The 105,421-nt window shown below is 44.2% G+C and overlaps 12 protein-coding genes across 22 annotated transcripts; 2 read left to right on the top strand and 10 right to left on the bottom strand.

Annotated features, from left to right (window-relative positions):
- Nucleotides 1-2,189: 2,189 nt before the first annotated feature.
- Nucleotides 2,190-6,756, bottom strand: fgf3 (fibroblast growth factor 3). The gene is made up of 3 exons (XM_047042120.1): nucleotides 5,403-6,756; nucleotides 4,119-4,222; nucleotides 2,190-3,745 (listed from the first exon to the last, which is right to left on the bottom strand). The coding sequence occupies exons 1-3, from the start codon at nucleotides 5,677-5,679 to the stop codon at nucleotides 3,257-3,259; spliced, it is 870 nt and encodes a 289-aa protein (XP_046898076.1). The 5' UTR covers nucleotides 5,680-6,756; the 3' UTR covers nucleotides 2,190-3,256.
- Nucleotides 6,757-27,034: 20,278 nt separating this feature from the next.
- On the bottom strand, nucleotides 27,035-30,134 carry zgc:153993 (uncharacterized protein LOC767645 homolog). Its single transcript, XM_047041806.1, has 6 exons — nucleotides 29,860-30,134; nucleotides 29,256-29,304; nucleotides 28,927-29,088; nucleotides 28,503-28,635; nucleotides 27,973-28,077; nucleotides 27,035-27,871 (listed from the first exon to the last, which is right to left on the bottom strand). Exons 1-6 carry the CDS (start codon nucleotides 29,924-29,926, stop codon nucleotides 27,773-27,775), a joined length of 615 nt encoding a protein of 204 aa, XP_046897762.1. The 5' UTR covers nucleotides 29,927-30,134; the 3' UTR covers nucleotides 27,035-27,772.
- Nucleotides 30,135-34,049: 3,915 nt separating this feature from the next.
- ano1a (anoctamin 1, calcium activated chloride channel a) lies at nucleotides 34,050-55,283 on the top strand. 5 transcript variants are annotated; one of them, XM_047041616.1, is made up of 27 exons: nucleotides 34,050-34,394; nucleotides 37,651-37,844; nucleotides 40,188-40,532; nucleotides 42,137-42,235; nucleotides 42,345-42,380; nucleotides 42,482-42,633; nucleotides 43,573-43,627; nucleotides 44,032-44,083; nucleotides 44,234-44,289; nucleotides 44,381-44,422; nucleotides 45,267-45,331; nucleotides 45,625-45,759; nucleotides 46,595-46,755; nucleotides 47,784-47,866; nucleotides 47,989-48,000; nucleotides 48,415-48,486; nucleotides 49,157-49,231; nucleotides 49,330-49,531; nucleotides 49,630-49,741; nucleotides 49,856-49,913; nucleotides 50,050-50,150; nucleotides 50,390-50,532; nucleotides 51,830-51,982; nucleotides 52,102-52,154; nucleotides 52,621-52,805; nucleotides 53,065-53,170; nucleotides 53,893-55,283. In XM_047041616.1, the coding sequence occupies exons 2-27, from the start codon at nucleotides 37,728-37,730 to the stop codon at nucleotides 54,127-54,129; spliced, it is 2,907 nt and encodes a 968-aa protein (XP_046897572.1). In that variant the 5' UTR covers nucleotides 34,050-34,394; nucleotides 37,651-37,727; the 3' UTR covers nucleotides 54,130-55,283. The 5 variants fall into 5 exon arrangements, with proteins under 5 accessions (XP_046897572.1, XP_046897567.1, XP_046897569.1 ...); XM_047041611.1 differs by lacking the exon at nucleotides 34,050-34,394 and adding an exon at nucleotides 34,423-35,817; XM_047041613.1 differs by lacking the exons at nucleotides 34,050-34,394; nucleotides 47,989-48,000 and adding an exon at nucleotides 34,423-35,817.
- A 2,140-nt stretch (nucleotides 55,284-57,423) lies between these two features.
- On the bottom strand, nucleotides 57,424-58,771 carry fadd (Fas (tnfrsf6)-associated via death domain). Its single transcript, XM_047041628.1, has 2 exons — nucleotides 58,369-58,771; nucleotides 57,424-57,906 (listed from the first exon to the last, which is right to left on the bottom strand). Exons 1-2 carry the CDS (start codon nucleotides 58,661-58,663, stop codon nucleotides 57,626-57,628), a joined length of 576 nt encoding a protein of 191 aa, XP_046897584.1. The 5' UTR covers nucleotides 58,664-58,771; the 3' UTR covers nucleotides 57,424-57,625.
- A 254-nt stretch (nucleotides 58,772-59,025) lies between these two features.
- Nucleotides 59,026-64,813, bottom strand: LOC124481560 (hatching enzyme 1.2-like). 3 transcript variants are annotated; one of them, XM_047041617.1, is made up of 12 exons: nucleotides 64,799-64,813; nucleotides 64,621-64,710; nucleotides 64,500-64,503; nucleotides 64,371-64,422; nucleotides 60,956-61,034; nucleotides 60,770-60,842; nucleotides 60,407-60,562; nucleotides 60,065-60,185; nucleotides 59,788-59,966; nucleotides 59,527-59,608; nucleotides 59,254-59,378; nucleotides 59,026-59,145 (listed from the first exon to the last, which is right to left on the bottom strand). In XM_047041617.1, coding segments are annotated over exons 2-12 (948 nt in total). In that variant the 5' UTR covers nucleotides 64,696-64,710; nucleotides 64,799-64,813; the 3' UTR covers nucleotides 59,026-59,143. The 3 variants fall into 3 exon arrangements, with proteins under 3 accessions (XP_046897573.1, XP_046897575.1, XP_046897574.1); XM_047041619.1 differs by lacking the exons at nucleotides 64,371-64,422; nucleotides 64,500-64,503; nucleotides 64,621-64,710; nucleotides 64,799-64,813 and adding an exon at nucleotides 61,134-61,154 and having other exon boundaries at nucleotides 60,956-61,045; XM_047041618.1 differs by lacking the exons at nucleotides 59,026-59,145; nucleotides 59,254-59,378; nucleotides 59,527-59,608; ... (4 more) ...; nucleotides 60,956-61,034; nucleotides 64,799-64,813 and adding exons at nucleotides 62,413-62,542; nucleotides 62,726-62,850; nucleotides 62,940-63,021; ... (1 more) ...; nucleotides 63,718-63,838; nucleotides 64,069-64,224 and having other exon boundaries at nucleotides 64,348-64,422.
- A 1,171-nt stretch (nucleotides 64,814-65,984) lies between these two features.
- Nucleotides 65,985-68,950, bottom strand: LOC124481565 (high choriolytic enzyme 1-like). Its single transcript, XM_047041627.1, has 10 exons — nucleotides 68,920-68,950; nucleotides 68,746-68,811; nucleotides 68,614-68,617; nucleotides 68,441-68,509; nucleotides 68,019-68,174; nucleotides 67,642-67,762; nucleotides 67,265-67,443; nucleotides 66,895-66,976; nucleotides 66,625-66,749; nucleotides 65,985-66,227 (listed from the first exon to the last, which is right to left on the bottom strand). Coding segments are annotated over exons 2-10 (804 nt in total). The 5' UTR covers nucleotides 68,920-68,950; the 3' UTR covers nucleotides 65,985-66,225.
- A 2,338-nt stretch (nucleotides 68,951-71,288) lies between these two features.
- Nucleotides 71,289-73,594, bottom strand: LOC124481563 (low choriolytic enzyme-like). The gene is made up of 9 exons (XM_047041625.1): nucleotides 73,460-73,594; nucleotides 73,329-73,359; nucleotides 73,171-73,236; nucleotides 72,923-73,075; nucleotides 72,634-72,751; nucleotides 72,293-72,471; nucleotides 71,997-72,078; nucleotides 71,670-71,794; nucleotides 71,289-71,476 (listed from the first exon to the last, which is right to left on the bottom strand). The coding sequence occupies exons 1-9, from the start codon at nucleotides 73,526-73,528 to the stop codon at nucleotides 71,445-71,447; spliced, it is 855 nt and encodes a 284-aa protein (XP_046897581.1). The 5' UTR covers nucleotides 73,529-73,594; the 3' UTR covers nucleotides 71,289-71,444.
- Nucleotides 73,595-77,740: 4,146 nt separating this feature from the next.
- Nucleotides 77,741-80,768, bottom strand: LOC124481564 (high choriolytic enzyme 1-like). The gene is made up of 10 exons (XM_047041626.1): nucleotides 80,737-80,768; nucleotides 80,563-80,628; nucleotides 80,431-80,434; nucleotides 80,242-80,310; nucleotides 79,823-79,978; nucleotides 79,446-79,566; nucleotides 79,069-79,247; nucleotides 78,699-78,780; nucleotides 78,431-78,555; nucleotides 77,741-77,991 (listed from the first exon to the last, which is right to left on the bottom strand). Coding segments are annotated over exons 2-10 (804 nt in total). The 5' UTR covers nucleotides 80,737-80,768; the 3' UTR covers nucleotides 77,741-77,989.
- Nucleotides 80,769-82,049: 1,281 nt separating this feature from the next.
- LOC124481562 (low choriolytic enzyme-like) lies at nucleotides 82,050-85,564 on the bottom strand. Its single transcript, XM_047041624.1, has 9 exons — nucleotides 85,445-85,564; nucleotides 85,317-85,347; nucleotides 85,160-85,225; nucleotides 84,913-85,065; nucleotides 83,331-83,448; nucleotides 82,999-83,177; nucleotides 82,703-82,784; nucleotides 82,433-82,557; nucleotides 82,050-82,240 (listed from the first exon to the last, which is right to left on the bottom strand). Exons 1-9 carry the CDS (start codon nucleotides 85,511-85,513, stop codon nucleotides 82,209-82,211), a joined length of 855 nt encoding a protein of 284 aa, XP_046897580.1. The 5' UTR covers nucleotides 85,514-85,564; the 3' UTR covers nucleotides 82,050-82,208.
- Nucleotides 85,565-87,759: 2,195 nt separating this feature from the next.
- mtch2 (mitochondrial carrier homolog 2) lies at nucleotides 87,760-92,616 on the top strand. Of its 3 annotated transcripts, none has more exons than XM_047041623.1 (13): nucleotides 87,760-87,902; nucleotides 88,794-88,878; nucleotides 89,004-89,110; nucleotides 89,895-89,975; nucleotides 90,155-90,212; nucleotides 90,371-90,422; nucleotides 90,675-90,734; nucleotides 90,970-91,063; nucleotides 91,175-91,222; nucleotides 91,359-91,426; nucleotides 91,529-91,604; nucleotides 91,720-91,840; nucleotides 91,992-92,616. In XM_047041623.1, exons 1-12 carry the CDS (start codon nucleotides 87,816-87,818, stop codon nucleotides 91,804-91,806), a joined length of 903 nt encoding a protein of 300 aa, XP_046897579.1. In that variant the 5' UTR covers nucleotides 87,760-87,815; the 3' UTR covers nucleotides 91,807-91,840; nucleotides 91,992-92,616. The 3 variants fall into 3 exon arrangements, with proteins under 3 accessions (XP_046897579.1, XP_046897577.1, XP_046897576.1); XM_047041621.1 differs by having other exon boundaries at nucleotides 91,987-92,616; XM_047041620.1 differs by having other exon boundaries at nucleotides 91,720-92,616.
- A 3,062-nt stretch (nucleotides 92,617-95,678) lies between these two features.
- Nucleotides 95,679-100,266, bottom strand: psmc3 (proteasome 26S subunit, ATPase 3). 2 transcript variants are annotated; one of them, XM_047041602.1, is made up of 12 exons: nucleotides 100,180-100,266; nucleotides 99,775-99,855; nucleotides 99,246-99,371; nucleotides 98,991-99,095; nucleotides 98,703-98,765; nucleotides 98,451-98,588; nucleotides 98,171-98,314; nucleotides 97,908-98,056; nucleotides 97,373-97,469; nucleotides 96,378-96,523; nucleotides 96,170-96,251; nucleotides 95,679-96,062 (listed from the first exon to the last, which is right to left on the bottom strand). In XM_047041602.1, exons 1-12 carry the CDS (start codon nucleotides 100,219-100,221, stop codon nucleotides 95,952-95,954), a joined length of 1,284 nt encoding a protein of 427 aa, XP_046897558.1. In that variant the 5' UTR covers nucleotides 100,222-100,266; the 3' UTR covers nucleotides 95,679-95,951. The 2 variants fall into 2 exon arrangements, with proteins under 2 accessions (XP_046897558.1, XP_046897559.1); XM_047041603.1 differs by having other exon boundaries at nucleotides 100,186-100,252.
- A 693-nt stretch (nucleotides 100,267-100,959) lies between these two features.
- On the bottom strand, nucleotides 100,960-103,746 carry aplnr2 (apelin receptor 2). Of its 2 annotated transcripts, none has more exons than XM_047041596.1 (2): nucleotides 103,535-103,746; nucleotides 100,960-103,299 (listed from the first exon to the last, which is right to left on the bottom strand). In XM_047041596.1, the coding sequence occupies exon 2, from the start codon at nucleotides 103,004-103,006 to the stop codon at nucleotides 101,621-101,623; it is 1,386 nt and encodes a 461-aa protein (XP_046897552.1). In that variant the 5' UTR covers nucleotides 103,007-103,299; nucleotides 103,535-103,746; the 3' UTR covers nucleotides 100,960-101,620. The 2 variants fall into 2 exon arrangements, with proteins under 2 accessions (XP_046897552.1, XP_046897553.1); XM_047041597.1 differs by having other exon boundaries at nucleotides 103,560-103,746.
- Between the last annotated feature and the right edge of the window lie 1,675 nt (nucleotides 103,747-105,421).

Below are 105,421 nucleotides of genomic sequence, written 5' to 3'. Positions count from 1 at the left end.
AAAATTAGGCCATATTGTCAAGATAACTTCTTATAACATATTTTAAGGCTTTGCCTTTGTCTTCCTCGAGATCACATTCAATACTATTGTCGTTGAAATTCACCTCTATCATCTTAAACCAGTATTAATCATCGACATAATCACCATCATCATTACCACAATCATCATCACAACCAACATAATTGTCATTCATCACTACTACCACCGTCATTATGATCATCCCCACTACCACCAGCAGGAACAGCCGCCAGTTACCGTCATTGTAACTTGATTGATTTAAACATGTGACATCTGATGCCTCTGTAAATTCGACAACCTACTGGTCAATAATTCAATTGTCTTGTTCATTGAGCAGTTTTCATAATTAGAAACCAACGTCGTGAAAAATTATGAGCGATAAATAGGTTATACCTATTATTATTTACAGTAGCCTAGGCCTATATGTTTTGCGTCATAACGGGACCGCTATCTGCCCCTAGGGTGCACTGTCTACGAGTTTACGTCGGTGGCTGCCTCGTGGGGCCTGGGACACCTCCCGTTACCTATGTCAGGGCTAAGCTAGTTCTGTAGCCTATTCGGTGGAACAAAATGCCCTCAATTGCTGGATGTCATTACAGGGTTTTATCGTGAAGTTGGCGCATTCACTGCTGACAGGCTGGGGGAGAGAGCTGGGCGTGCGCTAATGAGCAGCTCTCCCCTTGACGTGGCGACAGACGCACACATAATTGTGTGCGTGGGTCAACAGAAGACGCCCGCTTGAGACCGCAACACGCAAACACTAACTAGAGAGCCTTTGTTTACTCGTCTAAACCGATAAAAGTCGGTGGTCTGAACGCCATTGAACTAATGGCAGCGTCCTGAAGCTGAATGAAAGGTCTGCGCGAGCGACAGAGCGACACGATTATGTTTGTGAGAACAGAGGAGGATCTTAGCCTAAATTTAGTGTTTAAATTAAATGAGTGGCTCTTGTCTTCTGACAACACTGTAGATATCATTGAATTGTGGACCAACGATGAATTAAGTTCAAATATATTTTGCCCTCGTTATAAAAAAACTGTAGGCCTTATCTACAAATCAGTCGGCAACGGAATCAATATAGGCTCATCAATTATGTGTAGGCTTGAAGTTCCTGTCTCATGCAACAACAACAAAAATCGCAGCAGACATAACATTGACATGAGATAAAAAATGATCCACCCATCTGTGAAATGAAGAGGTCATGGTGATGGGTTAATCACGTAATAATTCTCAACAAACTCTCCAGGGGAATGTTATCGGTAACTTCAATCAACAGCGGATGTTGCATCTGAATGTCGGTTTTATTGTCAGTCAGATAACCTTCCATCTAGGTCGCCGGTTAACGGCTTGCTATGGGCAGTGCTGGACCGATCTGATCGTATTAGGAAGAGATGCAGCTGATAGTTGAAAATATGGGAGCCGGAATACAAAAGCTAGAATTCAAGTAGGCCTACTTCTACTTATCTGAACTCCCGCATTTCTGTTGAGTAATATAAGCGACACAGTTTCTTTTTCAGCAGGTTAGGTTTTGTTTATTGGATCCGAGGCTTTGGTCGTGTTTTAGAAAAAGAAAAAAAGTTTCAGGCGACACCGCTTCCCAGGTATCCCCCGGGACGACCCATTGTGGCTCCCAGGAAGCATTCAGGCCCTGGAGGTATAGAATATCAGAGCTTTATATCTTCCTATAGACAACCGCAATACAGCTATGCCATGGTGGCCTGCCTTTGCTCTCCCTTAAGTCTCAAAAACGACATGGATTTAATTGGTTGGAAGTATAAAGAAATATGAGGAAACAAATAGAATATGAATCACATAAAACATAATATGTTGCTGTGATACCATCCTCGCCATCTTCTGTATTTTATGAGGCACATGGAAATGAATGAGTACACCAGGAACAGGGACAAAAGCACATCAACCGAGGGAGATGTCTGTTCTGGTCAGAGACATCACTGTGTGTTCCCTGCCTTCAGCAGCGTGGGCCTGTTGGTCAGCGGTGTCACCACGGCTCATTCTGCTTCAGTATTCACTGCTACTGAACAGTAACAGGTGATTGTGTTCCAGGGGGATGAGGTCAACTAAAATCTCCTGTTTCCTCAGTACAGGACGGATGAGACGGACCGGACAGAAGAAGAGGACACGGTGGGAGAACAGTTGGAGGATTTGGTAGTAACTGATAACTAGTGCTCAAATACACACTCACACAGAGAAAAGTCAGGTAAGTAAGCTTTATATATGTTCTCCACTTTGTTCTATGTGAATCAGTCAGCAACATAAAGTGATTTGTAACTCCTCAGCCCAGCCCAGTGGCCTCAGTAGTAACAAGTAACAATAACCAGAGTTTAACTGGTGAGTGAATACTACGCAACATTAACATTCTCATCGCTCATGTAGAATTTCATCAATAACTTAAAAAACAACAACAAATAAATATTCATATCATTAGTAAATATACAGGTACTCCTCAGACAGTAGACTATCACACCACAAGTTCACAAACATGTCTGTTTCCCATGTTGTATCTCTCTTGTTCCTATCATGAGTCACGATCATCGGACAAAGTGCTTTTCTATGTTGTACAACTCTTCAATAACCTTTTCCATCTTTCAGCTCATAATGTTTGTTATTGGTAAGCACTTATTGGATGTCCAGATCTTACTCAAAATCACTGAACATGTTTAAACTGTTGATATATGAAACATGATTTCAAAGTAACTGTAAAAACATATATGTACATGACTGGTATGTCTGTAGAAATATCAACTGAAATTGGATAGCTTCTCATCCTTTTCCAGGTGACAGAGAGAAGAGGGAGACAAATTCCAGCAGTGTTGACTTTGGTCCCCATCATAGTAGTTTCTATGTACAAAACAAACACCAGGCGTCACATCAAAGTGTCTTTGTGTCACTGTCAGAGGAACCTTAACCACAGGCCTGAGCTCTGACTGTTAGGACTTTGTCCGTCTGGTTGTAGACCAGTCTGCTACATGCCTCTAGACCAGCTCTGTACAGTGGTTGGAGCCAAGTCTGCTGCAGCACTCTTTGTGTTCCTGTCTCAATTCAAGACCTGTGTTCAATCCTTGTCCATCAGATGCACTTAGCTGACACCTCAGGTCCAAGATATGTGCCCTTGCTGGAGAGGCACACATGTTGTCAGGTCTGTGATTTGTTCTTCTGTTCTGTATGTGTCGAGAGACGCTGCCTTCTAGGGTTGATTGGGAATTTCAGGGGTCAAGGGTCAGTCATCTGGCTTCCTGGTCTGGCCCTTCCTGCCACGGTCTCGCCTCCTTCTCCGCTCCCCACGGCGCCTAGAGGGCCCTTGCTGTCCAGCCTGGGTCTGGGACCGATGGCCCTGCTGGCCAGCCTGGGTCTGAGACCGATGGCCCTGCTGTCCAGCCTGGGTTTGGGGCCTATGTCCCTCCGGCCCTGCCTGATTGGCTGGGTCCCTCTGGCTTTCTCTCAGCCTCCTCACCACGTCATGGTCCTTGTTGCCCAGTACACGGGGAAGGAATAGCGAGGCCTTGTCTGTGCTGCGAGTCTTGAAACCCCTTCGTGGCCGGCCCTTGCCATTGATTGACACGTACCAATGCCTTTGGGCGCTGGCCCGACGTTTGGCCCCTCCCCCGCCTACGGCTGGTTGGACGGTGGAGTGGTGGCGAGAGGCATACGTGTTATAGCCAAGTTCATGGATCCTCTCCACAAACTCACACTCCTGGTTGAACACATCCTGGGATGAAACAAGGAGGAGATGGTCAGTCACAGAGAGTCCCTGGTTGTGTTATTTCATTTTTTACGTTCTCTTCAGTATCCTTCTCTCTCTGACACATCCAGATTCTATTGGTTTATTAAGATTGAAACTCAAGGGGTAAACCCCAGAGGGTTGGCTTTTCACTGTGCAGCCGCAATGGCTTCTGTTACACAAGCCTCATATCAGATAAGGAGAGCGGAGAAATCTCTACAACACTCTATGATTGTAATGCAAGGTGAAACAATAGCCCAATGGAATCAAGTAGGCCTAGCTGTGTGTCACCCGAACTTCTACAGAGGCTACATCATATCTCGCCCTGCTGACATTGGCAGATGTGTGACGCAACACTTACCGATGCAAAAAGGCGTCCTTTACTGTTCATGGCCAGATATCGACCCGAGAATATCCCTTTGATGGCGACCACTCCCACATCTACCGCCGTGATTTCCATAATGCCTGGCAAAAAAAAACGGCCACACCATCGTCGTTATTATATTATACTAGCCTACTTTGATCCTTATTAATGGCATCAATTGCGTCACGACTAAACACAGCCTGTTTGGCACATGGCAATATGTTCTTTCCCGTAAATACAAAAAAGTCAGGGAATCAACTGACAACAAACTTTGGGTACAGACCACACTTTTTATGCTGTTTAATTGTCTTTTTGTTCGAGTAAACAGCCGCTAGTTCAAAGGTTTAGGCCTAAGGGAAAATTAACGATGGGTTTGTTCTTTTTGCAATGCCATCAGAAATGAAAGCAAAGCTCTGCACAATTAGTTTAAATAAATTAAAAGCAGGCTTTTTAAATAGGTCTACTATAGTATTGATATAGCCTATGCAATGTGTATTTGCTGTGAGTATTTGCTGTGAGTGATTTGTCTGCAGACTGTCCCGAGGTCCGGATTTCCTAATCGGCCTTGATTACAGGAAACATCCGTTATGAGCTGCTATTGTGTCCTCCCGCCTGTTAATTCTGATGCTCATATGGAAATTAGGCTTTTCGCCATGTTTACGTTGGGCCAACAGACGCTCTTCAGTCGGGGAATTGACTGTGAAGAGAGTTAATGATCACTGATCAACAGTGTCAGATTCCGGGCCACAATACACGGAAAACTATTTGAACATTACACAAAAAAAGAAAACCCGGTTCAAAATTGGCTAAAAACTTTTACAGCTAGACAATAAATGTTTGAAAGTAGTGTTGAGAGACAAACAAGATTTTGAAAAATTTTGCTTTGCGTAGCAGAGCACCTGGGCCTATGATACAGTCTCAACTCCATAACAGTGTTTAATATAGAACGTGCTTGACCTATTTTAAACCAGCGTTTACCACTTCGCCACAAACACATCTGAAGGTCAGCGAAGAAACTCCCGGTTGGGGGAAGCTATACAAACACTAATAACACATGCCAATAAACCACTGATGTTGTCTTCATTTTATGTTCAGTCCTAGTTAGGCTGTCTGGGCTGAAGCAAAATAATTGAATAAAGATATTGTTAAAACCATGCCGGAACTTTGTTCAAATTGAACGTATTGCCTTTTTTCAGTTTTTCTGCTGTAGACTAGGCTAAATGTATTATTTCAGTGGGAACAAAAACATCAGTGACATAGGAAAATACATAGACAACTTACTATAGGGGTTGTTTTCCTCAAGCGAGCCGTCTATTTTCCCATTTGGGTGTATTTGTAAATGGTACTTAGTGGCACAGTAAAGCTTTCTGCGTCTCGGCGCTCCCCCGAGGTGCTCGTACACTCCGCCGCGTCCCCCTGCATCGCGCCGTTGTCTCGGGTCACACGGCTGGCCCCGGGCGCAGGGGGCTCTAGGGATCCGTCCAAGCCGAGCAGACAGAAAATCCTGTTCACTTTGGTCCAGGAAACTGAGCAACAGAAGAAGCTGTATTATAACCATTGTGGCATGGCCAGGTGTGAGAAGATTCGTGCGAGAAAAGGGAGATGAGGCACTTGGGGTCCCATTAAAGACTTGTTGTTCTCCACCGCCTTGGAAAAACGCTATGATCCTGTACACAAAACATTTGCCAGTTGTCCCGCTGCCATCCGTTTGTCCGGTATAAATTTGTGGTCATCTGTGGGGGGCAGCGCTGTGACAGCAGCGTGGGTCTGTCCCTGTAGGTGTCATAGGTCCTCTGGTTTGCCCACGGTGGTCTAAGAACTTGTGGATCCGGCTGGGAGGCTGGAGACTATCGTGAGATTTCGCTGATCGACAGTGTGCACAGATATAAAAGAAGCTCGCAGCGACAATAGGCTGAACCCCAACCAATTGATACAAAGGAGAGGGGGAGGCAACAAGGTATCTGGCTTGTGTGAACCAAGAGAGTGCGGCGTGGATGAAATTACACAGTGCTACACACACTGGGAACTGCGGAACACCGCATCACAAAGAGCGAGCCATCTGAGGGCAGGGTTCTCCTCTGAACTCCTCTTTTGAAACGTCCCAAAGACCAATTATACAACCCAAATTATACACGCTGCCTTTGACGGGCATTAGGCTATCAGAGCAGTTGGACAGGTGAAGGTAATATATTATAGCTAAACGCAAATATGAAAATGACCCGATATAAAATACACGATTTTTTATTTACACAAAATTATGTAAGAATTATGTGCATGTTATGTGTTAAATTGCACTGTTAATAATAATAAGTAACACATTCGTTATCCAATTGAAGGAATCATAGATCAAACACTTTGGCGCATTCCAGCCCCTTTGTGGCAGGTCTGGTCTCAATATGTCCATTGTAACCAGATTCTATCTTACTCTGGCCTACCGAAATAATGTTAGCCTATATGAATGGAAATAAAAACATTTTGGCTACCTTTTGTGGTTCCAGGGGCCTATAGCCTGTTGGAAGTGAATAGCATGTGTCTTATTTATCTTAGCAGATGCCCACCGCCCACCATTTCGAATCAAAGTCGTTATTATTCTTTAAGGTTGATTATCAAGTTTGGATGATTTGTAATTTGCCAAAATTCTCCTGCTGAGCACCTTGCGCAACAAGACCAGCCAGAGTAGTGGCGCGCGGAAGTGATAAAGAGCATCTCCAGACCTACTCACGAGCGCGCGGGGAGGGCATAGAGGACGGTGGGAATAAAACTGATCTGATTGCTCTGTGGTCCAGTCAGGTCCCTCTACCCTCGTTTCCAATCCAACGTGTTGAATTCCGACCTGTTCAAAGTAGACTATTAGCCTAGTTTTACTATTTGAAAGAGTGTATTTCTTATTTATAAAAAAATATGAAGTGCAGTTATTGATCTTTAAAAAATGTCTAGGTGCCGCCTTGCACTGCCGCCTTCTCCCTAAAGCGCGCCCTTCTTACTCGGTGGAAACTGTAAGGCATGTTGACTCCCAGACGGTGAAATTCCCCATATCAAGGCTTCGACTATGTTGCAGGCGGGCGGAAGAGCAACACTCAAATGACTACTGCCTAAATTGCTTCCATCTTGATCGCATTATGGTTACCCTTCTCGTAATTAGCACCATCATCTACAAATATCTCTGCCCTTTGGCGCCGCTCCAGTGCATGCTATCGAGACCGGGCCTGAGAATCCCCGGGAGGAAAGTACCGTTAATTTGTCTTCCCCTCCCATACATCACGGAGGTAGCGTGTCACTCTCCTAGCTGGTCACGAGAAACAGGAGAGAGGCCCCGGGAACACACTAGCCAGACCATTTACATCATACGTTGTTCTGGTGACCAGTTCAAAAGAGAAGATATTCATGTGGTTTGATTTTGGCATAGGGTGGGAGCTCAGATGTGGGCTGCTGTTGCGCTCTCAAACTATTTTAATTAGATCTCCAGACGCCCACAGAGCGTCGCAGTAATGATCACTGCAGCAACCCGATGTATGCACCCTGTACACACACATATGCTACCCCCCCCCCCCTCTCTCTCTCTCTCTCTCTCTCTCTCTCTCTCTCTCTCTCTCTCTCTCTCTCTCTCTCACTCACTCACTCACTCACTCACTCTCTCTCTCTCTCTCTCTCTCTCTCTCCCTCTTTTACATATACACACACACACACACACATGCACATGCACATACACACAGCACGTGTGTGGGGTTGGTGGGGGGGTGAGATTCTGAATGCTTGTTGCTGAAATCATTCTTGAGAAGCCTTGCTAATGAGAGGCCAAGTGGTTTGACTATTCTATGTGATAAAACTTTGATAAAACCCAAGACAGACTAGGAATGTTATAGAGGTTGGCACGGAGCCTGCTACAAATCTCTCACAATTACAGTTACCTCACCCCCAACCTACCTGCTTGCTCCCTATTTACGACCCACATACCTGTACCCACCCACCTGCACACTCTACTTTATTAAGACACTTCCACTTAGTTTTGAATGGGAATTCCAAGTAGCTTTCATGACGGAAATATGACAAAATAGTATATATATATATATATATATATATATATATATATATATATATATATATATATATCTAAAGAGGTGAAAAATAAGACATCTCAATTGTAAAACTGGTTATTAAAGTCCTTAATTAAGTGTATTGTTCAGGGTGCACAGCTGACCTTCTCATAAAGTGATAACATGTTACACTGACCCTTATACACAGTACTCGCATTAGTCATTTTTTACAACTGGTTCTTCACCTAAACCTCAGAAGTAGGATCTCCTACTCCTACTACCCACCTTCTTCTTCTATCTCCTTTTTTCCCCTTTCTGATTTTAAACCCAGGAAATTTCAAGGCTTCTTTTTTAATTGACCCCAAATTCCGACAAACGGTCTCACAATAGGCTTCTTTTCTGCCACGACAAAGGTTAGGAGCCACCAGTCCTTTTCAACCACCCCCACCCCCCACCCCCCCGACTAGGCAAGGGGAGGGGCTAATAATCCAGACCAATCATACTGACCTTTGAGCCCTTTCTGCTGTACTTTTTCTCATGGCAGGTTTCTATAGAGAGGACCTGATCAGAGGGCCTGTCGGGGCCACAGCCCTCCCCTAACAAATCTCTGCTGAGCTTCCTTTGTCCCCGTGGCTTTGATCTCACCTGCCCATCAGAGCCAGCAGAACTCCCGTACTGTTCCAACACACGGAAAACAAATTGGCTACTCTTGGACTCTCAGACCGAGGCCCTTTCTAACCAGCGGGCCCACCCGGGCCAGAGATGTTAACCCTTCACCCTGGGTCTAGCTGGGTGACTGACTGAGTGAGTGACTGGATGGCTGGCTGGCTGGCTGGCTGGCTGGCTGGATGGCTAACTGTGTGGAACACAAAACAGAATCACAATTGTTTCTAGGGATTTGTTTACACTACTGATTCCAAATCTTCTCTTACAGTCATAATATTTTAAAATTGTTAGTTAGTTCTCCAGTTTACTGGAGACTACAGTACATGTATCTACGAGTCACATGTTACCTGCAAACACTGATACAGTAAGATACACAATAATAAATGCAGGATGGGAAACAGAGTCAGCCTTCAGTTTCTCTCTCCATACAGAACAGCAGGACATATGAGCAGGAGGATGTAGAAACCACAGCTAGCTGCAGGGCTGAGGATTCACCTTCCAACACCTTCCTGTCACACATAGACACACACAAAAACACACACACACACACATATACACACACATAGTTACACACAGTTACATTTACAACCACATACTAACACTAACATTTACACAAACATACATGCACATACATAAGGAAACACACAAATACACATGCTTAGACAAACACACCTACACACACGTATTCACACGTACACAAACTCATTCACATGCGTAGATACACAGTGGGTACTGTGAGTACAGCCTGATTAAACTCTGACAGGAAGCTCTCTCACTGTCACAATCTCTCTCTCTCTTTTTCTCTCACATACACACACACACACACTCTCTCTCACCCTGTCCCTCTCTCTTTCCTTTCTCTCTGTAACAAGATAGGCTTGTCCTATGCTTCTCCAGTCCTTTGATTGTTAGCTGCAGGTCTCAGGTACCTCAGCAGAGCCCTGCACCTCCTAACAGGGTGATGATTGTGGTGGGATGTAACTCTAGAGGCCATCAATGGCTGAAACACACACGCACACGTACACACACACACACACACAAGCACACACACAAACACAAGCACACATAGACATGCACAGTCACACACACATACATGCACACAGCACCCCGCAGTCACAAGGCCAGTACAAATCTTGGGGTGGGGGGAAGAGGGAGGAAGGACAGAGGACGAGGATGGTGGGAGAGAAATGATGGTCATTAAAGTATTGCACATTTAAAATTTTAGGATGCTGTCATGGGAGATTGTCATGGCACATAACATTGCCATGACACCCAACCACCCAGGAATGGATAACCTCACACATCTTCCGATGCAGTGTAAACTAAAACATTTAGGATTTGGGTGATTGGGTCTTTTTGGCCCAGTCTGACTTGGAGGAGAGAGGTAGAGACAGGTAGGTGGAGTGGGGATAGGGGTTAGGAACAGTGTGTGGGGGGGGATAGGTAGGGAGTAGGGGGAGTGAGAGAGGGACAGGTTGTGGTGAGTAAAAGGTGGTGGGGTAGATGGCAGAGTGTGACAAAACATTTAATTAGAAACTCAATGTCCCCTATTTACCTCCAGTACACTAGGGCCAGGCCCCACCACAGGGGCGCTGCATGAGAAAGCAGGAAGTAGATGGATGGGAGACAGAACTTCAAACTGCCATCTGTATGGACCTGCACAGGACAGCTCCATCAGAAACACAGGGGAGGACTGACACACTTAACCAGCTATATAGAAGGGTCCTGTCACGAAGGAAAGATGGATGGATGGACGAACGGAAGAATAGTTGGAAAGATTGATGAATGAATGGATGAATGGATTGTTTAAAAGAAGGAAGTGAAATAGTTGGCTCCATTATTGAATGAGAAAGAGAGAGAAACCTTTCCTCCATTGGCTGGGACAGAGATTGTCCTGGCACCCTGTAAGTTAATTGGTCCGCTGACAGACATCTGTCCTTATGGTGCTTTTCCTCTGAGCTCTGTTTACACATGTCAGTCAGCACACACACTTAGAAACACGCTTTGAGGCACGCTTAGACACACACTTAGAAACAAGGTTTGAGACACGCTTATAGACATGCTTAGAGACATGCCAAAGCTATGTTAATAGCGTTAATCCTTCTGAGACAAACACAGGAGGGGGAGTGTGTGAAGAGGCCACATCTCTCTCTCTCTCTCTCTCTCTCTCTCTCTCTCTCTCTCCCTCACACACACACACACACACACACACACATAGTACATTAATTAGCTGGTGGTCGGTAACACCACCAGAATCTGTGAAATTAGTTAGAGGAAAAAACAACTGAGAATACAAGGACAGATCTCAGTCTCAGCCTCTGTGATGCAACAAGATGTTTGCTGTGTTTACAGAACCTGCAGTGGTTGTGGTGGATTTGTCGCATATATTCGAGGGTGAGGAAAGAGGCGGGTTTGGGGGCGGAACTGCCAAGCTGCCTGTTGGTCTGATGAATAATGACATGATTGTTAGTGAGCACTGAGAACAGGTGTCATTGAAACTGGAGGCTGGGGGTGCTAGGGGGTCGGAGTTTGAAGCCTGGGGGTTTGAAGCTGAGAGCTGGGGGGCTAGTGGGCTGGAACCTGGGGGCTGGAGGTTAGAGGCTGGGGGGGGGGGTTACAAGTATGTGTGTGAGCCCTAGATTCTTGAGTTTTACTCTGGAGTCCAGAACATATGTGTGGGGTCTGAAGTTGTGGAAACGGATGTAAACATGTTCCCAGGTACATTCCATGTACATTAGCCCACCTCCATTCCTTTTCTGCTCTTCCCCTATACCCCCTACCCATACACACACACACAGAACCAAACACACACACTACCCTTATCCTCTGTACCTCTGAATCCGGAGCTGCCACCAGAGTGGGCTGGTATGCAGAGAGGCTGAGAGTATTGTGTCTGGTAAGACCACTTGACATGGGGCACACAGAGAGCCGGTCTGAGGCAGAGAGCCCTTCACCCTGACTCCGACCCTGCCTCTGTGTTCTGGAGGCAGAATGAGGCAGAGAGCAGTTCACCCAATGTCTGACTCCGCCTCTGTGAGCAGAAGGAGGAGGAGGAGAAATGGCAGAGGGCTAAAATAGATGTTTGAGCTGCTGAAGAGTTGAGGTATTGTTGGACCTTCTTTAAATAGCAGGGAGGCCAAGGCCTCTTTGCATCATGGTGCACATGCTCAACCTTTGGGTTTTCAGAGAACCCCGAAGGGGAACCAATTAAGTGGCTTGTGGGACCGTCTTACAACTGTATACTCCCAAAAGAAATAGTAGAGATTACGGTTTCAGGAGGGATTGAACCGGATCTTGATATTGGCTGTCCCGTTTATCTTGCCCTCGGTTTGTTTGGTTGGAAGAACAGTCTAGGAGACATAAGACCCTGAACATCTGACACAGACACACATTGACACATACAAACACCCCCCACACACACACACACACACATACACATCCACATACACACACACACACACACACACACACACACACTGACACAGGCACACATTGACACAGGCACAGGCACAGACACAGATGTATACCCAACAAATATTCGAAAACAGACATACACATGGAAATAGAGACACACAGAATCAGACACAAACACACAGCTACAGACACAAAGAGATACAAACACAGGGATACAGGCACAGCTACTGTGTGCAAAGAAGTAGAATATGTGTGCTTTGTTCATGTGAGTGTCTGTGCCCATGTGTGTTTACATGTGTGTAGGGGCCTGTAAGTGTAGTGGAGTGTGTGTGTGTCTGTGTATTTAGTGTGTGTGTGTGTGTGTGTAGGGGGGGGGGGCTAGATAATGAAAAGCAGAAGGTTTTTCATAGCTCCACATGCCAAGCCAGGAGGAAGTGTGATTCTTTAATAAACGTGATCCCTGTTGGAGCTTTTCCTTCCAGTCAATCTGTGATGTCACATCCCAAGTTCATGGACATATCAGTTCATATAAGTTGGTCATTTATATCTTGCAGCATGTATTAACAGATAACACTCACAGTTAAGAAGTTACGAACCGTGCCAATGGTAGCACTTCTGTTATTTCATTTATACAGGTGATCTCACAGAGTGCTCTGGTATGAGTGTTTGTCCTCCTGTGTGAAAGAGAGGGTAGAGAGAGAGAGAGCGACAGAGAGAGAGAGAGAGAGAGAGGAGAGAGAGAGAGCGACAGAGAGAGCGACAGAGAGAGAGAGAGAAAGAGAGAGAGAGAGAGAAAGAGAGAGAGAAAGAGAGTGAGTCATGCAGGTAGCCAGTGTGGAGGTAGCTGAGTGAAGGGTGTCCCCCCTCCGTAGTAACCTAACCCCCCCCTGGGATCGGACCATGCAGGTCCAGGCCCATTAGCAGACCTAATATTCTGAATTACCTTTCCAGCCATTTGTTGGGCCTTTGTTGTGATACCTACTTAAAATATCAAAGCAGCCAAGCCTCAATGAAACATCTGAAAACTGAGAAACACTGGTTTTATGTGTCAACGCAGTCCTCTCTCTCTCTTTCCTGCTCTCCCTTTCTGTCTTTCTCTCTTCTCGCTCATTCTGTCCCTTCTCTTTCTCCTTTTCAGAGCCCTGTGCAGGTATGCCTGGTTGAAAAGAACAGTCCTGTGGGACAGGTCCAAGGAGAGGCAGGACACCTTCCCAGCATGCATCCTGCCTCCCAGGCTCCTCTCGACCACCCACTTCCGCTCCCAGCGATTAGGCTGTCCAGACGGGAGTTCATCTGCTGTGTGTGAGAGAGAGTGTGTGTGATTGTAGGGCACTGGTCTTTAAAGCCTCAGGCCATTCGCAGTGCAAAGGAGACTCTAATTTCAAATTGTCCAGGGGTCTGTGTGTGTGTGTGTGTTCAGCAGATTGTGTGTGGATGCTTGTGTGACTTGTGTTCAGGGAGGTATGTGCAGTCTACAAATTAATTTCCCTCCCCCAAGGCAAGCGGAACCTCGTCAGACAGAACAACTCCAGAGAGGGCAAGACATCTCATCCTCCTCTAACCTCCTCCCAATCTCCTCCCTACTCCCGTAACCCCCCCCCCCCCCCAACCTCCCCCATGCCCCCCAGGCTCCACCAACCTCCCCCATTCTCCCTTAACCTCCTCCAGCTTACTCCAGCCTCTTCCCCTCTCTGCGGCAGGTCTGTTTAAGGGGCGCCGTCTGCCCATCTCTTGATGTGGTGGCTGTCTGACTGCTGCAGAGACTGCTCTCATGTTTGCTACATGGCCATACTGTGTGTGTGTGTGTGTGTGTGTGTGTGTGTGGGATCGGGAAGGTCTATAAAGGAGTTTGACTCTATGATTTCCTGCTCACATTTAGACGAGAGAGTTTTCCTGCAGGGGAGGTGTGTTTGTGCCTGTTGGGTGGGGGGCAAGCATAGATAGCTTGAAACAGCTTTGTGACATTTGTTACATTACAGCATAATTGTGGATCTTTGTGAAGTCTGTGTGTGTGTGTGTATTTGCTTGTGTGTACGTGTGTGTGTGGAGACATATATGTGCGTGTGTGAGTGTGTGCAGGTATGTCTAGGTGGGTGGGGTAGAGGAGGACAGTGTTTGAAGTGAACTTTGTTCCTCAGTTGTTTCGTCTCCGTGTGGCGGGCTGAGGAAAGACAGACAGCCAACAGCAAACAGCAGGTGTGTCTTCAGAGCCTCAGCGTCTCTTTACCTTCCCTGTCTGATTCTTGTTTTTATCAAAAGAAGAAAAGCCATCCCTCGCTCTCTGTCTTTCATCTGGGCCTGGGCCACTCCCATGTCCTTTGTTTGTGTGTTGTGCTGCGGGCTGCAGCTTTGTGGGCACTAGCAGGAGTTTGTGTGTGTGTGTGTGTGTATACACCCGTGTGTGCAGCTTTGTGGGCGCTAGGAGGTGATACTGGTCCTGCTGCATACCTTGACTGGGTTTGATAGTCGTACCATGTAGTGTGTGTGTGGGTGACCTGGAGTATGTGAGGTAGAGGATGTGTGTGTCTGTGTGTATGTGGGGGATCTTTGATGTGGTCAGACCTCTATGCAGGACGAGTCCTGCTGTGTGCATCCACTGGGTTAGCTCCATAGATGTGCGTGTGTGTGTCTGTGTCTGTGTGTGTCTGTGTAAGAGGAGGTCTTTGATGTTTTCAGACCTGAGCTTCACCCTTGGTTGCCCTCGCCTCTGCTCCTTCCACATGGTGGCACTATACCAGCTCTTACAGTAGCTATACTGAGTATAGCGACACAACTGTGTGTGTGTGTGTCTGGTTACTGGTGTGGTCATTATGGTTACAGTAACTCTGGTAGTCAGTAGGTACAGTAGTTATGTGGTTTCCGTAGTAGCAAACCACACAGGACATCGTCAGATGTCACATGACTACAGTGACACTTCTAAATCCAGATTGTAGTCATTAAGACCCTGTGTGTGAACGTTTTTGCGTCTGTGTGTAGGTATATGTGTGTGCTTCATACAGACTAAATAGAACAACATCTGTTTCTACCTCCGCAGGCAGTCCAGAGTTTATTCCCAGCATGCCTTTCTATGTAATGGAGGGTGCAGTAGTTTAGAGTTGATGTGTCTTAGATGACACTCTTTGGTCTCTCTGCATGGCCAGCTCTACAGGAATGTGACAGGACTGTACTAGGCTCTAGGTAGCCCATCAGTGCCACCTAGACTTCAGCAGCGGCATGCTGGCGTGGTGCAGTATCCACACTGGTGTTTTTCTGAGGCCAGACTTTGCTCAATTGTTCACTCAACGCGTCTCCCTGCCTTTCCCTTCTCAAACACCCCAGAAAGACCCCCCCCTCCCCCCACTCCCTCCATTTGACCATTCTCAGCTGTGTGTACCAGACTGGGGAGTGTGTGCATGTGTGTTGTGCGTCATGTTTTGTATGTGTGTATGTGTATGTGTATGTGTGTGAGTGTGCAGTAAAGCAAGGGGTATTGGGGGGAGGGATGTGGGGGTTGGAGGGGGGGGGGCAGAAGTGGGTTGTCTATGTGTGGGTGGGTTGTCTATGAGTGTGTTTGTGTGGTGGGGTGTCTTTCCTGGTGCCTAGATTCCTGAGGGGGTTGGCACCAGGGCAGTAGGATAATAGAGCTGAGTGTATTTCTAGAATGTCAACAGGAGAGTTGGAAAGGCCTGGACTGATTCCCCTCATTGATACACACGCTCCTCTTTTCCCTCCCTCTGCCTCTTGCTTGTTTCTCTCTATCTCTCTCTCTCTTTCTTTTCTCTTTCTTTTCTCTTTCTTTCTCTCTCATCCCCTCTTCTCTCTTTCTTTTTTTTCTGTGTGGATTCATTTGGTCATCTGACATACCAACTCTTGTCTGTAAAGAATGACTATACGTCATTGCTGATTGTAAAAGTGTTATATATGTGCCTCTTTGTTTGTGTGTGTGCGGTGTCTGTTTCTTTGTGGTGGCAGTTATAGGTACCTCCGGTCGTCATAGTCTGAGAGTGTGTGACGAGTAGAGGTACCAACATGACGTTAGAGAAGGGAACGGTGGAGAGAGAAGAGGAAAAAGAAGAACACCAGAGACGAAATACAGAAGAAAGAAAGAGAGAGCAGAAAAAGACCAGGTATAACATTCAGATCTCTCCAGGCTATCATCCTGTGGTCTCTGTTCCTTGAGGCTGACTGGGCCACAGTGAGTCCCAGCCAAGCTTGGGGAACCAGAACCAGAGGATGGTCTCATCCGTGGGATCACACAGAACCCTCCAGGCCAACAGCCCCACAAGCCTGTGCTTGGCAGCAGCACACACTATTACATCTGTAACTCCACAAGTCAGCTGGCAAGGGAACCAACTCGAAATGTGTGTGTGCGTGTGTGTGTTGGTGCTGGTTCTTGTCTTGAGTACAGTCCCCAGGAACATCTCCCAGGGAGATGTTGTGGTGAGTGGGCCATGCAACAAAAGACAGCAGTACAACTGTTGACATCTGCAAAACCAGGGCCTGGAAATACTGCGTAAAACATTCACTCTCACACACATCCGCACACACACACACACATACATTCTCATCACGTAATTTGTGTTACTATCACTAGAAAGGCTCAGACTCCATCAGATCAGTAACGAGTTGCAGTTCTGTGGCGGTGGTTGGAAGTCTCTGTGTGACAGTTTTCGCAATCAACAAAGCAACATGCACATACACAGACAAACACAAGACCCAACACAGGCCTTTTGTGTGCCTGTGTGTGCGTGTGTGCGGAGGGAAACTGCTACAGGACAGTTGAAATGGTGTGTCTCTTGTGCTTCTAATCGATCAGCAGATTGCATTGATAAGGGATGAATGGAGTAGACATGCCCCCAAGTCCTCCAGCCCCCCCCCCCACACACACACACACCTCTTGTCGTGTCATCACTCTTGTCCTACAAGGTGTCTCACACCCTGCTAGCATGGGAGAGTGAGCGCGCTCGCCCACCATTGGTCCTCTCTCCTTGCATCACTGGGAGAGAGAGGAGAGAGACAGAGAGAAAGAGAGGGAGAGAGAGAGAGGGAGAGAGAAAGATGGGACAACAACAAAGTGGCAGATTCCTCACATAGCTTCCCTTGTTCATGGTCCGCTGCTGTTAGAGAAACAAGGGTGTCCCCTTCCTGGCAGTGGCCCAGATCTCTGCTCCTCTTTTATCTCCATTCACAGGCAGCTCCATGGTCTCCTCCATCCATCACAGCCGCCGCGCTGCGACCACCGGTAACAGGACACCACGCCGCTCCGCTGGCCTATTGTCTGCTGCCGGGGCCACCGAGGAGGGGTAGGGAGATTGGAGCAGTGTAAGGTGTGTGTGTGTGTGTGAGGGGGGGGGGGGGGGAGGTGCACAAAGGGTGACCTCACACCTCTGCTACAGAGAAGGAAAGGAGAAAAAAGTAAATATGAGTTTCAGAGGTTCAGAGAGGAGGGTTGGGTAGACCAGAAGGTCGAGAGAGGAGGGTTGGGTAGACCAGAAGGTCGAGAGAGGAGGGTTAGGTAGACCAGAAGGTCGAGAGAGGAGGGCTAGGTAGACCAGAAGGTCGAGAAAGGAGGGTTAGGAAGAGCAGAAGGTCGAGAGAGGAGGGCTAGGTAGACCAGAAGGTTGAGAGAGGAGGGTTGGGTAGACCAGAAGGTCGAGAGAGGAGGGTTGGGTAGACCAGAAGGTCGAGAGAGGAGGGTTAGGTAGAGCAGAAGGTCGAGAGAGGAGGGTTGGGTAGACCAGAAGGTCGAGAGAGGAGGGTTAGGTAGAGCAGAAGTTTCAGAGGGGAGGGTTGGGTAGAGCAGTAGTTCATGTATACGTGTGCATGCATGCCTTTGTGTATACATGTGTACACAATTGTTCTTCCTATGACCATACTCCTGTTCTGGGTATCACGTCTGGCTGGGCAGACCCCCTCGCTGGATGCCTGGAGAACTGTAGAGTAGGTGTAGAGCCAAACAGATAATTTCAGTGTAAGAACATTCTTGAGGCTGTCCAGAGGATCAAGATTTTCATAGACTGGGATAGAATGCTACTCTCTCTCTACATATTCTTATTCAGATGAGTGTTCCTTTGAAAACCTGAAACCCATATATCCAGTAGATATCCCAAAGTCTCCTGAGACTGCAGTTTTTTTTTCACAGGGTTTGAATCCACTTGTGAATATTTTATAGCTTCTACAGTCTCCATATTGGCCCAGCCTCACCAGCCTCTTCAACCAGCCCTGTTTCCACAGCCTCAATAGTCTGTCTGTCCTCTGTCTGCCCACTGGTCCCAGCCTCATCAGGCTGCTATTGTTCAACCACATCAATAGAACTTACTATTACTTTTGTGTTTTTTCTATTTTGTTGAGTGGTTATTGAGAATGTTCTGTCAGGTTTCCTGCCCAGCAGAACACACAGAAACACAACAACAATGTTAACTGCATAGGTCAAGAACTGAATCTAGCTTCTGGTTAACCCTCTGTCTCTCTGTCCCTATCTTTATAGATCTCCTTCATTTTCTTTCTCCTATTTTCTTTCTCTCCCCAGTAAGACAGTCAGTCTGACATACAGTATAAACATACCCAGACAGATAGACAGACAGACAGACAGACAGACAGACAGACAGACAGACAGACAGACAGACAGACAGATAGACAGACAGACAGACAGACAGACAGACAGACAGACAAATAGACAGACAGACAGGACTGTGAGTCCCACTGTGGATCATCTTAGTAATGAGGAAGCAAATCACTTTCTTAGAGCTTACTAAAAAGGATCCCTACTGGGACCTCCCGTCACACTTGCACACACACACACCCACATACCCCCCCCCCACACACACACTCACACACACACACCATGCCAGCCCCTGTCAACTGTAAAACAACAATGCTGCCTTTACTTTATTGATCATCCTGAGAAGGCTGCAGGGTTTCACTGACTTGCCATTTCCCTGAAGTGTTTGAAGAATTGTTCTCCGTGTTTCTCACAGGTCTGTTGACTGACAGCCTCTGTCCTTCTCACTCTGGCTTCTCCCCCTCCTCCTCCACCAGATCACCCCTTCTCCTCACACCTCTTTCTTACCCCAGCTCCCCCTCTCATCCTCCTCCAGTGCCTCTTCGGCTCACCCCAACTCTTCCCTTCTCCCTCCTCTTCCTCACCCTTTTCCTCCACGATCTCCTCCCCCTTCCTCTTCCTCCAGCTCCTCCTCATCCTCACCCCTTCTCCCCCTACTTCTTACTCCAGCTCCTCACTCCAGCTCCTCCCTGCTCCTACAATACTCATCATGCTGGTGTCAGTCAAATCCTACTTTCTGTGCCATACATTAAAACAATGGTGAGGGGCAAAGGGACTGAGGAGGGAGGCTCATGGCTGGAGTGTGGAGGCCAGGGCATGCAGGCTGGAGGCTGGAGCATGGAAGCAAGGTCTTGAGGCAGGAGGTTGAAGGCTGGTTCTGGATCAGGGCCTGGGTCTTGGCACCACATGATGTCACTCCTCTCCCTCCCCGACCAGAGTTCTCATGGGAAAAGTAACACTTCTTCTCTCTTCTCCCCTCCTTTCTCTTCTTCTTTCTCTTCTTCTTTTTCTTCTTCTCTCGCCATAAAGGACGAGCGAGCCATAACAGTAACAAGCGCGACGGCTCCCGTGTTTGATGTAGGCATGTTATCTGTGCTCAGGGGTTTTTTGTGTTCCATTCAGAGTATAAACGTGACCATTGAAGTGGGCCGCCTAGCCTTCCCCCGGCACAAAAGTCCCTCGCTAATTGCTGCCACATCAAATAAGCAGGAGCATCCCAAAAAGAAACCCTCATACTGACGGAGAAGGAAAAAAAAACATCAGACTATTCTTAAAGCTGGTTACTTCTTTTTTTTTGTCATTTCCATCAAAGATTAGGTTTCTGGTTGGGACGGGGGGGGGGGGGGGGGGGGGGGGTTATCACACAGGAAAGGCCTCTTCCCAGATTAGTTCTGCCCCTGCGGCCGCTGGCTATGTGATTGAGGAGCAGTCAGGCCAGTGGCTGCAGCCCCCTGCATTGTCTTGTTGCGACGAGCAGGAACGGGGAACTGTCAGTCAGGGGACAGGGGGCATGGTGGGGGGGTTGACTCAGAGCAGGGGAGGGAAGAGGGGGGGCTCAAGGGAGGGGGAAAAGGGACAAAGACAGAGCTGGAGTGTGGAACTACTGCCCTGGCTGTCACGCTCCATTGGCATGGGTGTCTCGGCCCTCCCCAACTCTCTCCAACCCACCCTTCTCTTCCCTTCTCCTCCTTTTTTCTCCCTTCACCTCTCTTTACTTCCTTGCTCCTCCTTATTCGTCCAATTCACCCATGCTCTACACTTCTCCTCCATTCTGCTTCCTTCTCCTTTCTCCGCACTCCTTCCGTTTCATTGGCCTGATCCTTTCTCCAGTCTGGTCTGGTCAAGCTTGATCTGATGTTGTCTGGCTTGGCCTGGCTTGGTCTATGCTTTCTGGTCTTTTCTGGTCTGGTGTGGTCTACCATGGTCTAGCCTAGTTTGGTCTGGTTTACTCTAGTCTACATTGTCTTGGTCCTGTCTGTAGTCTGGCCTGGCCCGTGTTCCGGTGCTGCACTGAACAGCCAAAAAAAGCTGTCACTCCAAAGGTCTTTTCAAAAGGTTCAAACGGGGCTTAAAAGTCACAGTCCATCTACCCCTCAAAGCCTGCTAAGATAAAGAGCCCATTGACCAACTATACATTAGAAGTGTTTCTGCTACCCTCTCTCTCTTTCTCTATCTCGCTATCTCTCTCTCACTATCTCATCTCTCCCACACACATTCCTAGTGTTGTCTTTGGGGGCAGTTGCGTGGTTGTGATCCGTCCTCTCATACTCGCTTTGGATCCTGTCAAGGTCGCGACCCGGTAGTGTTAGGTGGCGGCCGGAGTGATGGGCAGCACCTTTCTGAGTGTCGGAAGGTCTTTGAAAGCAACTAGACAAACAGATCAGGTGGACCTGCTGCCATCCATCACCAGGGCTTAGACTGCATCATTGAACCACGCAGGCCTGCCACTCACTCGTAAGTAAGCTGTCGCTAGTTGGGTGTGTGGGTGTGGGAGGGGGGGGGGCAGTAGGAGGAGGAGGAGGAGGGGGAGGAAAAGCAGAGAGGAGAAGATAGATGTGGGACAAATAAGGAAGGAGAAAGAGGAGGAAGATAAGAATGAAAAGGAGGATGGGGGAAGAGGAAAAGAGAGAAAAGGGCAGAGGAAGAGGAGGAGGAGAAAGGAGGAGAAGAAGGGGGGGATGTAGTAAATCATGTCTGTAAAATGCCAGGCCTCGCTGTGTGCTGCCACCTCGGCGTGTTGCGTGTTCCTTTGAACATGTCAGTGGTTGACCGAGGCAGGTTTAGGTTTCTCAGCTGACATTCATGTTGACGTGTGTGTGTGTGTGTGTCTGTGTGTGTGTGAGACGGTCATTCAAGAGATCAGAGGCCCACGGGTGGTCAGACAGGGTGATATACTGTCCACTAGCGAACATGGAGTCCCCTCACTCTCACAGCGCTCTCTAAATTTAGATGCAGTAAATATCCCAGTCATGTTGTCCCGCGTTGAAATCTGTGAATGTTGTTACGACCGACAGGTCAATAATCGGGAATAAAACATTAACGCCCCTCTTCTTGGAAGTCCAACGGCGGGCCAGCCATTACATGAGTGATAATCAATCTCTCTAGAATGTCTGTGGCGGTTGTAGCATAATTGACCAGGGACAGATTCTTGCATGGAGCCTTAGGCCTTCTTAAGGTAACCTTACACTCAAATAGTATATTTACAGATATCCTTATACCTCAGAGGGCCTCGTGTAAGAGTCGGAAGCCAGGAGTGGTGCGTGGAACTAGCTATCCATCTACACATCCCCCAATCTTCCATCTTTTATGAGGCTCCTGGTCATGGGCAGCACCTAGCACCATTCCATGAGTCTTTTAAAGAGAGGATCTATCACTGTACTTCCAAGGTGTCTCACCTGCCAGTTTGTTTTGTTGTCTTCTCTTTAGGGTGGTCTTCTTGTGTACACATCTATAGGGCTATGTGAATCCCTTTGTGCCCCCCTCCCTTTACATGTGCAAAAGACCAGACAAATGAATTTTTTTGTGGATTTAATGTTTTATTCCCTGAGGCCTTGACAGACAACAGAACCATCCACCTGCAGGGCTGGGGGCAGAGGGTTCAGGCCTCCCGAAGGGAAGCCCCCACCCCCTCAGCTCCAAGCAGGCCTGAAGCCCAGACAGAAGCTCGTTTCCCCCTCTTCTCTGTGCTGGAGCCCCCTGACCAGGCTGGTGCTCCTGTTCCCAGTGGGGTAACATTAGAACCAAATCCTGGAACAGTACCTTCCCAGCTGGCCAGGACCTGCACACACTGGCTGAATACAGCCTCACACTGGCAGCGAGCTTTGTTCCTCTCTCTCCCCTTCACCCTCCCCCATCTCCCTCTACCTCCCTCAGACTCCATTCAGATTCACAGGAGAGAGGGGGGGAGAGAGATGGAGAAGGAGGGGAGGGGGCGGTTAGGAAACAGAGCACGAGAGAGAAGCAGAGGTTCTGAGAAAAAGTCAGAGAGAGTAATGGAGAGAGAGAAACAAAGAGAGAGAAAGAGAGAGAGAAAAAGAATGAGAAAGGGAAGAGAGGGAGGAAGAGAAAGAAGGAGTGGAAGAGAGAATGAGCGAATGGGTGAATAGTTGTCCACTTTAACAAAGTAGCCCTGGAACAGACCATACTGGGCAAAACAGCACTTTGCCAGGCTAAAACTGACCAGGCCAGGCCAGGCCAAGACAGCTTAGACAATAAACCATCTAAAGGATTAGTCACGAGAAGAGGCTCTCATACCTTCATTCCCTGCTGTTTGTTTGCTCCTGTCATGGTTTCGGTCATTACACCTGTCTACAAGTTGTCTACATGTTGTCTACACGTTGTCTACACAATGACAACATCAGTCTAATATAATCAGACAGACTGACCAGAGTTTAGCTAATGAGAGGTCAGACCCCCCCCCCCCTACTCCTCTGCCTCCCTACAGGCCTCCTCTCCAACTTCATTGGGCAGTGGGGGGGCTGAGGGGGTTACAGGGGTGGGAGGTGAGGATTAAGGACACACAATGAGTTAAAGGTTGCCTCTCAGACGACATGGGAGTTGAAGGATCCCTCAGTGTTGATAATTTGTCTAGAATAACTGCTGTGGACCGCCAAGCTCTTTAAGAGTAGAGGAGGAGGGGTTGAAGAGAGGGGGAGAGAGGGAGCAGATAGAGCGAGTGAGAGAGATGGAAAGGGAGTGGAGAGAGCAAGCATAGAGAGTAATAGAGGAAAGGAGAAGGAAGAGAGAGAGTGAGTGGGGGGTGTAGGGGGAGAAAAAGAGAAAGAACTAGAAAGAGAGAGGAAAGTGAGAGGGGCAAAGAAAGGGAAGAGAGGGGGAGGTTCCTCACACTGCAGGTCTAAAAGAGCCCAGGAAGGGTGGTCTTTGGTCTGGGGGGGGTCCAGAGGGGGGTGTAGGAGCGTTGATGTGGAGGGCCCTCGCTGTCAGAAAGGAATCTGGAGTGAGTGGTGTTGAACAGGGGCTCAGCCCTCCAGCAGGTCTGCACTCATACACCTAAGAAGGATATTTATACATTGTCTCGCAAAGTCCACAGCTTTTCTCCTCCTCTGTGTTTTGAAATGTGGTTCAAAGACCTGTTGGGTAAAAACCTGGGCAGACTATTTAGCTTTCAGTCCTCATCGTGTGCTGTGCTGTCTGCTGAACTGAATGACCCCGACCCCAAACTGGAGTTGAACAGGTCTTATATTAATTGTGTTCAATAACTTATTCTTAAAACCTTGTCTCATTAAGTTGTATCTCTGGATTGGCATCTGTGAAGCCTTTCTTTGTAAAAAAAAATAATTAAATATGATAACATTAAAACTGTAATCTCTGTCGGAATGTGAATACAGTCTGTGTAAAATCAGTCACAACGTGCTGTCAAGGAGTCACCTGTTGCTGACTTCCATTGCGAGCCTTCTCATAAAGGCTGACAAACAACAGAACACTGCCCTTTAGTGGTCAATAAGGACATGTGCAGGGTCCTGTGGTTTAGAGCTGGGCACTGAGCAGAGCTGGAAACTCACCCAGTGAGAGAGGCACAGAGAACAGGCATCCTTACAGCTAACATCAAGCTCCTCGCAGCCCGAGCCACAAGACGCATGAAGCACCACATGGAAAAACCTTTCTTTTGTTTATTCATTTATCGCAGACTGGACAACAGTTTCTACCCAAGAGCCATCAGGCTTCTGAATGGACACTGATATGGACATTGATTCATTGCACACAAGTCACTTATACACTGTCACTTTCAGTACTGGTTGCACTATCAGTAACATTGCACTACTGTACCTCACTGTACTTCGCCATCAGGTTCCTGTATGGTCATTGACATAGTCACTGATCTGCAATTTTGCACTATTGTACTGTACTCCACCTAGGTTAAAATAGGTTATAGGGTTGTTCTAGGTGTTAGCGCATTTAGGGTTAGTATAGTGTATTATTCATTGTTGTCTGTATATTTAGGGAGTTTTAGTATTAGGGTTAGTATAGTCGATTATTTATTGCTATCTGTATATTTAGGAAGTTTAACTTATTTAAGCTCAGCATAGATGTAAATTATGTTCTGTGTACTTATATGTCATGTTATGCCAGGTGCTTGCGTTGTCTTGTCTTAAGAATTTCAGTGCCCAGTCTGATCTTGTGTTGTTCTGTGTACCTGACAAATAAAAGACTTGAACTTTTATTGAAGATTTATTCATTTGCTCGTTCAAGCAATCACATGGTCACACAACCATTCGTTCATGCGATAATTTGCTGATTCGTTCATTAACATAATGCCACGTTGTTTCAAGGGATATCTTCTGGGTCGTGTTGAGTGTCTGTCACATAAACCACATGTCACTGTATAAACCACCAATAACTGTCCTATGAACCTCATACTGGATGAAACATACTTTACAGTTTCCGTGAGGGACACCTGCTACTCTGAGGCCTCAGGAGCGGATCTGTACGTCAGGAGGTGATGTAAGAGTGTTGATAAGGGGGGGTTGTGTAAAGAGGGGAGACTTTTGACCTGCTGTGGGCTATAGCCATATGTCCACCTGGGGGGGGTTTCATCACAAGCAGTAAAAACACCTCTCTGACAACCTCTCAAACCAGCGACGACTGTTTGAAACGTTCTGTTGTAATGCAGTATTTCTACACACTGATCAGGCAGGACAGAAGGTACACATTAGGTAATCCAATGAGAAGAAGTCACTTAATTGGGCCCTTTCCCATAGTATATCTGTACCAGCTCTGTGTAAAATCTATATTGTTAACCTGCTCTGTGTGCAGCAACTGTGTGGCAGTCTTTCCTCGTTACTTGAGAGAGCAGGTGGGCCTGTGCTGTTAGTATACACGAGGGCTGGATGTGTTTGTTCTCACTATCAGGCCCATGCCATTCACCTCAGCCACTAGGTGGGTGTGTGTATGGCGGGTGGGCGGGGATTACACCACAACACCCTTGACAATTCTGTAGTCGAACACGTCCTCTATTTGTTCATTGCCATGGTGCTCCACAGTCCCTTTGAAGTTCCTCTGGTGATAACCATTAACCTTTATGACATGGGCACTAGGGTTATTGAGGGTAGCTGTGACGGCGGTCGTACAGGATCTTGACCTATATCACACAGCCTGCATTTACTGTGCCTCACAATGTAGGAGCACTGGTCCAGGGTCAGGTCCCAGTCTGTCTAAACATTCATTTCATTCAAGTTAATGTTGACAAACTATTTCCAGTACAAGCAGACTTTGTGAATCATGTCTGTGTCTACCTGACAATGGTGCTAGATGGGTTTAGACTGTCACTGAGTTACATCATAAAGTCTTAATTTCATAATGAGCAGTGGATGTCTTTTCTATTTTCTCTTGTGTCATCCTGTCTTTATCACTCTTTCCTTCTCTTTTTCAATCCCTCCTTTATTTCATCATCGCAGGGCTGGGGTCCACAGGTGTCTGTACACAGCTGGTGGAGCTGGAGCAGGGTCAAACAGATGGACCAGGAGACTAGGGTCAGACAGATGGACCAGAAGAGGAGAGAAGTGTGTACAGGTGATAAAATGTGCTGAAGGCTGGAAATTACTCTGAGCCCAAGCCAACACACACAAACCTGGGACATGAGTGGTGGACAGAAATAATGTTGTCACGTTCCAGGCTGCAGACTGCTCTGCTGCAGCTGTGCTAACACTGGGGGAACCCAGGTGACTTTTAGAACATGCACACACAGGTCAATCAATACCAATTTCCACTGAACCAAACAACAAGTGTATTAACTCCTCCTTCCTGATGTTATGATCATGGTGATGCAAGCCTGACAGATACGTTTAATACACAGCTGTGTCAAGGTTTGAGTTTACAACCCTAACGGATGATGTCACTATAGGAAGAGGGCATGCCCAACTCTACCATGAAGATATCACCAGTAGTGCCCAGAAAAAAACGTGTGGGTAGTTCCTGTAGTTAAATGTGTGACATCTAGTGGTTGGAATAGCAAACACCAACTCTGAGAAGCTTCTAAAACAGGGGTGTCGAGCTCCGGTCCTCGAGGGCCGCTGTCCTGCATGTTTTAGATGTTTCCCTGATCCAGCTCACCTGATTCAAATGAATGGTCGTTATAACAACCCTTTTAATTGAATCAGGTGTGTTGGAGCAGGGAAACATCTAAAACATGCAGGACAGCGGCCCTCGAGGACCGGAGTTCGACACCCCTGTTCTAAAATATGGGTCAAGTTGAGTACTTGACCCCCCCTCTCCCCACACACAAACAGGCAGACACCAACTCATCTAAAAGTACAGGATCTTTATTTGAGACATACAGTCATGCATTTTAGTGAGGGGTTTGCAGGGGCACAACCACCACTGCTATGACCAAGTGTATGAAATCAGAAAGGGAGTATTTGAGTTTGTTCCATTTCCATTCACATCAACACACAACACAATTAACGTCTCACAATGAAGATTAGCGCCATTATAGTTATTATTCTCTTCTGTTGAACCAGAGCTGAATTTCATTAAAAACACAATTGACAATAAATATAATCCCCAGGTCATTTTCAGTAAACAGCATTTCCAGAAACAGTAGAAACAAGTATTTTCTAGTTTTCTAGTTAATTTTTAAAGACAGTTTATCTTGTTCCTGATGCAAACTCTCACAGGTCTAATTACTACACCTATTGAAGCCCCTTTAGAGATCAAATTATTATAAATTCATCCTAAACATTTACAACATATACAATATTATCTTGCTGGAGTGATGCGTCTGTGTGTGCCCAGGGGGTGGGGAAATCAGTTGGGCATGGATTAGACCCCATTTTCTCCCTCCAACCTTCCCCCTCACTATCTCCCGCCTTCCCCTATCACTTAAAAAAATAACTGACCACCTAGAAGAGGCCTACAGCAGGAGGAAGGATGTTCTTCCAAAGTTCTTCCAGAACATTCAAACTGAGTCTCTCTTTGCCAACCGAGGTGCACAATGTAAAAGCACTGAGAACTCTGCGAGGTCACGTCCTGTGATGACCTCAGTGGGTTTTCCTCCAGTAAATCATGGCAACCACAAATGATGCAGCAGCCACAAGGGAGGCGGTCCTCCAGGTCCATATGGTGCTCACCACGCCTCTCTACAGGCAGACAGAAAAGGTCTATTTTAGGTTGTGTGTGTATACTGACCCAGCCTTCCTAGTGTCTCTGTGTATGTGTATATATATATATATATACTGACCCAGCCCCCTTGCTGTCTGATCCAGCCATAGATGTTTTCTCTGATAAACTGGAGAACCCAGGAGATGATGCGTCTGATGATGTCAAAGTGATTTTGCGTCAGTGCCTGGGGAGGAGAAACACAATCATGATCACTCCTGCTACCAAGGTCCTACATCCGCCCCTTTATCAGAAGGAATGCTACCATTGTCTGGCTAACAAGGGAAACTAAAAGGTTCCAGAATGATCTCTCACAAACCACACACAAAACTTCAAATCTATATAAGTTATGCTGTTACTTTTCCTTGGCAGACTTTGACATGTTCTCTTTCGAATTCCAGCATCTTTAATGGACGTTTAGAAACCAAGGTGGTTCTTGGAGAGACACTTTCCTCTGTTTTAACTGTGATCCAGTTTACCTGATCCTAATAATTATCTGGTTGACCATCTGAATCAGGCTCCATCGTGTGCACTTCTAGCCAGCTGAGAGAGTGAGATGTATCTGAGCCTGTTTGTCTGCCAGTGGACACACTGATCGTTGCAGTAACATACATTGTAGATGAGCCGGTAAGCCAGGTGAAAGAGGGCGACCACTCTGCCCCAGTTAATGCCATCTGCGAAGATGCTCCTTGCCACCGTGAAGAAGACATCCTGGGCACAGTTGGCTTGCACGGTGCCAATTAACCTATTAGAGAAAAGACATGTGACATCCTCTCCTCAAGCAGCCATTAAAAACAGAGGACACATCCGAATGAAGACCTGGCGGGTGGGATTTACACACCGGCTCTTCAGGTTAGTCTGGTCACACAACAATGGGTCCTGAATGGAACAATGGCCTCAAACGTGAAGTAGGGTGATCAGACCTACAACTAAGGCTTTTCTACTGTTGCTATATTGACAATGTATATCCAGGAGACGCAGGCAGTCAGCCGGGTATCCCTGGAACCCCCACTGCCATGGCAAACATCCCACCTACCGTTGCAGCTCTACGTTGTTGTTGAGTTCGTCCGCAATTTTCAGCAGCTGGCCCACAACCTCTTTGATCTCGGGGTCGTGGAGCTCGTTGGGGCGTCCCCCCAGGTCCTCAGAGGACAGCCGTCTGTCAGGATGCTCAGAGGTGATCCTACCCACCACATACCTGCACACCGGACACCAGAAGAGGCAGGTCAGGGCCTGTGTCCACTACATCCACCTTGCATGTATGAGCAGAGAAAACCGCTCACTAGCAGGGTACTCGACATGGGCCATTGTTGATAATGATCGTGTGAGTATTGATTGAAATGGTTAGAAAAAAGGTTTGATTACCCTCTTAGAACAATTGCTCCTTGTTCCATAATTCGGTCATCAACGACATCTGGAATAAAGATATTAACAATTAGTCATCAATAAACCTGATTTGGATGTTTGACTGGAAAACACAACTCGTGCTTATTTCCTGGAAGCTGAAGGCCTATGCATTGTCTGGTTCTGTAAGAACTCTTATGCCTACATACTGGCCAACCCGTCACCGATACTGATAGCCATGAGCTGAAGAAATTAGTGTGACGTCACGGGGCATTCCCATAGTATTTTCACAACTTCCAGTATTTGGGACAGCAATCTCCAGAGAGAAACATTTAAAAAAAAAAAAAACGTGTAGGTCAAATAGATATTCGGTTGAGAACTAAATGTGTATAAACCGGATCTTATTACTGTAAGTGAGCAACTTAAAAAGTGAGACATTGTGTCCCAATTTCAAATTAGCCTACTGTATTCCAGTTGTAGGCCTATAGTATCTTGTTCAAAGTATTTAAATCGATAACTAGACCAATACGCTCTCTTGCATGAAACTACCAAAATTATCTAAGAAATCAACATTTAAGTTTCTGATAACTTTAAATAAAATACGCGATCATTATAAATATTTTACCTTCGCCGCCGACAGCACCGAGCTCTTCCTCGCCAGTTTTCTCCCCTTCTTCTCGGGAGTCTGCCATTGACGGTAGTTTCTATCCTACGGCCGTGTCGGACCGGTCGTGAGTCACTAGCCTACAGAGTGGCTACTACCGGTCGACAGTCAGTTATTTGACCTAACGGTACATGTACCCTATTAATAAGTAGATACTTTAATTGACTTTCAGAACAACTTGTCAGAGTTGCCTATTTACTCCCAAGTTAGTAACACGGAAATGAATCTCATGAGGGAGTTAACCAATGAGAAGTAGGCTAACTGTTGATGAAACTGCGCCTCGTGTGGACTGTTAATTAAGTGAGTTTGGGCTAGAACTTCTAGAATATCACAGACAAATAAAATAAAAATAAAAGTAGCAGTCAAATAAACAGTGGTTCAGATGTCTGGATTAGAAGTCGCGTGCTTGTCAACCTTCAACCTAAAACCTTGTTTTAAATTACTATGTAGCCTAACAAGACGTAGGCCTATTCTAAAACATTTTTAAAACTCTTAAGAAACTCGCCAAAGGCGATTGGCTGGAATATGATTGCTAGAATATAATTGTGTGAGTATGAGGGGCACTCCAATATCGGAAATTGACATTCCACTGACAGAGCTTTCTGTGTTGCTAAACTCTCATAGGATCTAATTAGCTTACACAACACACATGTTAATAGGGGACAACAACAATTTTTTTTGTAGGCTAGCCTACTTTAACATAAAAAATTTAACCCTATTTCAGTAGAAACAGAAATTTCGGTAGAAACAGAGTGCCAATAGATGTCGCTGTCTAACCTGAATTTCATCTCCTTTTCCGTCTACTGAAGGCTTTTCCGAGAAAGTTGGACGCCAGTCTTCTTTACCTTGTTGGTTACCAAGGTGGTAACCAAGGTGGGTTGTCTTTACCAAGGTGGGTTAATCAGCTTATCAGTAAATATTTCTGGCAACAAGGCATTTACTCAATCCTGAAACAGATAGCATTACAGCAAATACAAATGAATAATCACACACGTTCTTGTTCCATACCATACCACAGGACTCAAGGTTACAATTGACAGTGTTAAGTGCAGGTCACAGGTCCAGGTGCAGGTGTGCCTTAATAGGTCATTTGACGTTTCTAAATGACTCAAACACCCCTGGAACAAGCTGGGCTTCATTAATCAAAAATATGTATTGGTGTATAGTATCCCCCTTCCCACAGACACACACAACCAACCACCACCACCCACCCCATTCTCTTTCCTTCTGTGTGAGAAAATGTCATCCCTGCAATTGGACAGTCACTAGCAGCCTGTTTTAATTTTAGCCATGTCATGACAGGATGCTGGTTTGGGTTGTGTGTGTTTTGGTGTGTAGGAGTGGGGGTGGGGGTGGTGTGGTGGGGGGTGTAGTTGCAGCAGGAAGGGAACAGTCCCTAGGAAATTGATATTACTAAATACATCATGTAACTTCTGCTATATAAAATTCCTAAACTCAATGTACAAATATACCTTTGTCTCAAGCCCTCTTCTTTTCTGCAGTTTTTTCTTAAATATCAAATGTTTAAACATATATTAACCGCTCTGTCAAACCATTGTGATAGGTTTGACAATATTAACATGGGGAAGGTTGTATTTCACCACTGTCCCTCCACACAGTACTTCCTTCTGTTCTTGTGTGACAAGTATAGAAGGGAGAGGAGGAGGAAGTAGGAGGGGGAAGAGGGTTGAGTGGGTCTAAGGTCAAGTTGAAAACATGGGAGAAAGCTTTTTTGTCCTGAATAATCTCATTTCAATTGGAGTTTTATGGTGTCCTGTCCTCCCTTTCCACTAAATCCTTTTCCCTCTTCCTAACCCCCCCCCCCCTCCACACACACACACACACACACACACACACACTCTCTCCCTCATGCCAGAGTATTTTCATTTATACATACAAATGTGTATTTGTCCATATCATATATAATGAATGCCATTTCTCTCCCCGACACAATTATGATTCGGTCACTGTAATTGCTCACCTCATCATTAATCTTACCAATTCACACAGTTGTTATTATGAGCCCATATACAATACCCAACACCAATCCCTCAGATTAACATTCAGTTACTGATATGCCAACAGCAAAGGTTTTTCCTTTCCTCCAGCTGTTTATCCTACTACACAAAGTGTGGTAACTAAATAAGTTGGTGTACTATAAATCCAAATACATACAGTGATGCATGTTTGAAGGAGAGGGAGGAAGAGAGAGATTTGTTGTGAGTGTAAATGCACGTGTGTGTGTTTGCACAAGTGTGTGTTTTACGTGGGAACAGCAAAACAGAACACATGGTTTCCATTCAAGTAGAGACTTCCTGTTGGTGCTATTACGTAAACTAAGAGTACACTATTAGGAAAGGCTCGAACAAGACATCAACATCTTGTGTGCGTTTAGGGCAAATGTTTCTTTAATACTATTACCATCCCATTGAATACAATTCTCTTGCTTATTAGGGGGGCTGTTTCAACTGTCATGGGTGTGCTTAATTAATGCTTTCTGAATCCTCCTCCGCAGTTAGATATGTTTTAAATAAATTGGGGCTTGGTAAGATTGTTTCTTTCTAAATAATTACAGTCCATTGTTTTAAGTAGAACCCCAGAGAATGTTAAAAGAATGTATGGGCAAATTCGTAATAAATGAATGAGTTCTATGGAGAACCATCCATATCATCCACAGGTTTTGGAAGTCGCCTTTCTTAAAAGGGGCTAGATACATTAATCTGAGTACACAGACAATTTAGTCGTTTAATCTCCAATAGAGGATTAAGAAATAAGAAATAATGATCTAAATATGAATGGTAATCAACACATGAAAATGTTTGTAGGCTGTACTCCCAGAAATATAACCTGTGAAAGCTACCTGTAAATTGTCTGACATGCAATTTTGAATAAATAGACATAGATAGATTGCCAGACCAACCACTGGCTACCATAAACTATGTTGTTGTTATTGTGTTCTAACCACTCATGTTATGAGGTACACAGCCAGAGCCAACAAGTGTGTGAGACCTGAAGTAAGTAGTAAATTGTCCACTTGGCCTCTACAGCCATTTGAGTTGTGAAGTAGATCAGTCTTCCGTAATGTGAAGTGTCGGCCAGCAGTTTCGGGTGCTAGATACTTGTTAAAAAACAGGGTGTGGTTGGTAACCTGATACCCAGGTGGTATGTATTGTGTGGAAGAGGGGAGGGGCAAGTTGAAAACCAATCTCCTGCTCTTAGAAAAACAGGTGTATAAAGAGGACAAACTGGATTTGTTTTTGTACCTGTGCAGGGAACACACACACACCTTAAACCTGAATGTATTGTTGACACGCGGTCTACGGGATCTTAGTTTCCATTAAAGAGTCCAAGGGGCACATGGATGATGATGATGGCTTTCTCTTGTTCATAGCTGACCTGATCCTCCATGGGACCTTTCCCTACCCCATCCTATTCACAAATGGTCAGACTTGTGTTTGCAAAATTTGTTAGGGAAAAGTATTCTGAACGACTCATCGTTATTTGCATGCAGTCTGTGATCTCGTGCAATTTCTCCAGTGGCTGAGCGCTCAGATAGCAAGGGAAGCCCAGACCCCTGGGGAAAAAACCTGTTTAAGCAAATGTATTTTCTGCTACAGCTTAGCCCCAGCCCGTGCCCTAGCCCTAGCTTGAGTCCTAGATCCAGACCTCGCCTCTGCACCAGCGCCAGCTTTAGCCAGGGCTTGTCCGACCCAATAAACAAACTAAACATTTCTTTATTGGGTTGGCCCCCAAAAAAAACATTAGTCAAAAAAAATGTTTTGCCAATTAAAGAGCCCCCTACACAATTTTTGTTTAGGGCACCCAAAACCATATGGCTGGCCCAGGCTCAGGGTTAGTCATAAACTATATCCAACTTCCACCCAATATAGTGTGATATGGCCCTGATCTCAGATTAAAATATCTGAGATAAAATCAGCTGTAAAGGGTTTATTATGATGAAGGTCAAACTAATGCTGCTATAATCTGTAGGGTGATCGGTTGTCATGGTATTAACTGGACAGGAGATTTTTTTACTGGTCTTAGTGTTAAAAGGATCTTATGGAAACGGGCGGTGGCTTAGGGGTCCATCTGAACATCATCCGTATGCGATCCCCTTCTCCAGTTGCCACACGCCTTTCGGAATGTTTTAAGGAGGAGTCAACTCAGGTGCAAGTGTTGTCAGAGTTTCATTCTAGTCAGTGTCCAAGCCTGGAACTAGAAATCCGATCAGAATCAGATCACATATCAATCTAAATTCCTCAGGTAGATTGGTCAGCCTATAGGCTAGGGGCCGTGCAGTGAATTTACTCAAAAGCTCGCCATATGCTGAGTTTATGGCATTCATATGATCTTATATAGTCTTGTATAGGAAGTAGCCTACGAGACAGGCTGATATGAGTTTCAGAGGTGAGCAGCGCGTTAGAAGAGGCAGTGGTTGATAGTTCTGCGGTGCTCCTGTACAATTACACATCTTCTATTGTCTGTCGTGACACAAGGTAATGGTTTTATTTTTAAATGTTATTTGATTCTTTATGGGGTGGTGGTGGGTTAAAATAAAACCTGCAAATGTAATGTAGGCTAACTAATCTTCTTTCTTTTTCTAAGATTTTCTTCAGCGAAATCTTATCAACGTTGTACTTGTTAAAGACCTATTGTGTTACAGAACCCTTTGTAAAAACGTGAGAATGTGTTGCAGTTTCAGCTTGCCATAAAGTCGTATTGAGTGGTTGGTTGTACTAAGGTGTGCAACTTGTAAGTTTCCATCGGTGGAGAGGCTACTGCATCGGTGAGTCCTGAGCGAGTGTATTCACCAGTTTCATGGCGTTACAGCGAGGTTAGCGTCCATGAGACTGACACTCATCCAGAGTCGCATAGTCTGCACAGTCCCATGTTTTTATTTATATTTTTTTACTATGGTCTACATTAATTAAAATGCTCGTCCACCAATCGACTGAGAGCAACTCATGTCGGACTTAAGACCGCGGGACAAACATAATTCACTTTAAACAAGATTACCGAGCGCTCTCAGCACAATGAAGATGAATAGCCTTTTGAAATGAAATTGTAATAAGTTATAACACAAAAGGCCTATGCAAAACTGAGTTTCAATTTTGTGTCTTTGCCTAAATATTTGAATATCTTAAAATTGATTTACGCACAGGCGCGTAAAATGCAAACTGGAGAGATGCTTCGGATTTGTCTCCTACATGCGCTCTGGCGTGTGGAAGCGCCCCAAGATATTAGAGCTTCGCCGGTAACACTTTAAAATAATGGTCCATTGTTAACAAGTGGCTATGCTGGAAGTAATAGGTAGTTATACATTAACACCGAATGTAACACTATTAAATACTATTTTTTTTTTTACAAAATACTTTCTTGCAAAAACATACATTGAATTCTGACAGATTCAATACCCCACGGCTAGCACTATCCCGTGTTGTAGGTGCTGTTAGATCGTCGCGTGGGCGGCACCAGCTGGCTCGCTTCTCGAGCTCCCCACGCTGACAGTAGTGATGCGCAAAGAAATGATGCTGAAAACACAGTTGGCACGACGCACGCGGTGGGAGGGAATACATCCAATAAGGCGTGTTATGATGTGGGAAACACAAATGGATTAGAGCGGGGCTATAGAAGCACAGCGACTTTCCCTCCGTAAAGACTCTGCAGGTTGTCCCCAACACCAGGACAGAAGGCGGCGAGGCCGGAGACGTGGGAAACCCAACGTTTACATGCAACGCCATGGCACTAAACCCACAGGCGTAGGGGGTAGTTCGTCCGCAGGCTAGATGGTTACCGGAAAGCGGGGGATATAGGAATATAGTCTGATTGGAGTGCCCGGTTTTAAGTATCTAATGGAAAAACGAGGTGACGGAAACGACCCGGTGGAGACCGTTGACAGTCTTGATAGGAGAGGATCCGGTAAGCTGTCTCGTTCTGAGAACACACAATTTGAATGTCCAAACATTTCCAAACATTCAAATTGTGAGAACAGCACCATATATTAATATTGCATAAGGATTAGAAAAGTCTCGAATGAACTGGAAAGTAGGCTTTAATCCCTGATTCAACAAGCTTCTTTTTCTGTGGAATTCGGAATGATCCTCTACATTTTATCACACGATCAGTTAACAAACATGATAAATATTGTTTGTATTTGTGTAAGATTCTTGACTAATTGATTGTTTGGTTTCTGTGCACCTCGCAGTGCTGCTTATTCCAGTACAGTGTTGATAGTATTTGAAAAGTGTACAGTAAGACCCATAGAATCTTATTTATGTAAGCACGAAACACCGATGCTTTTTTTCAGTCAAACATTTCATTCGGAAAATAGATGCATGATCAAATGAATAAATGGTAAATGGACTGCTTTTATATAGCGCATTTATATACCTTAGCGGCACCCAAAGCACTTTACAATTTTGCCTCTCATTCACCCATTCATACTCACACTCAAACATACCGACGGCGGCGGGCTGCCATGCAAGACATGAATAGTAAATAGGCCAACGATGTCGATAACATCAAAATATAGTCGCTAAAAATATAATTTATTGTATTTATGACTGTAATTATACAGCTACAATTATAATACAAACATCATAAGTAAAAATAAGAACCTGACACTTAACCAGACCAGAACGCACTATTATGCTCGCTTAAATAAGTGTTTTCTGGTTTGGGCAGCTCCTTCAGTGTAACTGTATCATCGCAAGCTTAAGGCAACCTTTCTGCTCATGCACACCAGGCTGAGTCCTAAACTGTTTTACTCTAGTAGTCAGATTATAACAGGGACCTGCTAGTCCATCATCTATCACAGCCTGATGATGGGAGTTGGAAGCTCTCCCCTCCATGGCCTGAGGAGAGCTACTGACCATGGTTCTCTTAGCAGCATGGTCACATCTATTGTAGTGAAAAGATGTAGAAATCTGTAAGGGCTTGCTTTGTGCTCCCTCTAAACTGCACGCTCACATTCACCAGCTGGAGCCCTGCAGCAAAGAGATTGTGATGTCACAATTCAATGACTTTCAAGCATTTGTCTGTAAAGACTGAAGACTTGTCATTCAGACCTGCTGGAGCCATGCAGGCCAGTGCAAGCCCAGACCCTAGTCTGCAGGACCTGGAATGATCAGATCAACACCTTTCCGCTCCGTACGGTGTTCAGACTAGTCTTCCTGAAAACAGTAGGTCAGTCATGTCACCAGTTATGGACATAAATTGCAACCCTTAGTCCCTTGTCCCCAGCGAAGAGGAGGGGTGGTGTGGTTGTTTGTACATGGCGGCCTCCACCCTGTTAAGATGGATCCCCATTTGATGGAAAAGCATGTTCGGACCAAACTTGTCTGGATACATAAGAGTCGTTGTTTGTGCTTCTGCCGTAGCTTTCTAGTGCTGGTGTAAACACTGTAACACAATTGCAACCCCTACACACGAGGTGAGAAATCAAGTGAATATGAGGTATTTATGTCAATATCGGAACAGGCTTGCTTTGGAATGGGCGTTTTATACAACCCACCTGGGATGCAATTTCTTATAGAGGGTACGCAGTTACAGTTATAACACATTCCAGGCAGCATCTACTGACATGAAGCAATGTGGCAATGTACCGTACCTGAGCAGACATCATATAATTCAGCCAACTATTACTGATTCACCTGCCACCTGAATCACTGGCACCTTAGATCCAGACTGGCATGTCTTTTTGTTTGGTATTGATGGAAATTGACTTCAAATCCCCCTTCCCTCTTTACTTAGGCTCCCTCCCAGGTGAGACCTTCATTGTCCATAACCAGTCTGGAATAAGTCTCCCTGAGCAGGAGCAGAGTGCCACCATGAAAAGTAAAGACAACTATGTTTCCGTCCCGTTGGAGGAGAAGTTTCCTGAGCCGGGCCTTCTGGGAACCTCCAAGGAGACTCAGGACGACTGCTACAACCAGTATGACTCCATAGTAAGTACATAGTGCTCTCGAACTGGACCCAATGCAACTCAGCCCCACAGATTACAATACAGCTCAAAGGAGAACAGAACAGAGTAGTAACAAACCAACCCAGGCAGAAAATGGAACTTTACTACCTAACCCAAGCCAGGAGGAACAGAGCCAACAAAGCACAACACAACAGGGCAGAGATTGACACAATTAGTCCATTCTTTTTACTCTGAGGTATTGGCACTAGTCTGCTTCTGTTTGTTGTTCTGTGTTCTCCTGTCCTTTTTTTTGAGTTCACTCTGCTCCATCCTTCTGCCTCAGGAAGTTGAACACCCTCTCTTATCATTTGGGTACTCCTGCTGTACACATTGATGATACTTCCTGTTCTCTCTAAATACGCTCATTAAAACGGCTTTGATGCTGAGCTGAGAATGCAAGAATGTAAATAAAGGATGAACCTCTGGTTGTACTCTGGGGTCTGTGTGGGGAGTACAACAATCTCCACCAAACCCAGACAACGCTGATAATTATATTAGCAGTAATTACGATGTTAATAAACATCCCCAAAGCCATGTCTCCGAAGGCTGTTAATAGCTTTTGAAGTTAGCCGAGAAACTCTGGTGAAGACCTTTAAAGATGTAATGAGACTTTAATTGTTTTTTAAAGGGATAAAAATGTAGGGTGAAAAAGTTACTGTTGGGTCCATGGATCAGTGTTTTGAGAATTCTACATCTTGTCAGCTTCAGACACAATGTTTCGGGATAAGGTCCCCAAACTAAATGATGGGCTTATGTAATACCCCATCAAATCCCTGTGTTGCATTTAAACCAAGCTGGACCAAACCTTCATTAGGCTGTGCACATGTTCTGTGTCTGTATCACAGGTATGTAAAGTTCACAGTGTAACTTTACTGCAGAAATGATCATGCTTATAGGGCTTATCGAGGTTATCTACGCATTGTGTTGATGAAAAGAGAGTGATGTTCTCGGCTACATACTGTCTCTGCTGCAGAGTTGTTTATCATCGCTAAGTGTGCATCCTCCATGTTCAGTCGGAGGTGGCTGGGTCAAGTCCCCTCCCTCAGGTCACAACTGTACAGTGAATCAGCGTGGTCGTTAGACCCTGACCCCCCCGCCACCCACCCCCCCCCCCCCCTCCCCATCCCCACCTCTGCTGAGAGTGATAATGTATGCTAATATGTGATCTAGTGTATGCCTGATGATGCCTCTGTAGACCTAGGCTGAATAATTGCTATGCAGGCTGGCTCTGTAGTGTTCTGCTGATATCTGCTCACAGCCGCTGCAGGAGGGTGTGGGTGGTGGAGGGAACTCTGGTACAGACGCTGGAGATCTCCGTTCCTGTGTCTGTAAACGGAGCTCTCCTATTGGTCCATGGTGGCCTACTGTGCTGTTCACAATGCATCCTCCTCCCGACCTGGGGGGACTTCCTGTTGTGAGGGGGCTGAGGCTGGGGCCGATGGGGCTGCTCTGTGTGGGGAGTATCAAGGCTGGATTGTGTGTCGGGGCTGAAGAAAAGCAAGGGTGGGTGTGAAATACTGGTTGATGGATAGACATTACGTGAATATTGTCCATTTCATTTACCCACATATTCAAGTGCCCATAGCCTAGGTGGTAATACTCATTCTTGGTCCTTACATAGCAACCCTTCACATCTTTGTTTTAAATTCCAGTATATGTACTATAGTCCCTAGAGCCTCAACATTAAAAACATAAATAGGAAATTACAAGAAGATAGTGTGTTTTGGGGGGCCAGTGTGGCTTATGCGTCACTGAGGACAAATTTCCATCTCCAAAACAAACAGCTGCTGATTAAAGGGACACATTTTCTCTGCATCATCTGCACCCCACCCCCATCTCTCCCCAACCTCCCTGACCCCCTCCCCCGACCCCCACATCCTACCCTCAGCAGCACTGTCATGTTTAATCTGTCACTGTCTGAAGTAGCCTGACGATAACCATGCCTTTAAACTATAGCATTGTTGTTTTTATTAAAGCCAGAGATGAGGTCAGCCCTCACAGGCCTAGTATTATGGGATGGCCCTCCATGATTTCTACTGTCTGACGGGATACCTTAGTTAATTTCACAGTTGTTATGACTTCGATGGGATTAGATTACTTTATGACATAACATGTGATATTCCTTGGTAGACAGATAGATTATTATCATGGTATATCTCAGTAGATGTGTGGATGACTGAGCTATGATATAGGGGTGACCTAACATAAAGTCTGGGAAACTGCAGGTCTCACCTACAGTTTAAAGATGCCACGTGTCTAAAATTGAGCTTTTTACACTGAAACTACAAACCCATGTGCTCACAATTTGGTCCCCTCCCTCTCTCAGTTGCTGAACTCCCTGAAGCCAGACGGGGCCCCACCAGATCACGGCTTGGGCCCGTACTTCCAGGATGGCAAGCGCAGGGTGGACTATGTTTTGTCCTACCAAGTCCAGAAGCCTGCCAGTGTGAGGCGCAAGCCCTCGCGCTTCTTGGACAACCCCCTGGTCCGAGGCCTGCGACGCAGCCTGAGCTGGACACGGAGCCGCCACGCCCCGCCACCCCGGCAGGACCCAGAGCTGGCCGCACAGGAGAACCGGCTGGATTACCATGACGATGACCGACGCTTCAGACGACAGGACTTTGAGGAGAACCTGATGGAGATGGGACTAGAGCTGGAGCGGGATGAGGGGGTGAGGACTGGTGAGGTAGAGGAGGGGTGAGGTGAAGCAGAAGGAGGAAGGTAGGAAGATGGGTGGTGAGGTGGTGGAGGTGACAGGTGAGGAGATGTGGATGTAAATAGGAGCCTGCTGAAGATGGGTGGTAGATGTTGCAGAGGTTGAGAAGAAAGGGGGTGTGTAGGGCGGATGAGGTTAAGGAGATGGAAAAGGAGGTTGGGGGGAATGAGGGGATTTCTAGACGACTGACACTTGCCTGTCTGTTGTCTATGTATTGATGTTTGCTGATTACGTTCTCTTTAGCAACTGAATAGCACATTAAATCACCTCTTACTCAAATTGGTTATTGACACCGGTGCTTCCCAGGTTCAATACTTTGGCCAGGGCTGCTGGAGAGAGCGAAAGAAGCCGCTGCTCACAATTAGCCACGGTGACACAGCGGACCCTTGTTCTCACTGTTGTGGCTCAATCTTTGTATTTACACGGTGACAGGCTTTTTAACACCAGCACACCTCCACCAAGATTCAAAAGCTAGAAATAACTAGACAAACCACTCCATCTCTCTTTCTTTCCCCTTCTTTTGTTCTCTCTTTATCATTTCTTTCTATCTATAAAATGATGTGATGAAAGGGTATATATATATCAAATCTCTTCCTCTGGAGGGAGAAATCTATATTTTTCGGTGAAAAATACAGCGACTGTAGACTAAGACAGTTTTACATAGTGGGTAACATATACAGCTAGACATCAATGTGAAGCTAAGGAGTGGAGACATGTGTGGACAACCATCTGACAAGCAGAGAGGTCTCATGAACACAAACCGTAACTGTTGGTTTTAACCCTTAACATAGAAAAGTTGATTGACGAGAAGGAAAGTCTACCATTGAAACCACCACCCACACCCCTGTAATGCATAGTTTACTACACAAACAAATACACCCACATACACAAACACATACAGAGAAAGGTATTGAGACAATCATCAGGACGAAGATTTGTGTGAACGTGTGTGAGAGAGAGTGTGTTTGTGTGTTCTGGCTGTTCCACTGCAGTACAGTCAGTCTGCAGCGTTCGGAACAACAGACAGGTCAGAACCTTGGAGTGGGCCGAGAGGATGGGAGGATGGAAGAGGAGGTGGAGGGAAGGAGTGCAGGAGAGGAGGAGTGCAGGAGTGGAGGACTGGGGAAGTGGTTTGGTGGCGCAGGAGAGAGGGTCTTATATAAGCACTGCTGTTTATACAGGAGACAGAGGAGGTAACGTCTGTCCTACACTGTATATCCTCTGTACATACTCTGGACTGGAGATACAGGGGGGGGGGGCGCAGGCAGCTGGAGAAGAATCAGTCAAATCAGGTCATTAAAGTGACTGTGTAATACCATTATACTTCCCATATATTGCGCATGAAAGGTTATAGAAAAGCAAATAATTGGAATGATTGGAAAGTAAAGTATATTATCTGTCATTGAAACAGATTATTGTAATGTGAGTGAACTGAATGAAAAGCTGATTTCAGATAAAGCTATGACAGCAGGTGTGTTATGTGAAAGGTTTCAGTGTGGAACAGTATTCTATTACCCTACCACTTCCTTCCTTATGCCCATACATGTCTGTGTCCCCAGAGTAAGATTCCTGGGATCGGCTTTGTGAAGATCCACGCCCCCTGGAACGTTCTCTGCAGAGAGGCGGAGTTTATGAAGCTCAAGATGCCTACCATGAAGGTATTTCAATGTCTGTCAGTGCAAACTACATGTCTGCCTTTTATGACATTACTTGTTATAAAAGAGCTGTAACACAAATAAAATCATGGTTTGATTTGATTGGTGATAGGAGGAAGATCTACCTTATAAAATCAGCAAATTACAGGTTTGATTTGAATTATCGGACTGTCAACCACATTGGCTGGTGAACACAGTTGACCGGTTGTTTTCCTCCTCGGTGCCCACACTCCCTGTTCTGTCCTGCAGGTGTACGAGGTGAAGCAGGGGAGCAACCTGGTGGAGAAGGTCCGGCTGTTCATCCACAAGGTGACGGCTCCCCTGCACCCAAAAGTGGAGACCAGCCGGCAGCAGAGCGTCAAACCGCTGTCCCATCCGTTCTCCAGAGAGAAGCAGCACCTGTGAGTGTGTCAATAATTAACATCTAATACTCACACCGTGGCCTGTGCATCTGGGAGTACTGATACTATACAACTTCAATACATCACTGTTCAAAATGCTATACGACCAGACCCTAGTTTGGTTCGAAACACGCGCTCTGTGGAAACATTTAGGCCTCTTGATCTGGTGACTGATCCACTGCAGATATTTATAAAGGTTGGATTTTCTTTCGGTCTGAACGTGGGCCAACTGAAAGCTCTTCACCGCAGCACCTCTCATGGCACTGCTAGTGCCAAGTTGTCTCATGGTGCCTGTGTTCTCTGTCGCCCTGACACGTGGCTGTGGAGAAAAAGACACTGCTATTACAGGAGTACGGTCAGTGTGTTGAACCTGCAGACGGAAGTGAGAACAGAAGAAGTGGAATGTGTTCAGGAATGTTATTGTTTAATTCAAGTGTGTGTTAGTGTCTGGTGCAGGAGCATCCTGGCGGTGTGTCTGTGTGTGAGTCACAGTGTTTTTTACCACAAAGCTGATTATATTTTCATGGTACCTATAATTCACATTTCACGGGCAATGACAGTAATCACCTAGCCGACGCTAGCTGGACTGAAACGAAAGGAGAAGAAATAGCTTGAAGCCTTTTACACAGGCTTGCACGCACACACATAATTACGCACATGTGCACTAAGGGACGTACACAAAGTTGTGTACCCACACACAAACACACAAGGGCACACAGGGACACATGCACATACACACACTGCTGAGTCCTCTGTCATACTGACATGTGTAATAAGGATCTTACAACTGCTACAGGCTCTAATCATGCAGTGAAACCTGCTGCAATACGCTCTATGGCTGCCGGAGTATCTGGATCGCTGGCATTCATGACTGATTTATTGGGTTCCGGTTATTGTAAAAGGATTTTAAGATGATAGTTGTTGTGTTTTTGTTCACAGGTTTGATCTTTCAGACAGAGAATCCTTCTTTGACACCAAGACCAGGAGTTCTATCGTAAGTGTGTGTGCGCGTATGTGTGTGTGCAAAGTGCCTGTCAAAACAGCTGGCCTCCAGAGCACCACTCCATTAGTTGAGTGAAAGTGTTAGTAGATTAGAGTCAACATCTCCATGATAATGTGTCCCAGATTAGTTCATGTCTGGCACAGGAACACTAGTAACACATTTTAGAAATGACCATCTACACATACTGTCAATTTAGGTTTATTTTATTGTTCTCACCCACTGCAATGAAGCCAATTGGACCAGTCTGAAACGTGTCAACTGTGAGGTAAATCAAATGTACCTGGAAAGGGAATCACTACAGCTGTCTAAGCTAGAGATCCTGCTATGGTCTGTATGGTGCCTGTGTGATTGTGTGATCAGTGTGTGCATGTGAACATATCTCTGTCCCTGTCCAGGTCTATGAGGTCCTGAAACGCACCCGCTGTAGTCAGGTCACTTACACCATGGGTAAGACTTCTCTCTACCGCTTGAACCAATCCTCTCCATCTGTCCAGAAGCCCATGTGTCCACAGCCAGAGCTGTGTTTGGTTTGATACTGAAGCTCGAGTGTGGGATTTCCATGTTAGAAAGTGAAGCTTCTCCATTTGACTTCAACAGGACTCACCAGTCTCCTTGGCAACGCTGTCTACATGTCTGCCTACCCTCTGCATGATGTGAGTGTTACATCACATGAACTAGACCGGCCCACGGAGCTATGCTACATGTGTAAAAACATGGACGTAACCACGGCGATCTGTGTTACAGGGAGACATTGACAGTCCCACTGATGAGGCCAACGACAGGAAGGTGAGAGGTTAAAGGTCACATGAGCACGCACATATACACAGGGGCAGAGCTCTAATATAGAGCTACTCTGACTTTCACCAGCAGAATAATTATACTGTTTGCCCGACGCGTTGGATGTGTCACCAAGGCAACCGCTTTCATTTCTGTCTGGGCGGTTTAGGAGTATAAAAGCTCACACACTTGCACACACTTACACGTACACAATCACACACACACACACACACACACACACAAACACACATACACACTCACACACAAACCACACACTCACACATACAACCCTGGCTCTCTCAGTACTCCAATAGGGAGGGTAATGCTGCTGAAGTTTGAAATTGCTTCTCTTGACGCTGTTGTGATTCTGTAGGACCTAACAGCCCATTATGCCCTTCACATGACCTTGGGACATAGAGTAATGCATCATCCTCCTTCTCCATGTCTGGGGTGGAGGTCAATCAAATAAACAATATACATTCCTGTATTATATAATAATAAAAATAATCATAGTAATAATAATAAAGGTAATAATTGCAATACATATTTTTTTTTAATTATCATTGTATAAGTGTTACAGCAGTTATACAATATCCTGTAGTTTGAGGAGACCTCAACCTTAACCTGAAGTCTTGTAGCTGCAGGACAGTTTGTTGGTGAGCTACCCTGAATTTTAGGAAAGCACAACGTTCCTACATGACAGGCTTGGCTTGAGGGGGTGTGATTCACAAACACACACACGCTCAAACATATTCACGCACAAACACATGGACAGACATCCACAAACACACACACACAGTTTAAATTAGGAGTTTTAAGGTTTTTCTTGTTTGTCCCTTTATGCTCTTTCTAGCTGCTGCACGAGGAATGGGCAAGTTACAGCGTGTTCTACAAATACCAGCCCATTGGCCTTATCAGGTAGGAACACCACCCTAGGACCAGAACATGGGAACTCACTTGAGTAGTAGCACAACAAAGGAACCAACCTAACCAATAACAGAACTTAGGAACCCACCTTGCCAGTGTCAGAGCAAAGTAACCTCTCCAATCCAGAACATAGGAAACCACTACACTAGTAACAGAACACCACATCAAATACCCTCAGAGCTTCATGGATTTAACTTGTTTATTAACTGTTGGTGGATTCCATCATATCTGCATGTGCATGTTCGGGTGATGTAAGGGTCAGTGAACTGTCTCGTCTCTTACAGGAAGTATTTTGGGGAGAAGATTGGTCTGTACTTTGCCTGGCTGGGCGTCTACACCCAGATGCTGATTCCTGCTGCCATCGTGGGAGTCATCGTCTTTCTGTATGGCTGTGCCACCGTCGATGACGACATCCCCAGGTGCACTCTCCAACTCACTCACTCACTCACTCACTCACTCACTCACTCACTCACTCACTGACTCACTCTCTCTCTCTCTCTCTCTCTCTCTCTCTCTCTCTCTGTCTGTCTCTCTCTCTCTCCCTCTCTATCTCTCTGTCTCTCTCTCTGTCTCTCTTTGTCTACACACACACCTACACACACTATCACTGAACACAAACAGAGTTGGACCAATCAGATGTCCTGAACATGCCTCAGTGAGGCATCTTGTCACCATGAGGACTGTCTAAGTGAAAGCAACAGAGGGTGGGCTACACACACAGTGCAAAAAACTGATTCAGGATTATTTCTGTTTACCACTAAACAAAATTAAATTAAAATTTATATTTTTAGATTTTTCAGTAAATCCAGACGTGTGCTGTCCTAGGGCCAGATCAGGAGTATTGTAGGCTGGAATGATTCAAAACCCAATTGTAGAGGTTTTAGAGGGTCTATAGATTTTTGTCTGTCTCTTTAATCAGATAGATTAATTTGCTGCCTTGTTAAATTAACATTTCTTCATTTATCAGACGCTTTTATCCAAGAGAGAGCTTTACAAAAAGTGCATAGGTCAATGATCATAAACACAGAGATAGTCCCAAACATTGATGAACTGTCCGCCTCATTCAGGCTTACTAATGAGCTTGATTATGTCACCTTTCTACCATCCTCCCTGTCTCCCACTCTTTCAATTATTCTCTCTTCTTTTCTCTTTTTCTGTATCTCTCCCTAATTCTCCCCCTCTTCTACCTCCTCACCCCTGTCCCCCCTCTTCTGCCCCCCCCCCCCCCACTCCCATCACCCCTCCCTCCCCTAGTATGGAGATCTGTGACCCAAGGAACAACATCACCATGTGCCCCATGTGTGACCGGGCCTGCAGCTACTGGAAGCTAGGGACAGCCTGTGGCACAGCCAGGGCCAGCCATCTCTTTGATAACCCTGCCACTGTCTTCTTCTCCATTTTTATGGCTCTCTGGGGTGAGGATGCACACACACAATAACACCCACTCAAACACACACGCACGCTCACGCACACGCATTTACACACACACACACAAACATCTTTCATGTCTTGTCAGCCTGCCTTGCCATCTGCCACCCAGCAGTAGAACTAGAGCAGGGCCAGGTCGTCACAGTTACAGAGGGATCGTTGGCCGCTGACATGCAGAGATCTCTCCAGACCCCTCCTCCTACAGCATCTGTCTAGATAGAGCTTAGCTTCCTACAGGCTGGAGACTTCACTGAGTCATGTCAAACTAGGGATGCACCGAATCCAGGTTTCGGATTCGGCCGAATATTGAGCTTTTTTTAGTTCGGTTTCGGCTGAACCCTAGAATTATTTTCCACCGAACCCTACGCTTGCACTCTGTACGCTCGTGGATCGTTCAATGCAGTAGGCTGAGAGAAAGTGAAAATGGAACTCGTGAGCAGAAAAAGTGTGTTTTGGCAGTACTTTCAGTCAAAAGTTGAGCTACATGTTCAATTTGCAATGCCGATTTGTCTTGTGGTGGCAAGGACCCTAAACAATACACAACATCTCCACTGTAAAAACATTTACATATGAAACATCCGAAAGAAATTCAAGACATCTAAAAGGCTAATATTTGGGATATTGGTTGGATCTTGAGATAAGGTAAACATAGCATATGGTAATTGTCAAAATCGTTTTCCCCACTTTTCTTCTGGGCATAATGTTGTCTTTTCTTTTTTTGTTGCAATAAAAATAATAATAAATAAATACACAGCTGTGGACGTTGTTTACTTCATTAATGTAGGAGTAGGATTCAGAGTAGGATTCGGTATTCAGTTTCGGCCAAGTCTTAACCAGTGGATTCGGTATTCGGCCAAACCCCAAAAATCTGGATTCGGTGCATCCATATGTCAAACCATACCTTAGAGTTCTGGAGATCAATCTTGTCTCATCCAACACTTGCCACATCCCCTTTCTATGCACTTGTTGCCTGGGGTGGTGTTGATGTTGTTGTTGATGTGCTTATCTATGCTAGCTGCCATGTTTATGGAGCACTGGAAGAGAAGGCAGATGAGGCTCAACTACATCTGGGACCTGACAGGCTTCGAAGAGGAGGAGGTGAGCTAAATACCTGGGTCCGAATCACTACCAAGAAGTTAAAATATTCATATTAAACATCGTTAGACTTTGAGAGATCCAGTGATTGTTCTGTTCTCTCTCTGTGTTTGATGTTCCTGAAGATGGCTGTCAAGGTTAGGAAAAATACAATTTTGTTTACCGAACCTTAACCTGTAAAACCTTTTGCAGACTGCTGACACTCAAAACTGCAAAAACTGCTACTAACAATGATTTATATTCCCCCCTATTTTTTACACCTCTCTGTATCTCTCTTCTTCCTGTTGGTTTAATCCTAAATATTTAACTCTGATGCCCTGACTGGAGCTCATATGAACCTGTTTCTGCTTCTGACTGACAGCTGCTGCTTCTACTGCTTCACTCACTCACTCACAATCACTCGCTCACTCATTCACTCACACACTCACACACACACTCTCACACACTCTCTCTCTCACACACACACAAACTATCTCACACACACACCCACACACACACACACACTCTCTCTCTCTCTCTCTCTCTGACTTACCCTGTGTCTTTCCCTTAAGGACCACCATAGAGCTGAGTACGAGTTCCGGGTCATGCAGAAGAGACTGAAGATGGAACGCCTCTCCCCAGAAGTATGTCCTCCCATTCCTTGCTTCCTGTCCCTCCTCTTCTCCTCTTCTTCCTCTCCTCACATCTCTTCACCTCTCCTCTTCCTTCCCTGCCCCATCTTCTCTCCTCCTCTTCTTCTCTCCTTTCTTCTTCCAAATATCAGTATGTTGCAACCTCAACAAGGCTCATTGATTCTTATGTCTGTCAGTTAAGCCCCTTTGGCTAGCTAGATAAAAGACACACACATACAGTACATTCTCTCTGTCTCTTTCTCTTCATTCCTCCATGTTCCCTCTCTCTCTCTATTCCTCTCTTTGCACCCCCAGCCTGTAGCTTGTTATCCAGCCTTGCTCATCTGGAAGGCCAGTCTGTGGCAGTCCTGACCCACTTATCAGAACACTCCTATAGGATGTGACTGACGCGGTGACTCCAAAAGGCTGCATTATATTAGCCTGGCCAAACCACAGTGCACACACCCCCCGGGCTACAGCTGGGCAAGACATGGAGGCTTTTTGTGTGTTTGTCTTGGTCTAGCGAGTTTCTACATGAATACAAACAGCTTGAGACATACCTACTGTCTGAGGCCTGTGGTTCATTTGTGTATATCTCTCAAAATATTTTTTACATGTCTGTGCTTGCATGTTGTGTCTATGTGGATGTGTGTGTGCTTGTGTGTGCATGTGTGTGTTTCAGACGGAGAAGGTGAAGCTGACGTGTACTGACAGGATGCCAGCCTATATGACCGCCTTGTTCATGATGATCTTCATGGTAGCTCTCCTCTCCACCAGTATCATAACTGTCAGATGCCACAGTCAAGCCAGTTCCGCTTCTTCTTTCCCTAAATATCTGTTGACCTCTCTCTGCAGGTATGTGTGACCTTTGCCATCGTGTTTGGGGTCATCCTGTACCGGATCTCCATCAAGGCTGCACTGCACATGAGCTCCTACCCTGCTGCCCGCTCCAACATCCGTGCCACTGTCAAGACCACCGGAGCCATCATCAACCTCATCATCATCATCATCATGGACGAGGTCTATGGGTCCGTAGCACGCTGGCTTACCACACTGGGTATGCTACTGGTTTGAGTATAAAAGGGGATGGGTGGGGCTAGGATAGGCACCCAGAAGGTTATTGTCATTGGCTGGTTTTCTGTCTGTGTGTCCCAGAGGTTCCGAAGACTGACAAAAGCTTTGAGGAACGTTTGATTGTCAAGACCTTCATCCTGAAGTTTGTCAATGCCTTCACTCCCATAGTCTACCTGGCCTTTTTCAGGGGGAGGTGAGTGGCTCCCTCTCTTTCTGTCTTCTTTTGTTCTTTCTCTCAATATTTCACGCTCTCTCTATAGAAATGGATCCTGTCTCTAACCGTGTGTTTACATGTGTTTGTCCTAAGGCTGGTGGGTCGCCCTGGAAACTACCTGTACGTCATCGGTTCCTACAGGATGGAGGAGGTGAGAGTTTTATCCCATTGTTCACAGAGAATTCCAGCTCATCTAGCTAAACAGACAAGTGTCTGTGGGCCTGTCTGATCTGTGATTTGCATCTTCCTGTTTGTGTCATCTGTGCTTGGTTGGTCGTGTCTGGCAGTGTGCCCATGCAGGCTGTCTGATGGAGCTGTGCATCCAGCTGTGCATCACCATGCTTGGAAAACAGCTCATCCAGAACAACCTGTTTGAGATCTGCATCCCGTGAGAATACACACACATACAGTACACAAAGACACCCCCTCACCCAACATAGACATGCAAATATACTCTTGTGCACACACCCAGTGATGTGACGCAATACAATACAGCAAAGGGACTATGATGATCTAAAAAGATAATGGTTTGGGACATACGCCCATTTTCTTTTGTACTCTACTAAATCACCCCCCCCCCCCCACACACACACACACACACACACACACACACCCTGAAACAAACAGAAAGCTGAAGAAGCTGATCCGGAGGAGGAAATCAGAGATGGACTCCCAGCAGGAGGCGGAGTTTAACAAGACACTCCAGCGCCATGAAAAAGACCACTTCCTGGGTCCCTTTGTGGGACTGACTCCTGAGTACATGGAAATGAGTACGTATTAATGACTAACATTTAAACACAAAAACAAAACTATACATTATAAACTAAATACAAGTACTTAAAGTATATGTATATATTTTTGACTCCCGAGAGCCAGCAATTAATTGAAGTCTTCTGCAGTGGACATCGGTTTTGGGCTAGTAACGTAGCAAGCATACTGTCCTTTATTATTTATTTTTTTGTCCAATTGAGAGGACATTCGACCTCTGATTGAATTCAGGAATAGCCATGTACTGTAATTCTACTTAGTTTATTTAATTATAGATGCATAACCATAGCAAGGTCTTCAACTTACAATATGTTGCTTGGCCTAAACACTTTCGGTTATGTAAAATGTGAACATTAAAAAGGAGGAGGAGAATGCGCTGATCCAACTGTCTCTGTAACTATACTTCTTTCACTATCCTTCCATCCTTCCTTTACTCTATCCCTTCACCCTTGATCCATTCTTCATTCTACACGTTCAGATGGTAGAATGAAAGTGATCCTTAACCTGTATAAAGTTGGATAAATGATGTCAATATCAACTACACAAGCACATACATATTTTCCTTCTGTTATTAACACCAAGACTAAACTAGACTACACACTACACATGCTTTAAAGTCCTTTATAATTGTTTTTTCGGAATTAGGAAAGATTATTTATTTGGAGTGTCAAACATCTTTTCCCCAATGTTGATATAGGTCATTTAATCTTGATAAAAACACTAATGAATGATACGAAATCAGCTTGTCTCCATTGCCATGGTAACAGTGCTGGTTGATAGATGAGCAAAATGACCTTTAACCTGTAGTTAGATGGACAGTGCTATTGGATTGAGTGAACAGAGTATTAGTAGGGCCTTCAGCAAAAGCAGCAGTCGTGTAATGTGGGAGCGATTGACATGGACAAGCCTGACATAAGGAGAAAGATTAAAGGCTTAATGTCCTGAACAGCTCTTTCTCTCAGCTACTATTTCCTTTTCACTATCCTTCCACTACTCTATCCCTTCCCCGCCTTCCTCCATTCATTTACATATCCATCCATCCCTCTCCTTCCATCTCTTTAATCCCTTCATCTTTCTACTTCTACACCATTCCACGACTGAGATCTCTCTCAGTCCATCCATCCAGCCATCCATCCATTCCTTTTTCCTTCCATCCATCCAGCATCCCTTCATTATACACTTTCACCAGATCCTTAACCTGTTTAAAAAGTGGGAACATTTGGAAGCTGAAATTAGAAAACTTTTCTGCGTAAATATCCAAAAAGACTTGGTGTAATAGTAGATTTTTCCTTGTTCCAGTCATTCAGTTTGGGATGGTGACTCTGTTTGTGGCCTCGTTCCCACTGGCTCCTCTGTTCGCTCTGCTCAACAACATCATCGAGATCCGTCTGGATGCCAAGAAGTTTGTCAATGAAGTCCGTCGACCAATTGCTGCACGTGCCAAAGATATTGGTAGGTGTCTAGGATCTCCAATCATAGAGCCGTCCAATCGTAGAGCTGGACTTGGTTGTAACAGGTGGTTCTAAGTGTTTGATCGAGACCGTTGGTAACATAGACTTCCTGTGTTCCAGGAATCTGGTACAACCTTCTGAGGGGCCTCAGCAAGGTGGCTGTCATTGTCAATGTGAGTACCTATCTGCTAACCTTTACCAAACCCTGACCCCAACCCCAAACTCTCTGCTGCCTGCTCCTACACTGGATATCAACATGTACCCAATGCGTTATGAAGCCTTTTAACCTGTCAGTGCTAAGGTGAGTTGTCTCTGGGGCCTTTCTGCATGGAGTGTGCATGTTCTCCCTGAGCTCACATGGGTTTCCTCCTCAAAGAACCCCAATATGAAGCATGTAGAACAGATCGCTCTCCTGCCCATGTCCCTGACCAGGACATGAGATGGGCACCTGGACCAAACCCCCAGGTGGCTGCCCACTACTGTTCCTGCTCACCCTGGAAGTTGGACGGATGGAATGGGGGGGAAAAGGCAGAGATAGAATTTCTCCTTTGTGTTCCACAGCTCCCTGCACACACGTGTTTGTTTTTGCCACAATGTTAGATCAGTAAAGTAATGTTCCTTTTCTCCTCTCCTCTACAGGCATTTGTGATCTCCTTCACCTCAGACTTCATCCCCAGGCTGGTGTATCAGTACATGTACAGTTCAGACGGCTCCATGCATGGCTTCGTCAACCACACACTCTCCTACTTTAATGTTACTGACTTCCAGCCAGGCACCGCCCCTGTGGAACCAATGCACCTGGGTTACAGCGTGGAGATCTGCAGGTATGATGTGTGTGGTATGTGCGTGTGGGTCGTTTAGGCTGTATTGGGAATATGGTGTGCGAAGTAAACAGTTGTGCCGAATAGACAGGTTTATAGAACTACTCCCTAGTGCAGCAATGTGATGCTTTATTGATTCTGTTAGCTAGATTTCCAGCCGGTGCCATTATTGACTTCCGTAAATTGTCAACCGCAGCTGGCAATCCAAGACACAATTTCAATTAGTGTGTGTATTTGTGTGTGTGTGTGTGTCTGTGTTCAGGTATAAAGACTACAGAGAGCCCCCCTGGTCCAACGAGTCCTACGAACTTTCGAAGGAATTCTGGGCCATCCTGGCAGCGCGCCTCGCGTTTGTCATTGTATTCCAGGTCAGAGGCCACTCACTAGTCAAACGCGTGTTCTCTAAACACTCACACGTGTAAGGCGCAAGTGGACATCCGAAACGTGCCATTCATATTTGATTATTGAATATAGAAAAAAGCGCAGTTTTAACATAGTCTTCCTAAAAATAACAAAAAGGCTTTGCACTAAACATCCATATTTCATATGTGTACATTGGTAAGTACTCATCATCCATGTTTCAGAGAGTCAACATCGAGGAGTTATTTAGATGTGAGTGTTATGAAACTGAGATCTCTCAGTGGTGCTGAGAATGGACGGCTGTCTTCAGAACCTGGCTCTGACAGGGGATGTGTGAACAGAACCAAGTCCATCATGTAGGATGCCATGCAGAACACCTATCTAGCATTGTCACTCTGCCGCTATGCTCTCTGTGGAACCATGCCCTTGTGTAGAATGCTATGCAGAACAGACATACTATGTGATCCCTGTAGACAACTGGATCCCTCTATTCTATTCCTGGAGGAGAAGAGACTCCTCTCTCTCTGTTTTGCGTCCCATTATGGATGTATGTCTTGTAGTTCTTGATTTACTGGTAACGGTGTAATGTCAACATTTCAGATATAACTATTGGGGTCTCCCAATAGTTGAGTCTATTGGGATGTATGTACAGATCATACATATATAATTCCAATGTATACTGTATTTATTAGAGTACATATAAAGTGACAGTTGTGTCTCCTCCATATAGAACGTGGTGATGTTGATGAGTGACTTTGTGGACTGGCTGATCCCAGACATCCCCAAGGACATCAGCCTCCAGATCCACAAGGAGAAGATCCTGATGGTGGAGCTCTTCATGAAGGAGGAGCAGGGCAAGAGGCTTCTCCAAGACCCACCTCCACATAACCACACAGCCAATCAGAGCCTGACTCAGCCTCGCTTGCGCCCCTCTTCCCATACTTTCACAAACAGCTCTAACTGTTAACTGCTAACCAGCAAGCTAACAAGCAGGTCCTTTTGTCCAAAACTCTAGTCTGGTCTTGTCTACTCTTAATTGATGTGGGCTGGTATGGTCTGGACTGGTTTAGGCTGGAATGGGCTGGACAGGGTTATGACAACTGTACATAGCAGAGACTCTGTGTCTACAACTGCTCCATTCCCCTGACTTGTAACAAGTTGTATACAACCTGAACCCATGTCTAATTCTTTCTCTGACTTAGTTTTCCACTTGTCCACTTGTCCCCTTTTTATTTCCACTTGCTTGCTTAAATCGTTGTGTGAAGCCCAAGGACAAGGGGATGCTTTAGGGGAAAGGATGTAGAGAGGGAAGGGTGATCTCTATGACTGTCAGGTATTTCACAGATCATGAAGCCTTGCATCCTCTTTTTATGAACAATGAATCGCGATGTTGGAGAATACTTTTTCTTTCTGGTATTCTAACTTATTTTGTAACGTTTGCCTTTGTATGAGATCTAGAGGATGTCGGGGCACAGATTGGCAGAGCTAAATAAATCCTGACCTTCTGTCAGTCTGCTCTCTGCTCCTCTCAACGTCTCTTTGGGTCTGTCAGCCTGCTCTCTGTGTAATAGTATAGCTAGTAACTCATTTTAGAACAGCTACATGTATTCAATATAATGTCGATATTAAGCCTCCTCAGCAGATCTTAAAGGTTAGGAGGTGAGACTAGCTTTTTCTAGAAGCACAGGGTGTTCTGAGCAGGGAAACATGATAAAAGAACAACGTGATAAAATCTTGATTCTTGCCAACTGGATCAAATGGGTCTGTGTTTGTTAGCTAAACATCGGAGATGTATTGCTCAAAAACAAAGATTATAATCTACTACTTCTTTCATATATTTCAATAATATTTTTTAATTTCAATGGGGGGCTTGACTTAAAAAGTGAAACATTGCTGAGACTAGAGGAGTTTGTGAAGGAGAGGGCAATCTTCTGTCATCCAGTTCTATATACTTTGTTAATTTATTTGACTTTTGATATTTACTCTGCATTTCACATGTCAGAGATCTGTTGAAATTCAAAGGTTTCTAAAGATCTTTCGGAGGGTCAGTGTCATGTTTAAAAAACAATTTTTAACCTGCACACAAAAGGTCCTGAAAAAGTACAATGACTGAAATCTGACGTGGCAGTAACATCATCATGATATTGAGTGATAAGGTAGGGGCTGTGTTGCTGTTGTACAATCTGATTCTGACTGAATGACTAGAATGTCAAGTTGATGTCTGTGTTTGGGAAAAGGACTGATGTTAGACAGATTTACTAGGTAGAGAATATAGCTAGTATCTTAGAAATAGTGGGTATGTATCGTGTTTAATATATATATATAGTATAGCATACTATACAATAGTACAAAACTAATACTGTTGAAGATATAGTACAGGGAATGCTCATATTGAGGTGGTAGAATGTGCAAGAATCTATGCCAAGATTTGTACACTGTAGATGTTCAGCTGTAGATGTATTTCCCATTAACACACACCCACACACACTCCTCCCTCAGACCACTGGAATGTGTAATTTACTTGTAAGATATATTTTTCAACGATTCTGTCCTACATCTACCTGTATTCGTGCGTGACAGATGTTTCTTAGCGAGTGGAAAACTGGTGTCCACAGAACAAGGGATCTATAAGGGACTGCAGCAGTAGTTCCAGATTTATTGACATTTCTCACTCTTCTTTTATATGATCTTTGCTGCTGTAGATAAAGGACGACATAATGATACCAATAACTAGACTTTGTGCTTGACTTCTAACCAATAGTCAAATCGATTTCAAACACTCCAGTGTATCCCTGAGGAATCTGCTACAACTTGAAAGAAAAACATTCTCACACCACTCTGGTTGACTTTATTGGTCAGTAGAACCAGAGCAGTTTAATTTTAGTATTTAGGTTAATTTATTGCTTCTTTACTCCCGATGTTGCTGTTGGACAGCTATGTGGATGTCTATTTATATTGTACATCACTACAGTTGGGTTCTCATATCTATGAGGTACTCTGCACAGACCTCTCTGGTAGGTTTGTTTTCCAGGGGTTAACTGATTGCAAATGTATATATTTTAAATAAAATAAGGTAACTAAAAATGTTAAATGTCCTGCTTGTGTATGTGTCCATCAATATTCATATAAAAACCATCAAAAAGATGAAAGGGAAGATAAATTAAGTAGATTAGCTGGGGATCTGTTTTGTCTTAATATACCATTAGGTTAGATTAGAAAACTATCTGAATTAGGAAATAATCAAAATAAAAGAAGCAGGTTATATCTGATAAAAAACAAGGTTAGCCTGTCGTTTTATGTGCATTTGCTTGAATGTTCGAAAGCTTAGCCTGGTTTCTCGAACAACTGTTATGATAATGAATTGCTCTCTGGGTTTCCTGCCAAAGTCAGATTAGAACAGCAAGTCCAAAGTCTATTTTTCAAGTGAACCTGGCATTGTGCTACACAATCATAATACAAATGAAAGAAATGCAGTTAAAAAGCACTTGGACTGATGACTTTCCCCTTTGCCTGAACAAGGAATTACATATAATATTTATTTGTTTCATAATCACACATTATATTCCATGTTTTAAATTGCATATCTAATCAGATAAATTCTTTGTAAAAATGTTTCTGTTGTTACAAAAATATGTTGTTGAAAATAAAACAATATTCAAACAAACGGATAGACTTGCCCTTAGCAACATCCAAGCTGGTGTACACCATTCAGTAGGAGCAGAGGGAAAAGGGGTATACAGGAAACAGGACATTTATACAAACAGCTTTGACAAAACGCCTGGCTCTATGTTGAGGTCTGCTGGTGTTAAGCTCCAAATGAACAACGCTCGTCTCCTCTGACCGATGCGCAGCGCGACACAAGTTGTTTGTCGGCCAGAAAGACCGCCTGATAGCTACTGGTCACCTCTCCAATTTGGCCTTTACCTTCAATAGTCAGTGACAACTAAAATCAACAGCTTGATGTTTGTATTGCAGATTCACATTTAGAGAGATTACTCCTTTCAGCTCTGAATCTTCATCACAGGACAAGACAGCGTACCAAACTGACCTGGATCAATCACAAAGATCAACTCCATTTGCTGAACTGAAGCTTTGGTTTCATTGCAGTGGGTGAGACAATTCAAATGCAACGTATCTGCAAATTGTAACTCATAGTCATTAAATCATAATCTATATCTTATAATGGGCAGAAAGCAGCACCCACACAGCCCAGTACAACATGACGACCACAAGCAGAATCATACTTCCCTACAATTACACATCCATTCTATTACTTTCTTTCTCATTCAAACATCCAAGCAAAGCAGCACCAAATAATCAGAAACAGCACACATGGTTGAGATGGAATTACTAGGACTCTGGGTAACCTATTAAGCCCCTTTAGTTCTCTCGCCTTTGTATCCTCCTCCTCCTCTTCTTCAAACTAATTTATTCCTCCTCTTCTCTTCTTGTCCTCTTCCTCCTCATTCTCCTTTGAGCTTTTCCAGTTCCTTCACCACCAGATCAGCAGTCAGGTTCAGGTCACAGCTCCTAAGGGCTCGTACAAGGTCATCCGCCTGTGCCTCGGCACCCTGGCTCTTCTCCCATACACACAGCATCCCTGCCACTTGATCCTCCAGGACGTCGCGGTGCTTGGTGACCACGCCGTCCAGCATGGCCTCTGTCAGGCCCAGCCTCCGGCCCAACATCCGCCACTTCCTCCCAAGCTGGGCCATGATTACTTTTCTTGCAGCTTTAAGTTTGGCTGGAGGTGAAAAAGCAAGAGCGAGAGCCATGTCTTTGATTAGATACTGGCTAAAGGAACGACTTGTGTGGTAGACTATAATCTTTGTCTATATTGGATGCAACATGTAACGCTATGTCTTTCAATTACGATAGTAGGCAACAATCGCCTGATTTATGTCAACACCTGTCATCATAATTGCCTTACTTTCGAGATTTTGCACAAAACATAACTTACTACACAAAAATAAATGAGTTATAGAACAACAGTGCATGTCATATTGCTGCCATGTTACAGTTGATATACAATTAGCGACGCCAAACTGTAGAGAGAAGAACAACACAAACCTCAGTACGGGAAGCCCGCGCCAAGGCTAACCTGCCACCGGCTGTCGGTTTTCGGAAAACAGTAGCTAGCTAGCCTAGTAGTAGTATTAGCACTAGCTAACTATCTTCACCCAGACAGTGGCATCTCTAGAGTTACCTTGTTCCGTTTTGTCCGGTAGATTTGTATGTGGTCCATGAGACTGACTTTCAAAGTTATTCAATGTCTCAGCGAGATCTTCCCGACGAATTTTGTTCAAAAGTATTTTAAGAGGTTCCGTGTTGTTAAGTCCAAGTTCTTTACGCTGCATCAATTCTTGAAAAAGTTTAATGCCACTGTCAATTTTCTCGAGACGCCTTTTCCCTAATTCTTGACAAAGGAACTTCATTTTTTCCAAATTGTCATCACGTAGATCGTCTGAAATTTTCAGTAAAACGCTGAAGAAATCAGTCATCTTGATCCAATTTTGAAGCGAAGGATTACAATACCTACACGGGTAGTCGAAACCAAAAGTAAGATTAAATCGTTAATTTCCTTGTATACGACCGGTTGACCTCTAGGGGCAGTATTGGATTACAAAAACATTTATCACAGTAAAAGTTAAAGCATGCTCTGTCATCGTACTCTTTAAGTCAATGGTTTTCTCTTTGTAAGACCTTTTAACTATATTTCAAGGGCATTTTGCTGTCTGTCCTCGTTAACTAAACATATATAAAATATGCAGTGTCGTTTTTGTTGTTGTCTAATCTATGGTTCTTCGTCTGAGCATAAAAAGGCATAATACAATATTTAACGTTTTGAATCGTACACAGATCGTTGATTTTATTTTTATTGTGTTGATCACACAGTCCAGATGGTAATAGGCTAAATGAATGTAGTGGGTACTTCAACATAAGTGGACTTCTCAGTCAACAGATGAAGGCAGATTAGATGTTTCTGAGAGGGAAAGAAAGGGAAAAAAGCATAAACAATTTAGCTGTTGAACCACATGATTTGTGTTAAAGTTAACTGAGCATCTTGTGAGGGCAGCTTAGATAAACTCACAGCACTTGTACAGTGAGGTGAGCCTGATGATGTCATTCCTGCTCATCTCAGTGGCTTCACCAAAAGCCAGGTTTCCGTTGGGGATGGGCACCATGGTGGGTTTGTTGTTTTTGGAGAAGGCATACCTAGAAAACCACAATACCCACAATCCACCACTCTTTATACAGCAGGGTGAAATGGATCTTGTTCTCAATGCTTTGCAAATCACTTGTTTTTAGGCTTTTAGTAGTTTGAGATGCACATTTAGAGATTACATAGGAATGTGTGACTGACCTATGGTACTGCATCACTGAGTTGTAGTCATAGGGAGTGCCCTGGTTCAGAGTGGCGATCTTGTCATAGGCAAACTTGTAACCTGATGGAAAGAGATAATTTTTTCAGTACTGAGAGGATTAAACATACTCATAAAGTGAGAGCAAGCTAACAACACAGAAAGAGACTGATAAAGAGAAACAGGCACGTTGGGAGTAGGTGAGAGTGAGAGAGGTGGACACCAGATGGAGAGGACAGAAGTGTTGTTCTAGTGTTACTCACTATCTAGGATGTTTTCCCAGTAGATCCTAATGTGCTTGTCCCTGTCAGAGCGGGTCTGCTCGTGGTTGAAGCCCAGGGCGTGCAGAAGCTCATGCTGAACAGTGCCGTGGTACAGGCAGCCCTGGCGATCCAGAGACACAGTCTGGCCACCACCACGGCGACCAACATAGGAGGAGCACCTGCGAAGAGGAGAAGAAGCCACTGGAATTCTAAACCTCAGATTATAAATTGTAGGTGATATGTTGTTTATATGGTAATCTGTAGCAGGCTGACTGACCCGCTACGTGGCTCAATGCTGAGGTAGTCCCTGTCACTGTTGCGGTAGGGTCTGAAACGTATGCAGGAGACGGAGGAGAAGGACTCCAGACCTCTCTCAATGATGGACCTCTCCCTGGAGGCTGGCAGAGGAGAGAGGAGGATAAAGCAGGAGGAGGAAGAGTGAGAAAGGAGGCATAAAAAGGAGCAGGTAGAGGAGCGGGAGACCGATTTATCAAGGGGGAGGAAGAGGGAGGGTCCGTAAAAAAGCCTCAGAACAGGCCTGCAGCTGACGGGGGTTTCAAGATATTTGTCATAAAAGTACATTCCATCTGGAGTATAGCCATGCAGTACTGTTACATACAGTACTGGTTGGAGATGTAGTAGGGAACGTAGACCTTTCCGTCTGTAAACTTTCCCCACATGCAGCCACGGGAGGTGCAAGGATCAGCGTTCCTCTCAGCCTCGGAGTCCACAGCGATGTCACCCTCAACCAGGATAGGTCCACCCAGGTCAGGGACTGGGGGGAACAGAGCAGAGGAATGACAGTGGGTAGAAGGTAGTCATTCTAACTAATGAGAGAAGCATATGTTAGAGGATTAATAGACTCTAACCAATGGGGAAAACGGTATGTTAGGGGGGGTCCCTGGCCCCAAAACGTTTGAAAACCCCTGTGTTAGAGAACTGGCAGACTCTAACAGTGCATGTTGAGAGTCAGCAGTCTTACCCCTATTTCTATTGGCTCTCTCCAGCAGCACAGACACAGGCAGGCCCTCTGACAGTTCGACAGAAGTCTCTTCCTTCAGTTGACAGAAATGCAAAAGAAGATATGAATATGATATTAATATTAAGTTATATTAATAGGTGTAGCTGTAGAAATGTTTCTGAGGTGCGGTGTATCCAGCAGGTCTACCTTCGTGAGCTCCTCGGCCCAGACAGAGACCAGCAGCAGGACCAGGACAGCCCAGGAGAATCTGAACACAAACATGTTGCTGCAACGGACCTGCAGAACATCAAAAACACTTGTCAGATGTGGTCAGTGGAAACACTTGCATACAGCACTCTGCCCGCTGTCTGGCACAAAGACTCACCTTGCAGCTTCTGCAAGTAGGTGTGAGGAAGGTCAGTGCAGCCAGCCTCTTATATGGTTCCCTCAGGTACACGTGTCAATACCTGAGCAGCCCGGGAATCCCAGCATGAATCATCAGGTGGTAGTGGGAACACCAGAGTGCTGATGGGTCAATTTGTTTTATCGCTTTTGACCTAACCAAAGAGACTGGTTGTGGTATGTTTGATTCAGTTAAGCATAAGGGCAGGCGCCCCGGTAGATCACCAGATAAGTGCATGTAGGGGGGGGTTAGATGGCTGAGCGGTTAGGGAATCGGGCTAGCATTCCGAAGGTTGCTGGTTCGATTCCTCGCCGCAAGGCCTTCACCCTACTTGCCTCGGGGGAATGTCCCTGTACTTACTGTAAATTGCACTAGATAAGAGCGTCTGCTAAACGACTAAATATAAATGTAAATGAAACGTGTCAACTGAGTCTTTACCACATCGGCCACAGGCCTTAGCGCAGCAGTTCATTAGTACATTTAATGGTAGATCTCTCGACTTCTCTGAGTCATACAGCTTTCTGGTCAACAACTTATATAAACTTAATATTGAATGATAATTGGATGTAGGCAGTGCCAATTGTACTTTGGATATGTATTTAGACACTGTATATTACTGCTGATTTATTCACATGGCTTTTTATCGTTTTTTTATTGCTTGGACTCATGCCATCAAAAATAACTTTAACTTTTAACAACATTCTTCATCTGTAGTTTTCCAGTCTGAGTTGTAAAATATATGCAGGTGGGAACTGAACATACTCTGAAAAGCCTTGGGAAGCCTGGGAAACCCAGCATATGTTTGATGGGCACACAGCCACATCTTGTTTTTCATAGCTCTGAGTAGCTTCTGTTAATATTCACAGATCGGCCTTTGTGAAGGACATCGAAACATGTATTTTGTTTAATGGATTCTGTTACTAGCCTGTATCCAACATAGACTCAACTAAGAAACCTTTAGGATATTTATCAACTGTCTATACCTGGGTGTTGAATAGAATAGAACATTTTGAATGATAGTCATGTATGATTGTCTGGATGTCATGTTCTACTTGGGAACTGAGCTGCTATTTTGTTATTTCTTAATGGTACACCTTTTAAATGGTGGTTATACACAATGTGAATTGCAAATATAAGTATCGGACAATTTCACAGTGTATGGTGTGGATAATATCTTGTCTACATCCATGTGAAACTGGACATGACATAATATTGTGCTTGATGAAGTAAACACAAATGTATAATAATGAGTACAGTCCCATTTCAGATTTTCTTTGCTCAGATTTATTAGGTTGAAGTTTTGAATGTAAAGTTAAGTCGTGAAATTAAGTTGTTTCACGGGATGTCCGCCACCAGGGGGCCTTGAGTCCACGGAAGACCTCAACGCATTTCTAAAGGAGGGGGAGAAAAAGAGAGATAATCATTCAAACTATCTCATGTTTTGCAACTTAACATAGAGCTGTTGAGTTTGACGTTATATTGCATGGAACAGTTGTCATGTATGTAAACCCTCAACCTTCCTCTTTGGTCTCAGGGTCGTAACACAACTCTGTAAGCTAGATCCGAGAACTCACAGCACTGGTAGAGTTTGTTTATCCTGGTGATGTCGTTTTGGCTCATCTGGGTGGCCTTGCCGAAGGAGATGTTGCTGTTGGGGATGGGCACCATGGTGGGCTGTCCATTCATAGAGAAGGCATACCTAGAAAGGACATTTCCACATCAGAATGCATTATTCTCTGTGAAGCAAACCAGGGGTCACAGCCGAGGCTCTATGTTGGTGTGTGCTACCTCTCATACTGCATCACAGAGTTGTAGTCATAGGGAGTTCCCTGGTTCAGAGTGGCGATCTTGTCGAAGTTGTACCTCATGTCTGGTAGACAAATATATGGATAGATACAGACGGGAGGGGAAGTGAGGAGGAGAAAGATCAGATTTGTTGAGTGAGCGTTTTATGACCATAGTGTAAAATTAAAATCAAGAGATGTCGGATGGTGAGGAGTGAATGACAGACAGGTTGATGTTGTGTTTTTCTCACTATCAATTACGTTTTTTACCAGTAGACTCGGGGGTGCGACCCCCCTTTCTGCACTGCAAACTCACTAGACTGGACGTTCTGCAGCAACACCCTAATGTGGTTGTCCCTGTCAGAGCGGGTCTGCTCGTGGTTGAAGCCCAGGGCGTGCAGAAGCTCGTGCTGAACAGTCCCGTGGTACAGGCAGCCGCTGCGAGCCAGAGACACAGTCTGGGCACCACCCTGGCGGCCAACATAGGAGTAGCACCTTGGCGGGAAAGAGGAGTAAGATGGAGAGGGGAAGGAGAAAGGGGTGGACAAAATATGGTAGGAGGAGGAGAAGTAGCCAATGGAAGAGGAGCATTAGAGGATAAAGAGGAGGAGGAAGAGTTAATGAAATAGGGGGACTTGTGAGGGAGGTTGCTCAATAAGACAGCCTACTTAGCTGGAATGCAGGACCATTGTTTTGTCTGAAGTGTTTACACTTAATGATACAATTTGGAAGATGTTATTTTACCATGGTAAGCTGCTGCATCTGATTGGATAGGGACTCACCCATCGCGGGACTCGATGCTGAGGTACTCAGAGTCGCCATTCTGGTAAGGTCTGAAGCGGATACAGGAGACGGAGGAGAAGGACTCCAGACCTCTCTCAATGATGGACCTCTCCCTGGAGGCTGGCGGAGGAGGAGAGAGGATGTAAAGGAGCGAGGAGGGATAAGGAGTAGAAGACAGGAGAAAAATGGACAAGGGGGATGGAGGAGGAGGGAGGCAGAGACCAGGTTGGGACGGAGGACAGATCTTCGCTAAAAGCTTGTTGAGGTTTTATATCTGCTGGTGTTTCTTGTTCTCGAAACCATTCAATGATACAGTAGCTGTATCAAAGTGTCCTTAGAAGTGTACTTACAGTACTGGTTGGCAATGTAGTAAGGAACGTAGACCTTTCCATCGGTCCACTTCCTCCACAGGCAGCCACGGGAGGTGCAGGGGTCGGCGTTCTTCTCAGCCTCGGATTTAACGGCAATGTCGCCACCAATCAGGAAAGGCTCATCAATTTCAGGGTCTGTGATTGGTGGCGTGGGAGCGATGCAAGAGACATCAGGTCTAGCCAATGACAGTTGTGAGTTTCAGAAGACAAAATGTACTGCAGCCAACAAGAACTGTTTTTGTAAGTGGTCAGACTTACTCCTGTTCCTATTGGCTCGCTCCAGCAACTGGGACACAGACACTTCCTCTGATTTGTCCTCTACCACAGCATTCTCTATGAAGAGCAGAGAGATTAGTCACAATTCACACTCAACATGCAATCAAAGGAAGCCAAAATAGTTACTTTCTTACCTTCCTCCAGAGGACAACACAAAAGGGTTGGGGAAGAAAAAAAAGAAGTTAATATGGCATAATTAATGTTCTATAAATGGTGTCACTTCTGTCTCTTCTGAACAGTGTCCAGCAGGTCTACCTCGGTGAGCTCCTCGGCCCAGACAGAGACCAGCAGCAGGACCAGGACAGCCCAGGAGAATCTGAACACAAACATGTTGCTGCAACGGACCTGCAGAACATCAAAAACACTGGTCGGATGTGGTCAGTAGAAACACTTGCATACATCACTCCACCCGCTGTCTGGCACAAAGACTCACCTTGGCGCTTCTGCAAGTAGGTGTGAGAAAGGTCAGTGCAGCCAGCCTCTTATATGGTTCCCTCAGGTACACGTGTCAATTCCTGAGCAGCCAGGGGATCCCAGCATGCATAATCAGGTGGTAGTGTTCCCCCCAGGTACACCTGTTGATAAAGATAAGCACATACAAGGAGGAGGGGGGAACATTAGAGTGCTGACAGGTCCATTTGTTTAATCGCTTCTGACCTGCAGATTTTTGGACAATCCAGAGAAAACATTGAACCATGGGGGAATGTATTAGCAATGTAACCAAACATGTTGACTACTTGTGTAAGTGCTTTAAACTTGAGGTCAAACAGGTGCTACTTTCCAGATGCGCATCTGTCATTTTCAGTCTGATGCTCCTTCAAATTGTTGATATTTTATAGGGATGCACCAAATCCCGATTTTTGGGGTTCTGGGCGAATCTAAAACCGAATACCGAATCCTACACCCATCCTCAGTCCATTAACACAGTAAACACATTAATGAAGGAAACAACGTCCACAGCTGTGTATTTTTTATTATTTTTACTGTAAAAAAAAAAGAATAGGCAACATTATGCCAGGAAGACAAGTGGGAAAAACTATTTTGACAATTATCATATTCTTATGTTTACCCTATCTCAAGATCCAATCAATATCCAAAATATTAGCCTTTTAGATTTCTTGAATTTCTTTCTGATGTTTCATACGCAAATGTTTTAACAGCGGATAGGCCTATGTTGTGTATTAGGGTCCTTGCCAGCACGAGACAAATTGGCATTGCAAATTGAACATGCTCGACTTAGATCACGTCCTTTTTACTGCAAAACAACACTTATTCTGCTCACGAGTTCCATTTTTACATTTTTTGGTATAGATCTCTCGACTTCTCTGAGTCATATTTGTGATTAGATTTGTATTTAGACACTGTATATTACTGCTGTTTTTATTCGCATGGCTTTTTATCTTTTTTTTTTATTGCTTGGACTCATGCCATCATTGATCGAAAATTACTTTGGAACTGTTAACTACATTCTTCATCTGTAGGTTTCCAGTCTGAGTTGTAAAATAGATGTCGGTTTTAAAATGTTCCCTTTTATCAATTGAATCAGTAATGACTAAAACACATCTAACATGTTAAATGCCATGTATGATCTATTAAGGAAGACAGTAAAGTCAGTGATGTTCAGTTTGGTGCAAAGTTTATTGTTGGATCAAAGTCATGACACAAAGTCTTAGGGGGATAGAAGTTCAGTCCAGGAAGATGAAACTGAATACATGCAACAGAGATGATTTGAAACACGCTTAGGAGGTCCCCTTGCTATATTGGCAGATTCCTGGGCTTCGGCAAGTCACAACGATTGTGGTGAGACCCTTGCACGGGGAAGCATCCAATACGGTGTTGATGTTTGCCCATCTGATCTCCTTCTGTAGAAACCAGACAACAAATGTGCAAAAACAGTTACCATTGCAAAATCTAAAATAGTTTACATAAAAGTATTTACGTATATAAATAAACTTCCTTGTACTGTATTATTTTAAGTAAATAATTATACATATAATTCCAGTTTAATCCAAATGGTTCCACTGGTACTTTTAATATATGGACATTTTTTGTCAACTTGAGATTTGTGGAAATTTGTTACACAATCAAAATATGTTGATCTGAGTTCATAGGTGAGTGGAAAGCAGCCAGCAGAAGTGCTACAGATTCCAGAGTTAATACGACTACCAGTTTAATCTACAGTGAGGGGGACTAAGTTCAGACTTTCCACGCACCCCAACACTGTGGCAGTACTGTTGTACAACTCTCTTATGAACTTACAGCACTTGTACAGCGTGTTGAGCCTGGCCTTGTCATTCCTGCTCATCTCTTTGGCCTGGCCAAAGGCAACGTTGCTGTTGGGGATGGGCACCATGGTGGGCTGGCCGTTCTTAGAGAAGGCAGTCCTGTAGGAGACATATCCATGAGGAAAAGGTTATTTTTTCTGTAGAACTAAAGTGCGGATTATTACCTGGTGATGTCTGTTTCCCTTAGACTGAAGTTTAGACTAGTCCCTGTGGTTGTTCTCATAGGCAGAGATCCAGTACTGACCTAAAGTACTGCATGACAGAGCCATAGTCATAGGAGGTGCCCTGGTTCAGGGTGGCGATCTTCCTGAAGTTGTGCTCCATGCCTGAAAGCATAAAGGGAAGAGACATTCAGTATACAGTGATATTATATTTATTAGTCAGCAAAGTACTCCTGGCTGGCTATCAAAGGTGCTCAATATGGCTCTTTAAAATATATATCTACACATAAGTATGATACAACTTTGTGTGTACATATACAGTGCATGTACATATTTCTAATTCACAATGTTAAAGTAGCAAAGATGGTTTGGGGCTACAATGGTGAGGTGCTGTAGCACTGTCAAAGCAAGCACGTCAGGGGTTCGATCCCCCTTTCTGCACTGCACACTCACCAGACTGGACGTTCTCCAGCAACACCCTAATGTGGTTGTCCCTGTCAGAGCGGGTCTGCTCGTGGTTGAAGCCCAGGGCGTGCAGAAGCTCATGCTGAACAGTGCCGTGGTACAGGCAGCCACTGCGAGCCAGAGACAACTCCTGAGCATTACCACGACGACCAACGAAGGAGTAGCAGCTGCAGCACAGATGGAAAGGGAGTCATGACCATTGTATAGTTTAGGTTTTGAGACCAAAAGCTCAAATTGTAGTGTTTTCTTTTGTGTCCTTAATCAAATGGAACCAGAGACATTACGTTTATTCTCAGTAGTAAAAAGGTATGTCTATGTTAAGGTCTGATTAGATGTTAGACAGCTATCCTAGAAGATTTTTATACCCTTTTTTAGACTGGATGTTGAGGTAGTCCCTGTCATTGCTGCGACGGGGTCTGAAGCGGATACAGGAGAAGGAGGAGAAGGACTCCAGACCTCTCTCAATGATGGACCTCTCCCTGGAAGCTGGGGGAGGAAGAGAGATGACACAGGAAGGAGACATGAGAAGGGACAGGGAGGAGACAGGGGGGAGGACAATAGAACAGATAGTCATTGACTGTTTCTGAACTGGGAGGGTATCTTTGATTTTGCTCCAGTTAGCATAAGATTGTGGCCTGTATGCTGGAATTGGGCTAGGATTATAAACAGCTGTACAATGCAAAATTAACAACCATTGTACTAGGCTTAGAGTTGCAATAGCAAGACTAGGCAATTTACGTACAGTACTGATTGGAGATGGCGTAGGGAATGTAGACCTTTCCGTCGGTCCACTTTCCCCACATGCAGCCACTGGAGGTGCAGGGGTCAGCGTTCCTCTCAGCCTCAGATTCCACAGCGATGTCACCGTCCATCAGGATAGGCATATCCAAGTCAGGGGCTACAGCAGAGGAGACCACCATCAAGAAGCAAGACACGGTTAAGGTACATTGCCAGATTTTTCCTTAAGCCCCTCTTAATGTTGTCAAAATATGCAGCATGTTCCTCAAAATGTGTGTCTCAAACATCTGTACTACTCCAGTCTTGTTTGTTTGGTGATCCAACAGGAGGTGTTTGTTTTATATATTCTTCTACAATGTCTGGTTGAGTTGGTCCGCTAATAGCTTCTATACTAGCATTAGTATGTTGAAGGGCTAACTGACTTACTTATGTTCTTATTGGCTCTCTCCAGCAGGGCAGACACAGACATATCATCTGATTGGTCCTCCACACTCTCTGCAAAGGAACTAAAGTTAGGGCTCTCATGTGCAACATTACATACTCAAGTTTTGGAAAATGTAGTTCATCATGTTACACAGAACAAAAATAACTGTACACACCTGTCTGCAGAGCCGTAACGGTGATTGGAGAGAGATTTAGAAGAATACAAAGTTATGGTATGTTAGTATATAAGTGACAAAGCACACAGCAGGATCTGTAGATACAGTACATAGGTAGACTAGGTGGTATACCTCCTCCTCTGCCCAGCAGGCAGACACCAGCAGCAGGGTCAGCAGGGTGAACTTGAAGGCAGACATCTGGAGGTAGAGAGGGAGATGCAAGGCTCAGCTACACCACAAACACACTGGAGGACCACAGAGTAGCAGAGGTGGTTCAGGGAGGAGGTAATGCTGCCAGGGACTCACCTTCAGTCTTCAGGGAAAGTAGGCCAGGAGTAAAGAAGAGGGTCTTCTGATGGGTTAATATACATTTTTAGGGTCCTTGCGATGACGCCCCTACCTCCATATATGGGCTGGAGGAAGAACATGGACACCTGAGTCAGCTCAACTGATTTGTCTGATTAGGTATGGGCCAGCAGAATGGTCTATGTCAGTATGTCTGCCTGCCTGCATATGTCTTCTTGTCATTAAGTCTGTGTTTAAGAGTGTATATTTTAATAATTGAACAGTATTGGGTTCTCAATACCATTTGGAACAGTCAAGGATTTCCTGTGTTTTGATAAACTTAGTGATCCATGTTGCAAATGTTCCAGTCAAGTCAAGGCCATGTCCCTGGCTAATGTGTGTGAAAACAAACAGGTGTTTCATGTGCAATGTTTGGAAATGTTTCTGTCAGAGACTGGTTGTGGTGTATGAATAAGTCAGACACAGCAGACTTTTGACTCAGACATGGGACTTAATTTCTGCATTTTATTATTGGTATCCTGACTTCTCTTCACTTGGCCCTTACTGGCCCAATGATTGAAGAGCATTATTATGTGTGATATTGCTATGATTATATGATTATAGACAAACGCTATGTGGTGATGGGCAGTCTAACCACGCTTTTACCTCCCTCTATGTCTTCCTCATTCGACAATAAACCATTTATTGTCCCTTTGCTCCGCCATGTTTCCCAAATTCATGCAGATGTGAGAAATAAAATGTTCAGTCTGAGCTAGTTTGTTTCTTGTGAAATTGGTTTGTTTGCAGTCGTTACTTCCAAGTCGTGTTGCTGTGTTTTTAACGAACGCAAAAGGGCTGTTTGGGAAATAATTCCGACTCTCCCTACACAAGAAACACATACACATTCATATGAAATGCTCACACATTCATACTACTGAAAACTTACACACACATACATATGAAATACTCACACGCATGTGAAACACATTCACACACTCATTTAGGAAACGCTCAAGTCTAATAAGGATGAGTTCGAATTTTTGAGAATGTAAGAGTGTGTCTGAGTAAATCTGATAGGCATTTCAGTATATCCGGAACTCAATTTAATAGTTAATAATGTTCTATGTCAGTATGTCTGCTTGCCTGCATATGTCTTCCTGTCATTACGTGTGTGTTTAAGAGTGTAAGTTTGCCTGTCTGCCTTTTGGTCTCTCTGTCTGACTACAGGCAGATTGCTATAGTTGAATAAATGAACAGTAGGCTATGGTTTTCTCAATACAGTTTGGAACTGAGTCATTGACTACTTGTGATGGTTGCTAATGTTCCAGTCCTGTCAAGGCCATATCCCTGATTATGTTTGGGAAAGAAAACAGGTGTTTCATGTTGTGTAAGGACATAAAGCACCATTCCTTTAACTCAGCAAAGATGTATACACAGAGTGCGAATTATACAATGACAATCGGGGGGTCAACTTCTTCTCCAGGGCGTGTATTGACCCCCCCCCTCCCGACCTGTTGTTTTAATCAAAGTCTTAAACCCCCCCCAACCCGGCCCCCCCTAATTTAAACCCTGTGTATACATGTTTTCTCAAGCATAAGCACACCTGTGAATGTTCTCTGGAGAGCAAATGGTTGACACTATGGTGACCATTTTGGGGTTCTGTATATCACAAATGACACTGTCTACATAACTCTACTATGATCTTATAGGCTGGGAGACACCTGGCCTTAACCTCTTAAATGCTACATTGGCTTTGCTTGATGTTTGTCACACCTGATAATGTCCTGTTGCATTGGTAGTCATAACGTGAAGTGTTCAAACGTGGTATGATTTTTCTTTTTAAAAGTTGTGTATAAAAGGAATGTGGACCACAGTCTAGCCTTTTCTTCTCCCAGCTTTTTCTTCTTGCTCACTCCTACTTCTTAAAAAAATATATATTTCTCTTTCTGATGTACAATAATCAAAGTAAAGTAGGGAAGATGTAAAACCTTAATATTGTAAAAGATTATTGACTTGTAATTGATAGAATTTATCAGCAAAATCATATTTTCATTCAAATCTATAAAATAAAACAAATTAAGAATGTTTAGATTTTTTAAGGAAATGTCCTATTTCTATTCTACTTCAACACACATAGTACAATAACTGCAATTCCAGCATATTTAGTTCATACACTGTTCAGTTTACCCCTCTTCCAAAAGACACAGTATAGGTTTGGCCAATATAAAGTGAATTTGTTTAGAATTAGGGAAATGTACAAGAGAAAGGATATTCTGTGTATTCACAATCTGACTGTTACTTATTGTAAAAAATTTTTTTTTATATATATCTTTTTCTCCTTATATAGGCGATATGTGACATGGTGACTGAAGCAATACATTACAGAATGCTAGTACGCAAACAAATGCAATGTTTATTTCAGTTTTGATAGGATTTTGGTACAGACCACAAAATATGACTTGAGCTGACATGAAAATGTTTGCCAATGCAATTTTTATGCACAATACAGAAAGCTTTTCTTATGAACATTACGTCTTCAGAATATGCTACTCTTCTATTGAGCCAAACATGTTGCGATCTGAGAATGAAAGAGAGAGAGATGGGAGGTTACCGTCAATCAAATCACAGATGATCCCTTATTAGACAAAAACAGCCGTAGTTAATTGTAGTTACAGTGGTTTTACAGCTGTAATTAGATGGAGTTACAGTAGTATAAAGGTATTGTTTAATGAAGTCTACAGCTGTAGTTAGTTGTTCTGAGTGTCTCTTACTGCAGTTGTAGAGGAGGTTGATGCGCATGATGTCCATAGGACTCATTTGTGTGGCCCGGCCAATGACCACGTTGTTATCTGGAATGGGAATGATGGTGGGTTCTCTGTTCTTGGAGAAGGCATACCTGCAGCAGCCACAAGGGACATTAAACACCCATTAATACATACATACATACACACACATACAGTACAGGACCACAATACATACATACAGGGCAGGAGAAAGAGGATATTGTAATAGCTCTGTCCTCAGAACTACATTATAATAACAGTATGGATTGTAGCCTGTATATCTAGTTGTATGTTGAGTTGGACTGTGTAACTGACCTGCTGTAATGCATGACAGAATTATAGTCATACGGAGTACCCAGGTTGTTGGTGTTGATCTTCCTAAAGTTGTGTTCTTGTCCTGCGAGTGAACAATGTGGCACAATAAGACACTTTCTTCCTAAACAGGATATTAGATATTGCACAATGCAGACAGTATCTTTGTCCTTGATGGAATGTGTAAATGCTCGCATATCAGAGGGGTTGGGGTAGTAAATGTATGCATTCATTGATTTATGAATGAATTCATAATTAAATTTGTATGTACAATTGGTTAGTGTCACTGAAACACCTACCGGGTATGACATTTTCCAGTAGTATACGGACATTCTGATCACGGTCAGAGCGGGTCTGCTCGTGGTCGAAGCCCAGGGCGTGCAGCAGTTCATGCTGGACCACGGAACGGAACACACACCCATTCCGAGCCAGAGACACCACCTGACCAGACCCCTGCCGACCCACATACGAGTAACATCTAAAAGCACAGGATAGAGACACGCATGATGTCAAATATCTCTGAAGAAAACTCATAGAATAGAATACACACATGAGTATTAGCTGTTAATTTATTTGCATTGCTTTTCCAGTTCTGACAGAGGAAGAAATGTATGTGTATTTATACTACAGTTGTCTTCACCCTGAGCGACACTGGATGTCCACAAAGTCCCTCTGTGTTGTCCTGGGGATGAAGCGGACACACGTGGAGACGGCGAAGGAGTTGAGACCATCCAGGATGACAGAACTCTCCCGGGATGCTGCACACAGAGACACCAGGATTTAGTCACACCGGTTCACTACTGAGGTACTACAGTCTGATTAGAGTCTACACCAGCAAGCCAAGATTCAACGAATAATTCTAGATTCTAAGATTCTAACTTCTGAAATACTTTCTAATCTAACAGGTTCCACAGAGGATCCACACTCACAGTAGACTTTGGCGATGGTGAAGGGCACATAGACATTGCCGTCAGCAGCCTTGGGCCACTTGCAGCCTTTAGCCGTGCAAGGATCAGCATTTTGCAGTCCTGTCTTTACTGCAATGTCTCCGTACATGACCAATGGCTCATCCAGACCCTCCCCTGAAGGAGAGGACAGTGTGTAATTGTCTCAGGTTGTAGTTAAGAGTTTAGATTAGTTGAGTTGATTGTGTAATGTGATCTGCTTGTTGCCTCACCAACATGGATATTGGCTCTCTCCAGTAGGGTTGAGACAGCAAATTCATCAGCTTCTATGCTGTTGACTGTAAGACCCAAATAACAAGAGAGACAAATGGTTATAAAGGTATCTCTGTACCAGTCATTGATCAGTTACCATAAACAGATTAAGGTTTACCTTCTTCCTCTGATTTTTCTTCAAACAAAGCCTAAAGAAGTTGAAGAGATGAAACACATTATTCATAAGGTAATAAATTGTCAACATAGAGTTTGGTAAATATAATAGTTAACAAGCAGACTGAACCTTACCTTTATATAGTAGCCCTGAGTGGAGCACAGGAGAGCCGAGAAGATGGCAAAAACACAGAGAGGTGACATGATAGAGATCGACCCACAGACGAAAGCACCCTGGAAGTTAAACACTGCTGTTTATATACCTCTCCAAACTGTCCTCTACTGCATCAGTGAGAACCAGCTGACCAGGAGGACATTACTGAAGAGCAGGGGATCTTGACCAACTCAAACCAGTTTCAGCTAGTTCCTAGAAGTATGGTTATTACGGGGAAGATAAAAGTTATGCAAAACTACTGCTCAATATTTGTACATTTAGCTTAATGTTTTGAAAGATTGTACAGTATCAAAGAAATGTTGTGTTCTGCCTTTTTTTATTTGATCTCATGCTGACTTCAATCTAATTTGAACTGTGCAATCTTTGAAACTGTTACGGTGTTAAGTGATAAACATTTTGAAGATTTGAAAATGCAATTTTACAGCTTCTGTTTGAACTCAAATGTGTCTATAAACAATCTTTGTAAAAGCAGAACAAAAGCTTTCAAAGGGGATGTTAAGAAATGACCATTCATCACCACGAATGAGCTGCAATAGACCACCAGACAAGTTTAACAGGACTGAAGTTATAGATTTCTAGCACTTGCATTGTATCTATGCAGGTAATGCTTTTTGATCAAATATAAATAACATCACAATTTAAAACAGAAACAGAAAAGTGTCTTTATTAATAGATTAATATTCATGATGCACACTAAAATTGCAACCACATTTTTATCACATAATCTTTGCAACTTTTCAGCAGCTGTTGCATAGGCTAATGTGAGAGAGAAGTTTTGAAACAAATGATGAAACATTGTTGTGTCTCACCGTGGGAGTTTGTGTTCCTAAACATCAGCAGGTTTGTGGTTTCTTGGGAACATGATGTTGCAAATATAAGATGTAATCCAGTTCTTAGGCCTGCAATGTGGTCCTGATGCAGATCCCTAGCCCTTGTGCAGTCTTAACTTTCTGTATACTCTCCCTGTCCTCGGGGTAAAACATGACACACCTTCACGAAACCCCTAAAATAGAGCAGCTACATTAAATTTTAACCCCCTAATCTATTTGCTTTAGGAAAAAACGAGTCATTCATCACAAACTTTGTGAATATGTGGAGTTTACCTCTTAACAGTGCAGAAAGACTGCATTTAATCAGTGGACAACCACTCGTTTTCATTACAGCAGACCTGTCATAACTGTTTTCTTTACTAAAGTAGAGGTGTGTTAGTCAGATGCCTCCTCTTCTAAATAACTGTTCTCTTGTTCCTTCTGGGCATCTGAAAATATCAGATCTACGACCTGTAGATCTGAGAGCTGAGACCCCTAACCCTGTTGGGCACTAAAATGCAGTCATGGCTTCAGCAAAGAATACTGGGGGTACTGTCATTTGCAGCACCTTTATAGCCTCTTACTGCATTCCCCGTTAGTAAACAATGCTTTCAAGACATTTTTTTTTCTATTTTATTAACAAATCTCTCAATAAGAGTCTTTGTGATCCTGGAGGAAACATCAGGTCCAGCCAATCATTCCTAAGTACCATTGTACTCCCGGAACAAGTGCATTTTGAGCCTTTTCTTGAAGGTGGGGAGACAGTCAGTGTCTCTGATGGAGGTGGGGAGTTGATTCCACCATTGGGGGGCCAGACAGGAGAAGAGCTTGTGTTGGGACCAGGCGCTCTTGAGTGGTGGGACAACCAGAAGGTTGTCAGAAGAAGACCGTAGGTGGCGGGTGGGGGTGTAAGGCTGGAGCATAGACTTGATGTAGTTGGGTGCAGTCCCGTTCACCGCTCGGAAGGTCAGTACCAGGGTTTTGAATCTATTCATTACCATGAATGAGGTGCAATAGACCACCAGACAAGTTTAACCGAACTGAAGTTATAGATTTCGAGCACCTGCATTGTATCTATGCAGCTTATGCTTTTTGACCAAATATAAATGACACCAGACAGTGTCTTTATTAATAGGATTTATGATACACACAAAAATTGCAACAACAAAACATTTTTATCAAATAATCTATGCAACTTTTCAGCAGGTGTTGCATAGGCTGAGAGAGAAGTTTTGAAACAGATGATGAAACATTGTTGTGTCTCACTGTGGGAGTTTGTGTTGTCACGAACCCGGCTCGGGGGTTGAGACAAACAAAGGGGAACACATGCGCGAGGACTAATGCTTTGGTAATTTATTAAAGAATAGTAATATAACATAACAAAAGGGGGGGGGGGTGCATTTCATGGCAAGAAGCTATACAACAAGCCATTTATTAATCGTTTTTATATATAATATACAGGGGCGCCGCCCCTGGTAACCAGAGTAAGTTTCAGGCATGTAACACTTTCCTAGTCAAAGTTAGCAGGGGGTGCATTGCATTTACATCAAAATGAAAACAAGGCCTGCCATGAAATGCTCTCCCCCCGCATACATTTCTTCCCTTCTACCCCAGCGTCATGTACATTTAATAGCATGCATTTAATACCAATACACTTGGTATACATATACTTTTGTAGGCTGTAAGCATGTGAACCTTTGGTCCGTGCAAACTAACTGCATTAAAATCACATGCCTTTGAACCTTTATCAATATAAAGAGCCATGTGAAAAGAAATACTTTGAACTTGCTAAACAAAATACATTTCCTTTGTAATCATAGCTGGGGTATATTTCCTCAGAATGCAATGTCGTGGAGCAAGAACGTTGCGAATTTTGTGAATAACATCTGTTATTTACACAGATAACCGTCAATCTTCTCTTGAATTCTATAACAAAGAAAGTATAATGTGAAACACCTGTGTCCCCTCCGTTTGGTTGCGATATCAAGACGCGAGGGAGTGCTGTCACGCCAAAAACGGTCCTAGTACCAAAAGCTGTTCTATCTGACGTCACAATGCCAAACCAGAGAATGTCTAATAAAGAGAGAACTCCCACTCTCGGGAAACTTCCGGGTTCTGAACTGGTTGCAGTTCCACTCAAGTTCCATATGAGGACGCTAACGGTCGAGTGCAGAATGAATGGAGGACTATGGAGCTATACCCCTCAAAATCCACTTTTCTCAGAATAAAATTTTTTGTCTAGTAATTTAAATTCTGAAATCGAAAGGGGAGGCAAAAAAAAGTTTTTTTAAAGTCGCCTTTCTGTTCTAAAAAGCCTTTGAAAATGGCATTGACGTCATACACATCATACGACCAGAGCTACTGCTTGACGACAAGCTCTGGTTACTTCACTTTACTCTCAGGCATCGACAACAAAGCTGACAGGTTAGGCTCTCCCTGTCAATACACATGCTAGAAAGAGTTTTGGCTTGCTAATGTTGTTGCTAATGTTGCTAATGCTCTGACATTCTGGTTCTGCTTCGGATGCCATCAAGCGGGATCTCTGGTCTTAGTCAGTCCTTCACTAACCAATCAACATTCGTTAGCAGAATGCTAGCGTGTTATGGGCAACAACGACTTACCCTGTAAGAAATCGAAAGGACATAAGTACTCGTTCATTCAACTTTTGACCTGTAATCTATCTTGAACATGCAAAAACTATAATCAAATCTGAGATTTATCAACAACAATCAGGCGAAAGAGACAAAGTTAGCCGTTTAGCTCCATAGACTCCCATTCAACATGCACTCGACCGCGATCACTCCCAGTGGAACTCTGGTGGAACTGCAACAAAATTCGGTACAATGCGGATTAATAGGGAGTGGGCAGGCTCTCCTTAAACAGGCTCTGGCCAAACTGCCTAGTCCTACCGATTTAGCCTACGATGCCCCGATTTGAGGTTTACACTTGTTCGATAGCTAGTGCTAGCTAGCTAGCTTTTTTCGTGAAAAAAAAAACGTATTTAGCATCGATTTTTACGGGAAGGCAAAACGTATATTCTACCTGCGCGCGTTGCTGTCTCAGGAATGTCCTGAGGCAGCATAGTAGGCTAAATTGGTTTAAATAAGCCACCCTCTGGTCAAAAGAATTATAATTTAACACAGGAGAGATTATTCAAAATGGTAGTGAAGCGTCTATTCGCCAAATGATTTTGCCTGAATGGGAACCACTCAATCAAACAATATCACACAAAGCACTTCCCTTGGATCCTAACCCAAAACACATGCCGACTTGCAACTTCATACCCGGTTATAGATAAGGAGATGCACACAGACAAATTTACTGATATTCTTCAGTTGTAGTTTTCTGATCATAAATTGAGTCCGTAATTACTCAAATATAGGCTACATGTTATATGTCATGTATAATCTATTAAGGAAGACAGTAACGATGTTCAGTTTGGTACAAAGTTTATTGTTGGATCAAAGTCATGACACAAACTCATAGGGGGATAGAAGTTCAGTCCAGGAAGATGAAACTGAATACATGCAACAGAGATGATTTGAGACACGGTCAGGATCGACTTCCCCTTGGTGTAGCCTATTGGCAGATTCCTGGGCTTCGGCAAGTCACGATTGTGGTAATACCCTTGCAGGGGGAAGCATCCAATACGGTGTTGATGTTTGTGCCCATTTGATTTCCTTCTGTAGAAACCAGACAACAAACGTGCATACACAGTTACCATTGCTAAATCTAAAATAGTTTAAATAAAAGTATTTTCGTATTTAAATCAACTTCCTTTTGCTGTATTATAATTAAATACATGTAAATAATTAAACATATAATTCCAGTTTAATCCAAATGGTTCCACTGGTATTTTATTATATGGATTTTTTTTTGTTTAATTAGTTTAATCAGATTAAAAAAAATATGTTGATCTGAGTGCGTGAGTGGAAAAAGTCAGCAGAAGTGCTAAAGATTCCAGAGTTAGACGACCAGTTTCATCTACAGTGACGGGGGCTGATGTCAAAAATGAGCAGTCCTTGTATGCACCTTTTTGTCTGATATAACAAGGAGTTCAGACTTTCCACAAACCCCAACACTGTGTGGCAGTACTGTTGTACAACTCTCTTATGAACTTACAGCACTTGTACAGCGTGTTGAGCCTGGCCTTGTCATTCCTGCTCATCTCTTTGGCCTGGCCAAAGGCAACGTTGCTGTTGGGGATGGGCACCATGGTGGGCTGGCCGTTCTTAGAGAAGGCAGTCCTGTAGGAGACATATCCATGAGGAAAAGGTTATTTTTTCTATAGAACTAAAGTGCGATTATTACCTGGTGATGTCTGTTTCTCTTAGACTGAGGTTTAGACTAGTCCCTGTGGTTGTCTCATAGGCAGAGATCCAGTACTGACCTGTGGTACTGCATGACGGAGCCATAGTCATAGGAGGTGCCCTGGTTCAGGGTGGCGATCTTCCTGAAGTTGTGCTCCATGCCTGAAAGCATAAAGGGAAGAGACATTCAGTATACAGTGATATTATATTTATTAGTCAGCAAAGTACTCCTGGCTGGCTATCAAAGGTGCTCAATATGGCTCTTTACAATATATATCTATACATAAGTAGGATACAACTTTGTGTGTACATATACAGTGCATGTACATATTTCTAATTCACAATGTTAAAGTAGCAAAGGTGGTTTGGGGCTACAATGGTGAGGTACTGTAGCACTGTCAAAGCAAGCACGTCAGGGGTTCGATCCCCCTTTCTGCACTGCACACTCACCAGACTGGACGTTCTGCAGCAACACCTTAATGTGGTTGTCCCTGTCAGAGCGGGTCTGCTCGTGGTTGAAGCCCAGGGCGTGCAGAAGCTCATGCTGAACAGTGCCGTGGTACAGGCAGCCACTGCGAGCCAGAGACAACTCCTGAGCATTACCACGACGACCAACGAAGGAGTAGCAGCTGCAGCACAGATGGAAAGGGAGTCATGACCATTGTATAGTTTAGGTTTTGAGACCAAAAGCTCAAATTGTAGTGTTTTCTTTTGTGTCCTTAATCAAATGGAACCAGAGACATTACGTTTATTCTCAGTAGTAAAAAGGTATGTCTATGTTAAGGTCTGATTAGATGTTAGACAGCTATCCTAGAAGATTTTTATACCCTTTTTTAGACTGGATGTTGAGGTAGTCCCTGTCATTGCTGCGACGGGGTCTGAAGCGGATACAGGAGAAGGAGGAGAAGGACTCCAGACCTCTCTCAATGATGGACCTCTCCCTGGAAGCTGGGGGAGGAAGAGAGATGACACAGGAAGGAGACATGAGAAGGGACAGGGAGGAGACAGGGGGGAGGACAATAGAACAGATAGTCATTGACTGTTTCTGAACTGGGAGGGTATCTTTGATTTTGCTCCAGTTAGCATAAGATTGTGGCCTGTATGCTGGAACTGGGCTAGGATTATAAACAGCTGTACAATGCAAAATTAACAACCATTGTACTAGGCTTAGAGTTGCAATAGCAAGACTAGGCAATTTACGTACAGTACTGATTGGAGATGGCGTAGGGAATGTAGACCTTTCCGTCGGTCCACTTTCCCCACATGCAGCCACTGGAGGTGCAGGGGTCAGCGTTCCTCTCAGCCTCAGATTCCACAGCGATGTCACCGTCCATCAGGATAGGCATATCCAAGTCAGGGGCTACAGCAGAGGAGACCACCATCAAGAAGCAAGACACGGTTAAGGTACATTGCCAGATTTTTCCTTAAGCCCCTCTTAATGTTGTCAAAATGTGCAGCATGTTCCTCAAAATGTGTGTCTCAAACATCTGTACTACTCCAGTCTTGTTTGTTTGGTGATCCAACAGGAGGTGTTTGTTATATATATTCTTCTACAATGTCTGGTTGAGTTGGTCTGCTAATAGCTTCTGTAGCATTAGTATGTTGAAGGGCTAACTGACTTACTCATGTTCTCATTGGCTCTCTCCAGCAGGGCAGACACAGACATATCATCTGATTGGTCCTCCACACTCTCTGCAAAGGAACTGAAGTTAGGGCTCTCTTAACACTCCCTTACAATGTGCAACATTACATACTCATGTTTTGGAAAATGTAGTTCATCATGTTACACAGAACAAAAATAACTGTACACACCTGTCTGCAGAGCCGTAACAGTGATTGGAGAGAGATTTAGAAGAATAAAAAGTTATGGTATGTTAGTATATAAGTGACAAAGCACACAGCAGGATCTGTAGATACAGTACATAGGTAGACTAGGTGGTATACCTCCTCCTCTGCCCAGCAGGCAGACACCAGCAGCAGGGTCAGCAGGGTGAACTTGAAGGCAGACATCTGGAGGTAGAGAGGGAGATGCAAGGCTCAGCTACACCACAAACACACTGGAGGACCACAGAGTAGCAAAGGTGGTTCAGGGAGGAGGTAATGCTGCCAGGGACTCACCTTCAGTCTTCAGGGAAAGTAGACCAGGAGTAAAGAAGAGGGTCTTCTGATGGGTTAATATACATTTTTCGGGTCCTTGCGATGACGCCCCTACCTCCATATATGGGCTGGAGGAAGAACAGGGACACCTGAGTCAGCTCAACTGACTTGTCTGATTAGATATGGGCCAGCAGAATCGTCTATGTCAGTATGTCTGCCTGCCTGCATATGTCTTCTTGTCATTAGATCTGTGTTTAAGAGTGTAAGTTTGCCTGTCTGCCTTTCTGCCTCTCTGTCTGATAGGCAGGTTGCTATATTTGAATAAATGAACAGTATGGTTTTCTTAATACAGTATTGATATAGTTATTGACTACTTGTGATGGTTGCTAATGTTCCAGTCCTGTCAAGGCCATATCCCTGCTTATGTGTGTGAAAGCAAACAGGTGTTTCACGTTGTGTAAGGACATACAGCACCATTCCTTCAACTCAGCAAAGATGTATACATTTGCACACCTGTGAATGTTCTCTGGAGAGCAAATGGTTGACACCATTTTTGGGTTCTGTATGTCACAAATGGCACTTTCTACTACATAACTACTATGATCTTATAGGATGGGAGACACCTGGCCTTTACCTCTTAAATGCTAAACTGGCTTTGCTTGATGTTTCTCACACCTCATTGTGTGATGATGTCCTGTTGCATTGGTAGTCATAACGTGAAGCGTTCAAATGTGGTCTGATTATTTCTTCTTAAAAGTTGGGTATAAAAGGAATGTGGACCACAGTCTAGCCTTTTCTTCTCCTAGCTTTTTCTTCTTCTCTAGCTTCTACTTCTTGTTCACTCCTACATCTCCTTGATTTTCTTCTTTCTTTTTATCTCTTTCTCTTTCTGATTTACAATAATCATAGTAAAGTAGGGAACAGATTCTTGCCTTGTAAATGATTGAATTTATCAGCAAAAAATAATTTTCATTAAAATCTTAATTTTTAATTAAATTAAGAAACGTTAAGATTTTTTGAAGAAATGTACTATTTCTATTCTACTTCAACATACATAGTAAAATATAAGCAATTCCAGCATATTTGGTTCATACACTGTTCAGTTTACCCGTCTTCTAAAGGGCACAGTATAGGTTTGGCCAATATAAAATTAATTCTGTTTAGAAATAGGGAAATGTACAAGAGAAAGGATATTCTGTCTATTTAACTAGAATAACCAGCAACCAGTCACATCTGACTGTTAATTTATTGTAAAAAAGAAAAAATATAAGAATATCTTATTCTCCTTATATAGGCGATGGGTGACATGGTGATTAAAGCAATACATTACAGAATGCTAGTACAGCAAACAAATGCAATTTATTTTAGTTTCGATGGGATTTTGGTACAGACCACAAAATATGAATTGAGCTGACATGAAAATGTTTGCCAATGCAATTTTTATGCACAATACAGATAAGCTTTTCTTAAGAACATTAAGTCTTCAGAATATGCTACTCTTCTATTGAGTCAAACCTTGTGCGATCTGAGAATGAAAGAGAGAGAGATAGGAGGTTACCGTCAATCAAATCACAGATTATCCCTTATTAGACAAAAACAGCTATAGTTAATTGTAGTTACAGTGGTTTACAGCTGTAATTAGATGGAGTTACAGTTGTATACAAGTATTGTTTAATGTAGTCTACAGCTGTAGTTAGTTGTTCTGAGTGTCTCTTACTGCAGTTGTAGAGGAGGTTGATGCGCATGATGTCTATAGGGCTCATTTGAGTGGCCCGGCCAATGATCACGTTGTTATCTGGAATGGGAATGATGGTGGGTTCTCTGTTCTTGGAGAAGGCATACCTGCAGCAGCCACAAAACATACATAAATACAGGACAGGAGAAAGAGGATATTGTAATAGCTCTGTCCTCAGAACTACATTATAATAACAGTATGGATTGTAGCCTGTATATCTAGTTGTATGTTGAGTTGGACTGTGTAACTGACCTGCTGTAATGCATGACAGAATTATAGTCATACGGAGTACCCAGGTTGTTGGTGTTGATCTTCCCAAAGTTGTGTTCTTGTCCTGCAAGTGAACAATATGGCAGAATAAGACACTTTCTTCCTAAACAGGATATTAGATATTGCACAATGCAGACAGTATCTTTGTCCTTGATGGAATGTGTAAATGCTCGCATATCAGAGGGGTTGGGGTAGTAAATGTATGCATTCATTAATTTATGAATGAATTCATAATTGTATTTGTATGTACAATTGGTTAGTGTCACTGAAACACCTACCGGGTATGACATTTTCCAGGAGTATACGGACATTCTGATCACGGTCAGAGCGGGTCTGCTCGTGGTCGAAGCCCAGGGCGTGCAGCAGTTCATGCTGGACCACGGAACGGAACACACACCCATTCCGAGCCAGAGACACATCCTGACCAAACCCACGGCGACCCACAAACGAGAAACATCTAAAAGCACAGGATAGAGACACGCATGATATCAAAGATCCTCTCTAAAGTAAACTCATTTAGTATAGAATACACACAAGTATTAGCTGTTAATGTATTTCAGTTCTAATAGAGGAAGAAATGTACGTGTATTTGTACTACAGTTGTCTTCACCCTGAGAGAGACTGGATGTCCACAAAGTCTCTCTGTGTTGTCCTGGGGATGAAGCGGATGCACGAGGAGGCGGCGAAGGAGTTGAGACCATCCAGGATGACAGATCTCTCCCGGGATGCTGCACACAGAGACACCAGGATTGAGTCACGCCGGTTCACTACTGAGGTACTACGGTCTAATTAGAGCCTCTTTTGAGCTTTGTAAAGAGTTCTTAAAACATTTCTCTCAAAAAATTTACGACATTAGAAGCTCCATTGTTCCCTCTGAACCATGTCACTTGCAACTGCCCTGTCCTATGAGTTGCCTGTCAAACTTTAAACCTGTCTCTCAAACTCAGTTATCTGATATAATCTCTACTATGAATTGTTCTGGTTCTAAATTAGACATAATCCCGGCTCGTCTTTTTAAGGATATTTAATCTCCACCGTTAGTCATATGGTAACCGCTATCATAAACAGCTCTTTAACCAAAGGTGTCGTTCCAGCTCATTTTAAACATACAACTTATGTTGAAAAAACTTCAACTTGATCCAGAAATTTGCACCAATTATCGACCGATCTCTAAATTGCCTTTTATCTCTAAGCTTTTAGAGCACAGCTCCAGTTTTATTTGAATTCTTTTAATATCGTGGACAAGTTTCAATCTAGCTTTAGGTCATTACATAGCACTGAGTCAGCTCTGTTGCTTTAGATTCAGGATCTTGTGTTGTGCTGGTTTTGTTACACCTGAGCGCTGCATTTGATACCATTGACCACAACATTCTTCTTGAACGGCTAGAATACATGGTGGGTGTCAGGGACACTGTATTACAATGGTTTGCTTCCTACCTTGAAAAGAAGAATTTCTCTGTAAATTTAGGAAATTGTTCCTCGTCATCTGTGCCTGCTTTGTTTGGTGTGCCTCAGGGATCTATTTTGGGACCTTTACTGTTTTCCCTTTATATGCTCCCCTTGGCCCTCATTTTTAGAAAGAGGGATCATATTTCTCCTGTTTTGGCATCCCTTCACTGGCTCCCATTAAGTTTAGAGTTGATTTTAAGATCCTTATGTTTGTTTATAAGGCGTTGTCTGGCTGTGCACTAAGGTATATTTGTGATCTCATTGTGCCATATTGTCCTGCTAGGGCACTCAGACCTTCAAATCACTAGCTTTTAAATGTGTCACGATGTCGCTACAAATTAACGGGTGATCTGGCTTTTTCTGTGGCTGGGCCAAAGCTTTGGAATGCTCTCCCTTATCATGTGAGGTCTGCTCCTTCATTGGATATTTTTAAATATACTCTAAAAACACATTTTTATTCTTTAGCTTTTGGAAACTTAATTGTTGTTTTATAGCGTAGTTCTGTTATGCACTATGTCAGCACTTTGGATCAATTTGTATTGTGTTAAATGTGCTTTATAAATAAAGGTTGTTGTTATACACCTGCAAGTCAAGATTCAACTTATAAATCTGAAGATTCTAACTTCTGAAATACTTTCTAATTAAACAACATTTAAATGTTGATACTTTGAGGTTGTGAGGGGTCATTTTAGTGGTCCCTCACAACCCTGATCTAACAGGTTCCACAGAGGATCCACACTCACAGTAGACGTTGGCGATGGTGAAGGGCACATAGACATTGCCGTCAGCAGCCTTGGGCCACTTACAGCCTCGCGCCGTGCAAGGATCAGCATTTTGCAGTCCTGTCTTCACTGCAATGTCTCCGTACATGACCAATGGCTCATCCAGACCCTCCCCTGAAAGACAGGACAGTATGTAATTGTCTTAGGTTGTAGTTCAGAGTCAGGTTAGTTGAGTTGAATGTGTAACGTGATCTGCATGTTGCCTCACCAACATGGATATTGGCTCTCTCCAGTAGGGTTGAGACAGCAAGTTCATCAGCTTCTATGCTGTTGACTGTAAGACCCAAAAGCAAGAGAGACAAATGGTTATAAAGGTATCACTGTACCAGTCATTTTTCAGTTACCATAAACAGATTAAGGTTTACCTTCTTCCTCTGAGCTTTCTTCAAAAGAAACCTACAGTTGAAGAGATGACACACAGTATTCATAAGGTAATAAATTGTCAATATAGAGTTTGGTAAATTTTATAGTTAACAAGCAGACTGAACCTTACCTTTATATAGTAGCTCTGAGTGGAGCACAGGAGAGCAGAGAGGATGGCAAAAACACAGAGAGGTGACATGATAGAGATCGATCCACAGACAGCCTTTAGGGGAGAAGCACCCTGGAAGTTAAACACTGCTGTTTATATACCTCTCCAAACTGTCCTCAACCGCATCAGCGAGAACCAGTTGACCAGGAGGACATTGCTAAAGAGAAGGGGATCTTGACCAACTCAAACCAACCGTTTCAGTCAGTTCCCAGAAGTATGGTTATTATGGTGAAGATTAGAGTTATGCAAAACTGAACCTCAGTATTTTCGTATTTCCAATTCATATTCACATTTTTGAAAGATTGTACAGTATCAAAGAAATGTGGCGTTCTGCTTTTTAGAACGAGGACAAAAGTCTGGTGTCATTTTCATTTGGTCTCATGCTGACTTTAATGAAATTTGACACAGTACAAAGCAGTAAAAGCTTTGTAAAAGCAGAACTAAAGCTTTCAAAGGCCGATGTTAAGAAATGATTTACTTAATTACAAGAATGAGCTGCAATAGACCATCAGACAAGTTTAACAGGACTGAAGTAACAGATGTCTAGCACCTGCATTGTAGCAAAGCAGGTTATGCTTTTTGAACAAATAAAAACAACACCAGACTTTAATACAGACACTCACAGTACTGTATTACAGTAATAGGATTTATGATGCACACAAAAATTGCAACAACAACAAAAAATTATCAAAGAATCTGTGCAACCTTTCAGCAGCTGTTTCATCAGCTGAGGTGAGAGGGAAGTTTGTAACCAGATGACGAAACATCATTATGTCTCACTGTGGGAGTTTGTGTTGCTAAACATTTGCACGTTTGTGGTTTTTTGGAAACATTATGTTGCAAATATAAGATGAAATCTAGTCCTCAGGGCTGCAATGTGGTCCTGATGCAGATATCACCAGATTGTATGATAAACATTCTTCTCTGGGTTTTACTCAATATAATTGATTTATGTTGGTCTACAAAGTATCAGGTCTCTGAATCATGTCAGTGATAAGTGTGACTTAATCATTGCTTTAGATGTCTGAACTTGAGGCATTGCTTTGCATTAATTCCCATTCTTACGATCATCAATATATTGCATACCATCAGACCAAAAGGGGTCTTTTTGTGGTCCGAAGGGGCAAACTCCAGTCCGACAGTCAATCCAAATACTGGCCTATTATGTGCCCTGCAAGGGTTTGTTTCAGTATACCTGTGTGCATAATAGGGATTTCACAAGAGCTACATTTCCAGTCAGTGGGGAACTTGCTAAACTTGGTCAAAATAGTTGTTAAAAACCGCAATCTATGTTATCTAAAGCACAAACTTTCATTAGCCTGGACAAAGACAGAAAAGTAAACCTGATCTTAATCTTAAAACGTTGTGTCTTTTATATTTGTTTATCACTTTTACAAGATTCAGCTTGACAAGGGTTTTCATGAAAAGGAGAAGTCAAGTGGACGTTTTTTCTTAAATAATTTAGGATAGGCTATGTGTAAACAGGTTGCCACTTACCTTGAATTGCTACGCAGCTTATCCCAGTTCTTGTGTGTATGAACTCTGATTTAGTTTATACATGTCTAACTTAGTTAGAACCACTAATGTAGTGATAACACAATTTCATAATGTCTGATTTCATCCGACATACATTACAGTGATTATGAAATATATAGCAGAAAACTAAATATTTATGGTATTGTGGTTAACCATGTTTAATTGCCTTTCCATTTGAGCATTCTTGTTCCGTCGACTGGATTGAGGGACCAGTAGTCTACAGTCTAGCTCTCTGTATTCTAAAATATCGATAAAGAAATATCATACAAATGGTCATATTTACCACTAAATTTACTATTTATTTAAATGTAAATCAAGGTCTCTTGAACAAACGTCATTGGTCGAACGGCCCCTTCCACTAAACCAGCAGGGTAGCCTACCTTACTGCCTATGAGACGTCTGTAGTTGTGCACACTAAAGTACCCAACATTGACAAAGTCTGTTTTGTGTTTTGTATTTAGTGAGGTTTGTATTTTGTTTTAAGAGGCCGTTCCACCGCTCCACTTGTGAAATGAAGCCGAATATCAGCATGTTATATTTATCCTGTTAAAATAAATCTTACACAATAAAATACCCAGAGAACACATAGCTGAATCTGATTTGGCACTGTGTTTTCCATATAATTTAAATGCTTAAAAAATGTTCTAGGTATCCAATTTACCATACCCTTATGGTGACTGAATGGCCGAATTTGAACATTGCTCAACGATCTCTGGGCTGTTCTTGAACGGACCCTTAAGCACTGAAAGCTTCCTTCCTTTACGGCGGCAGATGGGAGAGCCCTGTCAATTTCATAATGGCGGACACGTGTGGACAAATACTTCTAGGGTCTGGGCTAACAGTCCTATCCCACCCGCTTATGTACATCAAAGTACTAGTTCAGGTAAGAGCGTTATACATTATCTTGTGTGCATGTAGTTAACAAGTTAACAGATTTTGCGAACTAGGCGAATCCATCGGTTCTTGTCACTGTCAGTGACAGATAGCTAGTTAGCTAGGCTAACGTTAGCTTCCTGGATACATTGTGTAGATGATTACATCGCTAGGTTTATAAATATTTTTTGTCTTCACCATATTTGATCTGCTTCCCACTTCAGAAATAAATTTTACTGAATGTCAGTGTGTTGTACGTACATGTGCTTTCAAAGCAACGAAAAAGTAGTCGCTAACAATGATAGCTCGCTATGTTTTGACGTCACGAAAGGTCATTCAAAGGAACTACTGTCGACCGCAGCTAACTATCATGCTACCATTAGCACCACACAGTAGGGATTGGTTTGATACGACAACACAGTAGTAGTATTCAAACATCACCTTTTAATTAACTCGTCTAGTTATATGCATACGATAGTCACACGGGGCATTACTATTAAGCACAGCATTTTGCAAGCTCGTTTCTTGCTAGGCTAGTTGGATAGCACTAGTACTGTACGTAGCTTCTACTGTAATGGATGGGTGCCCTTTGGTCCACAACAGTCAGTACTGTAGCTGTTCAGTCTTGGTTAGTGGGTTTTGTGGTAGGGCGTGTACGTTTGCATGCAGTTATGTTGGTTAGGTAAATGTTGATACTATTACTTCTAAATAAATGTGAAAGTTAAAGTTAAACAGTCTGACTAAGTACAACGTTAGTGCAACAAAAACGTTATCTTTTGTTGGCCAGGCACCGTCATATTGAAAGTGAAAGTAGTCTCGTGTAGCTATAATAATGTAGCTTGTCGCCAATGGTTCTACTTAGTTAGGTTATAGCCCTAACTTCCCTGTGTTGTGGCTCCAGGTAGGACATGAACCCCTGCCGCCCAGTCTTGGCAGGAATCTGTTCGGCCGCCAGGTCTACCAGCTACCTGGGCTGTTTGCTTATGGTGAGACGAAATCACATTATTTGTAGTTTTGCAACAGAGCATGCTATATCAATCATGATGAGTATTCAAAGTTTTACATGTCTATAATGGGTTTCCTCTGATCTGCATGTGTATGTGTGTTCCAGCCAAACACATCACAAAGATTGATGGCAAGGCGGGTCTGTTCAACGGTCTGGTCCCCAGGCTGTGTGCTGGCACCATCGGCACCATCGTTCACAGTCGGGTTCTGCAGGTCAGATGAGCCATGAGCAAGGCTTTTTACACCACATGAAAGGTTGGATCCACCACCTTGGTTATAGCCCAGTGTACATCAGGGATCCCTAATCTACAACCCCTTATTTGAAACTTTAGCTGGTTGAGGATCTGAATCAGGTTAGTCCCAATTGGAGTTGAATCAAAAGCATACAAGTTTTCCAGGAACAGGGTAGGCAGCTCTGGTCTACATCCCAACTTTTACATAGACCTAATTACCTTTGTAATAACAGGTTTGTCTAACTTCTTATCAAGTCAAGCTTCAGTGTTCCTATCAGAGGCCTTCCAATATTACATGTTTTCATTCTTTGAGACTTTGGCCCCCAGGTGTGTAGAGGCTTAGCAGATCAGAGTCCATGCCAAGCTGGTCAGGATGTTGGTAAAGGTGTCATTGTCACCTGAAATGGGCTCTGCCTGGTGGTGGGAGGCTGTAACACCACCTCCTTCCTCCATACCTTCTCTCACATAACTAATGTTGACTTCTATATTCAGACTCTGCCTAGAAGTGTGAGCGCTGACAAGCTAATGTAGACACACAGTCTTCTGTCATAACCCTGCCCCCACCTCTCCCACACATACACACTCACTAGTTCCACTACGCCTCACCACATTCTACTTAGATCTGGAGGACACTTCTAACCCAGTTTAACTATGAAATATGAAAAAATAACCCTGATGGGTTGTTAGAATTCAGACATTCTCTGAAACTTCCCACTGATTGTCTGTCTGTAAATCTGATGTCATATTGGTCCTCTCTCATTCAGAGATGTCATGACGCAAAATTTGAGGTTACGGGCAGTGGACAGAAACAGGAAGAAGGCTCCCTACAGCATGTTGTCAATGAGGTACGTCTGCAGGGGTTGGGGCTTGGATTGAGGCAGGTCAGTGATGCCAACTGCTTGTAACTGATCCAGATGATGACTCGTCCACTGTTAAAGAATATGTTGACACGATGAATAGAATTTCCCTAGCTAACTTCACTTCCTCCCTGACTTCCTGTCTGTCCTTGTGTGTTTCGTGTCAGACGACCAAGGAGATGATTGCACGCTCCTGCGCCACCATCGTCACACACCCCTTCCACGGTGAGTCTTCCCTCACCATGCTTTCTGATGTGATACCTGTGTGTGTCCTATCCCCGTTTATTGTCCTCTCTTTTTTATGAAGGGCTATCCCTGAGACCACAGTCGTCCATAGCGTCCATTTCCATAGCGATAACAAATTATGTTTTCTGTCTCCATAGTAATCACCCTGAGGTGCATGGTGCAGTTCATTGGGAGAGAAGTCAAGTACAGGTGAGCTTTTGCTGTTTCACCTGCCTCACTCCACTAAACACACTGGGGTTTGTAGTTCAGCTATTTTGGGGTTTGTAGTTCTGCTATCTTAAACTCTGAAGTAGTAAATGCTATTACAAGACTGAGCAGATGACATGAAGTGAATACATCACCCGTTTTTGGAGTTAGTAATTAAAAAAGTGTGGTGAGTTTTTTAATCCAAGGAAGTCTGAACCATGATCCAGTAAACTGAACTGCCCCGTCTCTCTGCAGTGGAGTGTTTGACTCCGTCATTACAGTCTACAGAGAAGAGGGCATCATGGGATTCTTTGCGTAAGTAGGAATCTGCAGGAATCTCCACTGTATTACAGGATACATATGTAATGTACACTTGTTTCCTTGCACACTTGGCTCTGATCCCTGTGAGGTTGTGTCTGGGCTTGCTTAGTGTTTTTTAATCTGGAACATCAGGTCTAGTTCCATCCCCGGATAATTAGTTGTCTGTCAATGCAGGATAATCTGATTGTACTTGGTCCATCTCTTGCGCCCCTCCCTTCCCTGCTCTTAGGGGTCTTATTCCTCGTCTCCTTGGGGATGTTTTGTCCCTGTGGATCTGCAATATGCTGGCTCACCTCATCAACACATACGCTATTGACGACTCGGTATGACAAACACATACACAAGATGTAGTATTTGTTACAGTACTTTATATGCTGTATGTACATGTTAAGATGAGTTTGAATAATGCATTTAAATGATTGTTTTCTCACTAGATGAGTCACACAGGAGAAATCAAAAACTGTTCTCAGGCTGTGACTGGGGTACGTATCAAATACACCCTATTTCTCTAAACCGGGAGAGATGTTGCCATATCATGACAGCCACTTGGCACCTTTTAAACCTGGCCTCAGTTTAAATTACTTGTGTAAACTGACACTGTGGATTTGTTCCTTCCAGTTCTTTGCCAGTATGCTCACTTACCCATTTGTCTTGGTGTCGAACCTTATGGCAGTGAATAACTGTGGGTGAGTTAAGCAGCTGGTGCACCACACATTTTCATTCTGCTACTGTGGTGGCTTTAGTTTCAGAGTAACGTGTCAACTCCCATCCTCTTTTCCTTCATCAAGGTTGTCTGGAGGCCTGCCACCCTACGCCTCAGTGTACCCCACCTGGGTGGATTGCTGGAGACACCTCAGCCTGGAGGTAAGTGACTCACACACACACACACACACACAGACAGACTTCTACACAGCCTGCTCTCCTGGTCTTTTTCATTCATTCACTGCAAACCTCTCTTCTCTGCTACCTTCGTCACCAGGGCAACATGAGCCGGGGTAACAGTCTGTTCTTCCGCAAACTGCCGGTGGGGAAGACGTACGCCATTGATCAGAAGAGGTTTTTTTGAGATCGAAGCAGAAGGAGCAGCATAGAATCTAATTGTAAAAATATAAATTTACATTCTGCCTGAAATTGGTTGGGGGGGGGGGGGGGGGGGATGTTGACACTTAATCCTTTGTATGCATTTGTTTACGATGGAACTGATTTTGCTTTTTGTTTTTTAACAACCCGTCTGTCTGCCATCAAGTAAAGATGAAGCTGTGCTGTTTTTGAGGGTGCTCAGATTGGGACAAGGGAGGAGCTGTGTTAAAACAGACCTGTGACTGCTGCTCCTCTAATGGAGCTATGCCCCTCCACCTAGACCCACCCACCCCACAGTGAAGAGACTGACTCCTTCCTGTCTGTCACTTCCTGCCAATAAACTTTCCCTTCATCTCGACCCCCCCCCCCCCTCTCCTCCGGTCCCCTGGTGTGTCTGCTGTAATGTTTGATGGACCACACATCTGCAGCCTCTATTCCTGGTCGCCTTGTTAATATAAATTAAAGATGGGGATTGTTGCTAAACCTGCATGTAGTAAATGTTTAACTGATGAGATATTAAGCAGTGAGATCTGTGTCAGGGGTGTGGGTATCTGTGTAGTGTCCTGGTCCGTGTGTGTGTGTGTGATCATGGTGCTGGCACAGAGGGTCCAGGGAAAAGAGGTGTGATTGTGTGAGAGGGCACACACAGCCGGACCAGCGCCAGGGCCTTCAGACAGCGAGGAGGCACCATACAGCTGGAATGTTGACAGTACAGGATGGTATCTGGCCTTGTCACAGTAGTCAGGCAATTGTATGAACTCACTTTGACAAACCCAAATAAAGAGTCTTGCTTTTTTTTGATCTATTGTGTGGTTTTTTGGGGGTGTGAAACCATGTTCGACTATATGCTAATGTTTGTAACAGACCTGTTCATTTGCAAGTTTTCTTCAGGGTTCTTGCAGGTTTCAGTAAGTCAAATTTAAGACCTTTTAAGACCATTAAGACCTACATGACGCATTACCACAAAAACAATAAAATCTAAGACATTTTGAAAAAAAAAAAAATATTTCAATAAATTCAGTAATTGAAAAAGTTATTTTAATTTACAGATAGATAAATCACATTAGTAACCTAATTTAACTTCATTCAGCACTAAGTACTAGGGGGAAAAAATCGATTCACATATGGATCTTCTAGCGATTCACATCGATCTATCGATTCACGTCCATTCACTTTATTTTTATGTAAGCATATTGAATCGCAATTTGATAAAAAATCCCTGTGGTGTAGTGGGTTGAGAACAAGGGCCTACACCACAACCACCTGGGTTCAAAACCAGCACAGCATGGTGCCAAACTCATCCGTGTGCCCAGATCCCTGTAACTGAGAGGCAGCTAAATCTTTTTTTGCGTTTTGGACGTCCATATGGACGTCCATAGACTGACGGCGATGGCTGCTGATCTTTGCATGGATGGACGGACGGCGATGCTGTTCAGAGTGCCGTCCATAGAGGGAGCATATATTTTGGACGGCGTCATAGCCGTCCATATGGACGGCGATGCTGTTCATAGTGCCGTCCATAGAGGAAGCAGATATTTTGGACGGCGATGGATTAGCAGGGACGTCCCTCGTGCCGTCCATAGAGGGAGCAGATATTTTGGACGGCATCATAGCCGTCCATATGGACGGCGATGCTGTTCAGAGTGCCGTCCATAGAGGGAGCATATATTTTGGACGGCGATGGATTGAATGTTTAGCAGGCTGTTGAGCTAACAGAACTGCCGAAGGCTACCATAGCATGTAGCTAGCTACATTAACTTTGGATGACTCAATCTTTTGTCAAGTTAATTTGTATGAATTGCATGTTAGTGCAATATTTACGCCTTTATTCTGTTTTTTTTACATAATCAGCAGTATGATCTCATGACAATATAGACTTGAAAAACAATATGTTATGGTTTGGGTTTGCCTATAGGCTACATATATTTTAATTATTTCGAGAATTGTTAATAAAGACTCATTTAAAATTTTAAAATTTGGAGTGTTAGGCCCATAGGCTATTACGTTTTGCATTTGTCTCCGCTCAAAGTGGTTCGTGCGCAACATTGGAGCTACTGACTGGTGGCTCCAAATCCACCCATAAAACACTTTAAACTGACGGCTTCAAAGACCTAAAGGGCAATGTATTTCATAGGGTCATAACACAATGTTAAAATCTTAATTGAGTCTTTATTAACAATTCTCGAAATATTTAAAATATATGTAGCCTATATCTAGGCAAACCCTATAACATATTGTTTTTCAAGTCTGTATTGTCATGAGATTATATTGTTGATTGGCCTACTTTTGTATGTTAAAAATAAAATAAAGGCGTAAATATATAGCCTTCACTTAAATGCAATTAATACAAAATAACGTGACAAAACTTATTGAGTCATCCACGGTTGCTGTAGCTACATTCATGGTAGCCTTTGACGGCTTTGGTTTGGCTCAACACATCGTATTGTGTTTTGCATTGGTCTCCGCTCCAAGCGAGTGTTTGTTGTTTTGCGTTTGTCTCCGTGCGCAAAGTTCGTGCGCAAGATTGGAGCTACTGACTGGTGGCTTCAAATCCACCCATAAAACACTTTAAACTGACGGTTTAAAAGACCTAAATGGCAATGTATTTCATAGGGTCATAACACAATGTTAACATTTTAAATGAGTCTTTATTAACAATTCTCGAAATAATTAAAATAAATGTAGCCTATAGGCAAACCCAAACCATAACATATTGTTTTTCAAGTCTATATTGTCATGAGATCATACTGCTGATTATGTAAAAAAAAACAGAATAAAGGCGTAAATATTGCACTAACATGCAATTCATACAAATTAACTTGACAAAAGATTGAGTCATCCAAAGTTAATGTAGCTAGCTACATGCTATGGTAGCCTTCGGCAGTTCTGTTAGCTCAACAGCCTGCTAAACATTCAATCCATCGCCGTCCAAAATATCTGCTCCCTCTATGGACGGCACTCTGAACAGCATCGCCGTCCATATGGACGGCTATGACGCCGTCCAAAATATATGCTCCCTCTATGGACGGCACTCTGAACAGCATCACCGTCCGTCCATCCATGCAAAGATCAGCAGCCATCGCCGTCAGTCTATGGACGTCCATATGGACGTCCAAAACGCAAAAAAAGATTTAGCTCCTACTGCTGTAACTGCAGCGCACTCCCCGACTGTCCAGATCCCCTCCCAACTGTCGTTTCCAAGTCCCAAACTGTCCAACAGAAAAATCTCAACCAAGAGTCTAATTTTTTTAACCTTTTATCAGTTTTATTTAAAGCTAAGTCCAAGAGCAAAAATTGAGCGGTCAAACCCCCCCCCCCCCCTCCTAATTTGAACCCTGTTCTATAGAGATACGCTTTGTAGGCTACGACAATACTTTTGTGCTACTTTATAATAACGTTCTGCGGCCAGCGTTTCTGGAAATGAACCGAGGGTAAAATATTTCATAGACCTGACTAAAGAAATGTAAGACCTCGGATGAAAATCTGGCAATTTTTAAGACGGTTTAAGGCCTTAAATATAAAGTTCAGAATTGGGACTTTTTACCCCGCAGGAACCCTGCTTATTATAAATCCTTCGGAAGTACAACAAAGAATTTTGGTCTGGTTCATGGTCTCCCCGTTATCAAACCATGCTTAAATAAGAAAAAAATATATACTTTGTAGGTGTTTCTCCATGTGCATCCAATATTATGAACCCGTTACCCTGACTTTCCCCCAAATCACAAAATAATTTAAATTGTATCATTGTTACAATTCCTTATGCTTAACTTCAGAACCATGAACACTTGAACATTCTGTCTGCATATAGATGTACTCACCTACACACCGACATTTCAGACAACAGAATAAAAGAAAAGCTCTGGAAAAAGTTTTATTTTTTCTTAAATGGACAATAAGACAGTGGCTACAGTAATAAACCAGTGCTCTGAGTCCCCTCCAATCCCTTCCTCACACTCAAAAATACACCCCCCCAACAGTTTCTCTCTTCTCACACCTTTTACCACCAGTAACAACCAGATGTTAAGATCATTGAAAATAGGTGTAGCTGTCATCCAATAAACACCTTGGTTGTTTCAGGCATAAGTGGAAGGTATGGCAAACATATAGACACACACGCACTCCCAGTCCTTTTCAGGCATAGTACTGCAGATTGGCCTTCTTCTTGGCCTGCACCTCCAGGATGCCCTCCATGTAGTCTTCATGGTTGAGCTCTGTTGCTCCCCGACGAAGCGCAATCATACCCTGAAGAGAGGGAGAGAAGGAAGGGGTAATGCGTGGTTCAGGGTGTGTTGAGTAGAGTGCAGTGTAGGAGGTTGTGTGAAGCTCTTGATCAAGTTGAGTTTACTCACCGCCTCCACACACACAGCTTTGCACTGGGCTCCGTTAAAGTCGTCAGTGCACCTGGCCAACTCCTCGTAGTTTACATCAGGACTGGGGAGGGAAAGAAGAGAGGGGTCAGACAAGGTCCTGGAGACAGACCCAGGCTGGGCCTGATCTAGCGAGCATGCAGGGTTACAGGTCAGTAACAGGGGTCCAGCAGGTCCAGCAGATCCATACCTGACGTTCATCTTGCGGGAGTGGATCTGCATGATGCGAGCACGAGCCTCCTCGTTTGGCATAGGGAACTCTATCTTTCTGTCCAGACGACCGGAGCGCAGCAGAGCCGGGTCTAGGATGTCCACCCTATTGGTGGCCGCGATCACCTTGAGGGAGGAGGAGGGTGATGGGGGAGGAGGGTGATGGGAGAGGAGGGTGATGGGAGAGGAGTGTGATGGGAGAGCATGGTGATGGGAGAGGAGGGTGATGGGAGAGGAGGGTGATGGGGGAGCAGGGTGATGGGGGAGGAGGGTGATGGGGGAGCAGGGTGATGGGGGAGCAGGGTGATGGGGGAGGAGGGTGATGGGAGAGGAGGGTGATGAGGGAGCAGGGTGATGGGGGAGGAGGGTGATGGGAGAGGAGGGTGATGGGGGAGCAGGGTGATGGGAGAGGAGGGTGATGGGGGAGCAGGGTGATGGGAGAGGAGGGTGATGAGGGAGCAGGGTGATGGGAGAGGAGGGTGATGGGAGAGGAGGGTGATGAGGGAGCAGGGTGATGGGAGAGGAGGGTGATGGGAGAGGAGGGTGATGGGGGAGGAGGGTGATGGGGGAGCAGGGTGATGGGGGAGCAGGGTGATGGGGGAGGAGGGTGATGGGAGAGGAGGGTGATGGGGGAGCAGGGTGATGGGGGAGCAGGATGATGAGGGAGCAGGGTGATGGGGGAGGAGGGTGATGGGAGAGGAGGGTGATGGGGGAGCAGGGTGATGGGAGAGGAGGGTGATGGGGGAGCAGGGTGATGGGAGAGCAGGGTGATGGGGGAGCAGGGTGATGGGAGAGGAGGGTGATGGGAGAGGAGGGTGATGGGGGAGGAGGTTGGAAAGTGTAAGTCACAGAGATGCCAGTCAGGCACTTCTCTTGCAGTTGGTCCTGTCTAGAGGGGTGAATTTATGGTGTGAGGGAAGTGTGGAGGTGAGTGTGGTATGAGGTAGTAAGTACAGGGTGTGCAGGACGACCTACCTTAACCTGCATGTTGGGCTGGAAGCCGTCAAGCTGATTGAGAAGTTCCAGCATGGTTCTTTGGACCTCCCTGTCACCTGCTTTCTCACTGTCAAACCTGCATCACACACATACAGATAGACACAACCTGGTCAGGGACATGTAAACACTAGACCTGGGCCATTACAATGATCAAACACTTGAAAAGTTCCATACTTCAAGAAGCACATTTAAAAACATTGAGGAGAAGACTGATTTCAAATTCAAGCTACCCAGGGCTAGCAAAAGTGTTATAAATGTCAGCACAACCAACAAAATTAAAAAGGCAAGACACATACAACCCCAACAGATAAAAAAAAAAATATGGCACCTCTAAATGGACAGCAAAAGGGGGCATCAAAGCTCATTGAATCAATGGAGCAGGACTCAAAGTAAAGTGCTACTTGATAGCACTTTATTATCCCTTGTCCCTAGATGTGAGTTTGATTTACTCCACAGCAGGTACTTACGCCATTCATCCTTTGTTTAGATTAGAAAGGGTTACCTCCCAGCTCACCTCTTGGTGCCGATGGCATCCAGCTCATCTATAAAGATGATGGACGGTGCTTTCTCCTTGGCCAGGGCGAAGGCATCTCTCACCAGCTTGGCTCCATCTCCAATGAACATCTGCACCAGCTGGGGGCCAGCCAGCTTCAGGAAGGTGGCCTTGGGGGGCAGAGTGGAGTTGACATGATCATAAATGTCACATGACTAGTTAAACGATGCAGTCGGTTGCAATAAATCCCCCAAACACACAGCAGTTGTGGGGGAACTCCTTACCTTGGTCTGGGCAGCACAGGCCCTAGCCAGCAGGGTCTTGCCTGTGCCAGGGGGTCCATACATCAGGACCCCCTTGGGAGGCTGGATGCCCAGGTTCTCAAACTTCTCCTTGTGGTTCATGGGCAGGACGATGGCTTCCACCAGCTGCAAGGAAGAGAAAAAAAAGGGGAGTGGGATGTTGTTAGTCACAGTGAATGCCAATTTAAGCTGTAAAAAAAATCACAAGTGGAATGTTTTGCTTCATCTCTCGTGTGTGATATGCTCTTGCTGCAATTCGGACCTCCTGGATCTGCTTGTCCAGGCCTCCGATGTCACTGTACTGCTCCGTGGGCCTCTCGTCCACCTCCATGGCCTTCACCCTGGAGTCGTACTCCGTAGGCAGGGTCTCCAGGATCAGATACGAGTCCTTGTTGACTCCCTGGAAGAGCATGCACACATACAACACAGGATGAAGGGGAAGGAATTAGACAGTCGCATATGGTCTACATAAGGTTGTATACGTGAGGTGCAGAGGACGGGAGAGCCGTCTCACCACCAGGTCTCCGGGCTTCAACTTCTCTGCGTCCACCAGGCCAATCACAGGAAGGAAGTAGGTCTGTGGGAGCACAACAATCCATCGTAACACCAACTTGGTGATTCGTTTAAAATAACTAATACAAAATGCTCTATTTACCAATCCAGCTACAAACAACAGTCATTGTTGCAACGAGGAGCAGATGCATGTGAGGCCAGTTAAACCATATGTTGTGTGTCTGATGCTCTAGGTCCTAAAGTCTAGGATAATGTATTTTCTGTGTTTGAATGGACAGAGATGTCATACCTGTCGGGTGGACGTCTTGATAACAGCACACTTGCCCTTCCTCTGAGAGTCCAGGTCGATGTTGGCTCCATCTTCCTCCTGGTCATTAGGGTCCACATCCAGCAGCTGGACACACACACAGTAACATTAGTGGTGGAAAATAACACACCAGTAATGTGCTACTGTTCATTTACTTAATCATGCAAAATCATGGACATTTCAACAGGGGTGCACTGAATTCCCCCACCAGAACCTCCATAGCATAACATGTTCCACCTCAATGACATTGGACACCAGGTAGGGCAGGGTCTTGTTGACTTTGATCTTCTCTGTGTTCTCCTTGATCTTGTCCTTCATGGCCTGCAGCTCGTGAGTCACTCTCAGCACCTCGCTCTTCATGATCTAACAGAAATGGCAGAGAAGAGGGGATTAGACTGTCTGGGACTAACTACATCAATGTTGAACTGAGCCAAATACACTCAATGTCATGTAATCTCCGACTATAAAACCCGTTGAAAGGAAATGTTATACCTAGTAGGAAGTAACACGGAGACTAAGTCAGTGTTTATAAATGCCTTGCTTGAGAGATGTATACAAACAGATATTATCACAATTTGAATATAAAAAGTATTACTTCAAACATTTGTATTGATTAAAGTAATGTTTACATCCGGTAGTGGCATGTTGCATCTTTCAATTTTGAAATAAAATACTATGCTTCCAATAACAGTACATTTGGTTGGTGAAAATATGTTCTAGCTAGACAGCCAAGAAAGAAGAAAGCTACGTAACCTGGCTAGCCTACTTTTATTTCACTGTCCAATAGACGTGTCCGCTGGACGATTTCCTCGGTAGACATCTTCAGTACCTCCTCGCCGATGCCATCCTGTTGTAGACACAATTGTCAACAATTGACAAATACACGTTTATTTTGGACAATGTATGAATGATGAATTGAGCAGAGCTAAGCTAACCACAACAAATTTCCCTGTGTCACTCTCGCACACAGTACTACTGTACCGAATGGGTTGGTTAGCGAGCTAGCTAACGCGTTAGCTACTGTGGCACTAGATTTATCGAGAGGCTAACCTTGATTAACATTTTATACTTTCACAACATAATACCAAGCATGTACTTTTACGCATACTACATAATACTTTGAATTAAAAAACGGAACATCGTTAATTTAGGTTAATATATTAAAACAAACCTCCACCTCATCCCAAACCGACTTGTCATTCAGCGACGCCATTTTCGCTCTATTTTCTTCGACGGTTGGAGTGTTGTTTTGTGTTTGGTCTCCACACCGCCCTCGGCAGCGTCGGAGTGGTATCACTGTAAAGACGTTGGATCTAAAAGCGCCAAAATGAATTAAATAAATGCACCAATAAATACTTACTTAAATGTGTCATTAAATAATTTCAATTGAATAGATACCTTTTTTATTTGTTATTAAATGTATCATAGATAAAAAATTAGTTTGACAGATAAAATACATTCATAAGGCACTGCAACACGTGGTGACATGAAAATGAAAATGCAATTGACTGAGGGCGCTGTTTAGCTTATTGCATTTGAATAGTCAACTGCACATTAATACAGGACCATTAAATCATTAATTGAATAATTGAAATAATTATGTGTTTTACATTGGTATTTTAATGAATTCATGACACATTTAAGTAATTATTGAATGATGTATTTATTTAATTCATTTTGGCACTTTTAGTCCTCCATATTCGAAAGCATTGCTTTTCTTATGTTTCAAATATAGGCTATATAGGCTATAATAATATAAATAGTGATGGTATTAACTTACAATGCATATTTGTATTTCCCCTCTATCTAACAATGATCTAACCTTGCATAGATTAAATACATGGCCATTTGTAGTGGAATGTACTCCCTTTGCAAACACTTTAATCCAAGGCTACCTACGGGTTTGTGTATGTGTCTGAGAGAGAGAGAGGGGGGGGGGTTTACATGAGCAGAAACTTTGTAGTATGTAACAAACCTTCCAATGCACGAAGTAGGGTGAGTCAGATTTTTATTGAGTCCACTGTGAGCAAACAATGTCTCATCTTTCCCATCTCAAATTCCTCACTTCCTGTGTGACACATGTCCTCTATCTTGGGTTTATTGGCACATGAGCGTTCACACACATCTCAAAAAAGCATCCGATTCTCATATCTTTATGAAAGTATCAGTGGTATGTGTTGTGCATGGTGGAAATGTACTGTTTATAGACTCAGTGCCTGTTGCCTCCGTGGGAAACAGTGATGTGTTCTGGTTCCATGAATAAATGATTTAACAGTTTAGAGAGTACATCATAACCTCATTCTCATGGACTGATTGGATGATTTTTCAGGCCTCTCACTGTCCACTTCACATTTGTTTAACATGTCTTTAATCACAAACCAGGGGGAACAAAATTATTTCTTGAGATCTTAAAACACAAATATAATAGAGTGACATAATTTCAACAATTTTACATCACACATAAAAAAATAAAGAGAACACCGCCGTACTCATGTGTTCCTTATCAAAAAATACATAGCATCTTCATCTAGTTTGTTTCTCATGAGGGTCACATAGAAATATGGGGATTTTCCACTTCCCAGGGAGTCTGTGTTTCACAAACAAACACACTCTTAACTATCCCTTATCTGCTCTACTTTGTCCTCCTCCATTCCATCTACAGTTTCCTCTCGAGTTCTACTTGGCTGCTCCCTGTCCTCTTCCTCTTCCTCTACATCCTCCTCCTTATCTGCTACCTGTGAAGATTCACAACTTCCCCTGCACCCTCTCCAGCCACCCTGTCTTGCTTCCCTAGCTGCCCCTGCCCCTCCGCAGGGCAGCAGGACACGGCAGCGCTGTCTAAAGGCGGGGTCACAGCAGGCGTAGAGCAGTGGGTTGAGGCAGCTGTTGAGGTATCCTAGGCAGGTGGCGTAGGGGTGTGCGGCCAGCAGGGTGCGGTCCAGCAGGCAGGAGTAGGGCACCAGGCCCAGCTCCACCAGCATTGACAGGGACTTGTTGGTGTGGAAGGGCAGCCAGCACAGGAAGAAAGCCATCACCAGGGTAACGATGACACGGAGCAGACGGCGCTGGCGTTGGGGGTCCGGACGTGGGCCTTGCTTGAAGTGGCGACTGACGAGGTGCCCCAGGGAGCAGTAGCAGACCAATAGGACAGCCAGCGGCAGCAGGAAGCCAATCAGAGTGGACTTGAGCCCCAAAGCTGCTGTCCATAGGAGCTCTGCCCTCTCTCGCTCATCTCGCCCCAGCCCAGTGGAGATCAAACTGGAGTAGTCCATCGCACAGGAAAAGATCACGGCTCTGTGTTCATCTACCTGGTCGCCCTCCCCCTCCTCCACTTCCTGCCAGTAATCATCAGGCTCCTCCCCCAGCTCCACCTTTCTGACAGTCCTGAGTAGCAGAGCAGGCAGAGCTAGCACCCCTGCAACCAGCCACACACTTCCTACTACCCACAGTACCCTGCAAGTCCCGGGCCCCTGAGCACGGCTGGAGCGGCGGTGTCCGGCTATGAGCCAATAGCGCTCCACACTGAGCGCTGTGAGGGAGAAGACGCTGGCATACATGTTGAGGGCAACCAGGTAACTGCTGACCTGGCAGAGCGGCTGGCCAAAGGGCCAGTGGTAGTCCAGAGCTGTGTAGGCAGCCCACAGGGGCAGGGTGACAAGGAAGGCCAGGTCTGCCACCGCTAGGCTGGCGATCAGCGAGTCAGTCAGGGAGCGGGAGGAGCCAGGCAGCCTGGGGGAGGAGCCTGTGCCTGGGTGACGGAAAGGGCGCTTGGTGCAGGAGCAGGTGTTTGCTCCCAGGGGCTGGGAAGAGTGGGGCCGGTCCAGGTAGGCCCAGAGCACCAGGCTGTTTCCCAGGGAGCCTAGCAGAAAGGCCAACAGGTACACTGAGGGGATGAGCACCCAGGTCGGGCTCCACTCACTGTAGTCGCACTGGGGAAGGGAAGGAGAGGGGGATGGAGCAAGGTAGGAGGAGGGAGGGAACAGTTCAAGGTCTGACATGAGGGATCTGGGGTTGGTTGGTATCAGTAAATTGGCAGGCAGTAGACAGTGGCAGACGCCAGTGGACACTTCTCTCTGCTACTCAACATCCAGCTGACTGAAGGCTCCAGCTGTTAATCCATGTAGTCTCTCTCTAGACACCGCGGTGTCTCCTGCTTTCTCACGGTTTAGTCCTGCCTGTGTCCAGCTGGCTACTCAGGCTGTGAAAGTGTCCCTGTCTCCCTCAGTTTGCTTCCTCTGCTTCCCGTATATCTCACTGTGACGGCATCTTGGTTGTCTGTTAAATAAACAAACTGAAAGACAAATGGGAGTCTGTCAGTGAAGAAGAGATTAACTTAACATAAACTAAACCAGTACACACTGAAACAGTAAGTGGGCTTGCATAGTTTACAATATCACAAAACTGCAAGAGTTGATTTAAATGTGTAGATTTAATTTGACATTTAAGAATGTCAAAACCATAGGGAAAACAACACAATATCAGCAATTGAATGTTTTTGTCAAATAAACATCAAGTAAATCTCTTACATATTTGAGAAAGGAAGTCTCTGACCAGGTTTCCTAGGCTGTTGGTGTGTAATGCTGGAAGACACAAAGATTCAGATGTCGTCCTCAGGGCTGGGAGACGAGATCTTGTCAGATTCTTACTTCTTCACTTCTCTCCATCCATACAGTTCTGACCTCTTCTCTTCATACGGTTTAGCCCTTTCAGAGGTGTGTTTCTCTTGAGGGGGTCTGGAGTTCCTTCCCCTGCAGATATAGCCCACCCTCCAGATCCCCACCCCCCGCCACCACAACACACACACCTCTTCCATCGCCCCTCCCTGTCTCCCTTCCCTCCATGAACCAGACCACCCCAGAAGAGGCTTTAAGAGAAGCACAAACACTTTCCCCTCTTCCTGTTCGCAGCCCACAACTTCATACTCTTCAAACATCATACAAACACTGTGCACACTGTACACAAACACCTATACAGTCTATGACAGTAACAAACACTCAGACAACAAGCAATCAACATACGTACACACCAACACATTTGCACATTCCAGTGACAGTACCAGCCACATTGACTGTTAAGACTGTAAAGTAAGACACAATGACAGCCACTAAAAGAAACAGTGTGTATGTAAACACTGAACAATACAGCAAACTCCAACAGACCACACTGAACATTTACATGACCAGGTCAGCCTTGTCCTGAGACATGTGGTATGGTGTGTGTATGCGTGTGCGTGCGTGTGTGTGGGAGGGAGGAGATGGGGGAAGGGGTGAGATAGGGGGGGGGGGGGGACATGAGTGATTAGGGGATATCCCAAACCAGGACATGACTCTGCATCCTGGAACACACTGATTGGCCTAAAATAATAAACGGAAATGAGAAAATCTCACTTGTAGCTTGTACTGGAATTCGAGAAGCACAATTTCCTTAGACTTGTAGATGTGCTATCCCTGTTTTTTGTTCACTGACTGATATGGAAACTAAGCAATCTCTTCGTGCCTCAGGGTGTGGCTGTGTGTCCTTGTGATAGTGATGTCATACAGCAGCTTATGAGACTTGCATGTGGGGAAGGCTATTCTCCACTTTTTAAACAATCTGTCAATCATTTCTAATCATCTACAATTATAAAAAATTACTATCAACATTGTTAAATTGCTTTCAGCTAACAGTTCACCCCGTCCTAACCATTGATATCAGAGATGCGTCTAAAATTCAAGTTATGAGGAGGAGCTGACCTAGTGACCTGCAGAAGTGTAGCAAAAGTCACTGTAAAAACACAGCCAATTGAGAGGCCAGCCTTTGTGATTACATATTTGGACAATGTTTTACACATGCACAAATCTGAGTGCGTATTTGTGGATCCTTGTACACATTTGTGGATAGTACACATTCGTGGATCGTGCTGTGCATTTGTGGATCGTGCTGTGCATTTGTGAATAGTTTTACTACAATAATAGCCCCATGGATAGGCTCCTTAGCACAGTGCGATGTGCTAGCCCATACTTCGAGAGGATCGGTTTTCGGTCATTTACATCATACATTTGTTTCAACCACGTCATATTACATTTGTTTGAACCACATCATATGACATTAAAGATGATAAATTGGAAGTAGCTTTGGATAAAAAGCGTCAGCTAAATGAATAAATGTAAATAAATGAAAATATGAAAGTATGAAAATAAAAAAACAGCTTGTAATAAGCGATAAAACTACTCTACATTTAATTTGGTCTGCTACTTTTTGCCAGCCTTCTTTCTTGGTTTTTGCAGACTGAGGTGTTCCCTGCGTTCTGATTAAATCTTTTAAATTCGGACTAACCTTGGAGCAAACTGTTGCGGAAAAAACAGGGCGCTCATTTTGGCCCAGCCAATAGCAGCTTGCTATCTACTATCGATACCCCCTTTTAGACCAACGCA

Source organism: Hypomesus transpacificus, chromosome 19, assembly GCF_021917145.1.
Source record: "Hypomesus transpacificus isolate Combined female chromosome 19, fHypTra1, whole genome shotgun sequence".
In the NCBI taxonomy this organism is placed as follows: Eukaryota; Metazoa; Chordata; class Actinopteri; order Osmeriformes; family Osmeridae; genus Hypomesus; species Hypomesus transpacificus.
Note: the sequence above shows the minus strand (reverse complement) of the source record. Positions and strands in the feature narration are given on the sequence as shown.

Bases quoted from the DNA above. Each gene is read 5' to 3' on its own strand.
- fgf3 (XM_047042120.1), bottom strand. From the start codon at position 5,679: ATGGTTATAATACAGCTTCTTCTGTTGCTCAGTTTCCTGGACCAAAGT. The intron at 4,223-5,402 runs GTAAGTTGTCTA...TTTTTTTGCCAG, and splicing joins TGAGGAAAACAACCCCTATA to GCATTATGGAAATCACGGCG. The intron at 3,746-4,118 runs GTAAGTGTTGCG...GTTTCATCCCAG, and splicing joins AAGGACGCCTTTTTGCATCG to GATGTGTTCAACCAGGAGTG.
- zgc:153993 (XM_047041806.1), bottom strand. From the start codon at position 29,926: ATGGCAGACTCCCGAGAAGAAGGGGAGAAAACTGGCGAGGAAGAGCTC. The intron at 29,305-29,859 runs GTAAAATATTTA...TCTTTATTCCAG, and splicing joins CGGTGCTGTCGGCGGCGAAG to ATGTCGTTGATGACCGAATT. The intron at 29,089-29,255 runs GTAATCAAACCT...TCCGGTGTGCAG, and splicing joins GGAGCAATTGTTCTAAGAGG to GTATGTGGTGGGTAGGATCA.
- ano1a (XM_047041611.1), top strand. From the start codon at position 35,751: ATGGAAAAACGAGGTGACGGAAACGACCCGGTGGAGACCGTTGACAGT. The intron at 42,381-42,481 runs GTTTGATTTGAA...TCTGTCCTGCAG, and splicing joins ATAAAATCAGCAAATTACAG to GTGTACGAGGTGAAGCAGGG. The intron at 43,628-44,031 runs GTAAGTGTGTGT...GTCCCTGTCCAG, and splicing joins CCAAGACCAGGAGTTCTATC to GTCTATGAGGTCCTGAAACG.
- fadd (XM_047041628.1), bottom strand. From the start codon at position 58,663: ATGACTGATTTCTTCAGCGTTTTACTGAAAATTTCAGACGATCTACGT. The intron at 57,907-58,368 runs GTAACTCTAGAG...TTTCACCTCCAG, and splicing joins ACCGGACAAAACGGAACAAG to CCAAACTTAAAGCTGCAAGA.
- LOC124481560 (XM_047041617.1), bottom strand. From the start codon at position 64,695: ATGTTTGTGTTCAGATTCTCCTGGGCTGTCCTGGTCCTGCTGCTGGTC. The intron at 61,035-64,370 runs GGAGCGAGCCAA...GGTCCGTTGCAG, and splicing joins GTGTCTGTGTCCCAGTTGCT to CAACATGTTTGTGTTCAGAT. The intron at 59,609-59,787 runs GTGAGTAACACT...TCTTTCCATCAG, and splicing joins CTGGGAAAACATCCTAGATA to GTTACAAGTTTGCCTATGAC.
- LOC124481565 (XM_047041627.1), bottom strand. From the start codon at position 68,811: ATGTCTGCCTTCAAGTTCACCCTGCTGACCCTGCTGCTGGTGTCTGCC. The intron at 67,763-68,018 runs GTACGTAAATTG...TTCCTCCCCCAG, and splicing joins CGCCATCTCCAATCAGTACT to CTTCCAGGGAGAGGTCCATC. The intron at 66,977-67,264 runs GTGAGTGTGCAG...TTATGCTTTCAG, and splicing joins GCTGGAGAACGTCCAGTCTG to GCATGGAGCACAACTTCAGG.
- LOC124481563 (XM_047041625.1), bottom strand. From the start codon at position 73,528: ATGTCACCTCTCTGTGTTTTTGCCATCTTCTCGGCTCTCCTGTGCTCC. The intron at 73,360-73,459 runs GTAAGGTTCAGT...CAACTTCTTTAG, and splicing joins CTCAGGGCTACTATATAAAG to GCTTTGTTTGAAGAAAAATC. The intron at 73,076-73,170 runs GTGAGGCAACAA...CCTCTCCTTCAG, and splicing joins GAGAGCCAATATCCATGTTG to GGGAGGGTCTGGATGAGCCA.
- LOC124481564 (XM_047041626.1), bottom strand. From the start codon at position 80,628: ATGTCTGCCTTCAAGTTCACCCTGCTGACCCTGCTGCTGGTGTCTGCC. The intron at 79,248-79,445 runs GTATAAAAATCT...TCTGTGCTGCAG, and splicing joins AACATCCAGTCTAAAAAAGG to CTGCTACTCCTTCGTTGGTC. The intron at 78,556-78,698 runs GTCAGTACTGGA...TGTCTCCTACAG, and splicing joins TCCGTCATGCAGTACCACAG to GACTGCCTTCTCTAAGAACG.
- LOC124481562 (XM_047041624.1), bottom strand. From the start codon at position 85,513: ATGTCACCTCTCTGTGTTTTTGCCATCCTCTCTGCTCTCCTGTGCTCC. The intron at 82,785-82,998 runs GTAGGTGTTTCA...GTTCACTTGCAG, and splicing joins CCTGGAAAATGTCATACCCG to GACAAGAACACAACTTTGGG. The intron at 82,558-82,702 runs GTCAGTTACACA...TGGCTGCTGCAG, and splicing joins TCTGTCATGCATTACAGCAG to GTATGCCTTCTCCAAGAACA.
- mtch2 (XM_047041623.1), top strand. From the start codon at position 87,816: ATGGCGGACACGTGTGGACAAATACTTCTAGGGTCTGGGCTAACAGTC. The intron at 90,213-90,370 runs GTGAGTCTTCCC...CTGTCTCCATAG, and splicing joins CGTCACACACCCCTTCCACG to TAATCACCCTGAGGTGCATG. The intron at 91,605-91,719 runs GTAAGTGACTCA...CTTCGTCACCAG, and splicing joins GGAGACACCTCAGCCTGGAG to GGCAACATGAGCCGGGGTAA.
- psmc3 (XM_047041602.1), bottom strand. From the start codon at position 100,221: ATGGCGTCGCTGAATGACAAGTCGGTTTGGGATGAGGTGGAG. The intron at 99,096-99,245 runs GTGGAACATGTT...GTGTGTGTCCAG, and splicing joins TGGTGTCCAATGTCATTGAG to CTGCTGGATGTGGACCCTAA. The intron at 96,252-96,377 runs GTATGGATCTGC...TTCCCTCCCCAG, and splicing joins TCCCGCAAGATGAACGTCAG to TCCTGATGTAAACTACGAGG.
- aplnr2 (XM_047041596.1), bottom strand. From the start codon at position 103,006: ATGTCAGACCTTGAACTGTTCCCTCCCTCCTCCTACCTTGCTCCATCC.